Source organism: Desmodus rotundus, chromosome X (genome assembly GCF_022682495.2).
Source record: "Desmodus rotundus isolate HL8 chromosome X, HLdesRot8A.1, whole genome shotgun sequence".
In the NCBI taxonomy this organism is placed as follows: Eukaryota; Metazoa; Chordata; class Mammalia; order Chiroptera; family Phyllostomidae; genus Desmodus; species Desmodus rotundus.
Genome location: NC_071400.1, coordinates 62,118,610 through 62,262,788, shown reverse-complemented (window position 1 = coordinate 62,262,788; position 144,179 = coordinate 62,118,610). Strand labels below are relative to the sequence as shown.

At 39.0% G+C, this 144,179-nt stretch overlaps 2 protein-coding genes across 3 annotated transcripts; both read left to right on the top strand.

Annotated features, from left to right (window-relative positions):
- Window positions 1–57,260: 57,260 nt before the first annotated feature.
- Window positions 57,261–121,834, top strand: FAAH2 (fatty acid amide hydrolase 2). Of its 2 annotated transcripts, XM_024564365.3 has the most exons (11): window positions 57,262–57,585; window positions 65,447–65,529; window positions 76,151–76,287; window positions 83,725–83,934; window positions 87,945–88,064; window positions 97,071–97,206; window positions 99,872–99,989; window positions 110,569–110,688; window positions 112,753–112,864; window positions 115,877–116,071; window positions 121,423–121,834. In XM_024564365.3, exons 1-11 carry the CDS (start codon window positions 57,394–57,396, stop codon window positions 121,596–121,598), a joined length of 1,599 nt encoding a protein of 532 aa, XP_024420133.1. In that variant the 5' UTR covers window positions 57,262–57,393; the 3' UTR covers window positions 121,599–121,834. The 2 variants fall into 2 exon arrangements, with proteins under 2 accessions (XP_053773642.1, XP_024420133.1); XM_053917667.1 differs by lacking the exon at window positions 110,569–110,688 and having other exon boundaries at window positions 57,261–57,585.
- Window positions 121,835–140,440: 18,606 nt separating this feature from the next.
- Window positions 140,441–142,178, top strand: LOC128779956 (germ cell-less protein-like 2). Its single transcript, XM_053917010.2, has one exon. It carries the CDS (start codon window positions 140,441–140,443, stop codon window positions 141,935–141,937), a length of 1,497 nt encoding a protein of 498 aa, XP_053772985.1. The 3' UTR covers window positions 141,938–142,178.
- The last annotated feature ends 2,001 nt before the right edge of the window (window positions 142,179–144,179 follow it).

The window sequence follows — 144,179 nt, the reverse complement described above, 5'->3', positions numbered from 1 at the left end:
CAGTGGATTGAGTGCCAGTCTGCAAACCAAAGGGTCACATGCCTGGGTTGCAGGCAGGATCCCCAGTTGGGAGCATGCGAGAGGCATCCACACATTGATGCTTCGCTCCCTCTCTCTCTCCCTCCCTTCCCCTCTGTCTATAAATAAATAAATAAAATCTTTTAAAATTTTTCTTTAAAATCGAAGGGCAGAAAAGGTGCTTTCTAGACAAGGTAGAGTTGAAGGAATTCATCATCACCAAGCCCTTACTATGTGAAATGTTAGAGGGCCTTATCTAAGAAAAAGAGGAAGATCAAAACTATGAACAGTAAAATGACAACAAACTCACAACTATCAACAACTGAATCTAAAAAAACAAAAACTAAGCAGACAGCTAAAACAGAAATGGAATTGCAGAAATGGAGATCACATGGAGGGTTATCAGTGGGGAGGGGCAGGGGGAGAATGTAGGGAAAAGGTACAGGGAATAAGAAGCATAAATGATAGGCATAAAATAGACCGAGGGAGGTTAAGAATAGTATAGGAAATGGAGAAGCCAAAAAACTTATATGTACAACCCATGGGCAAGAACTAAGGCAGGGGGCGGGAATGCTGGAAGGTGGAGGGTGCAGGGCAGAGGGGCATAAAGGGGAGAAAAAAATGGGACAACTGCACTAGCATCATCAATAAAATATATGTAAAAAAGAAATTTAAAATAATTCTGTTTCTGAACCTGAATTTCTATTCTACACTTATTACAAAATTTTATCCTAATGTGATATCTTTTTATGCCTAAATATTTTTGACTCTTTCATACTGCTTTGCAACAAAAACAAATTAAGCATATTAAAGTTTAAAGTTTTCAAATTGCCTAGTGATCATAAAGTACTGAATTAAAACTTTTCTTTTGGATGAGTTATTGCAATTATTGTACACAAATGTTTACAATGGCATAACAGTATTATAAATATATATTTTTTAAAAATCACAAACATTAAGAGGAAATGCATTTTGACGCAGCTTGTACTTTTGTTTTTTTCTCAATACAATTTATTCATATGCCCATTAATGATTATAATTTATTGCTAGAATAAGACAGAATTCAGAATTAATACTAGCTCTATCTCTCATTTGTATAAATTTAAGCACGGAAAATACTTCTTCACATATATAAAAAATGGTACTAGAAGGAAATTTGATATGACAATATCAGTCAGTTCTCTAAATTTCAAGAGATATGGCAAAAATACTTGGTGATCTTTCATTAAAAATTTCTTTTAAATAATCTACTAGTGAGACAACTTAAAGGCTTCCCTTGGTTTTGTTGAAAGCAATTAATTGTAAACCACTTGACTTGAAAAATTATCTGTTACTTACTCAGAGTCAATCACTTTTTCTCAAAATTAATATTTTACAAATAGTTTTACATTTACAGAAAATTATAGAACATATAAAGTTCCCATGCAATCTACACCCAGTTCCCCTATAACTAACATTTTTAACATCAGTATTGTACATTTGTCACAATTAATACACAAATATTGACACATCATTATTATCCAAATCCATACTTAATTCAAATTTTCTCAGTTTTTACCTAAGGTTCCTTCTCTGTTTCTGGATTTCATCTAAGATGCCACATCACAATTGCCTTAGGATCTTCTTGCCTGTAACAGTTTCTTAGACTTTTCTTCTTTTGTTGTCCTTGAAAGTTTTGAGGAGTATTTATATATGTTGCGGAATAGCCACCACAATTGTAGTTTGTGAAATGTTTTTTCTTATAATTAGATCTGGAGTTATGGGTTTTGGTAGCAAGAACATAAAGGTAAATTTCTATTCTCATCACATTGTATCAAGGGCACAAACTATCAAGACTTATCACTGTTGATGTTAACTTTGATTACCTAACTGTAGTGTTTATCCATTGTGAATTTCAATCTTTTTCTCCCATTATTCCTTAGAAGAATGTCAGTATTTATTATAGGCTACTTTTAAGGAGCGGGAGTTATACTCCACCTCTTTAATCTACATTATTTGAAATTTTTTGAATGGTATATTTGTGTTTCTTTCTCTCTTCATTTATTTTTCATTTTTCTGTATCAGTATAGATTTGTGGATATTTATTTCATACTTTGGGTTATAACCAAATACTACTTTATTTTGCTGATCTAATAGTATAGCTTTGTCTATCAAGAGTTCTTCAGTTCACCCCTGTGTCCTGTTAACATACTCCCACCATTTTGGCTTTTGTTTTTGAGCAATTTCTTTCTGACAGTATAAGAAGCTCCAGGCTTAACTTACATATTATATGCCCCAATCCTGGAGTCAGCAATTTCTCGAGAGGCTAGATTCCTTTTATTTAAAAATGGTATTAGATTATTATCAATAAGACAAGAAAAACAAGTGCTGGAGAGGATGTGAAGAAAAGAGAACCTTCACACATGCTGATGGGAATGTAAGTTAGTGCAGCCACTATGGAAAACAGTATGGAGGTTCCTCAAAAAATCAAGAATAAAACTACTATGTGATCCAGCAATCCCTCTTTTGGGTATCTACCTGAATTTTTGAAAACAATTATTTGTAAAGATAAATGTATCCCTATATTTATTACAGCATTATTCACAATAGCCAAGGCACGGAAACAACCTAAGTGTCTGTTGATGGACAATTGGATAAAGAAGATGTGGTATGTATATATACAATGGAATACTACTCAGTCATAAAAGATGAAATATTTCCATTTGGGACAACACGATGGATCTTGAAGATATTCTGCTAATGAAATAAATCAGATGGAAAAGGACAAGAACTGTATGATTTCACTCATGTATGGGATATAAAACCAAAAACAACAAATAAACACAATACACAAACTCAGATACAGACAACAGAATGGTGGTTACCGGAGGGTAAGGGCAGTGAGAGGCTGAAGAGGATAAGGTGGTCAAATATATGGTAATGGAAGGAGACTAAACTTAGGGTAGTGAGCACACAATAGTATACAGGTGTATTATAAAGTTGTACATCAGAAATTAATGTAATTTAGCCAATGTTACCTCAGTAAATTTAATTTAAAAATTGCGTTAGAAACAAGATTTGGGTACTTGGTGTGCTTACTGCTGCGGGAGTGTCATTTCTTCTAGGATCTCCAGCTGATAGAGAAAGGAAATATATGTGTGTGTCTGTATTTATAAAATATGTAACCAACTGCACCTAAATTAAGCTAAAACTAAGTTATACTAATGTATTCAAATCAAAATAATTGCCATGTGTATTATTCAGCTCTTGCTTGTCTGCAACTTCTCGCTACAACAGTGAGAAACCTGACTCCCAACATACACCTAAGAATTCTTGAATTGTTCAATTCCAATATATGTATATATCGATCTCAGATATGTTCAGCCTGAAACTTTGCAGGAAAATATTTTATCTACTAGAATACACTGTTTATGTACAATACCATTTGCCTTTAGTTTTACAGGCTACACTCATCTCTGAAGTTAATTAGGTCAGCAAATTTTCTCCACATTCCCTTCAGTGTAATTCATATATTTGTAATACAGTTGGATTCTTTTGTTACGGTCTGCATTACATCCTAGGATCCCTTAACTCCTATTTTTTTTTAAAAAATCACATACATTAAAGTTCATTCTTTGTATTTTATAATGTTCAATGGGTTTTGACAAATAAATACATGTTTCATGTATCTATCTGTATTAAGCTACTTGGCCTACCATAACAAAATATCATGGACTGGGTGGCTGAAAAAACAGAAATTTATTTTCTCACAGATCTGGAGGTTAGAACTACAAGGTAAAAATACTGTTAGGGTTGGTTTCTGGTGAGACCTATCTTCCCTCCTCTTGCTTTACATATCATTTCTTCTCTGCATTCCTGCACCTAGAATGATGCAGGCTCAGTCTGGGCTACAATAATCACAGGTTCCCAGTTTCTAGCCCCTGTCCTCAGAGCACTGTGCCGCTCGCACTCCCCACTGTGCGCAGTTGCGCCAGCCTGGCCCCGATAAGCCACCTCACTTTTCACCCATTTGACCAATCCGTGAGGTTCACTGAGTGGGAGCAATTTGCACCCACACTCTTCCCTGTTTGTTGGCCACTGTGCACTTGAGGTCCCTGCATGGTTCACCTCGGTTTCCCTTTTGGAAATAGTGTCTTTGGGCGCTGTTGCTGTTCTGAGCCCCAGCCTGGCTTTCCACACACTCCAACTCTCTGGCAAGTACAGTATCTATCCGGGTCATGGCCAGTTGGCCCACTTCTTCTACCAGTTCTAGGTGCCACCAGGATCCCCCAAATTATCTGTCACTGCCCCAGCAGACGATCACCGCCCCAGCTTGGTTATGCCACCAGCAGTATCTTCTTTTTTATTTATTTTTTTTATTTTGTTTGGTGTAGTGTATAGAAACACCATGGGTTTTTGTGTGTTAAGTTTTCTTTATTCATTTATTAGTTCTATTTATTATTTCTGACAGGTTTTTTTGAAGTCTTTTGGGTTTCCTACATATGAGATCTCATCATGTGGAATTGTTTATCATTTTACTTCTTTCACATTTGGATATCTTTGATTTTTTTCCTCTTGCCTTATTTCTCTGGCTAGGAATTTCAGTATTATATTGAATGCAAGTGGCAAGAATGGGCATCCTCATCTTGTTTCTAGACATAAAGGAAAAGCTTTCAGTGTTTTACCATTAAGTATCATTAGGCTTTTAATATATGGCTTTTATTATGTTGACATAACTAGTTTGCTGACTTTTTTAATAGAAGTGTGTTCAAGATGCAGATGGCGGCGAGATAGGTGGGAGCAGAGTCCACTTCCCCTCAACAGCAGTGAAACACCTAGCTGATCTGAGGAGCAGAGCAAACAGCCAACGGTATTCCAGCATATATGAAGATTGGAGACCAAAGATAGAGGACATTGAAAGATCTGATGGTAAGAAGAGTGCTTAAGGACAATAAGGTCCCTGGGACCAGGGAGGCTGAAGCCCCGGCCCAGGCGCAGGGTCTACTGCAGAATTCTTGGGAGAGAGCCAGGCTGAGCTGTGTGAGCAGCCAGGTGCTTGTTTGGACCAGGGGGGCTTGAACAGGAAGAATTTCTCAAAAAGAAAAAGAAAATAGAGGCACTCAGGGGCTAGTTAGAGAACTCTCCACAGCAGCCAAGGCCTCTGGCACCCCTCCCCCCTCAGCCCCTGGACGGTGAACGCTGGATGACCAGCCCCAGCACACACCTGAAGCAGGGTTACATGCACCCAGAAGAGCGGACTGGGGGCCCACAACTGAAACCCCAGCTGGCTGCCCACACCTGAGACCCCCGGGGGGGGCGCCCACACCTGAAACCTCAGGTGGGTGCGCACAGGAGCAGAGGCTAGCTGCCCCACCCACAGGCCCAAGGCAGCAGACCAGCCTGCCCTGCGCCACTCAGTCCCAAAGCCGCTGGACCGGCCAGCCATGCATGACTCAGGCCCAAAGCGGCGGATCAGCTGATCAAATGCCTGGCTGCCTGCCAGGGACCAAACCTAAAAGTATCGGTTCTGAACAACTCCTACATAGCCCCTGTGCACAGAGCCCTGCGGGGCCTACTGGCTCTCTAGGACGAAGGCAGAACACCCAGCAGAGGGGAGCTGCAGGGCTAGGGGAGACTGCATTCCCCAGAAGACGCGACCCAGTAGGGGGCTGAACTACCCCATAGCAGCACCAAGAGCCCCTAGCATCTAAGACAGCAAAGAGCAAGAAGGGGGAGTGGGAGTTGCCCCTAATTGGTGCAACTCAAGGACAGCACAACTGGTGAACTAAAGGCCTAGTGGGGAGCAGAAGGACCCAGAGGAACTAGACTGACTGCTGAACAACAGCAAAGAGTGTGGCTCAGGAAGGGAGAAAAGTGAAACCAATCCTTCCAACCACCCCCTACTGTTCCACAGACAGGAAGACCAGCAGAAATAGACTGACTGATTTAAAGCCAGCAGAAGACTTTTTTTTATTTTTCTTTCCTCCTTTCCCCCTGAATTCCTTCTTCCTTTCTGTCCTTCTTTCTTTTTTTATTCCTTCTTCCTGCCTTCTTTTATTTATTCTTTTGTTTTAACTTCTCTTAAAATTCATCTTTATCTTGCCTCCGATCTTTCTTTATTCCTTCTTCCTTTCCTTTTCTATTACCTTTTCCCCTCCTTCCCTTCTTTTTTCCCCCTCTTTTCTCTTTTTCCCACAGGTGAGACAATAAAACTCTGGTGCTGAAAAGACAAGAGTTAGACCGTGTTACACCCATAAACATCAGCTCAAGACCAGTGAGCACAGGAGATTAAGGAGACAGCACCACTGAATCCCATTGGCATTCTACTATAGAAGTCCATACCATAAAACCAGGGAGTCAGAATAGATCAATTTAAGAAGCAGATGCTAACAAGAAGAGTCTCACAAACAATGGGAAGACAAAGAAACAATGCCCAAATGAAAGGAAAGGAGGAAGCCTCAGAAAGAATGCTAACTGAAAAAGAGGCAAGTCAACTATCACATACTGAGTTCAAAGAAATGGTTATCAGGAAGCTCACTGAGCTCACTGAGCTCACAGAGAACTACCAGAAACTACAGGGAAACTACAATGAACTCACTGCAAACTATATCAACATGAAAAAGGAACTAGAAACTATCAACAAAAGCCAAGAGGAAATGAAGAATACAATTTCTGAATTGAAGAACACAGTAGAAGGAATGAAAAGCAGACTTGATGAAGCAGAGGATTGGATCAGCGAGCTGGCGGACAAAGTAGAAAAAAACACCTAGAAAGAGGAAGAAAAGGAAAAGAGGCTCAGAAAGAATGAGGAGGCAATAAGGGAAATGCAGGACAACATGAAACGTAACAATATCCGTAATATAAGAATACCAGAAGGAGAAGAAGAAGAGCAAGGGATAGAAAACCTGTTTGAAAAAGTAATGATGGAAAATTTCCCTAATCTGAGGAGAGAAAAAGTCACACAAATCCAGGAAACACAGAGAGTCCCAAACAAGAGGAACACAAAGAGGCCTACTGCAAGACACATCATAATTAAAATGGCAAAATTCCAAGACAAAGAGAGGATCTTAAAGGCAACAAGGGAGAAAAAGGAAGTAACATACAAGGGAGCCCCAATAAGGTTAGCAACTGTCTTCTCAATGGAAACGCTCCAAGCCAGAAGAGAATGGCAAAAAATATTCCAAGTAACGAGAAACAGAGACCTGCAACCAAGACTACTTTACCCAGCAAGGCTCTCAATCAAGATAGAAGGCCAAATAAAGAGTTTCTCAGACAAAAGAAGTCTAAAAGAATACACTTCCACCAAACCAGCTCTGCAAGAGATGCTAAAGGGATTGCTTGAAGGAAAGGAAGGAAGTCAGATTGGGGAAAAGATGGCAGCGTAGGTACACACACTGCGCCTCCTCGCACAACCAGAACTGACAGAAAATCAAATGGCAAGGAGGTCCGACACCAAGTAGATAAAAAAGAAGCATACATCCAGACTGGTAGGAGGGGCGCAGATGGGCACCGGGACAGAGAGGACTCGTGTGGCCATGACGGGACCGAGACTGGCAGAGTGTGGGACCAACAGGGCAGGCAGTCTGACACTAGCAGACCCTGCGGCCCTGCATTCTCGAACAGATAAACCAAGAGGGCCGGACTCAGAGTAATGGAGAACGGGGCAGAGAGAGCAGTGGGTAGCATTCCACAGCCCCACACTCGCGCATAGGTAAACGGGAATGAACGGGGGGAGCGAAGCACACCCCGTAACCCACGGCTCCAGCGGGGAGGGAAATAAAGCCTCAAATCTCTGATTGAAAAAGCACGTGGGGGTTGGGGTGGCAGCAAGAGAAACTCACAGCCTCACAGGAGAGGTTGTTGGAGAGACCCACAGGGGCCTAGAGTGTGCACAAGACCACCCACTCAGGAACCAGCGCCAGAGGGGCCCAATTTGATTATGGGTAGCCGATGGAGTGGCTGAAATCCAGTGAAGAGTGGAGCAGGCACCATTGCTCCCTCTTGGACCCTCCCCCACGTACAGCGTCACAGCACAGCAACCAGCATTACCCCGCCCGATGAACACCTAAAGCTCTGCCCCTTTAAGTAACAGAAGCACCAAGACAAAAAAAAAAAATGGCCCAAAAGGCAGAACACTTCAAAGCTCCAGAAATAATTCACCTAAGCAGCAAACAGATAGCCAACCTGTCAGATGCACAGTTCAAAACACTGGTTATTAAGACGCTCACAGAATTGGGTGAATTTGTTCGAAAACTACATGGAAAAATGAAGGCTATGCCAAGAGAAACAAAGGAAAATGTACAGGGAACCAAGAGTGATGCAAAGGAAACTGGGACTCAAATAAATGGTGTGGACCAGAAGGAAGAAAGAAACATCCAACCAGAAAAGAATGAAGAAACTAGAATTCGGAAAAATGAGGAGAGGCTTAGGAACCTCCAGGACATCTTGAAGCGTTTAAACATCCGAATTATAGGGGTGCCAGAAGGAGAAGAGGAAGAACAAAAATTTGAAAACTTATTTGAACAAATAATGAAGGAGAACTTCCCTCATCTGGCAAAGGAAATAGACTTCCGGGAAGTCCAGGAAGCTCAGAGAGTCCCAAAGAAGCTGGACCCAAGGAGGAACACACCAAGGCACATCATAATTACATTCCCCAAGATTAAAAATAAGGAGAGAATCTTAGAAGCAGCAAGAGAAAAGGACACAGTTACCTACAAAGGAGTTCCCATAAGACTGTCAGCTGATTTCTCAAAAGAGACCTTACAGGCAAGAAGGGACTGGCAAGAGGTATTCCAAGTCATGAAAGGCAAGGGCCTACATCCAAGATTACTCTATCCAGCAATGCTATCATTCAGAATGGAAGGGAAGATAAAGTGCTTCTCAGATAAGGTCAAGTTAAAGAAGTTCATCATCACCAAGCCATTATGATATGAAATGTTAAAGGGACTTATCTAAGAAAAAGAAGATAAAAAATATGAACAGTAAAAATGACAGCAAACTCACAGTTATAAACAACCATACCTAAAACCAAAACAAAAGAAAACTAAGCAAACAACTAGAACAGAAACAGAACCACTGAAATGGAGATTACATGGAGGGTTATCAATAGGGGATTGGGAGAGGGAGAGAGGAGGGAAAGGTACAGAGAATAAATAGCATAAATGATAGGTAGAAAATAAACAGGGGGAGGGTAAGAATAGTGTAGGAAATGTAGAAGCCAAAGAACTTAGAAGTATGATCCATGGACAAGAACTATAGGGGGGGGAATGTGGGAGGGAGGGGGTAGGCAGGATGGAGTGGAGTGAGGGGGCGGGAAATGGGACAACTGTAATAGCATAATCAATAAGTATATCAAAAAAAAAGAAAAGGAAAGGAAACAAAAGAGAAAGAGAAAGGAACACAGGTAGGAAAAAATGGCAATGAATAACTACCCATCAATAATACCCTTAAACGTAAATGGATTAAATGCTCCAATCAAAAGACATAGAATAGCTGAATGGATAAGAAAACATGACCCACACATATGCTGCCTACAAGAGTCCCATCTCAGGACAAAAGACTTACACAGACTGAAAGTGAAGGGCTGGAAACAAATTTTCCAAGCAAACGGACAGGAAAAAAAAGCAGGGGTAGCAATACTCATATCAGACAAAATAGACTTCCAAAGAAGGGCCATAAAGAGAGACCCAGAAGGTCACTTCATAATACTCAAAGGAAGAATCCACCAAGAAGACATAAACATTGTAAATATACATGCACCCAACATAGGAGCACCCAAATACATAAAGAAAATCTTGGGGGACTTCAAGAAAGATATTGACAGCAACACAATTATAGTAGGGGATTTTAACACCCCACTATCAAAAATGGACAGGTCTTCCAAACAAAAGATCAACAAAGATATTGTGTCACTTAACAATACCCTAGAGGAAATGGACTTAACTGATATATACAGAGCTTTTCATCCCAAAGAAGCAAAATACACATTCTTTTCAAGTGTTCATGGAACTTTTTCAAAGATAGACCACATGATAGGACACAAGGCAAGCCTCAACAAATTCAAGAAAATTGAAATTATATCAAGCATTTTCTCTAACCACAAGGGACTGAAACTAGAAACCAACCACAAAGGAAAAACCCCCAAACACTCAAAATCATGGAGACTGAATAGCATGCTATTAAACAATGAATGGGTCAAGAACGAGTTTAGGGAAGAAATCAAAAACTTTCTGGAAACAAATGAAAATGAACTCACAACAACCCAAAACCTATGGGACACAGCAAAGGCAGTCCTGAGAGGGAAGTTCATAGCAATACAGGCCTACCTTAAAAAGATAGAAAGATTTCAAACAAACAACCTAACCCTGTGCTACAAGAACTCGAGGAACAACAACAAAGACAGCCCTGAGCAAGCAGAAGGAAGGAAATAACCAAGATCAGAGCAGAACTAAATGACATAGAGACTAAAAGCACTATTCTAAGGATCAATGAATCCAGGAGCTGGTTCTTTGAAAAGATAAACTAAATCGACAAGCCTTTAAGTAGGCTCATCAAGAAAAAACTAGAGAGGATCCAAATAAACACAATTAGAAATGAAAGAGGAGACATTACAACTGATACCACAGGAATACAAAGGATTGTAACAAATTACTACGAAGAACTGTATTCCAAGAAAGTTGAAAACCTAGGTGAAATGGACACATTTCTAGAAAAATATAATCTTCCAAAACTGAATGAAGAAGAAGCAGAAAACCTGAACAGACCAATAACAGCAGACAAAATTGAAGCAGTCATCAAAAATCTCCCAACACACAAAAGCCCTGGACCAGATGGTTTCACAGGAGAATTCTACAACGCATTTAAGGAAGAGCTAACCCCTATCCTTCACAGACTATTCAAAAAAATCCATACTGATGGAAGACTCCCAAACTCTTTTTATGAAGACAGCATCATCCTAATCCCAAAACCAGATAAAGACACAACAAAGAAAGAAAACTTCAGGCCAATATCGCTGATGAACATACATGCTAAAATTCTCAACAAAATATTGGCAAACCGCATCCAGCAATACATTAAAAAGATCATCCACCATGACCAAGTGGGATTCATCCCAGGCATGCAAGGATGGTACAATATTCGCAAATCAATAAACATAATACATCACATCAACAACAGCAAAGACAAAAATCACATGATCATATCAATAGATGCAGAAAAAGCATTTGATAAGGTACAGCACCCATTTCTGATAAAAACACTCAGCAAAGTGGGAATAGAGGGAGCATTCCTCAACATAATAAAGGCCATATATGAGAGACCTACAGCCAACGTCATATTCAATGGACAAAAACTTAGTGCTTTCCCACTAAAATCAGAAACAAGACAAGGATGCCCTCTCTCAACACTCCTATTCAACATTGTATTGGAAGTCCTAGCCACAGCAATCAGACAAGAAAAAGAAATAAAAGGCATCCAAATTGGAAAAGAGGAAATGAAACTGTCACTGTTTGCAGATGACATGATAGTGTACATGGAAAATCCTATAGACTCCACCAAAAAACTACTCGACCTAATAAATGAATTTGGTAAAACAGCTGGATACAAAGTCAATACTGAGAAGTCAAAGGCATTTCTGTATACCAACAATGAACCTGCAAAAACAGAAATCAAGAAAAAAATCCCATTTGATATAGCAACAAGAAAAATAAAGTACCTAGGAATCAACCTAACCAAGGAGGTAAAAGACCTGTACTCAGAAAACTACACAACACTGAAGAAAGCAATTAAGGAAGACACAAACAAATGGAAGCATGTACCATGCTCATGGATTGGAAGAATTAACATCATCAAAATGGCCATACTACCCAAAGCAATTTATAGATTCAATGCAATCCCTATTAGAGTACCCATGACATATTTCACAGATATAGAACAAACATTTCAGAAATTCATGTGGAACCATAAATGACCCCAAATAGCTGCAGCAATTTTGAGAAAGAAGAACAAAGTAGGAGGGATCACATACCTGATATCAAACTGCATTACAAGGCCACTGTAATCAAAACAGCCTGGTACTGGCATAAAAACAGGCATTAGACCAATGAAACAGAACAGAGAGCCCAGAAATAAACTCAAGTCTTTACGGTCAATCAATATTTGACAAAGGGGTCAGAAGCATAAAATGGAGCAAAAACAGCCTCTTCAACAGATGGTGTTGGGAGATTCGGACAGCTACGTGCAAAAAAATGAAACTTGATCACCAACTTACGCCATACACAAAAATAAACTCAAGATGGATAAAAGACTTAAATATAAGTTGTAACACCATAAAAGTCCTTGAGGAAAACATTGGCAGGAAAATCTCAGACATTCCACGCAGCAACATCCTCACAGACAGGTACCCTAAAGCAAGTGACATAAAGGAAAGAATAAACAAATGGGACCTCATCAAAATAAAAAGCTTCTGCAGGGCTAAAGAAAACAGCACCAAATTACAAAGAGAACCAACAGTATGGGAAAACATATTTGCCAAGGACATCTCAGACAAAGGCCTGATCTCCAAAATATATAAAGAACTCACACGACTCCACTCCAGAAAGACAAACAACCCAATTAAAAAATGGGCAAATGACTTGAACAGACACTTCTCCAAGGAAGACATACAGAGCACCCAGAGACATATGAAAAGATGCTCAGCATCACTAGCTATCAGAGAGATGCAAATTAAAACCACAATGAGGTACCATCTCACACCAGTCAGAGTGGCCAGCATAAACAAATCAACAAACAAATGTTGGAGAGAATGCGGAGAAAAGGGAACCCTAGTGCACTGTTGGTGGGAATACAGACTGGTTAGGCCACTGTGGAAAACAGTATGGAATTTCCTCAGAAAACTAAAAATGGAACTGCCCTTTGACCCAGCAATTCCGCTGCTGGGATTGTACCCTAAGAACCCTGAAACACCAATCCAAAAGAACCTGTGCACCCCAATGTTCATAGCAGCACAATTTACAATAGCCAAGTACTGGAAGCAACCTAAGTGCCCATCAGCAAACGAGTGGATCCAAAAACTGTGGTATATTTACACAATGGAATTTTATTCCGCAGAGAAAAAGAAGGAGCTTATACCCTTTGCAACAGCATGGATGGAACTGGAGAGCATTATGTTAAGTGAAATAAGCCAGACAGTGAGGGACAAATACCATATGATCTCACCTTTAACTGGAACATAAGAAATAGAAGAAAAAGGGAAACAAAATATAACCAGAGACATTGAAGTTAAGAACAATCTAACAATGGGCAGGGAGGAGTGGGGAGGGGATAGTGAGGAGAGGGGATTGCAGAAGTAGTATAAAGGACACATGGACCAAATCAAGGGGGAGGGTGGAGATGGTGTAGGGAGGGGGGTTCGGCTGGGTGGGGTTGAGGATGAGGAGAAAAGGCACACAACTGTAATTTAATAAAAAAAATTAAAAATCGTAATGGAAAAATATAATAAAGATTATATATTTAAAAAAGAAGTGTGTTCAATTTTTAAATGCTTTTCTGTACCTATTGAGATGCTCATGTGTCTTTTATTTTTGTTCCTTTAATGTGATTTGACATTGATTTTAGTATGTTGTACCATTTTTGTCCCAAGGTCATAGTGAACTATCATTTTAATGTGCTGTTCACTGAGATTTGTTAGCATTTTGATGATAATTTGCATTAATATTTATAAGGGATATTAGTCTGTTGTTTTCTCTGACTTTGGTATTATGGCATTACTGGCCTCAAAGAATGAGTCTGGAAGTATTCCTGTTTCCAGACAGGGACTGGCCAGAAGCAGGTCTGCGGCAAGCCAGCCTGTAGTGTGTGGGCCTTTGACGTCATGTAGGAAAGATTGCACAATACAAGTCCACGTGATTTTCAAAGTACATTTATTAAAGCTGGAGACAGTGAAACAAAAGAAAGGCTTTTGGTAGAAGCAACAGGAGAGCAACAGGAGAGAGCCTAGGTGGTGCTCAGCTTTGGCTCCCTAGAAACACTAAAGGAAAGGGGTGAGCCAAGGCAGGGCTGCTTTTAGCTCACTGGGAAGTCAGAGAAAAGGGGGGCTTAGAGACACGATCATGGGGTAAACCCGGGTTGAGCTGCCACTGCCCATGGCTACCCTGGCTGCAAGTATTGTTGGGACCCTTAGAATCTAAGAAGTAAAAAGTTCACACCCTGAAAAATACATAGGCGAGCTCTAGAGCAAGCCTTCACTAATATCCTTTGTTTGGGGGGTTTTATCTCCTGTGGGTCAGAATCTTAGGGCAGGGTTTCAGTAGAATATTCATCAGCTTTTCAGATCCATTTTCAATATGCTGGTGCATCAAAATGAGCATATAGGGGAGTTCGGGATTGTTCTTTGGTCTGCTTTATTGTGTTACTTTTATCTTGGGTCTGCCTGGCTTTAATGGAGTTTTTGTTATTTGTTCCCTTGATTTCATCTGTCCTTGGGTTTAGCTAGCACAAATGATATTAATTGGGTCTCTGTTTTCTATTTCCTCCCCCGACCCCAACCCCAACCAGGGTGATTTAAGCTATGTGTTCCCTGGTTAGGGAGGAAAAGTACAAACCACCTGTTCTCAAGTGTCCTTGATTAAGGAAGATTAGGTCTTGTGATTCACCAGCTGGCTGTAAGTTGTTCAAATTGTTTGGCCTTGTTTAACTTTCTTATCTCAGTTTTCCCATTTAACTTGCCCAGGAATTTTAGTAGCGTCTTACTAGTATGCCTCATTACTACTTCATTTTGGGGGGAAGATTTTTAGAATTTCCATTTTTCCTTCTTTAAATGTTTGGAAGAATTCAACAGTGAAAGCATCTGGTCTTGGGCTTGACTTTGTTGAGAGATTCTTTTTTAATTTTATTGTTGTTCAAGTACAGTTGTCTGCATTTTGCCCTCACCACTACCCCCCCATCCCAACCATCCCCACCTCCCTCCCCTGATTCCACCCCCCCCTCTGGTTTTGTCCATGTGTCCTTTATAGTTGTTCCTGAAAACCCTTCCCCCTTTTCCCCCATTATCTCCTCCCACCTCCCCTCTGGTTACTGTCAGATTGTTCTTAATTTCAATGTCTCTGGTTATACACTGCTTGCTTGTTTGTTTTGTTCATTAGGTTCCACTTATAGGTGAGATCATATGGTATAAGCCTGCCTGGCTTATTCATTTAGCATAATCCTCTATTGAGAGAATTTTTAATTACTGATTCAATCTCCTCACTAATTACAGGTCTGTTCACATTTTCTATCTCTTTATGATTCCATTTGGCAGTTTATATGCTTACATGAATTTATTCACTTCTTCTATGTTATCCAATTTGTTTGTGTATAATTGTATTGCACTTTGTGATCCATTTTTATACTGTGGTATCAATTGTAATGTCTCATCTTTCATTTCTGATTAATTTGAGTCTTCTCCCTTTTTTTCTTGATGTAGCTAATAGTTTGTGATTTTCTTTATTATTTTTAAAAAGTTATTAGTTTTGTTCTTTTCTATTGTTTTTCTTGTCTGTTTTTTATTTCTGCTCTAATATTTATTTATTTATTTCTGTTAATTTTGGACTTCTTTTGCTTGTTCCTTGAAGTGTAATTAAGATTCTTATTTTTAATATAAATATGTATCACTATAATCTTGCCAATTAGTCTTCTTTTTGCTGCATCCCATAAGTTTAGTATGTTGTGTTTTCATTTTCATTTGTTTCAAGATATTTTCTAATTTCACTTTTATTTCTTCTTTAACCCAATATTTGTTTAAGAGTGTATGTATAATTTCCACATTTTGTGAATTTTCCACTTTTTCCTCTAGCTTTGATTTCTAGTTTTATTCAATTTTAATTAAAATTATACAGACTTGTCTAGTAACCTAATGTGCAATCTATTCTGATCAATGTTCTGTTGGCTTAAAAAGAATTTGTATTTATGGGACCTCATCAAATTAAAAAGCTTCTGCATTGGTAAAGAAAATGGCATTAAAATGAAAAGAGAACCAACTATATGGGAAAACATATTTGCCAATAATACCTCAGACAAAGGTTTGATCTCCAAAATATATAAAGAACTCACAGGACTCCACTCCAGGAAGACAAACATCCCAATTAAAAAATGGGCAAAGGACTTGAACAGACACTTCTCCAAGGAGGACATACAGAGGGCCCAGAGACATGTGAAAAGATGCTCAGCATCACTAGCCATCAGAGAGATGCAAATTAAAATCACAGTGAGATACCACTTCAACTGGTCTGAATGGCCATCATAAGCAAATCAACAAACAAGAGTTGGAGAGGATGTGGAGAAAAGGGAACCCTAGTGCACTGTTGGTGGGAATGTAGACTGGTGCAGCCAGTGTGGAAAACAGTATGGAATTTCCTCAGAAAACTAAAAATGGAGCTGCCTTTTGACCCGGGAATTCCACTGCTGGGATTATACCCTAAGAGCCCTGAAACACCAATCCAAAAGAACCTATGCACCCCAATGTTCGTAGAAGCACAATTTACAATAGCCAAGTACTGGAAGTAACCTAAGTGCCCATCAGCAAATGAGTGGATCAAAAACTATGGTACATTTACACAATGGAATTTTACACAGCAGAGAGAAAGAAGGAGCTCCTACCCTTCATGACAGCATGGATGGAACTGAAGAGCATTATGCTAAGTGAAATAAGCCAAGCGGTGAGGGACAAATACCATATGATCTCACCTTTAACTGGAACATAATCAACAAAAGAAAAAAGCAAACATAATATAACCAAAATATAAACAAAACATTGAAGTTAAGAACAATCTAAGAATAGCCAGAGGGGAGGGGAGAAGGGAGAGTGGGGAAAAGGGTTTTCTGGAACTACTATAAAGGACACATGGACAAAACCAAGGGGGAGGGTGGAAGCAGGGGAGGGAGGTGTGTTTGGCTGGGGTGCTGGGGAGTGGTGGGGGAAAAATGCAGACAACTGTAATTGAACAATGAAATAATTAAAAATTAGGAAAAATAATTTGTATTTGTTACTATTTGGTAGAATGTTACCCATATGTCTGTTAGGTTTTTTGGTATATGTTTTCCTCAATTCTTCTGGTTTTTGTTGTTGTTGATGATGATGTTTTGTGTGGATGTTCTATCCATTATTTAAAGTGGTGTAGTAAAGTCTTCTACTATTATTTCAGAGTTCTCTATTTTTCTCCTTAGTTTGTAAATTTTTGTTTCATATATTTAGATGCTCTAATGTTGGTTGTATATATATATTTTTAAATTTTTTATATCTTTGGAAATAATTGACACATTACTATATAATGTCCTTTTATGTTTTTTTGTGATTTTTTTCCTGAAAGTCTATTTTGTCAAATTTAAGTATAGCCACCACTGCTCTTTTTTGGTTACTATATGCTTGGAATACATTTTCCATTCATTTACTTTTAACAAAGTGTGTGCTTAGATCTAAAGTGACTCTCTTGTACACAACATATAGTTTGATTTTTTGACACAGTTGTCCAAATTATACATTATAATTGAATGTTAAATTCATTTACATTTAAATTGATTACTAAAATGGAAGTGCCCTCTATGTATTTTGTTAATTGGTTCCTCCTGTCTTGTCACTCATTCATTCTACTTTTTTCTTTATTGTTTTTTAAGAGAGGGAGAGAAACATCAATGTGTGGTTGCCTCTCGCATGCCCCTTACCAGGTTCCTGGCCCAGAACCCAGGCCTGTGCCCTGACTGGAAATTGAACCAGCGACCATTCAGTTAAAAGGCTGGCACTCAATCCACTGAGCCACACCAGGGCCATTCCTTTTTCTCTTGTCTTCCATTCTGTTCCCTTGATGTTTTTTTGTAGTGACATGACTTCATTCCTTTCCCATTTCTTTTCTGTATCTTTTATAGATATTTTCTGCATGGCTAACAAAGGTTTTACATAAAACATCTCATGTTGTACAATATATTTTAAACTGATAGCAACTTAAGTTAAATTGCACATAAACCATCTCCCACACTGTATGATAGATGTCACAAATTAAACCTCTTTTTTAATGTTTTACATAACATATATTTTAGTTACAGCTATTTTTATACATGTCTTTTAATTTCTCTACCTGAATTAAAAGTGATCATGCACCACCATTGAATTATAACAGCCTTTTGTATTTTTCTACATGTTTTTCTCTAGGAACAAGCATTACACTTTCATATGATTTTCATGTTGCTGTTTACCATTTTTTAATTTCAAATTTGAGTACTCTCTTTAAGATTTTTGTAAAGCAGCTCTAGTATTGATGAACTCCCTCAGATTTTATGTGGAAAAGTAATTTTGTTTCATTTTTGAGAACAGTGTTTGCAAATACAAGTATTCATGCTTGGGAGATTTTTAAATTAGCATTTTGATCATACATCCCACTCTCCTGTGACCTTCAAAGTTTCTGTGAGAAATTCACTGTTAGTCTTATGGGTGTTGACCTTAAAGAAGAAGGGTTTATTTGAGAAAAAGAGAATTGTAATCCAGAACATGCAGCCATGGCATGCCACGTGCAAGTGTGCTAGAACAAAAAAGAGAAAATTATTTTATAGAGGAAGTTAGGAGGGCTGTTAGGGCTTTGTAACTGACATAGGTATGACAGCACTCCCCTACAGGCCTTCCCAATTTCATTCTTGGTTGAGTTCTACTTTATTAGTTTTTTACATTTCTCTCTTTTAATTAAGATCTTTCTCTTAAAGTATCAATGATCAGCAGTCAAGTCTTCCAATACCAGCAGACTTTTATTCCTTGATGCCAGGAAGGACCTTTTCTGGGTATTGTGTCCCACATTGGAGGGAAAGTACCATTGAACTGGTAACTGGTCATGTTTAGGTTTGAAAAACAAAAGATGCAGAACTTAACAACAACAAGAATATAGAGGGAAATTAGTAACAACATAAATTTAGTCTATATGATGGTTACAAAGCAGGAGCCCAAAACTTAATGTAGTAAAATAAGGGATGTTTATTGTCTTAGACAATCAAAGCTCTTAATGACAGACCAAGCAACCAGAGAGGTTTCTCCGTTTTGAAATAAATTGGGAATTATAATCAAGAACACCTGCATTTCTACAAGAAGAAATGGAAATCAAGTGAGAAGCAAACATAAGAAAGGGTATATGGTGTTCATCCAATTGTCTTGGGAAAGCCGTCTCCTTTAGATGCTGCCTGCTTCAATTTTTGGACATCTTTAGTTTCTAAAACATATTTGTAACCATGAGATGGTGAAATCTATATATGAAATAAGGCCATAGTAATCAAAGCAGCATGGTACTGGCATAAAAACAGACACATAGATCAATGGAACAGAATAGAGAGCCCAGAAATAAACCACACCTTTATAGTCAATTAATATTTGACAGAGGAAGTGAGCACATACAATGAGCTAAAGATAGTTTATTCAATATATGGTGTTGGGGAAATTGGACAGATATATGCAGAAAAATGAAACTAAACCACCTTCTTATACCACACATAAGAATAAATTCAAAATGGATTGAAGACTTAAATGTTAGACCTGAAAACATAAAAATCATAGAAGAAAACATAGGCAGCAAAATCTCCGACATAGCTCATAGCAATATTTTATCAGATGTATCTCCTCATTCAAGGGAAACAAAAGAAAAAATAAACAAATAGGACTACATCAAACTAAAAAAGTTTTTGCACAGCAAAGAAAAACAGCAACAAAATAAAAAGACAAACCACAGAATGGGAGAACATATTCACTGATACATCTGATAAGGGGTTAATATCCAAAATTTATAAAGAACTTAGAAAATTCAACACCAAAAAAAAAAAAAATTAAAAAATGGGCAATGGACTTGAATAGACACTTCTCCAAAGAGGATATACAGATAGCTAACAGACATATGAAAATATGCTCAACATTATTAATAATCAGAAAAATGCAAATTAAAACCACAATGAGATATCATTTCACACCTGTGAGAATGGCTACCATCAATAAATCAAGCAAACAACAGGTGCTGACAGAGATGTGGAGAAAGGGGAACCCATCTGTACTTTTAGGGGGGATGCAGACTGGTGCAGCTACTGTGGAAAGCAGTATGGAGATACCTCAAAAAAATTAAAATGGATATCCTTTTGACCCAGCTATCCCACTTCTGGGAATATATCCCAAGAAACCCAAAACACTAATTGAAAAGAACATAAGCACCCCTATGTTCATTGCAGCATTATTTACAATCACCAAGATAAGGAAGCAGCGCAAGTGTCCATCAGTAGATGAATGGATAAAACAACTATGGGACGTTTACACAATGGAATATACTTGGCTGTAAAAAGGAAGACAGTTTTACCCTTTGTGACAGTATGGATGGACATGGAGAACATTACGCTAAGTGAAATGACCCAGTCAGAGAAAGACAAATACCATATCATTTCCCTCATATGTGGAGTCTAATGAACGAACTGACCTAACAAGCAAAACAGAGACAAAGTCATAGATGGAGAGCAGATGACAGCTAAGGGGGAGGGTAGGGGGTGGAGGGATTGAGCAAAAAGGAGAAAGGACTCATGGACATGGACAACAGTGTAGTGATTGCGGGGAGGAGGGTGTATAAGGGGACTAAATGGTAAAGGGAAAAAATAAAATAAAAATCATTTAAAAATAAATAAAAATAATGAGGAGAGGGGATTACAGGAACTACTATAAAGGACACACGGACAAAATCAAGGGGGAGGGTGGAGGTGGGGAGGGAGGTGGGTTCAACCGGGGTGGGGTGGAGGGATGGGGAGAAAAGGCATACAACTGTAATTGAATAACAATAAAAATTAAAAATAAATAAATAAAAATAGAATTAAGAACCAAGATGGCGGCTTAGGTAGACACACTGTGCCTCCTTGCACAACCAGAACTGACAGAAAATCTAATGGCAAGGAAGTCTGACACCAAGGAGATAAAAAATAAACATTCATCCTGACTGGTAGGAGGGGCGGAGACGGGCAGCCAGGGCGGAGAGGACTCACGTTGCCGTGGCGGGACCGAGGCTGGCGGAGTGTGGGACGAACGGGACAGGTGTTCTGACCTGTAGCAGACCCTGCCGCCCAACATTTGCACACAGATAAACCAAGAGGGCCGGACTCAGAGTGGCAGAGAACAGGGCAGGCAGAGCTGCGGGTAGCAGACCCCACGGCCCCACATTCGCGCATAGATAACCCAGACGAATGGAGGGGAGCGAAGCAGACCATTAACCCAGGGCTCCAGAGCGGGGAAATAAAGCCTCAAACCTCTGATTGAAAACGCCCGTGGGGGTTGAGACGGCAGCAGGAGAAACTCCCAGCCTCACAGGAGAGGTCGTTGGAGAGACCCACAGGGGCCTAGAGCATGCACAAGCCCACCTACTTGGGAATCAGCACCAGAGGGGCCCAATTTGATTGTGGGTAGCAGAGGGAGTGACTGAAATCTGGCAGAGAGTGGAGCGGGCGCCATTACTCCCACTCGGCCCCTCCCCCACATACAGCATCACAGCACAGCGACCAGCGTTACCTTGCCCTGGGGAACACTGAAAGCTCTGCCCCTTTAAGTAACAGAAGCACCAAGACAAAAAAAAAATGGCCGAAATGACAGAACACTTCAAAGCTCCAGAAATAATTCAACTAAGCAGCAAACAGATAGCCAACCTGTCAGATGCACAGTGCAAAACACTGGTAATCAAGAAGCTCATAGAATTGGTTGAATTTGGTTGAAAACTAGATGAAAAAATGAAGGCTATGCTAAGAGAGACAAAGGAAAATGTACAGGGAACCAATAGTGATGAGAAGGAAACTGGGACTCAAATCAATGGTGTGGACCAGAAGGAAGAAAGAAACATCCAACCAGGAAAGAATGAAGAAACTAGAATTCGGAAAAATGAGGAGAGGCTTAGGAACCTCCAGGACATCTTGAAACGTTCCAACATCCGAATTATAGGGGTGCCAGAAGGAGAAGAGGAAGAACAAAAAATTGAAAACTTACTTGAACAAATAATGAAGGAGAACTTCCCTCATCTGGCAAAGGAAATAGACTTCCGGGAAGTCCAGGAAGCTCAGAGAGTCCCAAAGAAGCTGGACCCAAGGAGGAACACACCAAGGCACATCATAATTACATTCACCAAGATGAAACAGAAAGAGAGAATCTTAGAAGCAGCAAGAGAAAAGAACACAGTTACCTACAAAGGCGTTCCCATAAGACTGTCAGCTGATTTCTCCAAAGAGACCTTACAGGCAAGAAGGGGCTGGCAAGAAGTATTCCAAGTCATGAAAGGCAAGGACCTACATCCAAGATTGCTCTATCCAGCAAAGCTATCATTTAGAATGGAAGGGAAGATAAAGTGCTTCTCAGATAAGGTCAAGTTAAAGGAGTTCATCATCAATAAGCCCTTGTTATATGAAATGTTAAAGGGATTTATCTAAGAAAAAGAAGATCAAAAATATGAACAGTAAAAATGACAGCAAACTCACAGTTATTAACAACCACACCTACAAGCAAAACAAAAGAAAACTAAGCAAACAACTAGAACAGAAACAGAACCACAGAAATGGAGCTCACATGGAGGGTTATCAACAGGGGAGTGGGAGGGGGAGGGGGGGAAAGGTACAGAGAATAAGTAGCATAAATGATAGGTGGAAAATAGACAGGGGGAGGGTAAGAATAGTGTAGGAAATGTAGAAGCCAAAGAACTTATAAGTATGACCCATGGACATGAACTATAGGGGAGGAATGTGGGAGGGAGGGGGTGGGCAGGATGGAGTGGAGTGAGAGGGGCAGGAAATGGGACAACTGTAATAGCATAATCAATAAATATATTTTAAAAATTGAATTAATTTTTCATTTAATTAATTTAACCCTCAAAATAATATTTACAGTGATATTATATTAATCTACATAGAGATGTTTCAGAAGTACCTAATGTAACTAACACTGTACATTACTATATATTTCTCACAGCTAAGTTTTTACCAGTGAAAATGTAAGCATGAATGCATTTCATTCTCACCTCAATTTAACAATAATAACACCTACCTTTAAAAACTACCTTTTAAAATATCATTAAGAATATGACCATCACCACAGTTCCTTAAGTTTAAACCTTCACACATTTGTGTTCTTGGGTCAAGATTGAGTTTCTTAATCATTTCACAATATATGTAAATCAAGTCATTATTCTGTACACCTTGAATTTGTATAGTGCTGTATGTAAATGACATTTCAAAAAAACTGGAAAAAAAAAGAGAGGGGGCGTTTAGGATTGAATTGCAACAATAACCAACTAACTAAAAAAACCCTTTCAGTTGAAAATGAGTTTTGGGTTAGAACATCATGAAGCCTATCTATATCTAGGTATAGGCTTTATTCTGATGTAAGATGTTCTAAATATTGAAACTGGGTTAGGGAAAACTGCAACTTTCCTTTGGAGACTTCGTGTTTCTTTAAGGCCAAAAGTCTTAATGGGTGGATACTGTTTTCTTGTGAGAAGGCATGAGAGAAAGAACAAAGAAGCTAGTCATTCACATGTTGCAACAAAGTAGAATGCCTAGCACAATTTATATCATCCAGATCAGCTTTCAGGATTTGTGGAAAGTAAAAAGGCTCTTAGTAAAGCCCTGAGGGACTATGTCCAGGTTAATTGTTTTTCTGTACATACGAAGGTAAAAACGCATTGGCTAGCTTCAAATGTAATACCGAATAATGTGCTGCATAAGTCAATTACACTAAAGAATTTACTTTCGGTTGGGATGGGTGCTAGCAACATATGAGGGTTAGGAGCAACAGGGTGTCAAGGGCTAACGATGTTGTTTATTGCCCAAGGTCTTGGACAAACCTCTATCTTTGTCCTATTGTTTATCTCACAGGTAAAATGGGAGTTTTATAAAAGCTGATGCAAGAGATACAAGGCCCTGAGTTTTGCAGTCTTCTATTATGGAGTTCATACATTGAAAGGCCTCTTTACTTATGAGCTTTTGACTGATTTTAGGAAGGAATTTTGAGGATTTGAATCTTGATCAGAAGTGCATTATGGATTCTCACAATATCAGTTGAAAATTTTGCTCATAAAGAATAACGCATATTTTGCTTGCTTATTTGTTTTGTTGATTAGCAAGCAAAATATAACCAGAGACACTGAAATAAAGAACAAACTGACAGTAACCAGAGGGAGTGGGGGAGAGGGATAATGGGGCAAAATAGGGGAAGGGCCATGAAGGAACATGTATAAAGGACACATGGACAAAGCCAAAAGGGGGTCGGTTTGAGGCTGGGAGGCTGGGATGGGTGGGGCGAGGGGAGTGGTGGTGGGGAAATGGAGACAACTGTACTTGAACAACACTAAAAATTTTAAAAATAAATAAATAAATTACAGCATTTATATTTAAAAAAAGAGTATGGCAGCTGGTCCAATAGGCACAAATGAATAGTGCTCCTAGATTCATTAGTTTCGTCATAAGTGGAAGAAAAATTGGCTAAAGTTAATTTAATTCACTTGAGTGGGTACTTTCAAAGCTGCTCTCAAGTTCTAAATTTATTTCCCTCTTTTAGGACAAAGGAATTCTGGCATGATGATTTTCTAAGAAGTCTTGGCCTAATAAATGAATAGGGGGAAAACAGCTAAAGAGGAAAGGATTAGTATCTCTTAAAGTGCCTATACAAAAAAGAGTAGGTTTAAATACAAGGACTTTTTAAGGTTTATTAGCAATCCCCACCATTTGAACTGTTTTATTACTCTGAGCCCGGGGGTGCTTTATAGGAATGAGTTTGAACATCAAGAGTATAGCTCTGGTTTCAATAAGGACTTAGATTTATGCCTAATTAGGAGAGAGATGCTTAAAGCCTATTAAGAGGGAGGATTTGGACAAGCCCCTGTAGTTCCTCAGAGCCTCATCATTTGAAATTAGGAAGCCATTTGAAAGGCTGGTTAGGTCTGCAGCCACACCACCCTGAATGCACCTGATCTCATCTGAAAGGCTGATTAGAATTCCAAGGGCACCTGAAATGGTTAAATTTGCGACAATTTCTTTTCCAATGTTCTGGCTGTTTGCAATAATAGCAGAAAGTGGGTTTTTGGTTTTATATAGGGTCCTTCATTTGGTTTTGTATAGGAGTTGAAAATTTTAAATTTTAACAATCTTACTTCTAGGTGACTCCTCTAGTGTGTGGGCAAGATGATATGACTCATTAAATAAATCTGGAGTAGACATAGTTTCCCATTCAATTCTGGTTCTTTTGAGTGAAAGAAAAAATATCACTTTAGCTTGTTAATAAACATAGAGTTGAAGGCTACCTCAGTGGAATCAGCATCTGAATTTTCTTTGAACAATCTGAGGCCAATTATACTAATTATGAACAGGTTCATCAGGCTTGTGTGTAGAAGCCTAAATTTTATTGTCATTAACAGACTTTGAGAAAACCATAGATATTGCCCAATGAAGGTATTTAGCAATTTCATGAGGCTGATTATATAGTAAGTCAGTAGGGTAGTGGTTATGATGTTAGAGACTCTTTAGGATCTCCCTGATTGTCAGTTTTCATCCAATGTCCAGCCTGAACCTCACTAACAAGACTGTAGACTAACTGACATAAAACTGATAAACCAGGTTTATCCAGATTTGGATAACTCTATTAACTCCTCAGAAAATCTGTGAGGATCCTAACTTACTTTAGGGAACTCCTAATGATGCCTCACAATTTGGCCCTTGTCCAGGAAACATAAGAAATTTAAGGTGTATTAGGATACTCAGAAGGCTGAAGTGTAAAAATGCAGGTGCTGATAAGTTCAGAGAAGGAGGGAATTGGACAAGATTCAGAGGAGAGGAAGGTTGGCAGAGGAGGCAGAGCCAGAGTAAAAGGAGCTGATAGAGACAAAGAAGATAGCCCTGGATGTGGCTCTAAAGACAAAGAAGCCAGGGAAAAGAGGCAAGATGGTTCCAGAGGCAAGAAACACAAGGCTTTGGAAGACATCTCTTTCTTTAAACATTGATTTGCCTCAGTTAATCTTAAAGCTTTACTTTGCAAAGAGACAACAGAGTCCTGGCAATGTTTGGAAGCCTCAAAATACCAAGCAAAATATGTGTTCCACTTAGTTTTGCCAATTCTAGAGCTATGATTGTCCCATTCAATTTTTAAAAAGGTAAGTATGGTGATCATATACTGCATTTTTCAGACTATAAGACGCACTGGACCATAAGACTCACCTAGGTTTTAGAGGAGAAAAATAGGGGGAAAAAACCCTGCTCCACTGCTGCCCCACCTCCAGCGAGCCAGGGAAGCTACATTCAGACTATAAGACGCACCCCCATTTTCCTCCCAAATTTGGGGGGAAGTGCATCTTATAGTCCAAAAAATACAGTAAATTCCCTATATGGCATAGGTATTCTGAATTACCTTTGGTCAAATAAATACATTTAGTTAAATATGGGCTTGAAGATTGATCATAGCTCCTAACATAAAATTGGCCAGTGTCTCTTCAGGGGAGGCACCCTGAAAGTATTTAGATAACTTACACCCCATTTTCAGAGGCTTTTCTCCAAAGCAAACTTCCAAAAGAGCCTAAACAAGTCAGGCAGCTTAAATAGCTTAAACAGTTTCAATAGCCCAAACGGCTTGGAAGCTAAATACCAGTCAGTCCAACTTAGAACAGTGTTTGAAATGACACAGTCTGGTCTAGTACTAAATGAAAAGCTAGTCAATTTCAGTAGAAACAATTTTGTTCCAAGGGAATCAGGCTGAAGGATAGGCGGTCGCAAGAAACAGTCTCATTCTGAAGGAGTCAGGGCAAAGTGTCATATTAAGTACTTGCAGACAAACAGAGTCTATAAAAGAAAAGCAGGACGCCTCTGAAAAGATCCTTAATAAATCCTGGAGAGCTTCAGAATGCAAAGAGAGAAGAATCTTTGATCTAGAAAAAAATTTTCCCTTAAACTGTTGGGTGGACAAGAAAAAGGGAAAGCGAGAGGGACCCCATGGACACCTCACCTGTTTTTTCTCCAGCCCTAGAGTTATTGGGGTGGTCATTTCCGGATCCCCTTATGAGCCACTACATATATTTACCTGAATGAAAACGTCAGCCAGATATTCCTCCAACAAAAAGAATTTATTCAGGAAAAGAGAGAGAATTGCAACTGAGAACATGTAGCCATGATGAGTCACACACGAGTTTATTAAAACTTAGAGGAAATTATTTTATAGGGAAAAAGAAGAAGTTTCTTTTAAGGGGGACTAATTATATACACAATACATATGATATATATAACATATCATATATATTATAACAATCTGATCATATATCTGATTATATATTATAATCAGATTATATATAATATGTAATATATAAAAATATATTATATATAAATAATCTCCAGGTCCATTCACACTGTTACAAAAGGTAAAATTTCCTTCTTTTTATAGCCACACAGTATTCCATTGTGTAAATGTACCACAGTTTTTTGATGCACTCATCTACTGCTGGGCACTTAGGTTGCTTCCAGCTCTTGGCTATTGTAAATTGTGCTGCTATGAACATTGGGGTGCATAGGTTCTTTTGGATTGGTGTTTCAGGGTTCTTAGGGTATAATCCCAGCAGCGGAATTGCTGGGTCAAAAGGCAGTTCCATTTTTAATTTTTTGAGGAAATTCCATACTGTGTTTTACAGTGGCCGCACCAGTCTGCATTCCCACCAACAGTGCACTAGGGTTCCCTTTTCTCCATGACCTCGCAGAACTTGTTTATTGATTTACTGATGATAACCATTGCGCCATTCTCACAGGTGAGAGGTAGTATTTCATTGTGTTTTTAATTTGCATCTCTCTGATGATTAGTGACGTTGAGCATTTTTTCATATGTCTGTTCATTGACTCATCATGTTTAGCTAGTCTAATGTTGAACCCCTCTAGTGTACTTTCCAGTTCAGTTACTGTATTCTTTACCCCTGTGCCTTCTGTTTCTTCCTTTCATATATTTTATATTTGTTGAAGTTCTCATTGTGTTCTTCCTTCTTCTGAGTATATTTATGAACATTATTTTGAACTCTCTCAGGTAAACTACTTATCTCCATTTCGTTAATTTTTTATGGTTTTATACTTTTGTTTGGAACACATTCCTCTCTTCCTTTTGCTTCACTCTCCATGTACATTTGTAATCATTATATAAAACAGCCACTTCTCCCAGTCTTGATAGGTTGGCCTTCTGCGACAATGAACCATATATAATTTAAAATAACCCAGTTCTTCATTATCACTCAAACCTTTGTGATTATTCAAGAAGCATATTTTCTTTTTAATAGTTTCCAGTAGTTGAGGGTGTACAAATACAAATCTGTGTCCCAAAGGAGAGGATCTCAGTTCCTTCTTTCAGCTTGAGTGGAAACCAGACCCTCAGACAGCAGTTTTTACAGATTGAAAGTACAAACAGCTCTCTGAGACTGCAAGCATAAGCTTTGCTGGCCATCAGAGCCAGGTAATCTAGAGTTTTCCCCTGGACAACAGTTGCAAGTTCAGATCTCCAGATGAGTGTATAACTACCTTTATGGGAGATACCAATGACTTGTCATGAGGCAAAGGGAGAAAATAAAGATGGGAACCTCTGGCCTGTGTTTCTTCAGGGCACCTCCATATCCTCTAGATGTGTGCCAAACCTGAATTCTGTGCCTAGACCAAAGCACCAGGACAAAAAAAATAGGCTTCTTTCACAAAAAGGCTGGGGATATATTTCAATCTATATCTATCTGTGAAGTGCCCTTGGGGTGGTAGCCTGCCAAGGACTGTCTCTCAGTTTGTTACAGTCCTGTGAGATTAAGAACACAAGGTCCTCTGACCACCAGAGACAGATGATCAAGGGGTATCCTACTGGTGGCAGCTGCAAAAACCAGGGCACCGTACATAAAAAAACTGGGACACCAAACACAGTTGCTTGCCTCAAGAGATGTTTGCGGTCTGGAACATGGCAGAGGGAGAGCTCAAATATAGTGTTCATCCTCTGAGGTCTCAGGAAAGGTTCACAGTCAGCCCCTAGTTGTGTGCTTACTTAAAGTACTGCCCTTCTGATTGCAGCTATGATGATAAGATAATATATCCCTTTCACAGAAAGACTGAGCTTCTTGGTCTGGTGCCTCTTGCTGTGCCTTGCTAATGGCAGCTGTTCATACACTTTCACATTTGGTTACAATCATATGGGACTTGCGAGTGTAAGCACAGCTGGTTACCAGAGCAAGAGGTGATATGGAGGTGTTCCCTGGCAGCTGCAAAAATCAAGGCATCAGTCAAGATCATAAACTCCTTTCTGGAAGATACCAATGACCTGGCTATAATGAGGCAGAGAGACAGCACAAAGATTTTATCCACTGACTTCTGTTTTGTGACAGCACTTCTATAGTCCCTTATAGTTGTGCCAGATCAGAAACCTTCTAAAATCAAATTCCCTAAAGAAGAAAATATGCCTTTCTGAAAATGTCTGGGGTATGTGTAAGTCAGCTGTCTGTGCAGTGTTCATTTAGTAGTAGTATTCCAAGCAAAAACTGACTTTACGATTATTACAGTCCCATGGACCAAAAATGCAAACCACCTTGGCCACCAGAGCCCAGCTATCAGTGGGCAGTCCCTGTGTAGCAGCTGCAAAAACATGGTCACCAGACATAAAACCCAGGACATTAGATGTGTGTAGATGTTCCCCTCTGGAAGATATTGGTAGCAGAAGGAGATCACAAAGATGGCACCCACTGGCTGGAGTAAGGCAGCAGAGGAATGCAAAATGGCACTTGCTATAAAAAGAAAAAAAGAAACAACAGGAAACAAAAGTGTCTTGGCTGGGTTGCTCAGTTGGTTGGAGTGTTGTCCTGTACACAAAAATGTTGTGGGTTTGATTCCTGGTCCAGACACATACCTAGATTGCAGGTTTGATCCCTGGTCTGGGCCCATATGTGAAACAACTCATCAATGTTTCTCATATCCATGTTTCTTCTTTGTCCCTCTCTCCCTTCCCCTCTCTCTAAAATTGATAAACATATCTTCAGGTGAGGATTAAAAAAGAAAAGAAAGAAAAACTTTTAGAAAAAAAAAGCAAAAGTACAAAACAAGAATAGAAATTTTTAAAAGATGGTATCTGCTAGCTTTAACAAGGTAGAGTGAGAGATCAGAAGATGAATGGCATCTGCTAGATGGAATATAAAGATGAAACCCACCCAAAATGTTAAAAAGAAAGAAAAGATGATGCCTATTGGTTGTAGCAAAGCAGAGAGAGAGAGCAGAAAAATGGCACCTACCATCCTCTGTCTCAAAGGCCCCTACTTTCTAGACCAATGCTTTAAAATGAACAAATTAGTATTATCATACATATTCTGGGTACTATATAAAAAGCTGCCTTTGTGCTAAGCTCTGGAGTGAGTGAATCTTCATGTGAGCCTCTTGAGAACTATTTCGTATTTTACCACAACACTGAGGGTCTCATAGGTACAAGGCCTGTTGGTCTTCAAAACCAGATATTATAAAGTCTCATCTCTCAGGTACCAGCCTTAAAATCAGGTATACCTGCTATGGGGTATTATAGGAGACTGTTCTGCGTGGCATGGGAAATGTAGCCCAGCTCCCACTTGGAAAGGCCAGTGGAAGGCGAGGTCCGGCACGCAGGACCCACCCCCATGGATAGGTTCTCCTGTGGGAAATCAGGCCTGCATTGTACCTAGGCCACTTTGAGACTCGCTTTTTGCTAAAACTCCCTCACCTGAATTGAGGCAGCAAACGTTTACTGCATATCTTTAAAGTAACTTCCTAAAATCTATACTAAACCTCCCAAGGACGAGTGTAATCAGTTCAACCACTTTCCCCTTTACATTTGCAATTATCCTTCTTTTTTGATGTAATTAGCAACATCCTCTCCTTTGTTTTCTGTAAAAGGTAATCACCTAAAGTGAACCTGTGCATAGTAAATGAGGACCATCCTCAATGTAATGTGCCCAGAAAAGTAATAAAAGCCTGTCCAGGCAAGGGGCGGGGCTGGCCCTCTTGTTCACTGAGGGAGTGGCCATGTCATCCCTTTTCCTCCACAGGACTTCTATAGTCTGTGCGAATTTGTCTCATCTCATCCATAACACCGCGGACACTGTGGGTCGGTGTCCGCATCAGGGTACTATTTATTTGCTTTTCACAGAGAAGCTCTAGGTTTTGTGGAACACCATGCTGAGGGTGGGATTGTGTCTCAGCCTTTCCTACCCACTTCAATGTGATTTTCCTCATTTTCCCAATGTGAAGGGGCTGCTTCTCCAGTTTTTAGTTTTTTTTCCCAGAGAAAATTGTTCCATATAAAGTTGTAGATTAATTCTGTCTGTGGGAGGAGGTGGATTTAGAATCTTCCTACATCATTATCTTGAACCAGAAACTTCCTTGTTTCTTGATGATGTTGGCATTTATGGTTATGAAATGCCCTCTTACAACTGCTTTGCTGCATATCATCGATTTTGATATGTTGTAGTTCCACTTTCATATCTCAACATTCTCTTAAATTTCTCTTTGGATTTCTCATTTGACTCATTGGCTATTCAGTAGCACATTGTTTAATATTTACATTTGCTAATTTTCCAGGTTTTTTCCTGTCATTGATTTCTAGTGCCATACCATTGCGGTTTGAAAGATGACTGATATTATTTCAATCTTAAATTTGTTAAGGCTTGTTTTGTGGCCTAAAACATGATTTATCCTGGAGACTGTTCCAGGTGTACTTGAAAAGAATGTGTATTCTGTTACTTCTGCATTGAGTGTTCTGTATATATCTGTGAATTCACATGGTCTAACATGTTCTTCAAGTGCAATATTTCCTTATTGATCTTCTGTCTGCATGATCTATCCATTGATGTAAGTGGGGTATTAATGTCCCATACTATTGTATTGCTATTTCTCTGTCTCTTAATATTTGCTTTATATATTTAGGTGTTCCTATATTAAGTGCATAAATATTTAGAAATGTTATATCCTCTTGTTGGATTGTCCCCTTTATCATTATGTAATGATCTCTCTGCCTCTTACTACAGACTTTGTATGAATGTCTATTTTGTCTTATATATGTATAGCTACCCCAGCTTTATTTTGCTTTTCTCTTTCCATCATTTCATTTTAAACCTTCGTGTATCCTTACATCTGAAGGAAGTCTCTTTTAGGCAGCATATATTTGGGTCTTTTTTTTTTTTTATCCATTCAGCCACTTTATGTCTTTTGATTGGAGAATTCAGTTCACTTAGTTAAAGTAATTATTGATAGTAATGAACTTATTGCCATTGTGTTCATTGCTATTGGCATTTTTATACTTTTTCTTTTCCTTGGTAATTTGATGATTTTGGTAGTGATATGCTTAATTACTTTCCCTTTATATTTTGTGTTTATTCTAGTTTTTTCTTTGTGGTTACAATGAGGCTTACATAAACAGTTTATACTTATAATAGTTTATGTTGATAAAAACTTAATTTTGAATACATTTTAAAGCTCTAAATTTTTATTCTCTCTTCATGAATTACGTTTTTGATGTTATAATTTAATTTTGTTGTTTCTCCATGAACAAAATGTTGTATTTACAGTCATTTTTACTATTTTTGTCTAACTTTCACACTAGCTTTATAAATGTTTAACTCACCACCTATACACTAGTAATTTTGAATTTTACTGTATATTTACCTTTACCAATTAGATTTACACTTCCAAATGTTTTTCTTTATAAATTAGCACTCTTTTATTTCAGCTGAGAAAAGGTACAAGGGGAGACCCCAAAATAATGGGAATTATCTTCTGAAGGGTGGGCCCCTTGTAGTACAGGCTTCTCCCACTAGGTAAATGTTCTAAGAACCCTTCTGTATCAGTGCACCAGCTGCCGTCATTGTGAGAGTCTGTGTTCATCTTTAGTGAGTTTTTTGAAGACTCTTTCAGTGCTTTTGCCCATTTCATGATGGGTGATTTACGAGCACACCTGCCCACACTGCACTGAGTGTTCAGCAGTTTTGGACCAAAAATGGCATGACCCCAATGCCCCACCCTCCCTATTCACCTGATCTCATCCAGAGCAACACTTTTTTTGTTTCCCCAAATGAAAAAAGTCCTCAAAGGGAGACATTTTGCCGAAGTAGAAGAGGTGAAACAAAAACGACAGAAACACTAAAAGGCATCAAAATCAATAAGTTCAAAAACTGTTATAAGCAATGGAAGAAATGCTTCAATAGGTGTTTTGCATCAAATGGAGAGCACTTTCAAGGTGACTGGAGTTAAAACATGTAAGAATAAATACACAAGTTTTTATAAATAAATTCTGGGGTTTTTTTGGAAGTCCTCTCTCGTACTTTATTATTTCTTGTAAGTTCACACTAGTGGTGATGAATTCCTTTGGTGTCAGCATGTTTGGAAAATTCTTTATCTCTCCCTCATTTCTGAAAAATAAATTTTCTGGGTAGGTTTTCTTGGTTTGAATTTTCCCCACCACTTCCTGTATATTGTGCCACTCCTTTCTGGCCTGTAAAATTTCTGGTGAAAAAAATCTTCTGATAGTGTTATAAAGGTTTCCTTCTATGTAACAAATTGTTTTTCTCTTGTCAATTTTAAGATTCCCTACTTTTCTTTAACTTAAACACTTTAATTATAATATATCTTAGTGTAGGTTCTTATTGGTTCACTGCATTTGGTACTGTCTGGCCTTCTGTGATCTGGATGTGTCTTTTCTTTTTTTAAAAAATTTTTATTGTTCAATTACAGTTGTATGCCTTTTCTCCCCATCCCTCCACCCCACCCCAGCCGAACCTCCTTCCTTCCCCTGCCTCCACCCTCCCCCTTGATTTTGTCCATATGTCCTTTATAGTAGCTCCTGTAAACCCCTCTCCCCACTGTCCCCTCCCCACTCCCCTCTGGCTATTGTTAGATTGTTCTTAACTTCAACGTCTCTGGTTATATTTTGGATGTGTCTTTTCTTCCCCAGGTTAAAAAAAAAATTTGAGCCATTATTTTTTCAAATATGTTTTTGTCCCTTTCTCTGAATTTTCTCTTTCTGGTATCCCTATAATGTGAACAATGATATACTTTATAGTGTTCCATGAATCCCTTAAGCTATCCCCACTCTTATTCATTCTTTTTCTTTTTTTTTTCTTTTTTGCTGCTCTGATTGGATGGGTTCCACTGTCCTGTGTTTGAGTTCACTGATTCTTTCTTCTCCTTCAACTAGTTGTTAATGTATCCCTCCATTTTATTTTTCAGTTTAATTATTGAATTCTTTTTCTTTGTGACTTCTAGTTGGTATGTTCTTATATTTTCTCTCTCTTTGTTGAAATTTTCACTTTGTTCTTCCACTCTTTTTCTGAGCTTAGTGTGTATCCTTTGGACCATTATTTTGAACTCTTTGTCAGCTAACTCACTTATCTCCTTTCCAAAAAGTGTTTTTATGAGGATTTAATTTGTTATATTGTTTGGAATACATTCCTTTGTTTCTTCATTTAACTTGTCTTTGTTTGGTTTCTGTGCATGAAATAAAACAGCCCTCTCTCCTAGTCTTTAAGAAGTGGCCTCATGTAGGGATAAACCTAATTGTTCAACTTTGCCCTAAACTCATGGTTGTGTCTCAAATGTTTGTGATTGCCTCATCAGCCTACTTTGGCTCCCAATAGTTCATACTGTTCCAAGACTTGTCAGTGTCTCAAAGAGAAGGAATTCAGTCAGCACCCAGATTCATGTTGATTGGAAACAAGAAATTCAGACAACATATTTTACACTATTCAAATATACTTATTTGAGGGGAAGACTGATAGATTGTTTTCTTTTTTTCTGTCTACTCTGTCTCACCTGAGCCCTATGGTAATAGCCAGTTAAGTTCTATTACCATTAAACCTATAAAAACAAACCCTGTTGACCATTAGATACAATCTATATAGGGTGGCAAACACAACAGCTTAAGTACCAAACATGCACACAAGCTCCTTTCTGGGAGACACTAATGACTTTGACTGAGGCAGAAGGAGAACACAAAGATGGCACCCATCAGACTTCCTGGTCTCATCAGAGGATTGTAGTTAGCCCATAGATATGTGTTTAATTAGAATCTTGCTCTTCTGGCTACAGCTATGAAGACAATGTGTTAGACCTCATTTACAAATACCAGTAACCTGAAGCAAGACAGGAAAAGAATGCAAAAATATTTGCCACTGGCTTCCATCCAGAGACCACCTCAGTGGACTACTAGAAGTGTGCCAATCCAGAAGCCTTCCCAGCCAAAATCTACAAGATAAGCCTCTTTCACAGAGATACTAGGGGTGTTTTAAACCTCTGTGCTTGGGGGATGATAGCTGGCCACAAACTGTCTCTGTGTTTGTTATAGTCCACTGGGACCCATGAACAGAAGGACCCCCCCCCAGGCAAATTAGTCAATCAAGGGTCACATCTTGGTCAACAAGCACAAAAACCAGGGCATCAGGTGCTTGTGCAAACTGAGGTTACCAGGTGCATGTAGAAGCTCTCTTCTGGGACGTACCAGCACTCTGGACACCTCAAATGTAGAACATGAATATAGCACCTGCCCTCCAAGGTCTCTGCAGAGGATTGTAGTCAATCCTTAGATGTGTGTTTATTTAGGAGCCTACCTCCCAGGTTGCAGCTATGAAGATAAGCTAAAAAGTATCTTTTACAGACAGACTAGGTACCTTAGTCTGTTGCCTCTAGCTGTGCCTTGGGCTTGGAGGCCAGTGAAAAACTCTTTCTCTGTTCTCCTGTGGTAACTGTGAGCATAAGCTACTCTAGTCACTTACGCAGTCTAATATTTTAGAGGTATCCTCAGCAGCAGATGGTAATAATTAGGGCACCTGATGAGTATGCAAGTTCCTCTACAAGATATATCAGTGACCTGGAGTGAGGCAAAGGGGGAGTGCAAACATGGAAACTACTGACCTCTGTCTTTGAAGAATATTTTAGTAGATAACTGGATGTGTGTTGAGTTAGATGTTTGCCCCTCATATCAATACTTTAAGGTAAGCATATACGGTAAGCCTCTTTCACAAAAAGTCTGGCCGCTTTTCAGTTGGCAGCCTCTGTGCTGAGTTCCAGGCCCTGGGGTGTGTTAGTTTTCATGTGAGCCCCTCAAGAACTGTTTCTCAGTTTGCCATAGGCTTTTGAATCTTGTGGACACAAGCCCCTTTGGCTTTCAAAACTAGATGTTTTGGGGGTATCTCTCCCAGGTGAAAGTCTTAAAAGTTGGGGTGTCAGATGTGGGATTCAATGCCTTGGCTCCTCAGTGAGAGTTTGGGGTTGTTAGTTTCCCCCTTATTGGGGGTTGCTGTGCTCTGGATGGCGTTTAGAGTGATATATTATTTCAGCATCTCCTACCCTCATTGATGTGGGTTTTTTCCTGTTTATCCAAAGTGTAAAAGTAGCTCAGCTAGTTTTTTTTGTTTTGTTTTTCAGAGGAAATTGTTACTTATGTAGGTGTAGCTTTGGTATGTCCATGGGAAGAGATGACATCAGCATTCTCCTACATTGTTCTCTTGAATTGAAATTCACAATAAGGTTTTATATTTAACTTGTACTGTTTTTCATGATACCAGTAGACTTGAGATGTTCTGTACATGTAAAGTATTATCTAAAGCAAACATTAAAAACAAAAACTAGACAAAGATACATACTAAAAATTTATAGAAGACTCCACCAAAAAATATAGAACATCCTGGGTCACAAAATCTGAACATATTTAAAAAGTTGAATCATGTAGAGTTTATTCTCTAACTGCAATGGAACCAAAATAGAAATCAATAACAAAGAGAAAACCAGAAGTTCTTCAAACACTTAGAAAATAAACAGCACATTTCTAAATAACCTATGCATCAAAGAGGAAGTCACAAAGGAAATAAACAAATACATTGAAATGAATGGAAATAAAATTATAACATACCAAGATTTGCAGGACACAGGTAACAGCAATGCTAAGAGAGAATTTTATAGCACTAAATGCATACATTAGAAAAGAGGAACAATATCAAATCCATAATCTAATCTTGGCCCTCAAGAACTTAGAAAAAGAAAAGGAAAAGAGAAAGAAAGCCAGTGGAAGAAAATATGGAAGAAAATAAAGATAAATGCAAAAATCAGTGACACTGAAAACAGAAAGATAATAGAGAAAATCAATGAAACAAAGAGGTTTTTTAAAAAAAATCAATAAAATTTTTAAAACTCCAGGAAGGCTTATAAAGAAGAGAGAACACAAATTGCTGATATCAGAAGTGAAATGAGGGATATGGCTACAAAACCTACAGTCCTCGAAAGGATAAAAAGGGAGTAATATGAACAGCTCTAAACTCATAATTTTGACAAATACATGAAATAGAACACCTACTCAAAAAACACAATCTAACTCAGCTCACCCAAATAAAATAAATAATTTGAATAATGCTATAATTTAATAGTTAATTGAATTCATTATTTAAAAATTCCCCCCAAAAGAAATATCCAGACCCACTTGGTTTCAATGGAGAATTATAGCAAATGTTTAAAGAGGAATTACCAACAATTCCATACAATCTCTTCTAGAAAATAGAGGAGGAGGCAGCACTTCCTAATTAATTTTATAAAGGTATTATTACTCTGATGCCAAATTCAAATAAAGAGAAATATCTCTTGTGTATATATTAGATGCAAAAGTCTTTAATAAAATATTAGCAAATAGAGAGAGACTGAGGATGGCAGCCAAGTAGGTGGATGCCAAGTCCACTTGCTCTTGTACCCAACTCAGACATTTGGCTGATCTTCTGAAAAATAAACTGAACATTCAACAGAATCTTAGCTGATACAAAGTTTGAAAGCCAAGAGTACAAAAAACACTTCACAACAGGCGGTAAGGAGATTATATAGGTGGATGGGGAAATACCCCAGGTGTGGTGCTTGTAGCCAGAATGCCTGCAGCTGCAGAACCTGAATAGGCAGAGAGCCTGGTCAGATATCACAGCAAAACCGGTCCCTCCCCTCCCAGGGCAGGGAATCCCCAGACCCAGGCCAGAAGGGACTTAGATACCCACACCAGAAGGGAGATCCAGGGCATACACACACACACACACAAGGAACAGCACACCCATAGTGCTGCCATAGTTAGGCAGCAGCAAACGCCAAAGGGTAGAGTGCCAGAGAGTGAGAGAGATACTATCTGCACCTGGGTCTGGTGGAGGAGGTGGGCCACATGGCTGGCTGTGACTATGACAGACTCTTGACTTTTTGGAGAGGTGGTTATATGGAAAGCTGGTTAGTGACACAGCACTGCAGTGGGAGTGCCCAGAGAGGCTTTTTAAAAAGTGGATCTGAAGCGTGCCAGCAAAGGGAAAGGCTGAGGGCTCCCACTCAGTGCAGCTGGAAAGGTTGATCAAAAGGGTGCAAAGTGAGGGGATTTCTGCTGCAGAGCGGAGAGTGCAGGCCTCTGTATGCTGCCAGGGCAATGGGCTGGGAATAGTGCACCTGTGATTATTTAAAGCCAAACGGAGCCCCCATTCCTGGGTGCAACCTCCAGAAAGGCATGGTTGCACCCAACCCCCATTTCCTGCAAGAGCAGGGGAAGACCTGCAAAACCGGTTGGGCAGGCTAAAGAACCCAGTAGGGTGCATTTCTGCAAAAGACAGCAAGAGGAATGCCTATAGGGCCCATTTTGAACTCACAGGGAGAAAAAAATACACTGGTTCTTAGGGCTCTATTTCACTGAGGCCACCAAAGCAGGGAGATCAGAAAGCGGTGCAGCAAGAGGGAATCAGGTCCCCACCCAGACTCAGCTCACACACAGTGCTGCCATCTACACCAAGCAGGAGAGAGCTGACCCTCTTACACAGATTGCTCCCACCCCATGAAACAGACAGCTATTTAATCAGAAACTAGATTATTGGAAATAGGCTGGGACAGACCAAGATGGGTGGTGCAGGGGTAGGGAGAACACACCCACAATTTACCCAGAAGACTGAACAGTGCCTCTCAGGGGAGACGTAGAGGCCCCCACTACCCAATTGCAACAGAAGCTCCCTCTAGAGGTAGATGAAGGAAATACCAGAAGTTCAACAACCCACCCTGGGACCTTGAGCTGATAAAAAACTAGAGGCCCATCCAGAAAGAGAAGTCAGAAGGGGAACACCAAAAAGCTGAGAAAAATTGCACCTTGCTCTTTTTCAGAATTTGAGTTCTTTCCTTTTCTTCCTTTCACATAGCCCTTTAATATTTCTTCTTTTGCTTCAATTGCATCCCAACTAATTCACAACTCTTGGTCTTTTATTTTTTATTCTTTTTATTCAGATTATACATTATTTTTTACTTTATTGTTATTTCAAATCTCACATTGCACCCTTCCCTTGTCTTACTCCATTTTGCCTTCCTCCTGACCTTCCTTATTTTTGTTGTAATATTTTTTTTCTCCCATGCTATCCCTTCTTCCTATTCCTTACTCTTACTATTTCTCCTCCATCTTCTCAAAAGCATTATTCTTTCCTTTAATCAGCTCACATTCTTTTCCTCCCTCTTATAATGTTCTTATTTTCATTCCACTTTATGAACTGTGGCTTGTTGGGCATGGATATTACAGTTATTACTGTTCTTCTATCATGGTATTCCTATTTTTTCACCTTTTTTGGACTTCAAATCTCATAGGTAGCTCTCCCCCTGTCTAACTCCATTTTGCCTTCCCCCTGCCCTTGCTCATTTGAGTTAGCAATTTTATTTTAATATTTTCCCCTTTCTTAACCTGGACTCTATACCTTATTCTTGTTAGTTCCTTACCCTATCATCTCAAAATCATGTCTCTTTTCTGAGGACATCTCATATTCTCTTTTCTCTTTTGTATAATATTCTTATTCCCTTTCCATCTTTATTAATCTTTGCTTAGCTGTTATTATTGATCCTGCTGTGGTTTTTCAGTAATTTTGTTCCCTTTGGTCCAATTCCTTTTTAATTTTATTTCAAACCTCATAATATACTCTCCCCTTTTCTTACTCTACTTTGTCATTGCCCTTCCCTGTTTTACTTAAATTTTAAATTTTATTCTCTCCCTTTCTTCACCTCATTTCAATTTCCTACTCTTATTAGTTCTCCCCCATTTCCAAATCAAAATCATTTTTCTCTCCTTTAGTCACCTCATATTCCCCTTGTTTTATCTTATAATCTTTATCTCTCTCTACCTTTATTAAACTTTGCTCAATTGCTGTTGATATTGCTGATGTAGTAGAAGGATATTTTTGCTGGTGTGGGCTTGGTTTCCTGGTAATATTGGTTTATTAAACAACACCTGTACAACAACATATAAGACATGGTGGGAGTGGTGACTCCCAGTCAGCCAGATGGAGGGGGGAACACATTGACGAATGAGCCACCAGTAAGCAAAGCCAAAATACAACAACAGAGCTCACACAAACTGAATAAATGTCAACCTTAGAGCATCCAGATCAGGAGATCAGAGACCACACCACTGAGTCCACAGAACTTCTACCATAGGAGTCCACCCCACAAAGACAGGCAGGCAAATTGGAGCAACTTGAGACACAGAAACAACCAAAAATAGTCACCTAAAATGGGGAGACAAAGAAAGAAACCCCAATCAAAAAGAATGGATGAATATCCAGAAGAAGAGCTAAATGAAATTGAGGCAAGCAATCTATCAGACAAAATTCGAAATAATGGTTATAAGGGTGCTTAAGGAACTCAGTGACAACTACAAGGACCTGAGTGGGAACTACAGCAGCATGGAAAAGGAAATAGAAACTATGAACATGAACCAGGAAGAAATGAAGAATACAATGTCTGAAATGAAAAAATATGCTAGAATTAGAAGCAGGCTAGATGATGTACAGCACCAAATCAATGGCTGGAAGATAAGGTAGAAAGAAATACTCAGGCAGAGAACAAAACAAAAAAAGACTCAAAATGAGCAAGGATAGTTTAAGGGAACTTCAGGACAACATGAAACATAACAACATTCATGTAGTAGTAATATCAGAAGGTGAAGAAAAGGAGCAGGGGATAGAAAACCTGTCTGGAAAAATAACGACAGAAAATTTCCTTAACTTGGTGAGGGAAAAAGTCATGGAACTTCAGGAAGCACTGAGAGTCCCAATCAAGAGGAACCCAAAGGGCCTACTCCACGCCACAGCATAATTAAAATGCCAAATGTTAAAGACAGTGGAAGAATCTTAAAGGTAGCAAAGGATAAACAGCAAGTAACATAAAAGAGAGCTCCAATAAGGCTATCAGCGGGTTTCTCAACTGAAACACTACAAGCCTGAAGGAATTGGCATGAAATAATCCAGGTAATGAAAAGTAAGGACCTACAGTCAAGACCTCTCTATCCAGCAAAGCTCTCATGTAAAATGGATGGTGAAACAAAGAGCTTCCCAGACAAAAGAAGGCTAAAACAGTACATCTCCACTAAACCAGCACTGTAATAAATGCTAAAGGGACTGCTATAAAAAGAATAAGAAAGAAAGAGAGCCAGAGAGGGAGGGAGAGAGAGAGAAGGAGAGACAGAGAGATAGACATAGAGGGAGAGAGAAACAAAGGTATGGAAAAAATAGCAATGAATAAGTACCTATCAATAATAACCTTAAATGTAAATGGATTAAATGTTCCAATCAAAAGATAGAGAGGGTAGCCGCATGGATAAGAAAATATGACCAGCATATATGCTGCCTACAAGAGACCCACCTCAGAACAAAAGACCTACACAGACTGAAAGTGAAGGGATGGAAAAAAATATTTCAAGCAAACAGACATGAAAAGAAAGCTGGATAGCAATACTTATATTATGCAAAATAGACTTCAAAACAATAGCCATAATAAAGGACAAAGCAGGTCACTACATAATACCTAAAGGAGCAATCCAACAGCAAGATATACCCCTTGTAAATATATATGCAGCCAACATAGGAGCACCTAAATATATAAAGAAAATTTTGAAGACTTCAAAAAGATATTGACAACACAGTATTATAGGGGATTTTAACATCTCACTGTCAAAAATGGATAGACCTTCCAAACAAAGAATCAACAAGGATATTGTGGCACTGAATGATACTCTACATCAAATGGACTTAACTTAATCTACAGAACCTTTCACCTGAAAGAAGCAAAATACATATTCTTTTCAAATACACATGGAAGATTTTCAAATATAGACTACCTAATAGCACACAAAACAAGCTTCAACAAATTCAAGAAAATTGAAATCATGTCAAACATTTTCTCAGATCACAATGGCTTCAAATGAGAAACCAACCTAAAGGAAAAAACTTAAAAACAATCAAATCCATGGGGACTGAATATGTTATTGAACAATGAATGGGAAAACAATGAGATCAAGGTAGAAGTCAAAAAGTTTCTGGAAACAAATGAAAATGAACACACAACAGCACAAAACTCATGGGATACAGAGAGGCAGTCCTGAGAGGGAAGTTCATAGCAATACAGGCCTACCTAAAGAAGATAGAAAAATCCCAAATAAACATCCTAAACCTACATCTACAAAAACTGGAGGAACAACATCAAATAAAGCTCAGAGTGAGTAGAAGGAAGGAAATAATAAAGATCAGAGAAGAATTAAATGACATAGAGACTAAAAGAACAATTCAAAAGATCAATAAATCCAGGAGCTGGTTCTTTGAAAAGATAAACAAAATTAACAGACCTTTAACCAGACTGATCAAGAAAAAAAGAGAGAAGACCGAAATAAATAAAATCAGAAATGAAAGAGGAGAAGTTACAACTGATACCACAGAAATACAAAGGATTGTTAGAAATGACTATAAACAACTATATGCCAAGAAATTTGATAACCTGGGGGAAATGGACAAATTTCTAGAAACATGCAATCTGCCAAAACAGAACCAAGAAGAATCAGAAAGCCAGAATAGACTGATAACAAGTAGTGAAATTGAAGCAGTAATCAAAAAACTCCCAGCACACAAATGCCCTGGGCCAAATGGCTTCACAGGTGAATTTTACCAAACATTTAGGGAAGGGCTAACTCCTATCCTTCTCAAACTATTCCCAAAAATTCAACAAGAAGGAAGACTCCCAAACTCTTTTTATGAGACCAGTATCATTCTAATTCCAATGCCAGGTAAAGACACAACAAAGAAAGAAAAATACAGGCCAATATCTCTGATGCACATAGATGCTAAAATCCTCAACAAAATACTGGCAATCTGGATTCAGAAATATATTAAAAATATTCAAGGATGGTACAATATTTGCAAATCAATAAACATAATACATCACATAAAACAATGAGGTACAAAAATCACATGAACATATCGGTAGGTGCTGAAAAAGCATTTGACAAAATCCAGCACCAATTTATGATAAAAAAAAAACACTCAGCAAATTCGGAATAGAGGGAGCATACCTCAACCTAAAAAAACCCATATATGAAAAACCTACAGCTAACATTATACTCGATGGGCAAAAATTAAAAGCTTTCCCCTTAAGATTAGGAAAAACACAAGGGTTTCCATTCTCATCACTCTTCTTCCACATAATATTGGAATTTCTAGCCATAGTGATCAGAAAAGAAAAGAAATAAAATGCATCCAAATTGGAAAGCAGGAAGTAAAAACTGTCATTATTTTCAGACAACATGATAGTATACCTAGAAAACACTACAGTGTCCACAAAAAAAACTACTCGACCTAATAAGTGAATCTGGCAAAATAACAGGATACAAAGTAAATATTCAGAAATTGATGGAATTTTTTGTAAACCAACAATGAAATATCAGAAAGAGAAACTAGGAAAAAAAATCCCATTTACTATAGCAACAAGAAAAAAAAGTACCTAAGAATAAACTTAACCAAGGAGATAAAAGACCTGTACTCAGAAAACTATACATCATTGAAGAAAGAAATTAAGGAAGACATAAATAAATGGAAGCATATACCATGTTCATGGTTTGGAAGAACTGACATCTTTACAATGACCATAATACCCAAGGAAATCTATAGATTCAATGCAATATTGAAATACCAATGGCATATTTCCCAGGTCTAGAATAAATATTTCAAAAATTTATATGGAACCAAAAAAGACCCTGAGTATCCTCAGAAATATTAAGAATGAATAACAGAGAACCAAGATGGCGGTGAAGGTAGACACACTGCGCCTCCTCGCACAACCAGAACTGACAGAAAATCGAACAGCAAGAGGGTCCGACACCAAGGAAATACAAAATAAACATTCATCCAGACCAGTAGGAGGGGCGGAGAAGGGCACCGGGGTGGAGAGGACTCACGTTGCCGTGGCAGGACTGAGACTGGCGGAGTGTGGGACGAACAGGGCAGGCAGTCCGAGCACTAGCAGACCCTGCAACCCTACATTTGCGCAGATAAACCGAGAGGGCCGGACTCAGAGTGGCGGAGAGCGGGGCAGGCAGAGCAGTGGGTAGCACCCTGGGGCCCCACATTCGCACACAGATAAACCGGGTGAATGGCGGGAAGCGAAGCAGACTGCACAACCCAGGGCTCCAGCTCCAGGAAATAAAGCCTCAAACCTCTGATTGAAAACGCCCCTGGGGGTTGGGGCGGCAGCAGGAGAGACTACCAGACTCACAGGAGAGCTCCTTGGAGAGACCCACAGGGGCCTGGGGCGTGCACAAGCCCACCCACTCGGGAACCAGCACCAGAGGGGCCCAGTTTGATTGTGGATAGCAGAGTGAAAGACTGAAATCTGGTGGAGAGGGGAGTGGGCACCATTGCTCCCTCTCAGCCCCTCCCCCATGTACAGCGTCACAGCGCAGCAACCAGCGTTACCCCGCCCCAGTGAGCACCTAAGGCTCTGCCCCTTTAAGTAACAGTCCCGTCAAGACAAAAAAAAAAAAAAAAAAAAAAGGCCCAAATGACAGAACACTTCAAAGCTCCAGAAAAAATACAACTAAGCGACGAAGAGATAGCCAACCTATCGGATGCACAGTTCAAAGCACTGGTTATCAAGATGCTCACAGAATTGGTTGAATCTGTACAAAAAGTAGATGAAAAAATGAAGCCTATGCTAAGAGAAACAAAGGAAAATGTACAGGGAACCAATAGTGATGCAAAGGAAACTGGGACTCAAATCAACGGTATGGACCAGAAGGAAGAAAGAAACATCCAACCAGAAAAGAATGAAGAAACAAGAACTCGGAAAAATGAGGAGAGGCATAGGAACCTCCAGGACATCTCGAAATGTTCCAACATCCGAATTATAGGGGTGCCAGAAGGAGAAGAGGAAGAACAAAAAATTGAAAACTTATTTGAACAAATAATGAAGAACTTCCCTAATATGGCAAAGGAAATAGACTTCTGGGAAGTCCAGGAAGCTCAGAGAGTCCCAAAGAAGCTGGACCCAAGGAGGAACACACCAAGGCACATCATAATTACATTACCCAAGATTAAACGCAAGGACCTACATCCAAGATTACTGTATCCAGCAAAGCTATCATTTAGAATGGAAGGGAAGATAAAGTGCTTCTCAGATAAGGTCAAGTTAAAGAAGTTCATCATCACCAAGCCCTTATTATATGAAATGTTAACGGGAGTTACCTAAGAAAAAGAAGATCAAAAATAGGAACAATAAAAATGACAGCAAACTCACAGTTATTAATGACCACACCTAAAACAAAAACAAGAGCAAACTAGGCAAACAACTAGAACAGGAACAGAACCATAGAGATGGAGATCACATGGAGGGGTGTCAATAGGGGAGTGGGAGGGGGAGAGTGGGGGAAAGATACAGAGAATAAGTAGCATAGATGATAGGTGGAAAATAGACAGGGGGAGGGTAAAAATAGTGTAGGAAATGTAGAAGCCAAAGAACTTATAAGTATGACCCATGGACATGAACTATAGGGGGGATTGTGGGAGGGAGGGGGTGGGCAGGATGGAGTGGAGTGGGGGGGAAATGGGACAACTGTAATAGCATAATCAATAAATATATTTAAAAAAAGAATGAATAACAAAGTAGGAGACATCACAATACCCAATATCAAACTATACTACAAGGCCACTCTAATCAAAACAGTCTGGTACTGGCATGAGAACAGACAAACAGATCAAAGGAATAGAATAGAGAACCCAGAAATAAACCAAAATCTCTACCATCAATTAATATTTGACAATTGGGGCATAAACATAAAACAGAGTAAAGATTGCCTATTCAATAACTAGTGTTGGGAGAACTGGACTGCTATATGCATAGAATCAAACTAGATCACCAACTTACACCATCCATATACCAGATTAAACTCAAAATGCAGAAAAGACTAAAATGTAAGTCATGACACCATAAAAGTCCTGGAGGAAAGCATAGGCAGGAAAATTTCAGATATCACATGTAGCAAGATTTTTACTGATATATCTCCAAGGGCAAGGGAAATAAAGGAAACAATAAACATATGGGACTACATCAAACTGAGAAGCTTCTGCATGGCTAAGGAAATGAACATCAAATTGAAAAGAGAACTGACTGTATGGGAGAACATATTTGCCAATGACACATCAGATGAGAATTTGATCTTCAAAATATTTTAAAAACTCATTTGACTCAACACGAGGAAGACACACAATTGAATTAAAAAATGGGCAAAGGAGCCGAACAGACACTTCTCCAAGGAGGATATACAGAGGGCCCAGCGGCATATGAAAGGATGCTCAGCATCAGTAGCCATCAGAGAGATGCAAATTAAAACCACAATGAGATACCACTTCACACCTGTCAGAATGGCCATCATTAATAAATTAACAAACAAGAAGTGCTGGGGAGAATGTGGAGAAAAGGGAACCCTAGTGCACTGTTGGTGGGAATGCACACTGATGCAGTCACTGTGGAAAACAGTATGGAATTTCCTTAAAAAATAAAAAATGGAACTGCTTTTTGACCCAGTGATTCTGCTGCTGGGAAAATACCCTGAGAATCCAGAATCACCAATTCAAAAGGATTTATGGACCCTTATGTTCATAGCAGCACTATTTACAATAGCCAATGCTGGAAACTGCCTAAGTGCCTGTCAGTAAAGAGTGGATCAATAAATTTCCATTGGTACATTTACACAGTGGAATACTACACAGCAGAAAGAAAGAAGGAACTCACACCTTTTGCAATGGCATGGATGGAAATGGAGAATATTATGCTAAGTGAAAGGAGCCAGTTGGTGAAAGACAAATATGATATGATCTCACTGTAATAGGAGTCTAATGAACAACCTAAACTCATGAACAAAATTGAACCACAGGCATGGAAACATGGAGCGGACTGAAAGTGACCAGAAAGGAGGGTGGAGGGGGATAATAATGGAAAGAAGGGAAAGGGACTAGATAAAAAACATGTATGAATGACCCACAAACATGGACAACAGTGTGGGAATTGACAACAGGACCGGGGAGTGGGATTGGCAGAGGAGGGCAAAGGGGAAAAATCGAGACAACTGTAGTAAAATAACAATAAAGTGATTAAAGATTAGCAAATAATATTCAGCAATATATAAAAACAATTATACACCATGGTTTTGTAGGGTTTATTCTGGAAATACAGGGCTAGTTAATTATTTGAAATCAATACATCTATTGTGTTGATGGCCTAAGGAATAAAATTCATATGGCCATATTAATCAATGTAGAAAAAAACATTCTACAAAATTTGACACCCATTCATTATAAAAATGCTCAGAAAAATCAGAATAGAGGGGAAATTTTACTTGACAAAAACAATTTTAAAAACCTTTAGGTAACTATGCACAATGATGAAAATCTGAGTGCTTTTCCCCTAAGATCAGGAACAAGATAAGAATTTCTGTCATCACCACTAATATTCAATATAGTGCCAGAAGTTCTAGCTAATGAATAAGGCAAGGTTAAGGAAAATTCATACAGGTCAGAAAAGAAGTTGCTGTTGACATGATAGTTTATATAGAAAATATATATAGAACCTACAAAAAAACTGTTAGTAATAAGTGATTTTTATCAAGGTTGCTTGGATTTGTATATGCTAGCAATGGACATATGGCTACCAAATTAAATATACAATGCCATTTACAATCACTCAAAAATAAAATACTTAGTTGTAAATATAAGATGTATACTAGACTTGTTTCTGAAAACTACAATGCTGATGAAAAAAAATTAAAGATAATCTAAATAAATGGAGAGATAGACCATATTCACTGATTGGAAAAATAAAAATAATAAAGATGTGGATTCTTTCCAAATGAATATACAGATTTAGCAAAATTTTTATCAAAATTCCAGCAAGAATTGGTACAGACATAGATAATATTATTCTCAAATTTACATGAAAAGACAAAGAAATAAGAATAGCTTAAAAGTTTTTGAAAAGGAAAAGTAAAACATGATGAATTTGTCTACCCAATTTCAAGACATTATGTAGCTCTCATAATCAAGACTGTGTGGTATTGGTGGGAAGATAGACAAATTGAATAATGGAACAGAACAGAAGATCCGGAAATAGACATAGTCATATATGCCAAGTTGATTTTTTAAAATAAGATACAAAAACAATTCAATGGAGAAAAGACAAACTTTTCAACAAATGGTGCTGGAGCAGTTGGATTTATAGGCCAAAAAATGAACCTATACCTGCATCTAACTCTTAAAAATTAACTCAAACTGATAATGAAGTTAAATGTAAAATTATAAAATCTTAGAAAAAATAGAAGAAAATCTTAAAGGTCTAAAGCTTGGTAAATAATTCTTGGAATTGACAGAAAAAGCATGCTTCTTGAAGGGAAAATTAATAAATTGGATCAAATCATCATTAAAGATTTCTGTGAAAGAATTGGTAAAGAAGATGAAAAGGCAAGCTACAGATATAACTTGTCTGACAAAGGACTAGTGTCTGGATTATATACAGAAATCTTAAAACTCAACAGTTATGGAAATCTAATTAGAAAGTAGAGAAAAGAAATGAAGAGAATTTTCACCTAAAAGAATATACAGATGACATGTGAGCACATGAAACATCATTAGCCATTAGGGAAAAGCAAATTTAAACTACAATTAGATATCACTATATACCTTTTAAATGACTAAAGCAAAAAAACAATGTGGCCAATAATCACTGGTGAGGATGTTAAGAAACTGGACCACTTATACATTGCCAATAGGTATATGAAATTGTACATCCACTCTAAAAAACTGTTTGTAGGTTTCATTAAAAGTTTTTAAAACGTTATCTACCATATGACCTAGCAATTGCACTTGTGGGCATTTATCAGAGAGAAATTAAGACATGTTCACACAAAAACCTTTACATGGATGTTTACATTCATAATAGCCCCAAGCTGTATACAAGGCAGATGCCCTTCAATAGAAAAATGTTTAAAACAAACTGTGGCACATCTGTATCATGGATGGCTACTCAACAATGAAAAGGAATAAATCGTTGACTAAAAGGAACACCTGTATGAATCTACAGTGAATTATGATGAAGGAAAATAGTCGATCTCCATGAGCTGTAATACTGTTTGAGTTAATTTATATAACATTTATGAAATAACAATGTTATAGAAATGGAGAACAGATTAATGGTTACCATAGGTTAAGAAGGGGATTGGGCAACATGAAAGTAGGTGTGGCTATGAAAGGACAACATTAGAGATCCTTATGGTGGTAGAAATGTTCTGTATCAATGCCAATATCCTCCTTATGACATCTTCCTATAATTTGGAAGATGTTATCATCGGGGAAAACTAGGCAAATGATATTTGGAATTTCTCTGTATAATTTCTTACAACTGCATTTGAATCTAAAATTATCTCAGAATAAGGAGGCCACCTCCAAACCTTAATTCTGTAACTGGTCTGGTGAGGCCAAAGCCAGCATCCGACCTCTTTCCTTAGCCTGTGTGGGCCATCCTCGTTGAAAGCACCTGCCACCTGCACAATGTGGATTTCCAAAACAAGAAGGTGGTTGAACTGGGCGCATGTGGATCTTGGCAGCAACGCAGGGCAGAGTTGGCTGCATGAGCAAGCCCAGAAGTGGGGCTGGAGCAAAGCTTCCAGGCTTCATAGGAGGTAGACTAAAGAAGGCCTGATTGGGCTGCTGGAGGAAGGAAACCTGATGGTGCTAGCTGAGGTAAACTGTGAGAAAGATTTTGTTTCAAGATATCTAAAATTTCAACAGTTGGTCTAGCAATGAGCCCTTGGAACCATGTTGCATTGTCAGAGACTAAAGGATCAACTCTCCACATGCAGTTAAGGCTTCTTGAATTCCTTTGAGCTCTCTGAACTTCCTGTGGGCCTGAGAGAGAACCTCTCTCGAGCATCAGCTGGTCTTAGCAATTGGCAAGTATATGACCGGAATCTTAGGGAAGACAAGGTGAGGAGGGAAGAAGGATAAGGCACCTGAATGAGCCAAGTCCCATGACCAGGCCTGGGGGAGAGGAGAGAGTGGGAAGATTGAAAAAAAATAAAATAAAAAGAGAAAAGCATTACTTTTAGGTGCTCTCCACTATTGCTCTCTGAACCATTCCATTGGATGACAACCTTCCCAGGGTCCAGCAAGAAGACATCACCTCGGTTAAAACGGTCCAGCTCATTTCCACTTGCAGATGAGCAGTAGACATTGTTCAAGAGGAATTCTTAGGTATTAGGTAGAGAGGCCCTGGTCCCAGGGCAGACAGTGGGCAGGGCATATTTCAGTGGTCCTCCATGTGTAACAGCTGCTTCACATCCTAGAAGTTGGTCTCCACGTGCTTCATCCTAGGAGGCCACACTCCACTTCTTGTAGCTGAGGGAATATACATTTAGTTATTTATTGAGCACCTGCTCTGTGACAGGTAGGAGGGAAACAGGTGAATTACACAGATGTAGTCTCTGGCCCATGTGGATGATGGCAGTAAATAAGCAAGATAAATATAGATGGTGGTAACCACTGATATTGAAGTAGACACAGCGATGGACTTTTTGTCAGAGTGGTGAAGGAAATCTTCTAGGACAGAATGACATTCCAGCTGAGATATTAAGAGGAGTAGGCAACAACTAAAGAACATCAGCGATAGAGTCCCGTCAGCATGGAATAATTTGTTTCATTCTAAGAACCATGTGAATATCAGTGTGTGATAGGGAGAGGGGTACAAGTCAGGCAGCAGCAAGAACATTAATGACACCATGGCCTTAAGATCAACCCACTCCAGGAATCAGTTCTCCCACCCCTGGCACTCTCCTCAAACAGTCTCCATCCCGGTGTGAAGGACATGCAGAAAGACACCATGGAGTAGATAAGCTTTATCTTTGAGTTCCCTTGGTGACTCAGGGTGGTGCCCTGTGCTCAGCAGTTCCTCAAGTCAGGGAAGACTGCTGATCTGCAAGAAAGTGGCCTTAGACCAGCCTCAGAATTCTCGAGCTCATTGATATTTTTCTTCTTATTTTCAAACTTGAGTGCAAAGTTTTGAGTTAATCAAACTCATTTGTTTGTAGAACAGTATCGTCATTGGCCTTTACCAGACCCCTCTCTTGTTTTAAGTATTTATGTATTCTCTTTTATCTGCATACCCTACTCCTAGTCCTCTTTCTGCCACAGGCAACTGTTCTAACAGTTTAACATCTATCTTTTAATTTTTATTCTGGTAAAATATGGTCTGTTGTTTTGTGTGCTTGTATTTTTATAAAACAGAAATCGGCATTGTGTTTCATAAAAAATTATCTCAAAGAAGGTTAATTTATCCAGTCCAGGAAGACCAACAACCCAATGAAAAAATCAGCAAAGGAGTTGAACAGACCCTTCTCCAAGGAGGACATACAAAGGGCCCAGAGACATATGAAAGGATGCTCAGCATCACTAGGGATGCAAATTGAAACTACAATGAGATACTATTTCACACCAATCAGAATGGTCATCATAAACAAATCAACAAACAAGTGCTGGCGAAGTTGTGGAGAAAAGGGAACCCTAGTGCACTGTTGGTGGGAATGCAGACTGGTGCAGCCACTGTGGAAAACAGTATGGAATTTCCTCAGAAAACTAAAAATGGAACTGCATTTTGGCCCAGCAATACCACTGCTGGGATTATACTCTAAGAACCCTGAAACACCAATCCAAAAGAACCTATGCACCCCAATGTTCATAGCAGCACAATTTACAATAGCCAAGTGCTAGAAGCAACCTAAGTGCCCCTTAGTAAATGAGTGGATCAAAAACCAGTGGTACATTTACACAATGGAATAGTATGCAGCAGAAAGAAAGAAGGAACTCCTACCCTTCACGACAGCATGGATGGAACTGGAGAGCATTATGCTAAGTGAAGGAAGCCAGGTGGTGAAAGACAAATACTATATGATCTCACCTATAAGTGGAACCTAATGAACGAAACAAACAAGCAAGCAAAATACAACCAGAGACATTGAAATAAAGAACAAACTGACAGAGAGGAGGAGGAAGAGGGATAATGGGGGAAGCACCATCAAGGAACATGTATAAAGGGCACGTGGACAAAGCCAAAGGGGTTAGGTTCAAGGGTGGGAGGTGGGGATGGATGGGGAGGTCGGGCACAGTGGGGTGAAAATGGAAACAACTGTACTTGAACAATAATAAAAAAATAGAACAAAAATAAATTGGATCTTAAAGAAAAATAATTAAAAAATTAAAAATATATAAAAGTATCTAAAATTAAAACTATATAAAGTATATGTACTTTTAAATTTTTATTGAAATTATTGGAGTGGCATTGATTAATAAATTACATATGTTTCAAGTGTGCAATTCTATATCATCTGTGTATTGTATAAACATATGATATATTGTATTGTATATTCACCACCCCAAGTCAAGTTTCTCCCTTAATCTTGTTCTGCCTCCCCCCACCCCCTTTCCCTCTTGTAATCATCATACTGTTGTCTGTGTCTATGAGGTTTTTTTTTATTGTTATTCAATTACAATTGTCTGCATTTTCTCCCCATCCCTCCACCCCACTCCAGCCAGTCCCACCTCCCTCCCCCACCTCCACCCTCCCCCTTGATTTGGTCCATGTGTCCTTTATAGTAGTTCCTGTAATCCCCTCTCCCCACTTTCCTCTCCCTACTCCCCTCTGGTTATTGTTAGATTGTTCTTAACTTCAATGTCTCTGGTTATATTTTGTTTGCTTTTTTCTTTTGTTGATTATGTTCCAGTTAAAGGTGAGATCATATGGTATTTGTCCCTCACCGCCTGGCTTATTTCACTTAGCATAATGCTCTCCAGTTCCATCCATGCTGTTGCAAAGGGTATAAGCTCTAAGAACCCTGAAACACCAATCCAAAAGAACCTATGCACCCCAATGTTCATAGCAGCACAATTTACAATAGCCAAGTGCTGGAAGCAACCTAAATGCCCATCAGCAAATGAGTGGATCAAAAAACTATGGTACATTTACACAATGGAATTTACGCAGCAGAGAGAAAGAAGGAACTTATGAGGTTTTTTTTTTAAAATTGGCATTCTATTACATACAAATTATCTCAAAATAAAGTTCAATTTTTAAATATATAAAATGCATTTAAATAAATTAAAAATATTCAAAAAACAAATATTATGGGTGGAGTGTGTGTGTGCATTCAAAATCCTATCATTTCTTATTCATTTACCTATTTTGTTACCATTTATCAAGTCACACAAACTGCCTGCTCCAACCTGATGTTTGTGGTCGCTGAAGCATAATGTTTGCTTTTTATATTAGGGTATGTGAAAGGGTAGCTGGAATAATTTTGGTTTTTTATGGCTGTGATTCTGCACAAGTACATTCCTGTGTAAAGTTTCATATGTTTATTGAAATGAGTGTTTATTTTCATATGCATTTATGGTTGTGTTTATGTGGGTGGTAGTGAGTTGAGTATTTTGTGTGTGTGTGTGAGAAGGCACAGGATAATATATTGGAGTGTGCAAAAACTCTAGGACTTAAAAAAATCCTATACTGCCATTTATTTATTTCTTTGTATTCTGTAATGTACATTGCATATTTGTCAATAGGATACAATATTAATATTTGCATGAGCACAGTTCAGTGTTGTCTATACATAACTATGTACATATATATTAAGGAGCATGCTAATTGTCAATATTTTAAATAGCACTTGCAATTTGTAGACCACTATTTTAGGAAATTGCAAGTAGTTTGGTATAGCTGGAGAAAAGAATGTGTGTGAGGAATTGGCAGGAAGTAAAAATTGGAAAGTCAGCATTCACCCTACCCTTAATGGTCTGAACTCCATACTAGTATTTATCTGCAAAGTAGAAAAAACTTCCTGCAAAAAAAAATTTTTTCCCTAAAGGGATAATATAGGTGAATTATAATTGAAAAACTGTTGAGAAAGGATAGTAAGGATAATATTGGTGAGTGTAATCACAACAGAAAACTTCAACACGCTTGTTTACACAAGTATTTAAACTATTTTTATGTTTTAACACAAATTTGAATAATATCAAATGAAAAGGAGCTCACTGGGGTAAATATTATAAACATTATACGAGGTTAATACCCTCACTAAATTAAGAACACTTACAGATCAGGTTTTAAAAAGATAACTCAATAGAAAAATTGGCAGGGACATGAACAGGGAAATAACAATAGAAGAGATGCAATGACTCATGATCATATAAAAAAAGGTGTTCCTCATTATTCTAAATCAAATAAATATAAATCTGATCAACAATTGAAAATCAATTCTTCACCTATAAAATTATAAAAATGATAATACCAACTTTCATGAGGATATAAAAGACAGGCCAAATATACACGGTATAAATAAGAACATAAATTACTTTATCAGAAAAAAAGAAAATGTAAGTATAGTAAATGGTTTTGAAAAGGGACAGATTGAAGGCAGCATAGCACCAATTAAGAAACTATTACATAACTCAGGTGGTAGCAGTATAAATGGAGAGTAGGGAACAGGTTACAGACACACTAAGATATGAGACTTATAGTGGAAATTGAAATTTAAGAAGGAGTCAAGGATGACTCCTGAGCCTCCACCATTGATTGCTAAATGGATTGTGGAATAACAGAAATCCTACCTAACTTTAATAGGGAAATTACATCCCAGCCCCCCCCCCCAAAGTATTTCACATTCCTTTTCCTCTTTGGGACAAAATGTAATTTTTCCCATCTCTTTTTCTTAAAATTGGACTGTGTTTCTTTGTCCAGTACAAACGAATATAGAAAGCTATAATGCATTGGAAAGTCACTGTAGGATCTTTACATACATGTTTAATTTACTCTTTATAACACCATGAGGTAGCTGTTATTATTATTTTACAGATGAGCAAACACACTCAAAGACAGTAAGTGATTTGTACTAGAATGTGTGTGAGAGGTAAGTTTAAGACTTGGATTATAGAATTTGAATCCAGATCTATTGGTCAGTGCTTTCTGAGTGGGCATTCTTTGCACCATAGACTCAGACAACGGTAATTTACAATGTAGATAAAGTATCAAAAGTTAGACAAATGAAAGACTTTCACCTTGGCAAAGACTCTCCCTGGTAAAGAAGGTTCACTCAGCTACAGCTTCTGCTCAAAACTGTCATGGAGCCTAGCTTCTGACAGTCTATTCTGTCAGCTGTGTTTAGTTCCGCTGGGAGCTTCCAACTAGGCTAGAAGTTCTGTGATTGATACCTTTCCGTATCCAGCTGGGTTATACAAATGAAAAAACAGTTCCTGGGATGACCTTTACCTTTCATGTACTCAAGGTCTTAAATGCCAAGCTTGAGGCCTATCTTCAGCATTCATTCTTTCATACATTCATATCTTCAGCCTACAAACTTGTAGTGACTGTGTGACAAGCCCTATGTTGGCTCTGACAATTCAAATAATTAGAGTGACCCTATTCACATCTAGGTAGGGAGTAGAGGGAAAATCCTAACATGGAAATAGAGGGTTATATGTGCTGTGATATTGTTAATCTGTGGAGTGTGGCGTGGTATGAAACCCAGTGTTCAGGGAAGACTTCTTGGAAGAGGTAGTACTTTTCCTGAGCCAGATGGAGAGGGAGTGGGGAAAGCATATGAGAAGATGTGGGGGAGAAAGAAACCATTTAGTTTGGCAGGAGCATAGCACATGAGGAACAGAATGGGCTCGAGATGAGGTACAGACGTTTTCAGACATCGATAATTAGGTATTTGAATACCAGACAAAGTAAATGGGGCTTGAACCTGAAGGAAGTGGGTGATTATTACATAGTCATTGGCAGGGAAGTAACAGGGTCAAATTTGTGTATTAAGAAAAACACTGTAAATGAAGACAAGATAATCACTTGGTTTTTTGTAGAAGTTCATGGAAACATTAGTGAGATCTGAGCTATGGCTGAGTCAGGAAGGAAAGTTATTAACTGGACTGGGTAACTGTACGTGAGAATGAGGGAAAAGGAAGGATCTGAGGTGATTCCAAGATATTTGGCATGGCTGACTGGGTGGACGAAATGCCACTTATGAACCTGCAGGAGCAACAGGTTTGGAAAGATGATGAGTTTTAGACAAGTTAAATTTGAAGGATCTATGAGACATTCACGTGGAGATGTCAGGCATTCAGTTCAAGTATCTGGAGTTTAAGAGAGGGATGTGGGCTAGATATTTTTTATTCATCAGTACTATCTGTGATTTTTGTCCTGGATGGTGTGGCTCAGTGGATTACTAGCCCGCCTGTGAACCAAAGAGTCGCTGCCTCAATTCCCAGTCAGGGCACATGCCTGGATTGCAGGCCAGGTCCCCAGTAGGGGGCGCGTGAGAGGTAACCACACATTGAGGTTTCTCTCCCTCTTTCTCCCCTCTTCCCCGCTCTCTAAAAATAAATAAAATCTTGAGAAAAAATTTTAAAAAGCACTATCTGTGATTTTATAAGGATTAAATAATACGGATATAGACAATATGTATATGCTTGTTATCTAGTTGTTGAACATACTGAATATTTACATACTGAATATTATATACTTACAGTTTTTTCACAGGTAAAAACAAAGTAAATGATAACTACCACTTATACTATTTGCCATGAATTGTGCTGTTTAATTATTTAGTGTTTAGCACAAATCTTTCATGTAAGACTGATTATTCCCATTTTTCATTTTAGTTGAGTACAGGAAACAGTGTAAATAGGCCAAGGCCAGCTAGCGCCAGAAGTAGCGACTCAGAAGCCAGTGTTCTTTCTTATCTCGCACTTTCTGGGTTGGGTTGCAACAGCACTAACAATGGGTTGCATTACACACAAGCAGCTGCTGGGAAGGCTTTACTCCGCCCCCATCTCTGGCCCAGAACCTAGCAGGTAATGACTAACGAGCTCCTGTGGAATTGTGGGTAGATATCGGACTTGTAAATGAAAGGATTCTTAAACAGCTCCTTGCTTAGTCTTTTGTCCTCATTTTGCCCAGGGTGCACGCAACTCTCAAGCACTAGGACCGTGCGGAATCCAGGCCGCTATGGCTCGTCCGCTGGCGGCCAGAATCAAGTTGCTGCTTCTGCAGACGATGGGCTTTCTCATTGGCCTAATAGGTAAAGCAGCTCGAGCCTTTGGTGGCCCCAAGTTTGGCTCAATGACCACACCGCCTGTGGTTGAACCATTACTACTGCTTTCGGGGGTGCAGCTGGCCAAGCTGATCCGATTGAGGAAGGTGAGAGTACACAGCGGGCTGATTCAAAAGGTGGTGGAGAAATGGGTATTTTAGTGTAACTAAACTCCAGGAAGTTTTGTGGTGGTATTTGTTGTGCTGACGAGTTTGGATTTGTTAGAAATCAATTTCTTTCCCACCCTCTACTAGGGCAACAGAGGACAGACATTCATTGGAGGTAAAAGGAGACTTCTGGGAGTTGTAGTATGTTTATACTCAGAGCATTTGCTGTAGGTATCAGCTGGACTATTTTGGCACCGTTCATATTCCTTATTATCCATTTGTCCTGTTTGTAATAATTGTGTGGGGATAAATCAGGTGTGGCTTACAAACTGATTCTGAGGGAAATTCATTACTTCTCGAGCTCCCCGCCCCCCCCCCGCCCCCCCCCCGCCCCCCCCCAGCCCTATCTGCTGCTTCTCGTTCAAGTGATTTTTATATTAAAAAAAAATAAGTTCCTGCCATAGGTATACCTGCCCTAGGATAATAATAGTTGTTGCTAATCTATATTTAGTGCATAGTACATGTCAAATGCTGTGCAGGGTACTTAAACATACTATGTCTTACTGATGCAATTCTGTGGGTAATTATTTTTTTATTTTTGTGTGTGTGTTTTATTATTTTTTTTAATCTTAATTTTAAGATTTTATTGTTATTCAATTACCGTTGTGTGCCTTTTCTCCCCATCCCTCCACCCCACCCCAGCCAAATCCCCCTCCCTCCCCCACCTCCACCCTCCCCCTTGATTTGGTCCATGTGTCCTTTATAGTAGTTCCTGTAATCCCCTGTCCTCACTGTCCCCTCCCCACTCCCCCCTGTCCATTGTTAGATTGTTCTTAACTTCAATGTCTCTGGTTATATTTTGTTTCTTTTTTTTTCCTATTTATTATGTTCCAGTTAAAGGTGAGATCATATGGTATTTGTCCCTCACCCTCTGGCGTATTTCACTTAGCATAATGCTCTCCAGTTCCATCCATGCTGTTGCAAAGGGTATAAGCTCCTTCTTTCTCTCTGCTGCGTAGAATTCCATCGTGTAAATATACCATAGTTTTTGGATTCGCTCATTTGCTGATGGGCACTTAGGTTGCTTCCAGTACTTGGCTATTGTAAATTTAATATCCCCATTTTACACATGAGGAACCCGACTTAAAGTGATTTGCACAAATACACAGAAATTAGTGGAAATTATTAATCCAAAGATTTAAACAATTCCAACAATTGTTCTCTCTAGAGTTGTGCAAGCAGGGCCATTTATTTCTCTGTCATATGAATAGTTAGTTCCCTAGAGGTCTTGGGTTATAGTTTAGTATTCTTTCTTTATTTCACTCTTGTCTTTATCCTTCTGTTGTCTCATTTGTTTTTCCGTATTGTTTTATTACTATGATCTAGAATACCCTTTTCACACTCCTGATAACCTTTCAGTGACATTTCCTGCCTTTTGCCTGTATCTTGTCTCAAACTTTTGTCCCCCATGCATGTTTTTACTAACAATTGGGGAGTGAGATGTAGTGGAAAGACAATAGGTTTCAAATTTTGGTCTGCCTCTTCATAGCTCTGTGACCCTGGGCAAGGGCTGCCACGATAATTGCAGATAATGCATGTCAAGCACCTGGCACATAAGTACACAGTGTGTCATAGTGATTAAAAGGATGGACTCTGGAGCTAGACTGCCTGGACTGAGAAATCCTGGATCTCCTATTTAACTATGCAGTCTTCGAAACATCCCATAACCCCTTCTGTGCCTCTGATACGCTGCAATAAAAATAGACATGATAATAAAATCTACCTTAAAGAGATGTTGTGAGAGGTAAGTTCATGTGTGTAAAACTCTTAAAAACACCACCTGCCATAATAGTCCAATGTGTCTTACCATTATTACTATCGTCAGGTTTTTAGAAATGATAGCCATTATTAACATGTTATACTTACCCATGAAAAGAGATCATTTACATATACTTTATATAAGTGTCCTGAAGGTAAGAAGTGGGTAGGATACAATCTTATTTGTCCTAGTTCTCCCTCAGTTCCCCAAAGCTTCTACCTCCATAAATGTAGACATTAACAACTTCTTCCCATTCTTTCTTTGATACTTCCTTCCTTTCTCTAGAGCAAGTGGTTCTCAACTGGGGGCACTTTTGTCCTCCAGGGGACATGTAACAATGTCTGTTTACATTTTTGGTTGTCACAACGGGGTGAAGGTGCTTTTGCATTGAGTGGGTAGATACCATGGATGCTGCTAAACATAATACAATGTATAAGATAGTCCACTACATGACAATTAATTGGCTCAAAATGTAAATAATACCAAGAATGAGAAACACTGACCTGGACTATTTAATGTTTGAGAAAGCTGGCTTCCTTTCAATCTTATGGCTGGGGACTAGGAGGAAGCCATTAAAAAATTAATGATGGTTTGACGTAATTTTTATTTGAGACTGGGTCACTTTCAGTTGCATTTTTGGTCAAGTCTAGAGTTCCAGATGAAATAACAATAGCTATCATTTATTCAGTGCCTACTGTGTACTAGGAATTTTGTATATTTTATCTCTACTTCTCATATTAAACAGCAAGAAACTACTCTAAGATCTAGATGGAAGTGTAAATATGAGGGAGTTGACATTATTACCTACTTAAAAAGTATTTACTCCTACAGACTGTATATACTCACTCAGATGTTACCCACAGGGATTCAAATGTTACCTTTTGGTGCCTGAATACATGAAAGGGTAAATTCTTACAGTGATGAAGGAAAGTTCTAAAGTCCTGGTATCTTCAGTTTGCCTTGAGACCTACTTCAGAAAATTCAAGTATTTTCCTCTCTTCTTACTTCCCCTGACTTTGCTGTCAGGATGGCCATTGTTTCCTTTAGTCTTTGTGCTGATACTGCAGGCTTAAAGAAGCCAAAGAACTTATATGCACGACCCGTGAACAGAAACTAAGGTGGGGGGGAATGCTGGTAGGAGGGGGGTGCAGGTTGGAGGGGGGTAAAGGGGAGAAAAAATGGGACAACTGTAATAGCACAGTCAATAAAATGTACTAAAAAAAGACCATTAAGTTACTAGCTGTTTTCCTAATGTTTCTGAAGGCCAAAGGTTTGCCTTTTATTTCTCTCCTAAGGATCAGGACTTGGGTTCATGATTTAACCTCTATGAGCTTCAAATTCCTTACTTGTAAAATGGTCATAAAATAGTACTTAACTTCATAAAGTTGTCTGGATACTTTAATGGAGTAATGGCTATGAAATACTTAACACATATTGAATAAAAATTAACTAACATTGTAGGCATTAGTCTTATCTTTCAGTAGGAAACAGGGAAATACAATCGTGGGTGCTAGTCTTTATTGGGAGATTTTCTGGTTTTGTTTTGTTTTCCCTGCCACTTTATTTTGGTTTCCTCAAACCTATTCTCATGATCTACATCCACACTGCTAAGGTAAATATTTTGCTTAGATGTTTAAAAATTATATTTTAATAGCAACCTTTTGAGATATGCATAATTATCACCATCTTACAGATGAGGAAAGCAAAGTTTAGGTCTCTCTAGTAACTTGTCCAATGCTATACAGCTAGAAAGTGATAGAGCCAGGTCAATTTGAATCTGTTTTGTGTTAACTTCATGAAAGAGTTACACTTCCCGATAACCCGCTCTCTGAACCATCAGTTTCCTTTGAGTCAATGTCAACTCTATATGTATTTCGGCCTTGGATGCCTAAGTAGTCTCTGTTTCATTATTCAGAATTCAAGATATCACGATTTCATCTGAACTTCCACAGCCTCAGTTGGCCTCCAAGGTTGGACTTTAAAAAAAGACATCAACTTATCATTGTCCCCACCATCCATTAATGGACCATGGTTTTTGTACACTTGGAAGTCTGATTTTGTTGGTGATCCCCAAAGTGATGAGGTTATAGATATAAGTCCCACTCTCAAGTGACCTAGTGACATGCAAATGAGGTTATCCTCGTATGTTGTTTTTAGTGGCAAATGCTTGTAAATATAAATCAGGGTCTGATTGAATTTGATATAGTATACATACACACTGTAAAATTATAGAACACATAAAACAGAATAAAGTGGCTTTTAATGTACAAGATACGGAATGAGTTCCAAGATACAATGTTGAATTTAAAAACACAAAGTGTGGAACCATTAATATAATATGCTATCATTTGCATGAAAAATATCTTTTCTCTCTCTCTCTCTCTGGAAAAATGCACAAAAACTGGGGAGGGGAACTATGGGGGAATGTTAGGAGACAGGTGGGAAGGGACTTCATTGTATACTCTTTTTTACCTTTAGATTTTTGAACCATATGTGCTCATATGATCTATTTATATTAATATAATCCATACTTAATAAAGAAATAAGATTTTTTTCACTTTTTACTTAAGTATCAGACATAAGAAAGAATGAAATACTGCCATTTGTGATAACATGGAAGGATCTTGAGAATATCACGTTAAGTCAGACAGAATAGGACAAGAGCCTTGTGATTTCACTCATATGTGGGATATAAAACAGAAAGCAAAAACCAAAAAAACTCATAGACACAGGCAAAAGGAGGGTGGTTACCAGAGGGGAAGGGAGATAAGGGGAGGATGAAGAGGGAAAATGGGGTCAAATATATGGTGACAGCAGGAGACTAGTTCCTACCCTTCACGACAGCATGGATGGACCTGGAGAAAATTATGCGAAGTGAAGTAAGCCAGGTGGTGAAAGAAAAATACCACATCATCTGACTTACAATGTAGAATCTAATGAACATAGTAAACTAATGAACAAAATAGTAACAGAAACTTAGATACATGAAACAGACTGACAGCTGCTGGGGGGGGAGGGGACAGGATGAAAGATGGTGAACGGATTAACCAAAGAACATTTATGTACAACTCATGAACACAGACAACAATATGCTCATTGACCGAGGGAGAGGAGAGGGTAGGCCTGGATGGAGGGGGGGGAAGGGAGAAAAAACAGGAACAATTATAATAGCATAAACAATACAATTAATCAAATAAATTAATTAATTAAAAAATAAAAAGGAGAGTACACTTTTGGTGGTGAGCAAACAAGGCAATATACAGATGATGTATTATAGAATTGTACACTTGAAACTTTCTTGCCCTAGGAAACATATAAGCAAAAATTTTGCTTTGAGAGATGTCTGAGATTTTATTGCCTAGATTTTCGTCTAGGATTTTTATGGTTTCGTGCCTTACGTTTAAGTCTTTTATCCATTTTGAGTTTATTACTGTGTATGGTATAAGTTCATGGTCTAGTTCCATTTTTTGCATGTACCTGTTCAATTTTTCAAACATTATTTATTGAAGAGACTGTCTTTACTCCATTGTATGCTCTTACAGCTTTGTCAAATATTAATTGACCATAAAGGCAAAAAAATGGAACGGCCTTTTGACCCAGCATTCCCACTTCTGGGAATATAGCCCAAGAATCCCGAAACACCAATTTGAAAGAATATATGCACCCCTATGTTCGTAGCAATGTTATTTATAATACCCAAGATCTGGAAGGAGCCCAAGTGCTATTAGTAGATGAGTGAATAAAAAGGCAATGGTAAATTTATGCAATGGAATACTACACGGCTATAAAAAGGAGGGAATCTTACCTTTTGCAACAGCATGGATAGACCTGGAGATTATTATGCTAAGTGAAATAAGCCAGCCAGAGAAAGACAAATACTATATGATCTCACTTATATGGAATATAATGAACAAAAATAAACTGACAAACAAAATAGAAACAAAGGCATAGACACATGGAACAGCCTGACAGCTGTCAGAGGGGAGGTGGGAGTGGGGAGTAGATGAAAAAGGTGAAGGGATCAGCCATATAACCTATATACATAACGCATAGACATAGACAACAGTGTGGCGATGGTCACACGGAAGGAAGGGCTGGAGGTGAGCAAAGGGGGAAAAATGGGGACATCTGTATTAGTGTCAACAATAAAAGAAATGTTCCCATTTTTGTGAATGTCTGCATAATTTTTCATTTTAATTTTGTTTACTTCTTAAACTCATTGATTACATGGAAGACTGTTTTTTGAAATAGTTAAGCCTTCTTAAAATTATCTTTTTCTTACTTTGGTTTTCTAGTATTCCTGGATTATGATGATTGACCTAATTGATATAAACCGTTACTGCCTTTTGTGATTTAAGATATTCTTTGTGACTAAATACACTGTCATATTCTGTTCATCATTCATGAACAAAAAGACCATTTCTTCTTGATGGAATAAAAGTTTTCTGTATGTACTTGAACATATTGGCTGTATTATTAATTTCCTGGATATAACCATCTTTTTGACTACTTAATTTGTCAATTTCTGAAAGAGCTGTATTATATGTTACTATACATATATTTCTGGTCATATTCTCTTTACAGTCTTAGGAATTTATGCTCTATATATTTGCCTGCTTTTTTAATACAGAAAAGTATGACTGTTATATCATCTTAATGGAGTGTATCATTTTATATTTCAGTCTTGAAATTTGCTTTATCTGATATTAATGGTACTACCTGTGCTTTCTTGTTGTTTATATTTACCTAATATATCTTTGCTCATTCTTTTATTTTTAATCTTTCATTGTCTCTTTGTACCGGGTGAATTTCTTGTAAATAATGTATAGCTGAACTGAACTTTGTTTGCTTTAAGATTTTATTTACTTATTTTTAGAGAGAGGATAAGGGAGGGAGAAAGAGAGGAAGAGAAACATTAATGTGAGAGAGAAACATTGATTGGTTGCCTCTTGTACACACACCGACCAGGTTCTGAACCCGCAACCCAGGCATGTTACCTGACCGGGAATCAAACTGGGTAGTTTTCACTTTGCAGAACAACTCCCAGCCCACTGAGCCACGCTGGTTACTCAGGGCTGAGCTTTATTTTTAAACCAAATTTGATGTCTCTGTCCTCTGATAGAGGAACTCAATCTTCACTTACTATGATATAATTTGTTTAATTCTTTCCATTTGATATAATGTTTACAGTTTATTATGCTTACTTTCTCTTTTCCGTTTCCTTTTTCTGGCTTGATCTTAGTTTCTTTTCATTTTCTTTTTTTCTCTCTTTATTTGGAAGTTCTACTTTGCTTTTTCATTTCCTAATGCTTATTGTCCCATGTATAAGAATTATCATTAAAACTATGATCGTATATGATAAGTAAACACTAACCCGCCCCCCAGGTGTTTTACTTGGGTTAGCCCTCCTCACATTCCTAACCTAAGACCCTTGGCCTATGGTTGCCAGATTTAGCAAAAAAAGAATGCAGCATACCCAGGTTAACTTTAATTTCAGATAAAAAATAAAATGATTTTTAGTAAAATTATCCCCATGCAATATTTAGGACCTACTTATACTAAAAATTATTTGCTATTCATTTGAAATTAAAATTTAACTTGGTGTCCTTTGTTTTTTTAATCTGGAAACTGTGCCTTAATTTACTTCTCAACTCCTGGATTTTTCAAAGATGATGTATGATGTTAAGTTTCAGGGTATTACTATAACATGGTATCCATCATCACACTAGTTCTTTTTTAGAAAAATATTTACTAGTTGAGTATATATACATAATATCTCAGGACTCTAATTTCTATTTACTTAGAGGGGAGTTTATGTCTTTTATCCATATTCATTGTTCAGAGCCTACTGATACTGGTATATTTCTGATGTTTTTTAGCTTCAAAGTAGACATTTTTGGCCTCCTCACAGTGGACTACACTAGATAATTCACTGAAGATGTCCTAAATAAAAGTGATTAATGCACACAGGATGCTTTTGTTCAATACTTGTTGAATGGATAAATTGTTCTTTAAATAAACGTGTTAAATTATATTTCGCAGGTGAAATGCATAGATGTTATTCAGGCTTATATCAACAGAATCGTGGATGTCAACCCACTGATAAATGGAATTGTCAAGTACAGGTGAGCATTTTTACTCTGTCATGATTTTTGTTCTGTTTCTGTGGCCATGCCATCTTGCTGTATATCTTGGACTCTTCTTCTTTGTTCTTCTTTTGGTTTCACACTGGGACCTGTCCTAGTTTATAATTCAGCACTTCCTGCCCTCTGTTGAGCTTTTATGTTTCTGTGTCTGCATCCTCCCACCCACCATTCACTTTAAGATCTTTGATGGCAAAGAATACATTTCATTGGTTTTTACATATTGAACATCCAGAACAAGGCCTGAACCTTAGTAGGCATCATTGAACGCTTATTGAAATAGTGGGTTTTGGGTAGCAACTCTAACAAGACAACCCTCCATTACTACACACTTTCCAATGTTGATTTAGTAGGGTAGGTGTTATTTTAAAAAGCTATTGCAGCTCTGACTGGTGTGGATCAGTTGGTTGGGTTTTGTCCCGCAAAGTGAAAGGTTGCTGGTTCAATCCCTAGTCAGGGCATGTGCCCAGCAGATGGATGTTTCTCTCCCTCTCTTTCTCCCTCCCTTCCCTCTCTCGAATAAGTAAGTAAGTAAATATTAAAAAAAATAAAAATACATTATATATGTGATTTCTATGTCTCAGTTACCAAGTAAGCTCTTCCAGATAGCTGTGAGGTATTAAAGGGGCAAAACTTGGATTTGTTTTTCTGTGGTATTATACATAGCACAGTTCTTATCATACTATGATATAGAGTGGCATTTCTTCAAATCTCAATCATTCATATGGCATACTTAAGATTCTTTTCTTGTTTGCACAGCAACTCTGTTGTTAATTAATATACTTATTATGATTGAATCACTTATTTTAACTTAAGTTGATTATTTTTAAATGAAAGTTTATATCACTGCAAAAATTAAAAAATATTATCACTTCACATAAACAGTTACTGTATATGTAAATAAAATTAAAAATAACCAGTATTATGAAATTATAAACATTTAAAATATTTTTATGAAATACAAACACTAACTACATAAAATAGATTGTGCTTTATAGTTACTTATACATATTTTCTTATTTAATCATTTCAAAAGAAGGACACAAGGACAAAATCAAGGGGGAGGGTAGAGGTGGGGGAGGGAGGTGGGATTGGCTAGGGTGGGGTGGAGGGATGGGGAGAAAATGCAGACAATTGTAACTGAATAAAAATTAAAAAAAATAAAATTAAAAAAAAGATACTATATTTCCTATGTTACAGATGTGAAAATTGTGACACACATAGTTTGTGACAGAGCCGTGATCCAAATATATAGACATCTAGTGCTAAGCTCACAGAACAGAAGTACAGAGAGTCTTTACGTTGCAGGAGTTCTCTCTTGTTCCTTTCCTCTTTCTATGGACTAGCTCTACACTGGTCCCATCCTCCAACACTTAGCAGCTCCTCGTCCTGGAGATATTTCCCCAGATTCCACCCTGGGTTTTTATTTGCAATGTAGTGTGTGGTTAATTTATTGACAGAGTATACCTTTAAACATTTGAGAGAGAAAAGGAAATACAAGAAAAATGTATTACTTTTATTTTTCTATTGTATTTTAAAGAGTATGAGTCTTAACACGGAAGGTCTTATGTTGTAGAACTTGTTTCCCTTTGTGAAGATACTATAATAAAGATCTGAGAGAGAATAAATTGCTGTCCTTTTTGAAAATGATGGGTAGGCATGCAACTAGGAAACTGAAGAGGCTCCTGATTGGTAGCTGGGGGAAGTGGGGCAGGGTAGTAGCTGTCAAGGGATTGAAGATTTGGCGAGAGAAGACATGGATGCCTCTAGGGTGGATATTCAGAAATAATTTTATGAAGTTTGTGCTATTTTTAACATCAGTGTTTTTTCTCTTGCCTCCCTTAAAGTGCACCAAAAGGGCTTTATTGTGCCCAAATTATGTTTATATTGTGTTTATAATTACAATATTGACATAAAAATGAAAAATATATGTAAAGCACAGAGCGCAGACCCTTACATCAATCACTCAGTGTCAGCTATTATTATTGTTATGGTTGTTGTTACAACAGGAACGCAATAAATAGAACTAGCCTCATGATTATGCACAGTTCTACTGTATTGCTATCCCCCTGTTTGCTTGACACTAAAATGACTCTCAGGCAGTTCAGTGATTAAAGTCATACAGCTATGAAATAAATATAGTTTGTTCTCTAAATCTGCTGGTTCCTAGCTTTCTCTTCTGTTCTTGATTGACTAATCAGAAAATGTTTACCACTTTATCAGCTTCTTCCCAAACTTGTTTTTCTGCCCAGTCACACAAGCAAGACACTTGGGTGTAACCCTGGGTTCTACCGTCTCCACTCCTTTCCAAAGACTATCTCCCAACTTCAATGTTGAAGAAATACCTGCTGCAATTCTTATTGTTTTTTTTCTGATACAGAGGCTTATGGCCTATTTCCTAAATTTTGTGTTGCTGATTCTCTGTGAGCTCTCCGATTTGGGAAATTTGGCTTTGATTTAGTCTGCTAAAACCCTAATCCTTTGATTTCCTTGATAGATTTTGTTGACTGTCAGGACAACTTGATATTAGTAATTGTTGATAGTTAGGGATTTACTATTTCCATCTTGTTAATTTTTTATAACTGTTTTGCATTTCCTTTGTTTCTTCTCCTCTTGCCATGTTTATTATATGATAATATTCTTTAGCGGTATGTTTGCTTTCCTTTCCATTTATCTTTTGTTTATGTACTATATGGGTTTTTGCTTCATGGTTACCATGAGGCTTATATAAAACATCTTGTAGTTGTAACAGCCTATTTTAAGTTGATAATATTTTTGATCACATACAAAACTTACCCTCTCCTTACTTCTTCCACATTTTGTGTTTTTTTTAAGATTTTATTTATTTATTTTTAGAGACAGAGGATGGGAGGGAGATAGAGAAGGAGACAAACATCAATGTGTGGTTGCCTCTCACACTCCCCCTACAGGCGACCTGGCTCACAACCCAGGCATGTGCTCTGACTGGGAATCGAACCAATGACCCTTTGGTTCTCAGGCTGGCACTCAATCCACTGAGCCACACCAACCAGGGGTACATTTTATGTTTTTCATGTCTCAATTTATATCCTTTTATAATATATATGCAATAGAAATTATTTTAGCTATAGTTATTTTTAACACATTTGCCTTTTAAACTTTATACTAGAGTTAAGTGATTTACACACCAACATTATATTACTAGAGTATTCTGAATTGACTATATATGTATCTTTACAAGTGAGTTATATACTTTCATATTTTTTCATGCTACTAAACACCATCCTTTTTTTTGAGCTTCAAGAACTCTCTTTAGCTTTTTTAAATATTGAAGTTGCTTTTAATTTTTATCAAATTTATGAGGGGACATTGGTTAATAAAATTATATACATCTCAAGTATACAATTCTATGATACATCATCTGTATATTCCATTGTGTGCCTACCACCCACAGTCATATCCTTCCATCACCACACACTCACCTCCTTTTACCCTTCCCTATCCCCCCACCTCCTTTCCCTATGGTAACTACCATATCATATTGTTGTCTGTGTCTGAGTTTTTGTTTGTTTTTCTTGCTTGTTCATTTGTTGCTTTCAGTTTTATATCCCATATATGAGTGAAATCATATGGTTGTTGACTTTTTACGTCTGATTTATTTCACTTAGCATGATATTTTCAAGGTCCATCCATGTGGTCACGAATGGCAGTATTTCATTTTTTCTTATGGCTGACTTTAGCCTTTTTTGTAAGGTAAGTCTAATGGTTATGAACTCCTTCAGTTTTCCTTTGTCTAGGAAAGTCTTTATATTTCCTTCATTTCTGATGAACAGCTTTTACAGGTAAAGTATTCTTGCTTGGTAGGGTTTTTGTTTGTTTGTTTGTTTGTTTTAGGACTTTGTATTTATTGTACTACTCTCCTTGTGCCACTGCATGTTTCTTCTGAAAATGTACTGATAGCCTTATGGGAATTCCCTTGTATGACATGTTTTTTTTTCCTCTAGCTGTTTTCAAATTTTTTTATTGTCTTTGATTTTCTATCATTTTACTATAATATGTCTCTGAAGTTGTCTTTGCATTCAATCTGTAAAGAAATCTATGAGTTTCATGTATGGTGATGCCCATATACGTACTCAGATTTGGGAATTTTTCATCTATTACTTTTTAAGGTATTTTTCTGCCTTTTTCTGTCTCTTATGCCTTCTGGGAATTCTATAATGTGAATATAATTTTGTTTGATGAATTTCTTTTTTAAGATTTTATGTATTTACTTTTAGAGAGAGGGGAAGGGAGGGAGAAAAAGAGGGAGAGAAATGTCAATGTGTGGTTGACTCTCACATAGCCCCCACTGGGTCCTGGCCTGCAACCCAGGCATGTGCCCTGTCTGGGAATCAAACCAGTAACCCTTTTGTTCACAGTCTGCACTCAATCCATTGAGCTACACCAGCCAGGGCTATTTGATGGATTTATTAATAAACATAAGTTTTCTTCACTTTTTTCCATTATTTTTCTTCATTGACTATGTAATTTCAAATGACCCATCTTCAGCTTTACAGATTTTTTCTTGATTGATTGAGCCTGGTATTGATATATTCTATTTCATTTCATTTAATGTATTTTCAGCTTCATAATTTCTGTTGGTTCTTTCTTTATGATTTTTATTTCTTTGTTAAACTTCTCATTTTGTTCATATATTGTTTTCCTGATTTTGTTTAGTTGATCTGTATTTTCTTGTTGCTCACTGATCTTCTTAAAACAATTGTTTATTTTTTAGGAAATTCATAGATCTTCATTTCTATGTGGTCTGTTGCTGGAAAATTATTAGGCTCATTTGTGGTGTCGTGCTTTAAAAAATATTTGCCTTGTAACCCTGTTATGTGCACATCTGATGCTGTGGTTATCTCTCTTAGACTTTATGGACCACTTTTGATGTGTCAATACCTTCATTTGTGGGTAGACTTGAAGGAGCCAGCAGAGTGGAGTATGGGAATTCTGGCTCCAGGGTGAGCCCAGTGGTGTAGTCTCATTGCAGCTAGCTCTGTTAGCTGAGGTGAATGTAAGGATCCTCAGTGGCCAAAGCTGCAGGTGTCTGTACTGACTACCTCCTGATTTCTTTATCTCTCATGATGTCCAGTTGAAGGGATTCTTCTTAATACTGGTTCTGGATCTCAGGCTATTTAACTTGGTTGGTGGCACTGATTTCTGTTGCAGGGGCACCTATGGAAAAGCCAAAGAGCCAGTGTCTATAGCGTGTGTTCTTACAGGGTGATAGCAACTCGGGGGTCTGGGGCACTGGCTAGCTTCCAGCGGTGGTGACCCTGGTGCCTGATGTATGAGCACACATGGAGCCACAGTAGAGTTAGATTCTCAATCATGGATGCTTGTGGAGGGCAACGTTTCAGGAACCTGTGTCATTGGCATTCTGCAGCAGCAGTAACTCTGGTGCCTGTCATGTGGACACATGTAGAGATGCCATGGAGTCTGGATCTGGATTGTCAGCACATGTGGACAGAGAGTGCCTCTGAGGTCCAGGTCACTGTCTAGCCTACAGCAGTGGGGGCTCCAATGCCTGAGAAATAGTACCTCATGTATCAGAATTTGAAGGTGGATTTGGAAGGTGGGCATGTACAGAGTGCTTGTAGAGCTGAGGTCTGGATCATAGGTCTGCGTGCATTGGCTATGGAGCTGATGTCTGAAGTGCGGGTATGAGGTTTGTGTGTGGCTGGGCAGTTGGCAGCCCTGATTCCAAGGTGATACAATAGAATCTCTTTTTGGAGTGGATACAGTAGTGTGTCCCTTTCTGGAGGGTTCATGTTAGTGATGGCTATTGGTTATCTCAGTGGCAAAGACCCCTGGTGTTCATGCAGAGCAGTCTGTTTGGGGTCTGTGCCAATGCACACTATGTGATTGTTTGCTTTGAAAGCTTCAGGAAGTTTGTGGGTGTTGTGGGGGCTGTTGAGATCCTCAGCAGAAAAGGCTGCTGAAGTCTTCCATAGAGCAGCCTTTGTGGAAGACTTCAGGGGACCACCATGAAGTCTTCATTGGGTCCCCAATGGCATCCCCAAAGGACACTGGGAACCACCATGGCATCTCCTGCATGGCTGATACAGATACCTTCTGTCCTTTTTTGTTCCTAGTTCTCATTAAACATCTCCACTAAGCTTTTCTCTCCAGTAACCCTTTCTGCATTGTTATTTTTTCTTAATTAGTTTCTTGATTCCTCACAAGGTATTTTGTTTCAGATAAGTCTAATTGTTGTTTTTCTGTGGGAGGAAGAAGGCTGGTATATCTTACTCTGCCACGTTGCTGATGTAACTCCTCTAGAATTGCTCTAATCTCTTATTTTATTATTTACCTCATGTATATCAAAATACATTTTATTTATTTATTCTTAATTTTTTTTGTTGTTCAATTACAGTTGCCCCATTTTTACCCCATTACTCTCCCCTACCCTACCCACCACCACCTCCCACATTCATTCCTCTCCCCCGCCGTTGTCTTTGTCTATGGGTCCTTTATACATGTTCCTTGACTTGATCCTTCCCTTTCCTCGCCCTGTTGTACCCCTCCCCACCCCCCTCTGGTTACTGTCAGTTTGTTCTTTATATCCATGTCTCTGGTTCTATTTTGATCACATGTTTGTTTTGTTGATTACGTTCCACTTATAGGTGAGATCACATGGTATTTGTCCCTCACCACCTGGCTTATTTCACTTAGCATAATGCCCTCCAGGTCCATCCATGCTGTCATGAGGGGTAGGAGCTCCTTTCTTTCTGATGCATAGTATTCCATTGTGTAAATGTACCATAGTATTTTTATCCATTCATTTACTGATGGGCACTTAGGCTGCTTCCAGCACTTTGCTATTGTAAATAATGCTGCTATGAAAATTGGGGTGCATACTTCTTTTGAATTGGTGATTCAGGATTCTTAGGGTATAGTCCCAGCAATGGGATTGCAGGAGCGAAAGGCAGTTCTATCTTTAGTTTTTTGAGGGAATTCCATACTGTTTTCCACAGTGGCTGCACCAGTCTGCATTCCCACCAACAGTGTACTAGGGTTCCCTTTTCTCCACAACCTTGCTAGCACTTGTTGTTTGTTGATTTGTTTATGATGGCCATTCTGACAAGTGGTATCTCATTGTAATTTTAATTTGCATCTCTCTGATGGCTAGTGATGCTGAGCATCCTTTCATATGTCTCTGGGCCCTCTGTATGTCCTCCTTGGAGAAGTGTCTGTTCAACTCCTTTGCCCATTTTTTAATTGGATTGTTTGTCTTCTTAGAGTGGAGTCATGTGAGTTCTTTATGTAATTTGGAGATCAAACTCTTGTCTGAGGTATCATTGGTGAATATGTTTTCCCACAGGGTTGGTTCCTTTTTCATTTTGCTGATGTTTTCTTTAGCAGTGCAAAAGCATTTTAGTTTGATGTAGTTCCATTTGTTTCTTCTTTCCTTTATATCCCTTCCTCTAAGGGACATGTCAGTGAAAATATTGCTGCGTGGAATATCTGAAATTTTCCAGCCTATGTTCTCCTACAGGACTTTTTAAAAAAGATTTTATTTATTTTTTAGAGAGAGGGGAAGGAGAGGAGAAAGAGAGGGAGAGAAACATCAATGTGTGGTTGCCTCTTGCGAGACCCCCATCAGGGACCTGGCCCGCAGTCCAGGCATGTGCCCTGACTGGGAATCAAACCTGCAATCTTTTTGTTTGCAGGCCTACACTCGATCCACTGAGCTATACCAGTCAGGGCTTTTAAAAAAATATTTTATTTATCTATTTTTGGAGAAAGGGATGGAGAAGGAGACGGAAACATCAATGTGTGGTTGCCTCTCACACACCCCTAATTGGGGACCTGGCCCACCACCCAGGTATGTACCCTGACTGGGAATCAAACAAGCAACCCTTTGTTTCTCGGGCTGGTGCTCAGTCCACTGAGCCACACCAGCCAGAGCCTATTAGTTTCATTAATTATATGAGGAAACTGAAATATAGAAAGGTTAAATAACACTCCTAAGAATACATAGTAAATAGTAGGGCTGCTATACAAATTTATGTATTCTTGCTGTAGACCAGTACTTTGCAATAAAAATAAAATGAGTTACACATATAATTTTTAATATTCTATTAGTCAAATTTTGAAAAATAAAAAGAATCAAGTTCAATTAATTTTAATAATACATGTTCTTTAACTATGTCAAAAATATAATTTTGACATTGCACTAGTCAATTTGCAAATGATAGAAACAAATGGCTTATGGCTACTGTATTGGACAGCTGAGGTCTAGAGTCTGTTCTTAGGCTGGCTGCAGAACCAACTAAACCTTGATATAAAATCATAGTTTTGTCATTTATTAGGTGTGTAATCCTGTGCACAATTCTTAATATCCCAGATCCCAACTTTCCTCATGTGTGAATTGTGTATAATAATTGTACCTACCTCATATGATTGTTAAGATTGAGCAATTGTGCAATGTTTAGAGCAGTGCCTATCACATATCAATCATCATTACCATCCATCATCATCATCATTTGGTATTGTAGCACTCTAGAACTCATGTTTCTTCCTTTTCTGGTATATTGTCTAATACACCTGGCAGTGATAAATTCTTCTTTCTGTACAGACCCCAACTGTATTTGCATCCATTTTCTCACTACATCTTTGCAACCACCCTGCTAGGTAGATGTCCCAAATTTATAGTTGAGGCAACTGAAATCCAGCAAGGTAAAAGAACTGGTATAGATCACAGAAGTAGGAAAGGATAGCTCCAGAAGTATTGTTTGTTCTAAAAGCATAGACTTTAGGTCTGGCTGGTGTGGCTCAGTGCATTTGAGCACAGGCCTATGAACCAAAGGGTCGCCAGTTCGATTCCCAGTCAGGGGACATGCCTGGGTTGCAGGCCAGGTCCCCAGTAGGGGGCACATGAGAGGCAACCAAACATTGATGTTTCTCTCCCTCTCTTTTTCCCTCCCTTCCTCTCTGTATAAAATAAATAAATAAATAAATAAATGAATATCTTTTTAAAGAACTTAAAAGTATAAAGGCATAGACTTTAGCATATATTTTTGTTTGAATACTTTGAATATTTGTTGAAGCAATTAATAAACATCATTACTACCTCAAGTGAGGCCAAATATTCTTTATTAAAGTTAAATTTTTATATCACATGACAGTTTATTTAGAGTATTTAAAATTCTTATTTTGAAGAATTACTGTTTGAGATACTGAGAAATTCTATTGGGATCATATAATTTAGTGACCGTATTACCACATACACTTAAACTGTGTTATTTTAGGCATATTAATTTAATTGTATGTTTATGGAATTCCTATAATATATGCTTCTTGTAACCTCTTTTAAATTAAAGAATTTACATCATAAGGATTTCCCAAAACAATAAAAACTTTTAGAATACATCATTATTATTGACTGTACAGTTTTTCATAATAGATGTCTATAATAATTTATTTGGTGATGGATTAGTTTCACATTTTTTCCAATACAAATAATGACTCACTGACCATCTTTCTGTTTGTATTTTGTTAGTATGTTAGATCATTGTACTTTAGATGAATTTCTAAAAGCAGAATTACAGGCTCAAAGGGTTATCTTTTTAAGTATCTTGACAAGTATATTTATTTTATCATGTCAATCTTTGTTCTTTTAATAATTTGGGTACATGGCTACTTTACATGCTTTATCAACTGGTGGTTGGTGACACTAATTAAATGCCAACAGGAATCCCCAGTTTGGGGTACAGTGAACAAGAAAATGTTATTCAGTGCTAACAGCACAGTTGTGATACAGTTTGGCTGTGAGAACATCACAGCTGTAGAATAGCTTGATAGTATTACAGTATAATCATGCAGCAGGAAAGCATGGTTATGAGGCAGCCCTGGGGCTAGGTGGCCCTGGCACTAGGCACCTCTCTGCCTACATAGATGTGCTCTGCTCTAGTCTACTCTGGTGCGCTCTGGTCCAGTCCAGTCCAGTCCAGTCTGGTTTGCTCCACTCTGCTCTTCTGCATTGGGCTACTGTGTTCTACTCTGGTGAGACATAGTCAGTGTTTTATCTTTGGTGTTTCAACTGTAGCAAATGAAACACAGTCTTCAGTCTTGAGTGGAAAGAAAAAGTGTGCTTCAAGAGCCAGTAGACAGGTAACTTATATAGTCATAAGTCTCCACCCTTGGACTTTGATTAGTCCATCCTCATACAGATGAGGACCAAATCCTCATGGTTTGATTGATCCAAAAGGCACTATCCTGACTGGTCAGAATAGAGCCTCTCTGATTAGTTGGCAAAGATGCTGATGGGGATATTAGATGCTTAGCTTTGATTGTACAGGGAAAGCCTCTGTCCTCTTGGATGAAATAGAATTCAGAAACGTCTCTATAAGGGCTGGCTCAAATGGAAGAACTCAGTGCCCTAAGGCAGTTCAGTGCAAAGGCAGGTAGTTCAATGCAGGTTTCTCCATCAATTTACGTGAGAGCCCCCTGTCTAGATATGTCTGCTAGGCTCTGTTTTTAAAATCTGAGCCCAGTTAGCCACCTGTAGTAGTTCTTCTTAGAAGGTATCTTTCTTATTAGGGTCCACAGCTTTCTGAAGCTGTTTCATTTTTTCTAGGTTTGAGGAAGCTAAGGAGGAGGCTCATGCTGTAGATAAAAAACTTGCAGAGAAGCAAGAAGATGATGCCACCCTGGAAAATAAATGGCCTTTCCTTGGGGTTCCTTTGACAGTCAAAGAAGCTTTCCAACTAGAAGGTACTGTTCTTTGTATTTTCTTTCTTTAGATAACATGGGTTGAACTTAAAAATTGCCTATATTTTCTGAAGTTAAAAACTGTAAAAATATATTACCAAGTGGAACAACAATATTAAGGTTCTTCTTCATTTTTGAATTGATAGGAAATATTCTACAAGTTTCATTGGGAAGAGAGACAATAATGGCCACCATCTCTTAGAACTGTATGGCATATGAGGGGCTATGCTCAGTGCCCATTAATCCTCAAAGCAGCCTATATGAATAGTATTATTATCTCATTTTTCAATTAAAAATTTGAAATTCATGACCCTAAAGTAGCTTGACTAAAGCTAATCTGAGACTCTGATAAAAGGCTGTGCTTTTTCTATAATGCAATTCTTTTAACTTCTGGCAGCCCTTAAAAGTAAATGAAAACCCCAGATGTTTGACAATTGAACAACATTCTTTTAAAATCATTCATGGGTAAAACAAAATTCAAAATGGAGCTTTTGAATTGAAAAAATAAATGAAAGGAACAATATACTAAAAACTTACGGGATATAGTTAAAGAAGTGATTAGAAGGAAATTTATAGTTTTGGGTGAGTATATTTGAAGGAAAGAAAGATTTAAAATCAATGACCTAAGTTTCCAATTTAGCCGACTAGAAAAAGGAGAAAAAGCAAACCTAACCCAAGCTGAAGGGAATCAAACAATAAATATTACAGTGGAAAACACTGAGCTAGGAACTATGAAAACAATAGGTAAAATTGATGAAACCAAAAATTGGCTTTAAATGATCAAAAAATTGACACAATTTTTAGTTACAGAAACTGAGGGGTGTGTGTGTGTGAGAGAGAGAGTAAGAGAGAGTCAGAGAGTATAAGGGTATAGGAGGGATAAATGGTGATGGATGGAGACTTGACTTGGGGTGGTGAACACACAACACAGCGTATAGATGATGTGTTGTAGAATTGTGCACCTGAGACCTGTATAATTGTGTTAACCAGTGTCACCCCAAACAATTAATAAAATGGGAAAAAATCATGAAAGAGGTGCAATGAGTACTATTTTTAATCATATTAAAAGAATTATAAATTAATAGCAATAACTTTATAAACACATTAGACAACATACATGAAATAGAAAGATTCCTAGAGAGACAAAGTAAAATTGATTCAAGAAGAAAGGAAAATATGAATAGACATATGGCAAGTAAAAAGACTTTAAAATCTGCACAAAGAAAAGCCCAGGCCCAGATCATTCAACTAGAAAATTCTATTGAGTATTTAGTGAAGAAATAATAGCAAATACTGAAAAACTCTTTTAGAAATTAAAGGAGGACTTCCAGTACTATGTTGAATAACTGTGGTCTTAACCCGAACAATCAGGCAAGAGAAATAAATAAAAGGCACTGAAATTGAGAATGAAGAAGTAAAATTGTCACTTTTTGCAGACAACATGATTCTTTATATAGAAAATCTTAAAGATTCCACCAAAAAACTATTAGAGACAATAAACAAATACAGTAAATTTGCAGGATACAAAATCAGTATACAAAAATCCACTACATTCCTATATACTAACAATGAAATTTCATAAAAAGAAACAGAAAAAATAATTTGTTATACAACTGTAACAAAAAGAATAAAATACTTAGGAATAAACTTAATAAAGGATGTGAAAGACCTATAAACTGAAAAGTACAAAATATTATTAGAAGAAATTGAAGACACAAAGAAATGGGAAGATAATCTATGTGCATGGATTGGAAGAATCAACATAGTTAAAATGGCCATGTTACCCAAAGCTATATACAGATTTAATGCAATCCCCATCAAAATTCCAATGGGAGATTTTAAAGAAATAGAACCAAAAAATCATTAGATTTGTATGGAATCATAAAAGACACCATAATGTATAATGTATCTTTTTAATGCATTCCTGGATCCGATTTGCTAATATTTTCTTGAGGATCTTAGCATCTATGTTCATCACAGATGTTGGCCTATAATGTTCCTTCCCTGTACTGTCTTTATCTGGTTTTGAAATTAAGGTAATGCTGGCCTCATAAAAATAGCATGGAAGTCTTCCATTTTCTTGAATTTTTGGGACTAGATTGAAGAGTATAGGTGTCAGTTCTTTGACTGTTTTGTAAAATTCACCCGTGAAGCCCAGGACTTTTGTTTTCTGGGAGTTTTTATTATTATTATTATTGCTACAATTTCATTAGTTGTTATTGGTTTATTCAGGCTTTCTGATTCTTCCTGATTGAGTTTTGGAAAATTGCACATTTCTATAAATTGTCCATTTTGCCTATATTGTTCAATTTGTTTGCAATTAGTTGTTCATAGTATTTTCTTACAATCCTTTGTATTTCTGTTATTTCCATTGTTACTTCTTTTCTTTTATTTCTGATTTTATTTATTGGGGTCCACGTTCTTTCTTTTCTTGATGAGTCTGGGTAAAGGTTCATCAGTCTTGTTTATCTTTTCAAAGAACCAGCTCTTGGTTTAATTGATCTTTTGTATTTTTTAAGTGTCTATATCCTTTATTTCACTCAAATCTTTATTATTTCCTTTCTTCTATTCATTTTGGGCTTTGTTTCTTGTTCTTTTTCTAATTCCTTTACCTTTAAGGTTATATTGCTTATTTAAGATTTTTCTTTCTTCTTGATGTAAGCCTGTAATGCTATGAATTTCTCTTTTAAGACTGAGTTTGCTGTGGCGCAAACTCAGATTTGGGGTTGTGTTCTCATTTTCATTTGGTTCAAGGTATCTTGATTTCTTCTTTGATATCATTGTTAACCCACTTATTGTTTAGTAACATGTTATTTTGCCTTCATGTCTTTGTGTGTTTTTTCAGTTTTTTCCTTGTGATTGATTTCTAGTTTCATACCATTATGGTCAGAGAAGAAGCTTGATATAATTTCAGTCATCTTAAATTTATTGAGACTTGTTTTGTGTCTTAATATGTGGTCTGTCCCAGAAATTGTTCCAAGTGCACTTCAAAAGAATGTATATTATGCTGTTTTGGGATGAAATACTCTGGATATATCAATTAAAGCCATCTAATCTATTGTTTAAAGCCTGTTTCCTTGTTGATTTTCATGTAAAAGATCTATCCATTGATGTCAATGGGGTGTTAAAATCCTCTTGACTGTTTTACTGTTATTCTCTCCCTTTATGTCCTTCAAGATTTGCTGTATATATTTAAATGCTCCTATGTTGGGTGCATTTAATGTTTACACGGGTTTTATCCTCTTGTTAGAGTGCTCTCTTTATCATTATGTAGTATCCTTTTTTGTCCCTTATTATAGCCTTTGTTTTAAAGTCCATTTTGTCTGATATAAGTATTGTTACCCTAGCTGTTTTTATTTCAATTTGAATGAAATATCTTTTTCCACCCCTTTATTTTATTCTGTATGTATATTTTGTTCTGAGGTGGGTCCCTTATTGACAGCATGTATATGGGTCTTGTTTTTTTATCCATTCTTCTACCCGATGTCTTTTGATTGGAGCATTTAAGCTATTTACATTTAAAGTGGTTATTGATAGGTAGGTATTTATTGCCATTTTATTCTCTTAACTATTTTCCTTTGGTGGTCCTCTTCCTTCTTCTCTTCCGCCTGCTCCTTCAAGAAGATCTTTAACATTTCTTATAACACAGGTTTGGTGGTAATTGATTCCTTTAGTTGTTTGTGGTCTGGGAAGTTCTTTATTTATCCTTCAATATTAAATTATTGCCTTGCTGGTTAAAGTAGTGTTGCTTTATATCACTTTGAGTATTTCATCCAACCCTTTTTGGCCTCAAATGTTTCTGTTGAGAAATCAGCTAGAAGTCTTATAAGACCTCTCTTGTAGCTAACTGTCTTTCTCTTGGGGCTTTTAAAATTCTCTTTGTCTTTAGCCTTTGCCATTGTAATTATGATGTGTCTTGGTGTGGGCCCCTTTAGGTTCATATTTTTTATGACTCTGAACTTCCTGGACTTGTGTGTCTCTTCCTTCACTAAGTAAGGGAAGTTTTAAGTAATTATTTCTTCAAATAGGTTCTTTATCCCTTGTTCTCTCTCTTCTTGTGGTACCCCTGTGATGTGGGTGTTGTTATGCTTCATGTTGTCCTAGAGATCCCTTAAACTAGCCTCATTTTTTGAATTATTTTTTTCTTTTTGCTGCTCTAATTGTATGTTTCTGCCACCTTGTCTCCCAAATCACTGTTTTTATCCCCTGCTTCATCTAACTACTATTTATTCCTTCTAGTATGTTCTTTATTTCAGCTATTGTAGTCTTCATTTCTGACTGGTTCCTTTTTTATGGTTTCTATACCCATTTTCATGCTTTTGAAGTTTTCACTAAGTTCATTGAATATCCTTATAACCATTTTTTCAAACTCTATGTCTGATAAATTGCATGCCTATATTTCATTTAGCTCTTTTTCTTGAGATTCTCCTTTTCTTTCATTTGGAGCATGTTTGTCTCCCCATTTTGGCTGCCCCTTTTGTTTCTTTCTATATATTAGGTACACCTATCTTTAGTCTTGGTTGGATAGTCTTATATCATTGGTTTTCTGTGGGACCCCGTGTTAGAGTTTCCTGATCACCTGATTTGGGTGCTCCAAGAATGTCCCTAGTGTGAGTTATGTAAGCCCTCCTGTTTTAATTGAGTCTTGATTTCTATTGGCCTATTTGTGCACAGAGTTAACCATCAAGCTGGCTGACTGTGGGGATCAACCCCAACCACAGCGTATGGGCTGCTGTTCATGTGCTGACCACATGAAGTAGAATTTGCCTCAGAAGTTCTGGTGCCTGTTGAGATCTTCTTTTGGATATTACTTGTAAAGCTAATTGGATCCTGCTCTATTGTTGTCTAAATCTGGTAACTGGACACACTGGTTCTGGGGCCTCTTGGCGGGGAACTGTGGTGCAGCTCAATATCAGACCCTGTCTGTGACTGGCCCTGGGCAACCTGTTCAGTTCTTAAAAGGATTCCACTATTTTGCTGCCTGTGCTAGGCCTGTGTGTGCATTGGAAGGACCAAGCTGTGTACCAAAGCCAGCTTCCAGTAGCACTGAGCTCTAAGGCAGGTCAGCAAAAGGCCCAAGGCATCCCAAGACACGACTCTGCCTGCCTCTCTCTGCTGGTGGCCTATTCAGCTCAGTCACTGAAGGACCTTCTGGAGGTACTTGAGTTGTATGAGGTATGTTGTCAGGGAGTCACTAGGTAGGAGTTAGTGGTGTTCAGTGACTGATGCAGGTTCAAATTCGATGCCAGTGCTGGATCTGAGGCCAGTCAGCAAAAGCCCCAGAGTACACCAAGGCTACCTTCCACCCTCCAGGTGCCTACGGAACTTTGTGGCATGGTGGGGTCTTTGTGTCATCAGGGTGAGACCAACAGAGTTAGGCCCAATCAAAATCAAGATTTGGCTGAATGCAGGGAATGTTCTACACCAGTTGAGCAGGCATGATGAAAAGGGATCCTGTCCTAGAACAACACAATTCAGTCTCAGATTCTACCAGGACTTCCTTCAGAGCCTGAGCTCAGCAGGGCAGGGCCACAGGGTGTTGGAGGATGGGGCTAGTGGATCTTCCATGAGGGAGAGGCAGCATCAGGCTTGTGGGAAGCCTGGGGGACTGTACCCCACCCCAGGGCCACACAACTCAGTCTGTCCTGGATTTTTCCCAGAACTCCTGGAGAGACCACACTTGGCATAGAGGGGCCACCAGCAATCGGGAGGGTGGGGTCACTGGGAGCCCAGAGTGTAGGGATAACAAATCATCATGATAGAGAGGTGCTATCATGAGAGATGGTCAGGCTCATGGAAAGGTGGAGAAATGGCCCCTGCTCCAGAGCCTACAACTCAGTTGCTGATATCCACTGAGTCGGCCAAGACCTATACACCCTGGGCCCTGGCACCTGACTCATCCAAAGGGCATGAACTCCACAGGGTTGGGTGCCAGGAAATCTGGTGGGTGGGGCTATTGCATTACCCCAGGGTGATGGCTTAAGGAGGGGATAGCTCCACTTAAGAAAGATGGTGGCTACAGTGTGGGATGGGGACTCAGCATAGGGATCCAGGTGTCTATCACTTCAGCTGTCTCCCCAGAGCCATAAACTGCCTCTCTCTTCATACAGCTCTAGTCCTCTAGGTCCTCACTCTGTCAGAGCCCAGGACAAATGGCTGCAAACGAGATCCTGCACACTGGGATTTCAAGAGGGCACCTGCATCTCCACCAGACTTCCCTTTCTCTCTGGTGGACCTAATCACCATTGACTTTCACAGCCATATATTATGTGGGTGCCTCCTCCCAGTGGTGATGCTCTGGGCTAGGTAGCTCAGGTTGGCTAGCTCTCCTTAAGGGGAACCTCTGCAGCTTAGATATCCCTCCAGAATCTCAGCTGCCGCCCATGGAAGTGGGACCAGACCTTTTAGCATCTCTGCCCTTCCTGCCAGTCTCAATGTGGCTTCTTCTGTAAATCCTTATTTATAAAACTTCTGTTCAACTAGTCTTCATTTGGTTATTCAGGTTGATCTATATTTTAGTTGAAATTCCAGTTTGGTACTGGGAGGAAGAGGTGAGTGTAACTTGTACTTACTTTGCTGCCATCTTGGATCACTTCTGGCTGTTTTTTATTGGTGTTTTTGGCTTTCTATTGTAGCCCTATAGAATTCTTTATATATATTTTGCATATTCATTTTTTGATATTTGTGGTGTAAATAACTTCTCTTATTTTGTTGCTTGTATTTTACTTTGTTTATGACTTCTTTTGTTGAACAAAACAATGTAATATTTTGAATGCATAAATCTTGTATTGTATAATTTCTACTCTTATGTCCTGTTTACAAAATGTTTCTCAAATTTGAGGTAACAAAAATATTTACATACATAGTTTTCTAAATTTTATTGTTTTATTTTCCACCTTCAAGTGTTTATTTAGATATATTTTACTTTTGTTTATGTATGTATTTTTTCATATGAAAACCAGTTTTCTAGTACATTTACAAGGTCATTCTTTCCTTTCTAATCTAAATGGTACTTTTATACCAAGTTATCATATGTGTCTCTATCCTTTTCTAGCTGCTGTCTTGTTTTCTCTATGACCTTGATTCTCCCTTTTTTCTTCTCTAAGATGGGTTAATGAATGTACTTAACAGTTAGAGTTGTTATGTGCTATATGTTCACATACTTTACATTCAATATCTCACTTATTCCTAAAAAAACTGAGAATTAGAAAAGTTAAGTGAACTTCCCAAAGTTTGTAGAGTTTGTAAGCTACAGACATTTGATTTGAACTTAGTTCTGATTTCAAAGCCTGTGCACTTCCCAACAAGTCATACTACCTATGAATACCAAGCAAATCACCCAAAATAGCTGGGTTGGTTCATCGAAGGTATGAAGTAAAAAATGTTGTTCTTATTTTAACTTAATAACATTTTAACTTCCTTTTCTTGTGGACTTTACAGGAATGCCTAATTCTTCTGGCCTTGTGAGCCGTCGGAATGCCATTTCCAAAACAGATGCCACTGTAGTGGCATTACTGAAGAAAGCTGGTGCCATTCCTCTTGGCATAACCAACTGTAGTGAGCTGTGCATGTGGTATGAATCCAGTAACAAGATCTATGGCCGGTCCAATAACCCATATGATTTACGGCATATTGTAGGTGGAAGCTCTGGTAAGTTTAACATTTCAGTTAGTGAGTCACTGTGAGGAGGGTGTACAGATACTATTGCACAAACCTCTGGGAAAGTCATAATTAGGTGTTTATGCTAAAGGCAATTACAAAATTTGTCATACATTGGTGAAGAGCACTGTACTACACTTGATCTTAGCCAAAACTCCATTAAGCAATGGTGAGGAGTACTGTAAACAATGAATATTCATACTCTTGGTCCCTGTGTGTGTGTACATGCAAAGAAAGAGAGGACAAGGAGAGGGAAGGAGGGAGGGAAAGAGAATGTGAGTTAGTGAAGCTGGTTTAGCTTCAGACCTATATCTTTTTGAAACAAAGGTGATACAATAATGTAAGGACACTGAGTTCTGATAACTATGCTGTGTACCAGAAACTGTGCTAATGCAGGAATATAACAGATATAGTTATGAAAATCTCCTCTAAGGAGGTGGTATTTATTATGAAACCCAAAGGATCAGTTGTTGTAGGGGTAGTGGGTCAAGCAGAAAATGTTCTAATTAGAGAATACAGAAAGTGCAAAGGCCTGAGGTGGGAACATGCTTAGTGTGTTCAGTGAACTGAAAGAAACCAGCATAGTGAGTAAGACAGAATGGAGTTAGAGAAGAAATTAAAAAGTTTTATGTAGATTAGATAATGTAGAAGACCAAAAGCTGAAGCAAATAGAAAAATTACATCTATTTTAGTTATCTAGGAGAAAAATTATGGGGGTTTTTAACTGAACAGCACCATCAATCACCTGGATCTATTTTATATCTATAGAAATTGTTTCCTAAGAACTGCAGAATACATGTTATTCTCAAGCTCACATGAAACATTTACCAAATAAACTACATTCTAGGCCATAGAGCACACCCTAACCATTATAGAAGAATAGAAATCATATAAAGTATGCTCTCAGGCAACAACAAAATTAAACTAGAGATCAATTGGAAAAAGATATCTGGAAAAACTGCAAATACTTGGAGATTAAATAATATAATTCTAAAAATAAATGGATTAAATAAGAGATAAATAAAAGTGAAAATGCAACTCAATCAAAATTTGTGGGGGAGTGATGCCAGCAAGATGGCAGATTAGTTATTTCTAAGACCTCATTTCTTAATAAAAACATTAAAAAACAACTAGAGACTGGCTAATATAATTTTATAGGAGCTCTGGAAAACAGTCAAAGGTCTATAGCTACAAAGTAAATGCACAGTCAAAAAATCCATATTCAAAATAATAAGATATTTCACAGTAATTTTACTTACCCCTGGCCCACTCCCTCACTGTCATTGTGGTCGAGAAGAAGCAACCACTCAATTCCACATTTCCTCTCTATAAATATAGGGAACACAGCAGAACAGATTGGTAAAGTTCTAACCTATGTGGAGGCTTCCTGAATAACTACCCTCCTTTTTCCCTAACTCTGAGCTCAGGTGGGAAACTGAACCATAGCTTGAAACTCAGAATAGGAAGTTACAGGAAAGAGCAGACACTGCTCATGAAAGCTGTAGGATTACTACAGACCTACTGATCCCTAAAGCAAGAGATTATGGGTACAGATATATAATACAACATCTAAAAATTCAAGAATAAGCTAGCATGAGACCATTTGGGAAATTATAATATTTGAAGGGACTTCTATATTTAGGGAAATTGGAAAAAAGGTCACATGTACATACACACAGAGGCAAGACTCAGTCTCAGAAAAGACTGAAAAGACATTATACCTTCACCCCAGGCTGATAAAAGGCTCAGAACATGTCTTGCTTATTAATGAAGGATTTCCTCAGAATGGAGATAGCATACAAAAACTAGAAGTGGATGCTTTCTCAAATGCCCAAATTTCAACAAAAATAATGAGGAATACAAAGTAACAGGAAAGCATGGGCTCATTCAAAGGAACAAAATGAAGTGATATAAGCTGTCACTGAAGAAACACAGGCATTGGACTTACTATACAAAACTTTAAAGGAACTATCAAATGTGTTATGATGCTAAAGCAAAACATGGGCAAAGAACTAAATGAAACCAGGAAAGTAATATATGAATAAAATGAAAATAATAAAAAGAGATATTCTTAAAAGGAAACAAAAGTAATTTGGCCCTGGCTTGTGTGGCTCAGTGGATTGAGCACTGGCCTGCAAATTGAAAGGTCACTGGTTTGATTCCCAGTCAGGGCGCATGCCTGGGTTGCTGGCCAGGTCCCTGGTTGGGGTCAGTATGTCTCCTGCACATTGATGTTTCTCACCTTCTCTTTCTCCATCCCTTCCCATCTCTCTAAAAATAAATAAATAAGATCTTTAAAAAAAAGTAATTCTAGAACTGAAAAATATACTTAATCTAAAAAATTATCAGAGGGGTTCAATAGCATCTTGAAAAGTCAGATGACAGAATCAGTGAATTTGAAGACTGGTTATTTGAAATTATCTAGTCTGAGGAGCAAAAAGAAAAAATAAGAATAAAGGAAAGTGAACAGAGCCTAAGAAATGTATGGGATACCAGTAAAAAGATCAACTTATGAATTATGGGGTTCCTCAAAGGGGAAATTTTATTTGAAGAAGTATTGTCCTCAGACATCCAACATTTGAGGAAAGACACAGATCTACACATTCAAAATAAAGCTGCTATAAAAGAAACAAAAAATGAGGTCTAAATAGGATATGTCTATGTAGAATCACACTGAGATACAGAATTAAAACTTTGAAAGACAAAGACAATGAGAAAATCTTAAAGTGGCATTAAATTTCTCAGTGGAAACCTTGGAGGCAAGAAGGCTGTGAGATGATACATTAGAATTGTTGAATGAAAATAACTGTCAACTATTTTATATTCAAAAAAGAGAGAAACTGTCCTTTAGAAACGAGGGAGAAATTAAGAGATGAGAAGACAAACAAAAACTGAGAGGCAGTTCTTTGTCACCAGATATGTCCTAAAAGAAATGAGAGTCCTTCAGGTTATAATGAAAGGAAACTAGAGAGTAACTCAAAGGCATATGAATATAAAGATCTCTAGTAAAGGTAAATACATGAGCAAATATAATGACCAATATTAGTGTAATTTTGGTTTAAAAATCAACTTTTTATTTTATACAGTATTTAAAAGACACATGCATAAAAATAATCGTAAATCAATGTAGTTGGTAAACAATAGAGATGGAATCAGTTACATAAAGTGGAGGAGAGGAAGCTACATAAAAGTGTAGTTTTATTTATTTTTATAATACAACTTTATAATATAATTTTTGAACTGTTCTTTTTTTTATTGTTGTTCAAGTATAGTTGTCTCCATTTTCCCCCCACCACTCCCCGTGCCCCACCCATCCCCACCTCCCACCCTTGATCCTACCCCTCTTTGGCTTTGTCCATGTGTCCTTTATACATGTTCCTTGCTGACCCTTCCCCTTCTTACCCCCCTCTGTTATCCCCTCCCCCTCCCCTGTGGTTACTGTCAGTTTGTTCTTAATCAGTGTCTCTGGTTATATATAGTTTTAGTGTGCAACTGAAGTTAAATTGACTTACATTTATAGTAGATTTTTATAAATTTAAGATGTTTTGTATTCTTTTATAAGATGATCTAGATAGATAAATGATATAACAGATAGTATTTGTAATTCTGTGGTACCTACAAAGAAAATATCTGTAGAATATACAAAAAAGGGACTGGGAAGAGAAACAAAGTGTCACTAAAAAAGTGAACTTCACACAAAGGAAGGCAGTAATTAAGGCAACAAAGGACCAAAACTAAGACATACAGAAAGTAAAAAGCAAAAAGTCAAAAGTAAGATCTTCCTGATTGTACACAATGTTTATTGTAAAAGGATTAATCTCCTAAATCAAAAGATATAGATTGGCATAATGGATTAAAATCATGTTCCAAATATATGCTATCTACTAGGACTTGCTTTCAATCTAAAGACTCAGGTTAAAAATGAAAGATGGTAAAATATATTCCATGCTAATAGTAATTTAATTAATTTATTATAAAGGAATATTTTGCATTTCCCATAGGTGGTGAGGGCTGTACCCTGGCAGCTGCCTGCTCAGTGATTGGTGTGGGCTCTGATATCGGTGGCAGCATTCGAATGCCTGCATTCTTCAATGGCATATTTGGACACAAACCTTCACCAGGTAATATTAATATGGTGATAAGGGTGGTTACACTTTCATGATTTATAGCAATACAGAAATTTGGTCCTTACCAGGATAATCATGCTTAAACTTGAATATATATATTTATCCATATCCTTAATTAAAAATACCTGCTATTTATTGACTACCAGCTCTGTATCAGACACTCTAAAAGTTGTCTCCCATAACTAATTTTACTTAATTTCCAAAATAACCCTTTCAGGAAGAATGGCAGATGAAAAAATAAAAAATCAGAAAGATTAAGTAAAACTGCACATAAGGGGTACGTGTGTCTTCTCAAATTATTGGGTTTCTTTCTTCTGATAGATGCCCAGTAGTGAAATTGCTGGGTCCTATGTAAGTTCCATTTTTAGGTTTTGAGGAACCGTTGTGCTGTTTTCCATAGTGGCTGCACCAGTTTGCAGTCCAGCCAGGAGTGTATGGGGTTCCCTTTCCTCCACCTCCTTTCTAACTCTTGTTATTTGTTTTATTTTTGATGATAGCTGATCTCACAAGTGTGAGGTAATACTTCACAGTAGTTTTGATTTGCATTTCCTCATAATTAGTGATGTTGAACATATTTGTATGTATCTGATGGCCATCTTTATATCTTCTTTGGAAGAATCAGATCGTCTATTCAGATCCTCTGTTCATTTTTTAATTGAATTGGTTGTTGTTATGATGTTGAATTTTATGAGTTCTTTAAATATTTTCTGCCAAGGGGGTTGACTTTTTCTTTTGTTGATGTTTTCTTTCACTGTGCAAAAGCTTCTTAGTTTTATGGAATCTTATATATTTTTTGCTTTTATTGTTCTTGCCTGAGGAGACATATCCAAGAAAATATTACATAGGCCAGTGTCAAAGAGTTTATTGCCTATGTTTTCTTATTGAAATTTTATGGTTCATGGTCTAATATTAATACATTTTAAATTTATTTTTGTACATATTGTAAGAAAATGTTCTAGTTTTGTTTTTTTGCAAATAGCTGTCCCATTTTCTCAACAGTATATATTGAGGAGATTCTCATTTTCCCATTGTATATTTTTGCCTCTTTTGTCATAGATTAATTAACCATATAAGCCTGGATTTATTTCTGTCATCTATATACTGTTCCAATGATCTACGTGTCTGTTTTGTGCCAGTACCACATTGTTTTGTTTGCAATAGTTTTGTAGTATAATTTGAAGTGAGGAAACATAAGCTATTGTAATAATCATAACTTCCATGTCTTTTTCCATACAAACAACTATAAACCTACTTTTGCCTACCCCTGCACAAAAACACAACCAGCCTGGCTGGTGTGGCTCAATGGGTTGAGCGCTGGTCTGCAAACCAAAGGGTCACTGGTTCAATTCCCAATCAGGGGACATGCCTGGGTTGCAGGCCAGGTCCCCAGTAGGTGGCACATGAGAGGCAACCACACACTGATGTTTCTCTCCCTCTCTTTCTCCCTCCCTTTTCCTCTCTCTAAAAATAAATACATAAAATCTTAAGAAAAACAACCAATTTCTGTATATTAATTTTGTATACTGCAATGTTACTGAATTTACTTATTAGTTCTAATAGTTTTTTGGTTGTATCTTGTTCCTGATCTGAGAACGAAATCTTTCGGTGTTTAACCATTGAGTATGAAGTTAACTGTGTTTTGTCATATATGGCCTTTATTGTGTAGAGGTATGTTCTCTTATGCACACTGAGTTGGGAGCTTTTATCATAAATGGATGTTAAATTATTTTCCCACATCTACTGAGATCATTGTATCATTTTAGTCTGTGTTTTGTTGATATGGTGTAACATGGTGAATGATTTGTGAATATTGAACCATTCTTGCATCCCTGGATTTAATCCCACTTGATTGTGATGTATGATCCACTTGTTGTATTGTTGAATTTGGTTTTCTAATATTTTGTTGAGAATTTTTGCATCTATAATCACCAGGGATTTTTTCTTTCGTTTTCTTTTGTCCTAACCTGGTTTTGGAATTATGGTAAGGCTGACCTCATAGAATGAGTTTGAATGTGTTTCCTCCTCTTTAATGTTTTGGATGAGTTTGAAAAATATTCGCGGTGATTTTTTTAAGTATCTGATAAAACTCACCAGTAAATGAGTGGATCAAAAACCCGTGGTACCAATTGAGTTGGAAGATGGTAGCAAGGTAGGTGGGACCTTAATCCACATGTTCGTGCACACAGCTGGAACAGCTAGCCAATTTTCTGAAGAACAGAGTGAACAGCAAACGGAATCCCAACTCATATGAAGTTTGGGAGTCAAAGACTGCAGAGGACATTAAAAAACGGACAGTAAAGAAATTTTGTAGTCTGTCACTGGGCCCTGCGCCTGGGACCAAAGTGGCTCACGTTCTGGTCCCTGCTGCGGTAGGAGTTTTGGAGGAGAGCCGGGTCAGGGATCCTAACTTCGCAACTCCCTCCCCTTCCAGAACAGGGAAGCCAGTCCTGCCTAGGGGAGACCTTGATGCTTAAAGTCTCTGGGGGATAAAGATGTAGTGGGAGACACACAGCAGGGGGCATTCCCCAGCTTGGTCTGAGGTAGCTGGCTCGACAGTACCAGAGAAATCAGGGAGCAGGGAGATACCTGGCAATGGGAGAAGAGTTAGGCCGCGACTGACTGTGACCCAGAGAGTCTCGGGACTAGTCAGAGAGTTGGGCTTTGTGAAAAGCCATGTACTTGTTAAGAAGGGCAGCCTGCAACAGAGGGAAATTGACTCAAAAAAAGCTGGTGCACAGCCACTCTGCAAGGACCTGTCCTACGCAGTAGCTGCAGTAGCAGGGCTAGTGAAGAGGCAGGAGAAGGGACACCGCAGGGACTGATCAGAAGAGGGCAGCAAGGGCTCAGAGAGTTAGCAGTCCCCAGAGAGACTTAATTTAATAGGGGAACTAACCTGCCCAGAAGGGACTTTGAGAGTGCGCAGCACCCGGGCGAGCAAAGAGGGAGGAGGAGGGGTGCGAATTGCTTCTAATCAGTGCACTTCACGGGTGGAACAACGTGGTGGATTAAAGGCACCGGCCTGCCTCAGATGGACAGTGAGGGCAGCGCAATGCTCTGAGGGCTTGGGCTGGAGTCTGGGCACCTTGTGAATATTGTAGCCCAGACCTACTCCCATCCTCCCAAAACCACGGGAAAGGAAAAAAAGCAAAGCCCAGCCCCCCTCTGACTGTAGCATCCAGGAAGACCAGCAGAACTTGCTCATCACGTTTAAAGTGAGCAGGAGGCTTTTTTCCCCCCACGTGTGAGACAATAAGACCTGGAACTGTGAGAGGACCAAAGACTGATCCAGAGAGAGATCAGAAGGCTCATGCTAACAACTGAGAAACTGAGACAAATTTCACTTTGCTATCCTACAGAATTTGCACTTTATTTTTTATTTTTATTATTTCTTTCATTATTTTTATTTTTTATTTTATCATTTTTCCTTTTTTACTTTAATATAAAAAGTTTACTTGACTTGTGCATGCATTTTACCACAATATTCATGATATAATCTCATTTAAACCAAACCTACAGATTAAGAGACATTCTGTCTTTTCAGACAACTTTATTATATTTTATATTTTTGAGTTTTGAAGCAAATATTTTTTAAATTACTTTTTTGTTATTCAGTTACAGTTGTCTGCATTTTCTCCCCACCACTCCCCCCCACCCCAGCCAAACCCACCTGCCTCCCTTGCTTCCCTCTTCCCCCTTGGTTTTGTCCATGTGTCCTTTATAGTAGTTCCTGAAAACCCTTCCCCCACTGTCCCCTCCCCCCTCCCCTCTGGCTGATTGTTCTTAATTTCAATGTTTCTGGTTATATTTTGTTTGCTTTTTTCTTTTGTTGATTATGTTCCAGTTAAAGGTGAGATCGTATGGTATTTATTTGTCTCTCACCACCTGGTTTACATATTTCACTTAGCATAATGCTCTCTAGTTCCATCCATGCTGTTGCAAAGGGTATAAGCTCCTTCTTTCTCTCTGCTGTGTAGAATTCCATTTTATAAATGTACCATAGTTTTTTGATCCAGTCATTGACTAATGGGCACTTAGGTTGCTTCCAGTACTTGGCTATTGTAAATTGTGCTGCTATGAACTTTGGGGTGCATAGGTTCTTTTGAATTGGTGATTCAGGATTCTTAGGGTATATTCTCAGCAGTGGGATCTGGATCGAAAAGCAGATCCAACTTAGGTTTTTTGAGGAAATTCCATACTGTTTTTCACAGGGCTGCACCAGTCTGCATTCCCAGCAACAGTGCACTAGGGTTCCTTTTTCTCCACAACCTCAACAGCACATATTGTTTGTTGACTTATTAATGACAGCCATTCTGAGACGTGTGAGGTATCTTACTGAAGTATCTTATTTTAATTATCATATATCTGATGACTGAGGATGTTGAGGATATTTTCATATGTCTATGAGCCATCTGTATGTCCTCTTTGGAGAAGTGTCTATTCAGATCCTTGGCCTATTTTTTGATTGGATTGTTTGTCTTCCTGGTGTTGAGTCATATAAGTTCTTTAGATATTTTGGAGAACAAACCCTTGTCCAATGTATCATTGCAAATACATTCTCCCATACAGTTGGTTCCCTTTTCATTTTGATGATGGGTTCTTTAGATGTACGGAAGCTTTTTGATTTACTGTAGTCCCACTTTTTTATTCTTTCCTTTATTTCTCTTGCTGTAGGAGATATATCGGCAAAAATATTGCTATACAAGATGTTTGAAATTATACTGCCTGTGTTTCCTCTAGGATTTTTATGGTATTGTGACTTAAATTTAAGTCTTTTACGCATTTTGAGTTTATTCTGGTGTATGGAATAAGATGATGATCTAGTTTCATATTTTTTTATGCATCACTCCAGTTCTCCTAACACCATTTATTGAGTAGGCTGTCTTTACTCTGTGTTTGCTCTTCCCTTCTTTGTCAAATATTAATTAACTATAAAGATGTGGGTTTATTTTGGGGCTCCCTGTTCTGTTCCATTGATCTATGTGTTGTTTTTATGCCAGTACCAGATTCTTTTAAACACAGTGCCCTTGAAGTATAGTGTGATATCAGGTATTGTGATCCCTCCAACTTTGTTCTTCTTTCTCAAGTTTGCTGAGGCTATTTGGGGTCTTTTTTGGTTTCATATAAATTTGTGAAATATTTGTTCTAGATCTGTGTAATATACCCTTGGTATTTTAATGGGAATCATGTTGAATCTATAGATTGATTTGGGTAGTATGGACATTTTCATGATGTTAATTTTTCCAATTCATGACCACAGTATATGCTTCCACTTATTTGTATCTTCCTCAATTTCTTTCTAAAGTGTCCTATAGTTTTCTGAGTACAGATCTTTTACCTCCTTGGTTAAATTTATTCCTAGATACTTTATTTTTTTGTTGCAATAGTAAATGGTATTGTTTTCTTAATTTCTCTTGATAGTTCATTATTGGTATATAAAAATGCCTTCAATTTCTGAATATTGACTTTGTATTCTGCTGTTTTGCCAAATTCACTTATTAGGTTCAGTTTTTTGGTGGAGTCTATAGGGTTTTCTATGTACACTATCATGTCATCTGCAAGAAATGACAGTTTTACTTCCTCCTTTCCAATTTGGAGGCCTTTTTTTTTTTCTTGTCTGTTCGCTGTGACTAGAACTGCCAATACTATGTTGAATGAAAGTGGTGAACGTGAACACACTTGTCTTGTTCCTTATCTTAGGGGTAAAGATTTTAGTTTTTGCCCATTGAGTATGATGTTGGCTGTAGGTTTCTTGTATATGACCTTCATTATGTTGAGGTATGATCCCTCTATTCCCATTTTGCTGAGCATTTTTATCATAAATGGATGATGTAATTCATCAAATGCTTTTTCGGCATCTATTGATATGATCATATAATTTTTGTCTTTTGTTTGTTTATGTGGTGTATTACATTTATTGATTTGCAAATATTATATTATCCTTGCATCTCTGGGATGAAACCTACTTGACTGTGGTGTGTGATCTTTTTAATATATTGCTGGATCCACTTTGCCAATATTTTGTTGAGGATTTTAGCATCTATATTCATCAGCTATATTGGCCTGTAGCTTTCTCTCTTTGTTGTGTCTTTACCTGGTTTTGGAATTAGGATAATACTGGCCTCATAAAAAGAGTTTGAGAATTTTCCCTCTGGGTATTCCCAGACACTTGTGGTTGGACTTCCTGCTGAATTCTTAAAGCAGACAATAGGAACTGTACTCCTTTAATTCTCTTTGTTATTCTTATCTGATTCCTTCCCATTCTTCTACATCTCCCCTGTCATGGAGGTCCCTCCTCAGAAATATGGGTGCTGTGGGACAGCCATGTCCTCACATTTGGGGTAACAAGACATTCACTCACCACTTTCATTTCCTGTCTTCTTTGTGGGAGAAGTCACAGCATTCCACTTCCTCTACTGGAGTGATCACTTCTGTTGCAGTAAAAAGTGCAACCTCTTGCAGTAGTGCCCTGGGAAGCAAGATTGCCTACTGAGTTTCTCCCTTTTCTATACATCCAACCTTGTCTCTGTCTTGCACCAATTGCATGCTGAATTCTCCCCTCAGCCAGGCTGGACTTCTACAAATTCTCTGTTGTCTGTGGGCATATGTCCAGCTTCCACTCTCCAGGTTTTACCTCCATCATATTGAGTTGGAATGGGGATCCGCAATGACTCTCTTGGATCCACAGCCCTTACCTAGTTCTTTTTTGTCTATTTTTGGATGCAGTGGTAGGCTAGAAACCTTTCATGTCCCTTGCTGTAATGTGCAGAGGCAATTTTGTTCAGTTAAGCAATATCTAATTAGTTGTATTAAAAATTGAGAGAAAATGAAAACAACTTATGCCACCACGATGCTCTTGTCCTAGTTGATATTTCTTAATTTTTTCTGGTTTTAACAACCACCCTTTGGACACCAAAAATTCATGTCAGCCCAGGGATAAGTAACAAAAAACAAGGAAAAAAGTGCATGCAGTAGTGCATTTGCATCTCCAACAGTTCAATCTGCATTTATATATTTAATATATTCATGACCCTTTTCATTATTTTTCAATTACAGTTTACATTCAATATTATTCTGTATTAGTTTCAGGTGTACAGCATAGCGGAAGGACAATCATATATTTTATAAAGTAGTCCACCCGATATTTCAAGTATCCACCTGCACCGATACATAGTTATTACAATATTATTGACTTATTCCCCATGCTGTAATTGCATTCTTTTTACTATTCTGTAACTACCAGTTTGTTCTTCTTAATCCCTTCACCATTTACACCCAGCTCCCAAATTGCCTTCCCCTCTGGTAACCATCAGTCATTTTTTGTTACTAATTAAAAAATATCCAGGCATATAACAGATTCATTTGTCTATCTCTTACTTTGGATTGGGCTTTTACTCACGTATTTTAAGAACCTTATACAAACAAAAATTAGAAATTTTGAAAACCTATGTCCACCAACGTGAACTTAACAGCCTTGCAATAACTAAGGACTTTTGTTAGAGATCAGTGGTGATGTGAATGAATTTTTTATACTGTAAAATGAATATAATATGTAATATATATTTTTGTGAACTGTTTTTCTAATGATTGGTATTACAAAATTATGAATTGGAACATGATTGACTCAGAGTAAGAGATATGCTGATGGATTTTAGTGTAACAGAGTATGAAATTCATTGACAAATTTCAGATTTCTTGTTATAAATATACTATCAGAAACAGGACTTGTCCTGATTTGATATAATATGAATAGAGATAATGAAAAATTATCTGTTAAGATTTTAGATACGTGTGCCTTTTCAAATAAATACTTGTATGAGGTTGATTTTTTTAATATATTTCAAACAAAATTACATATTGAAAAATATAGAATACAGAAGCAGATATCCGAGTCCAGGTATTTTCTTTTAAACCAAACATGTAATAGATTTGCAAAAATATAAACGAATGCCCTTTTCACTAAGTATATTTTTGTGTCAGAAAATATAGTTGTTTTTCATAAAATGTTTTTGTGCTAATGTGTAATGGGTTTACCGTTACTTTTAAACAAATTAACACATAAATATTTCAGTATCTTTTTAGTTTTAATTTCTAATATGTTAGATATTGATATGTTAAACTTGTATAAACAAAAATTCTTTGGGGTCTTCTGTAATTCTGAAGAGTATAAAAGGATCCAGAAGCCAGAAGTTTTAGAATCATTGGTTTAGTGATTGATAACAGTCTGGAAAGCTAGACTTCAGGTATTCTGTCACTTAGTAAGTATGTAATCTTAGGCAAGATACTTAATGTCTGCCTCAGGGGCCACATCTGTAAAATGGGTATAGCCAAAATAGCTACTTCGTAAGGTTGTTATGAGAGTTAAATGAGTTAATGTTGTAAAGCTCCAAGAAGAGTATCTGCAACATAGTAAACAGTATAAATTTTTTACATTAAAAAAGAGGGCATATATGAAAACACCCATCATACTTATTTGTGAAAGCTAAAAACTTTTCTCCAAAGATCAGGAACAAGAAAAATATGTCTACTCTTGCAGCTTCTATTGAATACGAGTGTACTGGAAGTTCTACCCTCCAGTTTTATGATAGATTAAACATGATGGTGAAATACAACATTCAGGGATCATGTCTTTTTTAATTAAATTTATTGAGATGACATTGATTTTTAAGGTTATATAGGTTTCAAGTGTACATTTCTATAATACATCATCTCTATATTGCATTGTGTGTCTACCACCTAAAGCCAAATCATCTTCTTTTACCTTATATATAGTACCCTTTACCCTTTACCTTTAACTACTTACCCCTTCACCATTCATTCCTCTGGTTACCACCATATTGTTGCTGTGCCTGAGTTTCAGTTTTGTGACAACATGGATAGACCTTGAGAATATCATGCTAAGCAAAATAAGTCAGATAGAAAAAGCTAAGAACCATATGATTTCACTCATATGAGGGATCATGTCTTATTATGGACACCTAACCCAAGTGTCTAACCTTTCAGGTGTGGTCTCCAACAAGGGTCAGTTTCCTACGGCCAGGGGAGCCCAGGAGCTGTTTCAGTGCACTGGCCCGATGTGCCGCTATGCCGAAGACCTGGTCCCCATGCTGAGGGTCATGGCAGGACCTGGAATCAAAAAGTATGTTTGCTTCTTTTCTTTATTTCCTCTCCTTCCTATCCAGACATTAATTCTTCCTTTTTTTTTTTTTTTAATTAGAGACACACAGGTAAACTTCCAGTCCTCAAACAATAGAAGGGCATTTTGTTTGGTTTTTTGTTTTGTTTTGTTTTTATGAGAGAGATCTCCTGTGTATGTGGATATCATGCTTCCCAAACTGGGAAAATAGTTTGTAAAAATATCTTACTGTGGAAAAATATGACACAAAGAGAAGCCTATTTTGGCGATGAAAGCACTGGATTATTGTTGTTGTTCATTTGACAATTTGAATATATAGACTTACTTCATTTTAAGTTAAGCTTTTCTGGTACTTCTGGCATCACCACACATGTTTTCCAAACTTACTGGGACATTGATAAAGCCTAGAAATCTCCCTGTTTCCTTTTATAGCTCTTTATCACATTTTCCAGAGCAGCAACTGCAAAGTGTTTTTCTTTCCAGAGAAACTATAAGTTCCTCATCTAGCTTTTGCATTCAGTAATGATCCCACATTCTACCTCACCAAGAAAATGCAATCTATGGAACTTTCTTCAGTCCCTTACATCCAACTTTCTAGTTCCCCAACCATTAACTTTTCATTTGTCCTTTTAGATTGGAGAATATGGTTTTGTTTTGGGTTTTTTTTTTTTCTTTGATATATAAATACTTTGACCTATGCTCCAGATCTCTTGTTCTGGTACTCTCTCAGGTCTTTATTTGATTACTTGTCTCACCTTCTGTGATTTCAACCTTATATATCTATAATACACATAATATATGTGTGTATATACTACACATACATATGTATGGTCTGTCCAGAACATATCCAGCCATATAATATGAAAAATGGAGGTGTTTATTGAAGAAGATACAAGATACAAGAAACATTGTACATAGGACAATGATGTCTCAGTCCCCTTCAAAGTAGGTACCTTGGGACCTTACACAGTTCTCCCAATTGCCATCCGCTGCCCCATTGTATTTTCCTGAATCTTATCAACAGTCTGAAATCTCTTTCCTTTCAAAGGTGACTTTAGTTTTGGGAAAAGACAGAAGTCACAGGGTGCCAAATCTGGGCTGCAGGGGGGCTGAGTCATCTGGGTGATTTGATGTTTCACCAAAAATCTCTGCACAAGATGTGATGCATGAGAGGGTGCATTGTTCTGATGATGGGCCAATCACTAGTTGCCCATAGCTGTGGCTTTCTGAATCATCCAAATAGCTTCCACGGAGGAATGTTCAAGTTTAGTGCAAAATTTGATGCGGATTTGTTGCTCCACTTCAGGGGTGTCAAACTCATTTTTACCAGGGGCCACATCAGCCAGCGGTTGCCTTCAAAGGGCCAACTGTAATATTAGAACTGTATAAATGTAACTACTGCTTAACTAGGGGCAAGGAGCTCCACACTGCCGCTGGGTGGAAAGAAGGTGCCGGGCTGGATAAAATAAGCTGGAGGGCAGGATTCAGCCCGCGGGCCTTGTGTTTCCCATCTGTGCTCTACTCACTCAGTCATTTTGGATGTGATGGCCACACAGTACACATGCTTACTCAAAAACATCTATTGCCCCCACTGACTAGTACAGTGAAGTCATTATTGTTCACGCATGTGCATTCCAGTCCATTCTCCTTCGCTGCCAGGTTACATCGATGTCACGCAAACCATTCTCATTATACTAACAATGGCTGGACTTTTTCCAGATAGACTATATATATATATCTTATTTGTTATCATTAAACATGCCTAAAGTACATACTGATTTACACCTTTCCACAACTAAAAATTTTTTGTCAAGTTCTCTAATCTTGGAACCGATGGCCATATTGACCCTTCCTTCCTTCTTGAAAGAATCTCTACCTTTGGATTTTGTGATTCATACTCTTCTGATGTAGCTCCTATATCTATGTATCTATGCCTTTCCATTTTTATCTGCCTTGGTGGTTCATCCTTAAATATTAGTACTCTAGAGGGCCTTGGCTCACTTCATTCTTCTCTCTTTCCCCAACCTCCCAGGATGACTCCATTTACACCTGCTACTTCAGTTACCTCCCATATATAAAAGATTCACAAATCTGCATCTCCAGTTTCTTCTTTTCATCCTAGCTACAAGAGTGTGTATTAACTGGCATACTGAGCATCCTAAGGTCCTGAAGATGAATATGTCTAAAATTGATTTCATTCTTTTTTTAAGCCCCAAAACACTGATTTGCTATTTCTATTCTCTCCCAGTTCCAGTGAGTATACAATGATCAACCCAGTAACTAAAGCTTGATTCCCCATCTCTATCACTGCTTATGTCTAAGCAATCTCCAGTGAAGATTACCTCATAATTATTTCCTACATCATTACATTTCTATCACAGTGGTTACAACTCTGGTGTAGGCTACAATAATTTCTCACCTGGATTACGACCAGAGCCTTCTGACTTCTCATTCCATCTTCAGTCTTGACCATGTCAAACTGTTCTTTCTCTTGTAGGCAGAGCAGTGTTCTTAAATGAAAATCTGAATTCTAAAGGCTTATCACTATTTCTGGCATGAAATTATGAAATAAAATTTCATCTAAAGCAGAAAGTCAATTGTTAGGATTGAACTAGTGAGTGTATATAAGTAGTTTTTTTCATACCAGTCTTTTTTTATTCCTCCACAGATTAAAGCTAGATGAAAAGGTACATTTGAAGGACTTGAAATTTTACTGGATGGAACATGATGGTGGTTCATTTTTAATGTCCAAAGTAGACCAAGATCTCATTCTGGCTCAGAAGAAGGTAATTATAAATAGAATCACTTTAATGGAATTCATATTTAGGCCAATAGATGCCATTCTCACCCTTTTCCTTTACTGTCTGCCAGATATTTCTGTGTCAACATACAGAATTAAAGTGATCACAATAGTTGTACTAAGTAATTTTTGTTGCAACTTTTATAGTTATTTTTGACATTTTATTTGTCTTTTTATAAGAAAAAGGAAGGTTTTAAAAATGAAATGTAACAAAGCACATAAAGAAATTGCTCAGAGGTAACTGCTATTATTTTGTCATTTCTGTCCAGTTATTCTTCTATGCCTATGTGTAGATGTAAATTTTATATAATTGAGATCACATTACATATGTAACTATTCTAATCTGCTCCTTATTTTTAATATTTCTATCATAAAATGAAATAATAAAACAAATTTGTCTTTTTAAAAGCAAGAGCTCATTTGAAGAAGAAAAGTGATAAGACGAAGAGCCCTGTCAAATTTTTAAAATACTTCCTTAAAAACTACAGTAAATCTGCATGTGACACCATTAAAAATAATACAGATCGTTATTTGGAAAACAAGTAATTGTACAGGGTCCAGTAGAAATAATGCTTGCTTGAATGTGGTTGGTAGGGTAATAATATTAGTGTAATAATTTATACTTTTAATTTGAGCATTTCGTCTAAAATGTTACATGGTGTGCTTAAGTGTGATATGTTACAGAATTACATGCTTATGATTTTGTAATAAAAAAGAGGGGCCCTGGCTGGTGTTGCTCAGTGGATTAAGCACTGGCCTGCAAGCCAAAGGGTTGCCGATTCCCGGTCAGAGCATGTGCCTGGGTTGTAGGCCAGGTCCTGGGTGGGGGCGTGAAAGAGGCAACCACACATTGATGTTTCTCTCCCTCTCTTTCTCCCTCCCTTCTCCTCTCTAAAAATAAATAAATAAAATCTTTTAAAAAAAAAAACCCAGCGTTATTTGTGCTGGACCCTGTATATCTGTAACATCAAGAAAATTCATGTAAAAACTCTCACAGTAAGGTTAACAAGTATCTTAATTAAAGTCACATCATCCCTATATCAGAATCACCCCCATATACTAGAAACAACTAACAGAAAATGACTTTATAATACCTATGAGTTAGTTTAAACATATGTGTGAAACCTAAATGAAGGCAATCATAAACTTGAGTGCCATAAAAGATCACTTCAATATGTAAAGACAGACATGGCAACCCATTCTTTTCTGGCCTGAAAAGTTTCTGGTGAGAAATCCTGCACTTACCTTATGAGAATTCCTTTTATCTAACTTCTCTGTTTGTTTTTGCTGATCTTAAAATTCTTTCTTTCTCTTTGATTTTTGACAATTTAATTATAATGCTTCTTGGTGTAGCCTTATTTGTGGTATTTTGGGCTTCATGACTATGGATGTTCATTTCTTCCCCCAGGTTCAGGAATTTTTCTGCAATTATTGTTTTAAATATACTTTCTGTCCCCTTATGATTCTTCTTTCCTTCTAGAAATTCTATAATGTGAAACTTGTTTATTTTCATTGTGTCCCATAATTCTCATAGGCTTTTTTCATTCCTTTTTTAATGCCCCTCTGACTGGGTAATTTCTAATGTTCAGGTCACTTATTCTGCATGGTCAAGTCTACTTTTGAAACTCTATTGAATTTTTCAGTTTGATTTTGTATTTTTCTTTATTAGGATTTTTAGGGGGTTTTGATGGTAGTTTTTTCTTTGTTGTACTACTTGTTTTGTTCATGTTTATTGTTCTCCTAATTTTGTTTACTTCTCTGTGTTTCCTTGTAGTTCACAAAACTTTCTTAAGAGGATTATCCTGAATTCTTTGTCTGACAGTTTATTGATCTCTATTTCTTTAGGACAGTTATTAGAGCTTTATTTGTTTCCATTGGTGGTATCATATTTACCTGATTTTTTGTGATCCTTGCTTTCTTACATTGGTATCTGTGCATTTCAGTAATTAGACATAGACAAATCTTTCCCAGCCACCTCAGTTTTGCATTCTGTGTATATACTTCAGCAGGTGTGGCTGCTATTATGGTCTGTTTTTTAGGTGAGGATACTGTTCAGGCTCTGAGGATAGGCACAGGGGTTCTGCCTCTGGTTGAGAACAGTTGGATGGTCTGCTGACTTGTTTTCCCATAAAAGAAAGGATATAGGATTGCTCTGGGGTTGCCTGGATTCTCTGGTTAGTCTTAGTACATGTCAGGACTGGGTACTATATCAGTTGTAGATGGGGCTCTGAATTAGCTTCTCTGCCCTGACAGGGCAGCAGGACAGAACTCAGGACCTGTACAGCTCATTGTTTGGGTAACTGAATCAGGCCAGAGTGTACACCAAATTCCCTGGTCAAGTGAGGCTTTGGTTTTCAGATGGGGGAAGCCACAGGCTGTATTGTCTCTTCAAGTGACATTGTACATATGACTGTTGAATGGGCTACACAGCTTCCTGTGTGCTATGGTTAGGTTCATTGGTTGGACAGGCTGACGTCTCTATTCAGCAGTGTGTGGGGCTACACATAAGATTCCCTGTCTGGTACAGTGGGAGAAGTATCTATAAAGCTGGTACAGTTCTTTATAGTCTTAATAAAGCCAAACTGCATCACAACTTCCATGGCCAAATAGGGCCACTGGATTTGGTTTACAAAGGATTGGCTCTGCTTACCTCCTCTTGGCTCCAGCACCAGCATGCTGCATAACTTCCAGAAATTGTCAACAGCCCTTTTAGTCAGATGAGGCCAGAAGACTCTTCCAACTATAGGGGGTACTAAGTCTTAGTTCCTTGCATAGGTAGGAGGGTGAGGGGCCACTCCAGGTGACTCTCAATTTTCCAAACAGGCTCTCTGATTGGGAGGGGCCAGAAGTTACCATCAGCCTTGCCTATCATTTAATATCCCTGCCTATGCATAGTAAGGGAGCCTGGTACTAGTTTTCCTCCAGAGATGGTCAGTTCTGCCTTCTTGACTCTGGGCTGGAGTGCTGCACTCTGTGTGGAATACCCCACACCACACAGCTTCTAGGAGTTGTCCCTAGCACTCTGGTTCAATGGGGCCTTAAGTTACTCTCCAGAGGGGGTGGGGCTATGAATCTACTCTTTGTCTGGGCATTAGCAAAGTGAGCTCTAAGGCTAGCAAAATTCCTCATTTGAGGACTGAAATCAGGCGTACCAGCACACTGTTGGTTCCCTGGTCAGAATATGCCTATAACTTTGTTCTCCAGAGGAGTGAAGCTATCGGTTGTCATAACTACTTGGCACTGAAGGTATGATCTTGCTCTGCCAAGATCCATGTGCTGTTGGTTCAAGCCCCTCCCCTTTCTCCATCACATATTTGAAGTGATTGAGCTTCCCAGATTTCCTTGCAATACCCATGGGTTAAGTAAAATCAGAATTATGGCTTGACAAAGTGAATTCAGTACTGAGAGGGTGCTGATTGTCTCCACTGGGTTCTCTTTTTCAACAGGAGGAGCTTGAGGCTCAGGAGTGGCCTTGGTATATGGCACTGCTAAGGTCTGGGGAAGGAACAATACAGTCAACGTGTGGCCCCTTCTCTTACCTTTTTTAAGTAGTCTGTCTCACTTCTGTGGTACAGAGAGTTGCTTCAGCCTCACCTACATGTTTTAGGGTTCTCTCAGTGGTGTCTTGTCATTGAATATTTGTTAGTTTTTCTTGCGAGGGAGAGTGAAGTCAGGAATGTCCTATTTTGCCATCTTGGTGACATTACATCTGAGCTAATCCAGTCTGCCTTCTATACATCATTTCTGAAACAATTTTTATCACAGATAAATGTTTTGTCAAATGCTTTTTCTGCATCATTCAAGGTAACATGATTATTTCTTTCATTTTATTAATGAAACCTATCACATTGATTGATTTGTGTATGTTGGACCATCCTTGCATCCAGGTATAAATCCCAATAAATTATGGCGAATGATCTTTTTTAATGTGCTGTTGAATTGTTTTCTATTATTTTCTGAAGGGTATTTGCACCTAGGTTTATTAGGGATATTGGCATGTAGTTTTCTTTTCTGGTAGGATCTTTTCCTACCTTTGGTATCAGGGTAATTTTGGCCTACTAAAATGAGTTCAGGAGTGTTCCCTTTTTGTTGATTATTTTGGGGGAGACTATAAGAAAGATAGCATTAATTCTTTAACTGTTTGGTAAAACTCACATGTGAAGTCATCCAGTCCAAGGATTTTCTTCACTGTAGATTTTTTTATTGAGGTTATTGGGGTGACACTAGATGACAAAGCCATACAGGTTTCACATGTACAACTCAACAAAACATCCTCTATATACTGCATCATGTACCCATCACCCAAAGAAAAGTGTTTTCCATCCCCATTTGTCCCCACTTTGTGCTGTTCCACCTCCTCCCAACCGCCTTTCCCTCTGCCTGTCACCATACTGTTGTCTGCGCCTATGTATTACTTATGTATTTTTTTTGCTTAATCCCTTCACCTTTTATTCACCCAGTCCCCCAACCTCCTTTCTATGACAGCTGTCAGTCTGTTCTATGTATCTATGCTTCTGTTTTTATTTTTGTTAAATTATTTTATTTATTGGATATAACTGAGTATATGGTATTTATCTTTCTCTGACTGGCTTATTTCACTAAGCATAATAATCCCCGGGTCCTGTTGCAGAAGGTAAGGTTTCCTTCTTTTTTACAGCCAAGTAGTATTCTGTTGTATGAATGTACCACAGCTCTTCTTTATCCACCCACCTACTGTCGGGCACTTGGGTTGTTTCTAGCACTTGGGTATTGTAAATAGCAATGCTATGAACATAAAGGGGCATATATTATTTGGAACTAGTGTTTTGGGTTTCTTTGGATAAATTCCCAGAATTGGAATTACTGAGTCAAAAGGTAGTTCCATTTTTAATTTTTGAGGTGACTCCATACTATTTTCCACAGTGGCTGTACCAGTCTGTTTTCCCACCAACAGTGCACTAGGGTTCCCTTTTCTCCACAACCTCACCAGCACTTGTTGCTTTTTGATTTATTGATGATAGACATTCTCACAGGCATGAGGAGATATCTACTTGTGGGATTTTCCCCTTTTTAAAAGTTTAATCTTTACTGTATTTTTTCCATTACCATTTAGTCCCCTTATACTGTGCCCCCTGGCAATAGCCACACTGTAGTCCAGATCCATGAGTCCTTTTTCCTTTTTGCTCAATCCCTCTACCCCCTAACCTTGCTCCCCACTAGCTGTCATCTGCTCTCCATCTATGAGTCTGTCTCTGTTTTGCTTGTTACTTCATTTTGTTCATTAGATTCCACAGATGAGTGAAATCATAGGTATTTGTCTTTCTCTGACTGGCTTATTTCACTTAGCATAATGTTCTCCAGGTACATCCATTCTGTTGCAAAGGGTACATTTTTTCTTTTTTTGGCCAAGTTGTATTCCATTGTGTACATGTCCCATAGTTTTTTATCCACTCATCTACTGATGGACACTTGGGCTGTTTCCATATCTTGGTGACTGTAAATAATGCTGCAATGAACATAGGGGTGCTTATGTTCTTTCAAATTGGTGTTTTGGGTTCCTTCAGATATATTCCCAGAAAAATACAATAAAGATTAGATTTAAAAAGAAAGAAAAAAACACAATGAGATATCTCCTCATGCCTCTGAGAATGGTTATCATTAATGATCATTAGAGACATCGAGCATCTTCTCGTAAGTCTATTGGACATCTATATGTCTCTTTGGAGAAATGTCTATTCCAGTCCTTTGCCCATTTTTTAATTGGATTGTTTGTTTTCTTGGTGTTGAGTTCTATTAAGTTCTGTATATATTTTGGATATTAACCCTTTATCAAATGTGTCATTAGTGAACGTGTTCTCCCATTCAGGGGGTTGCCTTTTTATTTTGCTGATTGTTTCTTTTGCTGTGCAAAAGCTTTTTAGTTTCCTGTAGACCCATTTGTTTAGTTTTTCCTTTGTTTTCCTTGTTTTAGGTAATATAGCAGCAAAAATATTGCTAAGAGTAATGTCTGAGATCTTACTGCCTATGTTTTCTTCTATGATTTGTATGGTTTCATAACTTATATTTTTAAAAATATTTATTTATTTATTCATTTTTAGAGAGATGGGAAGGGAGGGAGAAAGAGGAGAGAAACATCTTGCACATTGATCAGTTGCCTCTTGCGCGCCCTCAGTGGGGAACCTGGCCCACCACCCAGGCATGTGCCCTGACTGGGAATTGAACCAGTGACCTTTTAGTTCACAGGCTGGCGCTCAATCCACTGAGCCACACTAGCCAGGGCTCGTGGCTTATATTTTTAAGTCTTTGATCAATTTTGAGTTTATGCTTGTGTATGGTGTAAGCTGGTGGTCTAGTTTCTTTTTTTTTTTTTTTACTTGCATGTATCTGTCCAATTTTCCCAACACCATTTTTTGAAGAGACTGTCTTCACCGTCTTGTATGTTCTTGTCTCCTTTGTCAAGTATTAATTGAATACAAAAGCATGGGTCTATTTGCAGCTCTCTATTCTGTTCTTTTGATCTGTGTGCAGGTTCTTATGTTAGCACGATTGTGTTTTGATTACTCTAGACTTGTTGTACAGTTTGATATCAGGTATGGTGACGCCCCCAACTTTGTTCTTCTTTTGCAAGATTGCTCCAGCTATTGGGGGTCTTTTGTGGTTTCATATAAATTGTTGGAATGTTTTTTTCTAGAACTGTGAGATATGCCATTTATATTTTAATAGGAATTGTGTTGAAGCTATAGGTTGCTTTGGGTAGTATATATGTTTTAATGATGTTAATTCTTGGTATTTATGAACATGGTATTATGCTTCCACTTATTTGTATCTTCTTCAGTTTCTTTCTTGTGTACCCTATAATTTTCTGAGTATAGGTCTTTTACCTCCTTGATTAAATTTATTCCTAGATATCTTATTTTTTGTTGCAATAATAAATGGGATCATTTTCTTACTTTCTTTTTCTGACAGTTCATTATTGGTGTATAAAAATACCACCAATTTCTGAATATTTATTTTGTATCCTGCTACATTACTGAATTTATTTATCAGCTGTAGTAGTTTTGGGGGGTTTTATATAGACAGTATCATGTCATCTGCAAACAGTAACAGTTTTATTCCTCCTTTCCAATTTGGATGCTTTATATTCTTTTTGTCTGATCACTGTGGCTAAAACTTCCAAGACTATGTTGAATAAGAGTGGTAAATGTGGGCATCTCTGTCCTGTTCTTGGTCTCAACGGGAACGCTTTCAGTTTTTGCCCATTGAGTATGATACTGGCTGTGGATTTGTCACATATGGCCTTTATTATGTTGAGGTACAATCCCCCTATTCCTACTTTGTTTAAAGTTTTTTTTATCATAAATGCTATTTTCATCAAATGCTTTTTCTGCATCTATTGACATGATCATGTGATATTTCCCTTCATTTAATTCATGTGATATACCATGCTTACTGATTTGCACGTATTGTACCAACCCTGCATCGCCAGAAGAAATCCCACTTGATCATGGTGTAGGATCTTTTTAATGTATCGCTGGATCTGTTTTGCTGATATTTTGTTTAGATTTTTAACATCTATGTTCATCAAGGATATTGACCAATAATTTTCTCTTTACAGTGTCTTTACTTGGTTTTGGAAATAGAATAATGCTGGCTTCATAAAAATAGCTTGGAAGTATTCCATTCTCTTGAATTTTTTGGAATAGTTTGCAAAGAATATGCGTTAGTTCTACTTTGAATGTCTGGTAAAATATACCTGTGAAGCATTCCAGGACTTTTATTTTCTGGGAGTTTTTTGATTATTGCTTTGATTTCATGTAATTGGTATTTTCACAGTTTATTTTACCCGATTCTGTTTTGGAAGATTCTATGTTTCTAAAAAAGTACCCATTTTGCCCAGGTTGTCCAACTTGTTGGTATACATTTGCTTGTTATATTTGTTTACAATCCTTTGTATTTCTTGCTGTCTCAGGGAGATTTTTCACTACCAGTTAAATCTTGTTAGTAGCTTTCATCTGTTCATATTTTCTTTTTTCCGGATTTGGTCTTGGTAAATTGAATATTTCTAATCTTTATTTCTTTTTATCTGTCTCTCAGGTCAGTTTGTTTTCTTTTTCTGGTTATTTTAGGGTTATAATCCGGTTGTTTATTTTAGATCTTTTTTATTTATTAATGAATGTTTTAATTGCTCTGAAGTTATCTTTTAGAACTCTTTTGCTGCTTCCCATTACTTGGTATAATATGTTTCCATTTTGTTTATCACATGATTTTTCATTTGCTTTTTAAATTTTTCTTTATTCTATTGGTTGTTAATTTCCATGTATTTGTAAGTATTTTAGTTTTTCTTCTGTTGTTTATTTCTAGTTTTATAGCATTGTGGTCAGAGAAGATATTTGGCATGCTTTTAACCCTATTGGATTTTTCAAGTCTTGTTCTGTGGTCTAACAAATAGTCTGTACTAGAAAATGTTCCATGTGCACTGAGAAGAAGGGGTATAATGCTGTTAGAGTGTTCTGAATTTAGCTCGGGTATTTGTGGTCTATAATGTTGTTTAAGTAAGCTTTAGCAGCATCCCATGGAATTTTATATGTTATGGGGTTTTTTTTTTGGATTGAGACAATTTTTATTTTCCTTTTAATTTCTTTTTGATACATTTGTTCTTTACACGTGTGTTGTTTATACATATTTGTAAATTTTCCCAGCTTTCTTGTTTTCTAGCTTCATACCATTGTGGTCAGAAAAGATAGTAAACATTCCAGTCTTCTAAACTTTGCTCAGACTTGTTTTGTATCTTATCATATGATCTCTGCCAGAGAATGCTCCATATGCACTTGAGAAGCATGTGTACTCTGCTGCTGGTGGATGGAATGTTCTATGTGTGTCTGTTAAATGCATTTGATAAAGGCTATGGCTCAATCCCAACATACCAGGGAGGTTGCTCTTGCTGCTGTCAAAAGCCTCAGCATTTGCAGTGTCCCCCCAGGGAGCAGGATTGCCTGGGCAAATTCCTCCCTCTCCTCTGCTTTCAAACTTGTCTCTCTCCAGTGTCATGCTTGAATCTCCCTTCAGGCAGGCTGGTCTTACACAAATAATGTCACTCACATATATCTATCCAGTTTTGTACTGTCCGGGTCTCTTCCCAATATCTGAGATTGGGGTTGTGGCAACTGGGTGGGCTCCTTTGGATCTGAAGGCCCATCTAGGTTCCATTTGTTGGTTTTGAATGCACGGGCATGTTGCAAACTCTTGGGTCCCTTGGCAAAATGTGAAGAGCCATTATTTCTTCAAATAACATCTATGTCTACTTTTTTCTCTCTTTTCCTGGGACTCTCATAATTTATGTATTATTACGCTTGATGGCATCCTATGAATACCTTGCTCTCTTTACACATGTTTTCATTATTTCTTTTTGCCCCCGACCCCCCACTATTTTCCAATGATCTGTCTTCAACTTTGTTTTCTTGATTTATTATTCTGCATGTCTTAGCCTTCTGTGGAACCCTTTCAGTGAATATTTCAGTTCACCTATTATATTTTCTGGTTCCAGAATTTTCTGGTTGTTTCTTTATTACAATTTATATCTGTGTATTTATATTGTATTTTTTCTTGTCATTTTCCTGATTTATGTTTTTCCATGATATCTTTTAACCCACTAACATTTTTAAGACAGTCTTTTTGAAAGCTTTGTAAAGTAAGCCAAGGGGATTGGTATGTAGAGATTTGTTTTGTTTGAATGACTGTGTTTCCCTGTTTCTTTGCATGCCTGGTTGTCTTTTTAAAAATTAGATATTTAAAATAATATCAACCTCTCCTCATCTTTGTGGACTGTCTTTGTGCAGAGGAAGTCCTTTACTAGTTAACCTGGCCTAAGACTTAGTGTTCTGTCAAAACCTTTGGAGATGGGTCTTTTTTGAGCCTGCACATTTTAAAATTCCATTTCCTCTATACATATAACTACTTTCCAATGTCTTCATTTCCCTAAGTGTCTTGTCCTTATTTCTTCTCAAGCCCTTTTTTGTTTTATACTGTGTCTCTGTCTGTAATATCTTATACGCAGACACCTGCAGGTCTGCAGTAACCATGCAACTCTCTCAGGCCACAGCTCCAACCAGTGCTGCTGACGGCTTCCAACCTGACAGACACACTATGCTTCTACTCTGCCCATCAGTGTTCCCTGACAAGCAAGAGATAACCAGTGCTCCAGGCTGCCCCTATATTAGCCAGAACTCTGCAAGCAAATTCTACTCTTTTCTTTCCATCCTAAGGTAGAAGTTAGTAGTAAGGTCGGTGACTTCCTCCCAATCTTTCTGCACTGTGCCAGGAAGGGGATAGAAGAAGAATGAGCAAAGGTCACATGAGATTTCTTAGCATGTGAGGGCAGCTTTTCATTTTTGGTCATTTGTTTTATTGCTGCAGCTTCTCAACTAGTTTTCAGAGGTCTCACCAAGCTACTTTGGTCTGTATGTTGGTGTTTCCATGAAGAAATGAGGGCCTGGAGCTTCCTTGTAAGCCACCTTGCTGACAGCACTCTCCAATGACATCTCTTTTTCCTACACATGTGTATCTGTTGTTCTATCTCATTATCTAAGGTGGTGGCTCACCTGGAAAATATGCTAGGAGCCTCCGTTCAACACGTTAAACTGAAGCAAATGAAGTATTCTTTTCAGTTATGGGTGACAATGATGTCAACAAAAGCACATGATGGAAAGGTATGTTCACTACTTTTCTTCCTTTCGCAAATATTTATTGGCCCTGTATCATGGGCCGTGTGTTCTAGATATGTAGGAATGAAGTTCATAAGCAAATAGGTGACATAGTTAAATACATAGGGATTACACAGTTTAGTGAGTGCTATACTGGTGTGTGATCACAGAGGGAGGGCCCATCTCTAGGTGGAGTCAGGACAAGCTTCCTGGTGTAAGATTGCTATTTCCTCATACTTGCATAGTTTGGAGGCCTTCACTAGGTGAAGAAGTTATAAAAGGTGTTGCAAGCAGAGGTGACACTATGAACACGGGTACAATGGCATGAGGTTGATCCCGGTGTAGCGTGTGCTGGGTATCAGAGCACTCAGGCTTCAGTAAAGCATGAAGCGGTCAGCTAAGTCCAACTGGCAACATCACAGTTCGCCTCCCCCATCAGAGGTTTTTACAGACATGCACACAATTATCTGCTTTTCCGCAATGTATTTCACCCTCGTGTTATTGGCTAACTTTGGAAGCGATGTGGGTACTTGTGAAAGATGCTTTAGTTATGATTTCTTCAGGCTCATTGAAAATTTTAAATATAGATTCTTTAAGAACAATAAGTTAAATTTGATATTATGAAGAAATAGAAAACTTATTTTCAAGTCTCTTAACTCTTGTACATATGGTGGCCATTAAGAATGCGTATGTTGGAGTATGACAGACCCATATTCAAATTGCAAGCCACTTTTTAGCTCTGTTTTCTTTTTGGTGAGAGAGTTCTTGTTTATTCGTTACTCTACTCATCTGGAAAATGAAGCTATTGAAAGCTGTGTTACAAGATTATTTTCTGGATTAAGAATATATCTAGTAAAGTGTCTGACATTTATAGCCCTTCAATAAAGGAACACTTTCACAATCCCTTCCTACCTCCAGGAAAATAAATTATCAGTCACTATACTCATGTTTAAGAAACACATACATTTTTTTCTCTTATCTACGCACCTTGGAAATATCTCAGAACAGGAAGTCCATGTAAATCCACAAACTTAAATGTTTGACTCCGAGATGTAGGTTCATAATCAGAGTGTGAGAACAAAGCTAAATCAAAGATCAGTACCAAAAATTTTATTCCGAGCACTTGCAGGAGGTACTCTCTTGTATTGAGTAAATTGGAGAAACTCCTAACATAGGTGCTGAATGTTAAAATTGGTCCTAAAATTCAAAACCTGCAAGAAGACAAGAGGGTGAAAAACCTGGTGTCTTCTCACCTTGAATTGTGAAGCCCGACTCAGGTCCAGTATTCATAGGCTCTACCTTGTTGCTCAGTAACGGTTCATCCCTTAGGCACAAGTACATTATATGGTTGGTACTTGAAGCTTTTACTGTGGGAAAAGGATTTGGCCATTTTCTCAGCCATACTTGTTTATGATGATTTTGTTGCTTTATTCTAAGAGATTTGTTGAATTACAATTTGTACATCATGCAAATCACCCATCTAAACATACAATTAAATGATTTCTAAAACACAGAGTTGTGCCACCGTCACGACAATCAATTTTAGAATATTTTCCTGAGATCACCACAAAAAGAGACCCATACTCATTATCGGTCACATTGAATATCCTCACTGCCCCGATCCACAGCCTTAGCAAAAGCTGATCTGCTTTCGGTACCTATTGATTTGCTGATTCTGGACGTTTCAAATAAGGGGGATTGTACATTGTGTGGTGTTTTGTTACGGTCTTCTTTCACTTAGCTTAATATTTCTTGCATGTCATCCATGTTGTACCTTGTATCAGTACCTTATTTCTTTTTATGGCTGAATAATATTCTGTTGAATTGATACAATGTGTTTATCTATTCATCAGCTGGTTGTCATGGGGCTATTATTTACTGTGCTGCTGTGAACATTCCTATTCATATTTTTGTCTTAAACATACCTTTGAGAGAATACTTGTATTTCTTGTTTTAGCAGTTTGATATGTTTATTTTCACATTTACATTTAATCTCTTCCTTTCCCAGTTCTTTTCTAAAATCAGGTTTATTGGTGTGACATTGGGTAATAAAATTTTCTTTCCTCTCAGGAACCTCTGAAATTCGTGGATCTGCTTAGTGACCGTGGGAAGCCTATCAACGCCCTGTGGGAGCTGGTCAAATGGTGCCTGGGCCTATCGGTGCACACCATCCCTGCCATTGGTATATAAATCATCTTTTCTCTGTTTCGATGTCTTTAGGGGAGAGAAGAACATCTTACCGAAAATATAAGGAGCACTTGCAACACTTTGAGAGTGCTGAAATATTAATAATGAATTAGGTTCATCATTCGCTGACATGTCCCTGTGTGCCAAGCCCTGTCCTGTGAATTTTATCCCATTGATTTGCAATGTATCTGTCACGATGCCCATTTTGTAGGTTTAGAAACCTCAATTCATAAAGGTTAGATGGGTGCCGAGTTAAGGGTGCTCTTCAAATGTTTATCTTACAAACTCAAATACCTAGGATGCTTTCTCGCGTCATGTATTGTATTTAAATATCTCAATGGAATATTTAGACAAAATATTTGACTTTAAGGATAGGCCCATACAGGAATAGTTGGGGGAATTAACCTGTTAAAATGTTAATTATTGGTTGTGTAGAGTAAGTGTAGTCGAAGCACCTCTCCAAAGAACTTAGTGCAGCTATGCACCTTTGTTGCAGAGTTGGACATGGTCGTTACTATAAACAAATGCTCATTGAGTGCCTGTGTGCCAGACATTAGGTTTTTGGTACTTTTGCACGTGTTATCCCGTTAAACATTTAAGACAGTCTGATAGTATATATAAGTACTGTTACCTCTTTATAGGGAGAAACTGAGGCAAATAGAGATTGGTTAATTTATTTCAAACTGGAGTCCAATCTTAACTTTTCTAGATACTACTTGCTTAACCTTCATTCAGTTGTTTATGCTGTCAGTGACTCATTTTTCTCATCCAGAAAAGGGAATTAATGAAAGCATGTATTGACGATGTGATTGAGTGGATTATGTGTTGCCTTGCATTGTTTGGCTAGTTAAATGAATCAGGCGTCTAAAGCACATGAGATACAACCTAACCATGCACATACTGGGAACTCCGAGTTTACAGAGATAAAACCACAAATTGTGGAACATCATAAAGAGTCAACAAGCAGAAGCTATTTTTATCATTGTCATTATTATTGCATAGCTCTACTAACGAGGACTCTGTCATCGGAAATTGCTCTATTGTTGCAAAAAGACACTGTGCTTTCACTGGCTATAATATTCTCAGGTCATCAGGAAGATCATTTTAAGGAAAGTGATCACTCGAAGCTCTGAGTTGCCAAATTTTTGTCAGAGTTACTTTTCTTTAAAAGAATCTTCACAGAATTCTGGCCACTGATGTGCTCTTTCTTGTACATGGCCGTGAAAATTCAAGGACAGAGGCATACTGATATCAAGGCCTTAAGGAACTCTTGGGTTGTCTTATGGCAGCTCAATTCATGCAAAATAAATCAGACTTTATCATCCTAGGTAATGTCAGGGGCTTAGATGAGCTGTCATGTGTTGAGATAGCCAATTAAAGCAACACATGAAAATAAAAGTAACAGTAAAGCCTTTAGTCACAGCCATAGCGTAAGCAGGAGGCTAAAAGTGGAGAAAACAACAACTCCTTCCCTTTCCATTCCCCTGTGAAAAGTTACACCAGTCAAATGGGTCAGCACGAGTGTGGAGACCTTCTCACTGTTGGAGGAGACCTGAACAAAAGGCTCCAGCCGTTTTGCAGACCCCGAGGTCAGGAGTAAGATGAGGGAGAGAGCTAGGAGTGGAAAAGTTCTGAGTAGTGAGGCAGAGTGGGGAAAAGTGTCTTCAAGGTTTCCTCGACCTCTCCCATAAAGAAGCCTGAGCAGAGACACCTGAGGAAGACCTCTGCCAAAGTGCTCAGATAAAGACATTCAGGTGCCTTGGCTAAGAATGCAAATATGTACAAGGACATCACAGGCTAGAGGGGCCTGAGCCCTTGACTGCAACACCCCATGGAAGTTTCAGGACACTACCTATGCACCTTGTGTGGTTTGGGGAGGGCAGCTTGCCCCCTTGCGTCCTGCCAGATAAATCTTTTGTAATTGCTGATGGTCACACCTGAAAAATCACAGAAGGATTTTGGCCAGAAGCTAGACACTTCAGATAAAAATATATCAAACCATAGTAAAAAAGTTTATAGAGATGTACATTGCAGCATGTTTTACAAAAACTTATCAGCATCCTAAATGTTTAACAACAGAGGAATAGGTAGTGAATTATCCTTCATGTACAGGAGAAATAATTTGTAAATAATTTGTATGCCGGCACTCAGGGCCAAGGTCACGAAGATGTATTTATAACGTGTATCAATGTATGTTAAAACGGTGAGTGGAAAATGTGGAAAATTTAACATACAGGGTGAGCAAAGACATAATATTTGCATAGAAAAGTACACAAACTAAGTGTACTAACACATTTACAGCTATTGCCCCCAGGCATTGTATTTTGGGTGAGTTGTTTATTCCACTGTAATCTTTTGAATTTTTAAATTTTCTATTACACTTATGTGTTCCTTTCATAATAGGAACAATGAACTTATTTTTAAATAAATCAGTAATCTCTATTAAAATATTCATATTAAATACTAAATATGACTTATTAAGCACGTATGATGCATATGTAACTAATGTGCAAAATATGTATACATATGCATGTATTAATGATCTTTTCGTAAAACAGTTTAAAACTTGAAGATACATTGGATAGAATCCTCTCAATTATAACTCTATTGTAAAGTTTTTCTAAGAATTACATGGATGAGGGTGCTTATTATAACATTTACATTTTGGAAAAGTTCATATACCCGCCAATCATGGGCTAGTTAAAGACAAAACTATGATACATTTCACAGTCATAAAACCCTTACGATGTAACAGTCTGTGGGGAAGCTGGGAACCCCATGTGCAGCGTTACCGAAAAAGACTACGACTTAGCATTGCGTGGTCAACAATATTCACGTATGGGTGGCAAGGTGATAAGGTTTCTTCTCCATCACTTTCTTATTTCCTTGATGTTCTAGAGTAAGAAAAGATAAACTAAAGAACATTAGAATTTATTTATTTTTTTGGAACACTAGAATTGAAAATGAAATTTCATACCTTAACTTGTTTCATGTTATCATCCTGTAGGACTGGCCTTGTTGGAAGAAAAGCTCAAATACAGCAGTGAGAAATACAAGAAGTTTATGGCGGTGAAGGAAAGCCTGCAGAAAGAATTGGTGGAGATGCTAGGGGATGATGGTGTCTTCTTATACCCCTCCCATCCCACAGTGGCTCCCAAGCATCATGTTCCTCTGAGCAGGCCTTTCAACTTTGCTTACACAGGTAACTAATTGTACTTCTTTTAGTCTTTAATCTTAAAGAGATGGAGGTATTTTCCAAGAAAAGTGTGATTTCCTTTTGCCGTTGGACAAGTTTGATACATGCCTGTCCAAAAAGGATGTGTAATTTAAAAAAAATTCCAGAAAGCAGTTGCTATTGTCACACGTGGGTGATAATTTGCTAGTATCTGCACCCTGCCCTAGAGCCCTGCAGGGGGTATGAGTGTCACAGTTTAGAGCACTGAGCTTCAGGGAGGTTCAGGGAGGTTCAGCGAAGTCTTCAGTAACACAGTGTGAACTGACCCAATCCAAAGGCCGCCTTGGCTATTGTGATGCACGCTAAAGCCAAGTCAGCTTTTTTTTCCAGGATGTGTGGCTTCCCCAGAAATGCGACTACAAAATATAATTCTCCAGGATAGCCATTTCTTTGCCTTAGCTATCATCTTTTCTGAGTTTGAGTCAGTCTAGTATTCACCCAATTAATTTGTTTCAGGTTCAGCTGCTTTGGGAGCTGTGTCTGGACCATGGTCATGTGAGCTCAAAGGCCCCTGGAAATGTACTAATACTAAGTCAGTTTCTATAGTTTCTCCAGGGCCTGTCCCAGGGACCCGCACTATACACTTGCCTATTCTATAATCCTGTGGTCCACTTTCACTTAGAATTTGGAGCTTGGTTTATTTGAGTTCACGTACTTGGCTCTATTACTTTCTACCTGTGTTTCCTGGAGCAAGGTATTGACTGTTTCTCAATCTTGTTCCTCCTGTAGGAATAAAGGGTGATCTGTACCTTGCTCTGTTGCTGTCAAAAGGCATGTTTAGCCCTGGCTGGTGTGGCTCAGTGCATTGAGTGCCGGCCTGTGAACCAAAGGTTTGATTCCCAGTCAGGGCACATGCCTGGGTTGTGGGCCAGGTCCATGGATGGGGGATCATGGGAGGCACGTGGCAGGAAACCACACATTGATGTTTCTCTCCCTCTCTTTCTTCCTCCTTTCCCCTCTCTCTAAAACTAAATAAATAAATCTTTTAAAAGTTTTTTTAAAGAAAGTCATGTTCACAACACAGCTATTTGTTAAATCTGGTTACTGCCTGAGAATAGGATTGGGAGGGAGGGTAAGGGATTTTGGTTTTTACTTCCTATAATTTGGTATTTTTTTTCAAAGTATTGGGAGCATATATTACCTTTGAATGTTTTCAACCAAGAAATAAAATAATTGTTTTTAGCAGTCAAGAAAAAGGTAAAGTAAATAATGCAATTAAAGTACTTGGCGTGAGGGTTGTGGAGGATGAGGGGGAGAGGGTATCCAATACTAGTTTTCACCCAGCATTTTCTCACCTTTACTCTAATTCTTGGCTTTGGTCAGTTACTTCCAATTCCTTGAATCTTTGAAACATGTTTCTGCCTAAGTTTCTCTCACCTAGCTACTCCAGTTGTGCAGACAGGAAGCATCATTGTCTGCAGGGAAGAACCTAAAGAGAAAGTTACCAGTTACAGCTTTTTGATTTTGTTTTGTTCTGCTTTTGTTTTTACTTTTATGTCATATATCTTTATAAACGTTTATATGTCATTTATCAGCTTGCTCACCAATTGTTAACTAACAGCGGAGATTAGTCTAGTCCGCTGTTCCCTGAGATTACCAAGGGCAACTCAGCCTGAATTTTAGACCGAGACCAGCTCACGTTTGGAAACCCAGTTCACATCTCAACTCTGACCACTGCCATATGCAGCCCACAGAGAAAGATCCATCTTTTGAGATTCTCTATCACTCTTTATCTAAATCACTATTTTGCTGGTTCTGGAGAATATTTCTTCTTGTTTTATTAGCAATCTTTTCATGTTTGTGTCTTAACTCTCTGTGTAGACTGCATCCCATGAGGAAAGAGGTTATTTTGCCAGGCTGTTTTATCTCTTTTTATTTATTTTTTAATTTGAGGTCTCTCTGTGATATCTATATGGAGATGTCAAATAGGAATTTGGTTGCATAGGTCTGAAGCGTGGCTCAGGGAATATAGATGGGAAGGTCCTCTGCTCCTAGGCGATGGCTGAAATCATGGCAATGGCAGGGGTTCCTGGGTAGGTGTCTAATAGCATAAGAACAGAAAAGGACAGACCGTGGGCTCCCACGTGTCCCTCGCTCTGATGTTTGCCCCTCCCGACAGCCTCCATAGGCAGGAGTCCCAGAAACCTCCCACTCTTCACAGTGCAAATGCTCTTGCCCATTTAATGCCATTGGCCTCCCTATCAACAAAGACAGCTCAGGAGACGTGGCACTGCATAGTTCATTTATCCCAGTCTGTTAGACCCACGTTTGTTGGATGTTACAGATGAAGGAGAACCAATACATCCTGCAGGGCCTTACAGAAGTAGAAAACGAACCCCACTTGCTCTCTACTTGCTAACACGAACACTTGCTCCCAGCCCTTCTGGCAAAATTCCCAGGAAGAAAATAAGGGGATGTGGGAGGAGTGTGTTTTCTTGGTGAGGCATGGCAACTGGCAGCCTCCTATCTAATAATAATTATTTGTATTCATCCAGAAATCTGTTCAACTAAGGAATTCAAGCTCAGAAGGAACTCGTCCTTGATAATACACATCACAGCTCCACAAAGTGTTTCTGTAATTTACTGTATCTGTTTGAAGCACAACGTGTAACCCAAGGCTTCCAAGAATAAATAAGAAAAGTTGACTCCTGTTCTATAGTTAAGGACACTGTAAGGTCAATTCTCACACCAAAAGTCACAGCCCTCCTTCCCAATTTTTATTCCAGAACTCTTCCTGTGTCCTAACAATAGTTACCTAAAAAAACTTACCCTACCTTCTAACGGTTTTGTCAGTCTCAGCTCATGGACCAACTAATATTGGACCATTCAGGCGTTATTCAGTAAGCCGAAACCAAGTAAAGGATGATTTTGTACAAAATTGGCCTCAAACTATTCTGTCTAAAAATTTCTCTGCATTTTTATATCCTGTCCATTGTATACTGAATGCCAAGGTTATACATTAGAAATCATCTATGCATATGTTGTTTAAATTCCTTTCTCTAATTTGCTTATGGAGTGTTCATTCATTTCTGCTTGGATACCCCAAGAATGTGCAACAAACTATGGCCTAGGCCACTGCATGTAATTTTTATGTAGAACAACAAACTTACAGCTTTTTGGAGGGATTTTCCTCAGATTGAAGTCATCCACAACTGGGAACTTTTTCCTCTATTTAAGTCTTGTGAGCCAGGTACTATGGATACAAGATGCATGATAGATAAGAGCAGTGTTGATTAAGTATCTGCTATGTGCCAGGTACTAGGAGCTAGCAATGCTCTACATTTTCTCATCTAAGGCTCCCAGAAGCCCTCCACAGCAGGCACAGGCATGCCTGTGAAAGAGCTGAAGAAACAGGGACTTAAGGGGCAGAGTCAGGACTGGAATCCAGCTCTGAATTGTCTGACTTCAAAGCCAGTGTGATTTCCACTCTATGCAGGGGTCGATGATACTTAGTATTGGTTTGCTTTTCTCTCCACCACTGAAGCTGAAAACCTACCAGTCTGGGAGGCCTTCTGTCAATGACATACAATTGTGGGGTGCCAAATAGCTTGAGTGTTTAGCTGTGTTTTTATTTTTCCTATGAGGCAATACTCTTGTTAGTTTCTACTCAAGGGAGTATAAGATTTTTATACTTGCCTGATACTTACAAGATGGGTAAATGCAGTCAGATATTTAATTTCTCCACCGTGATTTTTTTATGGTGATGATGAAGATGCCTCATGTATTTTGCAGCACCGTTGGAAGAATGATTACATGTGAGAATGTGTATAAACTGCCTTACAAGTTTTAATAATAATGGTGATATTACAATGTATTGAACACATGCATATGTATATGTTGACTTTAGGCAATATTAATATCTGTTTTACTTCATACATTTTCTATATATTCCCCTTGATTTATCTGTTCCATGCATTGTTCTAATAGCTTTATCGACCTCGTCTAATATCATACTCACAGCAGTTCTGAAAGCAAGAAACTATCATTACCCTCATTTCACAGATGAAAGAACTTCAAACACACTTCCACAGGCACATAGCTGAGGTGGTATTGGAAGTGGAAATTGAACCCAGGCCCCCCCATCTCAGAGTTTGTACGTTAGTTCACTACACAGAGGAGGAAGAAGAGGCTTGCCAGGGCTCCTCAGCTCTGCAGTAAAGGCGGTTATGGTTCAAACACAGGTCTGCTTGGCTGCAGCTGCCCTCCTTCCCTGTTCTCCTGCCCGACTCAGTGTTCAGGAAGTGGTAGCGCCTTTTACTACTACATTTCATTGACACTCTAGAATAACCATATCTTTATTAAACGTGTACCGAGAGCACACTGTGTGCACCGGGGTTAGAGAGATGATTCCGACACATTCTCTTAGTAGGAGACACAAATATGACCAGAGGGTTTCAAAAGAAGGCACCAAATACAATGGCAGAGGAAGAATTAGTATTCCAAAATCTTAAGAAATGTTCAAAAACCTGAAACTAGTAAACGATTCAACAAGGTCAGAGAGTACAAAGCCTTTTTGAAAGAAGAAAAAAGTTGGAGTACATACACTTCTCAATTAGCAAAGTTCAGTAAACAATAAATTGTGATACTGGGATAAGGATATACAAATATGAATATATATGTCAGTGGAATAGAATTCAGAGTACAAATATAAGTCCCTATATTTATATTTATGTTCAACTGACTTGTTACAAAGCTTCGAAGACAATTCGATGGAGAAATAAAGGGCTCTTGAATAGATGGGGCTGTGATAACTGGATGTCTGCATGGAAAAGAATTAAATCATAGTCCTCTCACACATTAACTATAAACATACTCTATGAATGACGCAAAGAATCAAACTTTTCAAATCTAGACTACCACAAAGGTATATTACAAATAGCGCATAAGTAAAAAGAAAATTCGTAATGCAAGAAGATATTGCCCCCAGTTAGCATTTACTCTATTTTTTTTTTTTCTGAAAGAATTACACAGGGCAAATTAGGAGTAGCGTATCAGAAAACAGTGCTAGCTCTCATTCACATTTTCTGCATTCACATCCTAATTTAAACTTTACTCGCACAGTAACTGTAGATATGTTATCTAACTTCTCTGTTCTTCAGTTGCTTTACCTGCACCATAGGAATAATTAGTAGTTTCTGTCTCATGGGTTTTGTTGTGACAATTCAAATGGTTCATACACATCGGGTCTCTAGAGGAGTCTTTAGCATATTGGAAACTCTATAGGTGTTTAAGTGTGATCATCACCATTGTACAATTGAGGGGAGGAATAAGTTTTTAAGAACCTGTCTTCTCACATTATTCTCGTTTGTTTCATTCAGGTGTCTTCAATGCCCTGGGTTTGCCTGTGACCCAGTGCCCACTGGGTCTGAATGCCAAAGGACTTCCTCTAGGTATCCAGGTCGTGGCTGGACCCTTTAATGATCACCTGACCCTGGCTGTGGCCCAGTACTTGGAGAAAAGTTTTGGGGGCTGGGTCTGTCCTGGAAAGTTGTAGTATGGCCTTCTCACAGTTTGTGAGTGTGTGTGTGTATTTCTATAAGCTGGGTGAGATCAAGCACCAGCCAGCAAGTAAACACAATTGTAACATTATCACCTATTTAGGTATTCTTTCCACTCTTCTTTCCTTCAGTAACTGTTGGCTTTCATGTGGTCATACTTCATTCCTGCCCTCAGTTTACTGGAGGAGATAGGCATGTAAATGAATGTGTGCAATAAAGTTTTCAATATGCTGTGATGGTGTCTTTTTTAGGTACAATAAGGAGATCACATAAGGAAATACTCAATTTGAATTGGAGAATCACAACCAACTTCATAGAGTAGATGATGCTGAAACTGAGATCTGTTTGTTGTGTTTTGTTTTTTTAATTGTTATTTGTTTTATTTTTATTCAGTTACAATTGTCTGCATTTTCTTCCATCCCTACACCCCACCCCAGGCAGTCCCACCTCCCTCCCCCACCTCTACCCTCCCCCTTGATTTTGTTCTTGTGTCCTTTATAGTAGCTCCTGTAGACCCCTCTCTCCACAATCCTCTCCCCACTCCCCTCTGGCTACTGTTACATTTTTCTTAATTTCAATGTCTCTGGTTATATTTTGTTTGCTTTTTTCTTCTGTTGATTATGTTCCAGTTAAAGGTGAGGTAATATGGTATTTGTCCCTCACTGCCTGGCTTATTTCACTTAGCATAATGCTCTCCAGTTCCATCCATGCTCTTGCAAAGGGTATGAGCTCCTTCTTTCTCTCTGCTGCGTAGAATTCCATTGTGTAAATGTGCCATAGTTTTTGGATCCACTCATTTGCTGATGGACACTTAGGTTGCTTCCAGTACTTGGCTATTGTAAATTGTGCTTCTATGAACATTGGGGTGCACAGGTTCTTTAGGATTGGTGTTTCAGGGTTCTTAGGGTATAATCACAGCAGTGGAATTGCTGGGTCAAAGGGCAGTTCCATTTTTAGTTTTCTAAGGAAATTCCATAGCGTTTTCCACAGTGGCCTCACCAGTCTGCATTCCCACCAACAATGTTCTAGGGTTCCCTTTTCTCCACATCCTCTCCAACATTTGTTGGTTGATTTGTTTCTGTTGGCCACTCTGACTGGTATGACATGGTACCTGATTGTGGTTTTATTTTGCATCTCTGTGATGGCTAGTGATGCTGAGCATCTTTTCATATGTCTCTGGGCCCTCTGTATGTCCTCCTTGGAGAAGTGTCTGTTCAAGTCCTTTGCCCATTTTTCAATTGGGTTGTTTGTCTTCCTGGAATGGAATCCTGTGAGTTCTTTATATATTTTGGAGGTCAGGCCCTTGTCTGAGGTGTCCTTGGAAAATATGTTTTCCCATACTGTTGGTTCTCTTTTCATTTTAATGCTGTTTTCTTTAGCCCTGCATAAGGTTTTTATTTTGATGAGGTTCCATTTGTTTATTCATTCCTTTATGTCCCTTGCTTTAGGAGATGTGTCTGTGAGGATGTTGCTGCGTGGAATGTGTGAGATCTTTCTGCCAATGTTTTCCTCTAGGACTTTTATGGTGTTATGACTTATATTTAAGTCTTTATTTTTAATTTTAATTGTTTTATTGTTATTCAATTACAGTTGTGTGCCTTTTCTCCCCATCCCTCCACCCCACCCCAGCTGAACCCCCTCCCTCCCCCATCATCCCCCTTGATTTTGTGAGTTTATTTTTGTGTATGGCATAAGTTGGTGATCAAATTTCATTTTTTTGCACGTAGCTGTACAGATCTCCCAACACCATTTGTTGAAGAGGCTGTTTTTGCTCCATTTTATGCTCCTGCATCCTTTATCAAATATTAATTGACCATAAAGACTTGGGTTTATTTCTGGGCTCTCTGTTCTGTTCCATTGGTCCATGTGCCTGTTTTTATGCCAGTACCAGGCTGTTTTGATTACAGTGGCCTTGTAATACAGTTTGATATCAGGTATTGTCATCCCTCCTGCTTTGTTCTTCTTTCTCAAAATTGCTGCCGCTATTCGGGGTCATTTATGGTTCCATATAAATTTCTGAAATGTTTGTTCTATATCTGTGAAATACGTCATAGGTACTTTAATAGGGATTGCATTGAATCGATTAATCGCTTTGGGTAGTATGGCCATTTTGATGATGTTAATTCTTCCAATCCATGAGCATGGTACATGCTTCCATTTGTTTGTGTCTTCCTTAATTTCTTTCTTCACTGTTGTGTAGTTTTCTGAGTACAGGTCTTTTACCTCCTTGGTTAGGTTGATTCCTAGGTACTTTATTTTTCTTGTTGCTATATCAAATGGGATTTTTTCCTGATTTCTGTTTCTGCAGTTTCGTTGTTGGTATACAGGAATGCCTTTGATTTCTGAGTATTGACTTTGTATCCAGCTGTTTTGCCAAATTCATTTATTAGGTCAAGTAGTTTTTTGGTGGAGTCTATTGGATTTTCCATGTACACTATCATGTCATCTGCAAACAGTGACAGTTTCATTTCCTCTTTTCCAATTTGGATGGCTTTTATTGCTTTTTCTTGTCTGATTGCTGTGGCTAGGACTTTCAGTACTATGTTGAATAGGAGTGTTGAGAGAGGGCATCCTTGTCTTGTTCCTGATCTTATTGGGAAAGCTCTATGTTTTTGTCCATTGAGTATGATGTTGGCTGTAGGTCTCTCATATATGGCCTTTATTATGTTGAGGAATGCTCCCTCTATTCCCACTTTGTTGAGGGTTTTTATCAGAAATGGGTGCTGTATCTTATCAAATGCTTTTTCTGCATCTATTGATATGATTAAGTGGTTTTTGTCTTTGCTTTTGTTTTTGTGGTGTATTGTGTTTATTGATTTGCGAATATTGTACCATCCTTGCATCCCTGGGATGAATCCCACTTGATCATGGTGTATGATCTTTTTAATGTATTGCTGGATGCGGTTTGCCATTATTTTGTTGAGGATTTTAGCATCTATGTTCATCAGCGATATTGGCCTGAAGTTTTCTTTCTTTGTTATGTCTTTATCTGGTTTTGGGATTAGGATGATGTTGGCTTTGTACAACGAGTTTGGAAGTCTTCCATCCTCTTGAATTTTTTGAAATAATCTGTGGAGGATGGGGGTTAACTCCCCTTTAAATGTTCTGTAGAATTCTCCTGTGAAACCGTCTGGTCCAGGGCTTTTGTGTGTCGTAAGCTTTTTTCATTACTGTTTCAATTTCATCAGGCGTTACTGGTGTGTTCAGGCTTTCTGCTTCTTCTTCATTGAGTTTTGGAAGGTTATATTTTTCTAGAAATTTGTCCATTTCATCTAAGTTTTGAAATTTTTTGGCATACAGTTCCTCATAGTAATTTCTTTAATCCTTTGTATTTCGGTGGTATCAGTTGTAGTCTCTCTTCTTTCATTTCTGATTGTGTTTATTTGGGTCCTCTCTCTTTTTTTCTTGATGAGCCTGCTTAAGGGCTTGTTGATTTTGTTTATCTTTTCAGAGAACCAGCTCCTGGATTTGTTGATCCTTACAATTGTGCTTTTAGTCTCTATGTCATTTAATTCTGCTCTGATCTTGGTTATTTCCTTCCTTCTACTTGCTCTGTGTTGTCTTTGTTATTGTTCCTCAAGTTCTTGTAGGTGTATGGTTAGGTTGTTTATTTGAGCTGTTTCTATTCTTTTTAGGTAGGCCTGTATCACTATAAACTTCCCTCTCAGGACTGCCTTTGCTGTGTCCCATAGGTTTTGGATTGTTGTGAGTTCATTTTCCTTTGTTTCCAGAAACTTTTTGATTTCTTCTCTGATCTCATTTTTCACCATTCATTGTTTAATAGCATGCTATTCAATATCCATGTTTTTTAATGTTTTGGGGTTTTTCCTTGAGATTTGTTTGTAGTTTCAATCCCTTTTGGTCAGAGAAAATGCTTGATATGATTTCAATTTTCTTGAATTTGTTGAGGCTTGCTTTGTGTCCTATCATGTGGTCTATCTTTGAAAATGTTCCATGTGCATTTTAAAAGAATTTGTGTTTCACTTCTTTGGGATGAAAGGCTCTCTCTATATATCAGTTAAGTCCCTTTCATACAAGGTCTTGTTGAATGCCACAATATCTTTGCTGATACTTTATTTAAAAGATCTGTCCATGTTTGACAGTGGGGTATTAAAATCCCCTACTATAATTGTGTTGCTGTCAATATCTTTCTTGAAGTCCTCCAAGATTTTTTTTATGTATTTGGGTGCTCCTATGTTGGGAGCATATATATTTACAATGTTTATGTCTTCTTGCTGTATTTTTCCTTTGAGTATTATGAAGTGGCCATCTGGGTCTCTCTTTATGGCCCTTTTTTTGAAGTCTATTTTGTCTGATATGAGTATTGCTACCCTTGCTTTTTTTTCCTGTCCCTTTACTTGGAATATTTGTTTCCAGCCCTTCACTTTCAGTCTGTGTAGGTCTTCTGTCCTGAGATGGGTCTCTTGTAGGCAGCATACGTTTGGGTCATGCTTTCCTATCCATTCAGCTATTCTATGTCTTTTGATTGGAGCATTTAATCCATTTACATTTCAGGTCATTGTTGATAGGTATTTATTCATTGCCGATTCTTTGTACTTGTGTTCTTCCCTCTTTCTCTGTTTTCCTTCCTGTCCTACAGCAGCCCCTTTAGCATCTCTTGCAGAGCTGGTTTGGTGGAGGTATATTCTTTTAGACTTCTTTTGTCTGGGAAACTCCTTGTTTGGCCTTCTATCTTGATTGAGAGCCTTGCTGGGTAAAGTTGTCTTGGTTGCAGTCCTCTGGTTCTCATTACTTGGAATATTTTTTACCATTCTCTTCTGGCTTGGAGCATTTCCACTGAGAAGTCAGTTGCTAACCTTATTGGGGCTCCCTTGTATGTTACTTCCTTTTTTTCCCTTGCTGCCTTTAGGATTCTTTCTTTATCTTGGAATTTTGCCATTTTAATTAAGATGTGTCTTGCAGTGGGCCTCTTTGTTTTCCTCTTGTTTGGGACTTTCTGTGATTCCTGGATTTGTATGACTTTTTCTATTATCAAATTAGGGAAATTTTCCATCATTACTTTTTCAAACAGGTTTTCTATCCCTTGCTCTTCCTCTTCTCCTTCTGGTATCCCTATTATACGGATATTATTGCGTTTCATGTTTTCCTGCATTTCCCTTAACCCCTGTTCATTCTTTCTGAGCCTCTTCCTTTTCTTGCTCATTCTGGGTGTTTTTTTCTACCTTTTTCTCCAGTTCGCTGACCCGGTCCTCTGCTTCATCGATCCTGCTTTTGATTCCTTCTACTGTTCTTCAGTTCCGAAATTTTATTCTTTATTTCCTCTTGTTCCTTGTTGATAGTTTCTATTTCCTTTTTCATGTTGATACAGGTTGCAGTGAGTTCATTGTAGTTTCCCTGTAGTTTTTGGTAATTCTGCGTGAGTTTTTGGTGTAAACTTCTGTGGTGGAATACCTATGAGATTCAGTGTACATTCTCTTTGATCTCCCCATCTTACTGATCTTGGGCTGTGGTTTTTGTTGGCTCTGTGTATGTCATTGGTTGTTGGTTCTTGTTGGGTCTTTCTTTGGTGGGTCTTTCCCACCAGCTGGTTATCTGAGGGTCAGTCTGTCCCCCACCTCTTATCTTCTGTTGTGCAGGTGTTGGTAGGTAGTGTTGGAGCTGGTTCTTCCATGTGTACAAGGTTTTGAGGCTTTTCTCTTGCTCTTGTTCAGTTGTTTGTTCTTAGTAATTTCTTCACTATTTAGTTGTATTTTCAGATAGGTCCTGGGTTGACTTTGTGTGGCTTCCCCTCCCTCCTTCACCTCCTTCTCTTCTTATCTGTTGGTGTTTCCTTTGTTGGTGGGTCTCCTCTTCCAGGAGGAATCCTGGTGTTCCCAAGTTCTACCCCATCTTTTTTTATGATAGGACTTCTCCGGGCTATGCGTGTGCGTGCAGAGCCTTCCTTGATTCACACTCTTCCTGGTGCCTGTGGTCTCAGTTCCCTCTGAGATGAGGTACAGACACTCCCCGGTGGGTGGGCATACTCCCGGGTCGCTGGGCACCCTCCCCCGGGTGGTGCCTGCAGTCTCAGCTCCCTCCAAGATGAAGTTCGGGCACTCCCCAGTCTCTGGGCACACTCCCGGTCGCTGGGCACCCTCCCCCGGGTGGTGCCTGTAGTCTCAGCTCCCTCTGAAATGAGGTGTGGACACTCCCCAGTGGATGGGCACACTCCCTGGTCGCTGGGTGCACTCCTGTTTGCTGGGCACCCTACCCCGGGTGGTGTCTGTAGTCTCAGCTCCCTCTGAGAAGAGGTGCGCACAGTCCCCCGACGGGTGGCGGGGTGGAGAGGAGACTGGAGCTGTTGCTGCAGGGGAATTCCTCAAAGTGCCCTAGAGGGCCTTTTTCTTTTTGGGAAAAATCCCCCGCTCATTCCTGTGGCTCTCTCCGTACAAGGAAGGCCTGTCCTCTCACACAGCCCACCTCTCCTGCTAGGCCGGGGACTGTCCGGGCCAGGATCCCAGGCGGCCCAACTTTCAAAATCTCCTCAGCCAGCGCCCGCGGTCTCCCTGGGTTTACCACTTTGTCCTTATTCCCCTCCCTGCGACTTCAGGCAACCACGTCTCTCACAGTGTTGCTCAGGCCTTGTTTGGCAGGGGAGGGGGCCGTTAATCCGGCTCTCTCCCAGGAGTCCTGCAGCAGGCCTGGCAGGGCAGGCCTGGGGCTGCAGCTGCCCTGGTCCCTGCGTTGGTCCCAGGGACCTTTTTGTCCTGAAACAATCCCCTTACCTTCTGTTTTCTCAGTGTCCTCTGTACTTTTTGGTTTCCTATCTTCATAAACGCTGGGCTGCTTTTGGCTGTTTGCTTTGTTTCTCAGTAGAGTGGGTAGGTGTTTCACCCAGGTGCAGGGGGAAGTTAACTCTGCTCCCATCTATCTCGCCACCATCTTCTCTCAAAATCTGAAACAGAGATTGAAACATGGTTATGTGTTTGCCAGCTAGGCCACGAAGGGAGGGAATTCCACTTAGGAGCATTAGTGACAAAGAGAAGTCATGACAGCCACACAGTGAATTCATGTCCGTGTGAGTTAGTATGAACACTGAGGAGCTGGAGAGGAGGATGGAAGCAGGTAAGATGCAACAAGAAACCCTCTTCCAACATTATCAGAAAAAGTCTATGTCGTAGGTCTGTCCACTAAGAGGGTCTAGAAATCAGTGCCATCTTGGCACAAATAATCTAATATAGCACCTAGATCGTCATTTCCAAATACCTCTTCCCAATGAAAAGAACCAGAACTTCTTGGAGAAAAGCTGATTCTAGGACTAAGAGAGGGAAACTGTAAGAGGAGCCTGGAAGAGATTGCTGTGCTAGAAAGTTATGAAGTACAGAAACCTGAAGGACAATGTATCAAAATGGCACAGGACCACTTTAAAGAGGTTCTCACTGGCCAAACTTGGGGCAATTTGAATACCAACGTGAATAACAGTGACGGGCTATAACTGAAATGGGAGTGGAGGTGCGGAAAAATAGATATAGATCTAGGTATTGAGGTAGAAGTAGACATACATGATGTATATTTTGATAGTTACAAAATGAATTTCTAAGGCCTGTTATGTATAACAATAAATAATATATCAAGCAATAGAGTTATATATAAAGTTATATATGTTTATATTTTATAAATACATAAAGTGTGTGTTTATATAACATTTTATAAATATAATATAAACATAAATTAATATAAATAAAATGAATGCACATAACTCATAAAACTATTTTATGGTTATATGTAATATAACCATAAAATAGTGTAGGGTTAGAAATACATAACAACAGGGGGAGAAAGGGAGAAATTGGGAAAACTGTAATACCATAATCAATAAAATATACTTCAAAAAGAGAAATACGTAACAATAGACGGAGGCGTAGGTGAAACACGCGTCACCTCTGTGCACAAGTATAGCAAAAAATACAGCTACACCGCAAAACAAATATCACCCAGAATTGTCAGAAAATCAAGCTGTATGGAAGTCCAACAGCCAAGGAGTTAAAGAAGCCACATTCATCCAGAAGCTCGGAAGGGTGGAGATGCATAGAGGTGTGAAAATGTGGAGTGGTGCACAGAGGTGCAGAGATGGGAATGGGTGGTCCCGATACACATAGGTGGATAAAAAACGGGAAGGACACCTCCAGAGTCGGGTCCCAGTGCCAGGAAGATAAGTCCCTGTAACTTCTGTCTGCAAAAGCCAGTGGGGGTTGGGGCAGTGGAAGAAACTGCATCCTCTGAAAGGGCCTGCAACAGGCTTAAAATTCACACAGACACACCCCCGTCTGGCATGCAACAACTGGTAACAGCAGGAAGGGCACCAGTGGCGTCTGGGGAGAAAATGAAGTGCAAGTGGGGAGACAGCTTCCTCCGGAGCAAAACTCCAGAGGCCAGGCAGCAGTATTGTCCCCTCTGCAAGCCCTCCCCCACACAGAGCCACAGAGAGGTGACGTGGATTGCCCCACCCTGGCAATTTCTTAAGGCTCTGCCCCATACAACTTAACAGGTGCGCTAGGACAGGGAGTCAAAGCAGCTCAACCTCATACACAGAAACAAACACAGGGAGACTGCCAAAATGTGGAGACAAAGAAATATGACCCAAATGAAAGAAAAGAACAAAACCCCAGAAAACGAACTGAATGAAATGGAGATAAGCCACCTATCATAGGGACACTTCAAAACAGCAGCTATCAGGGGGCCCCAGGAACTCACTGGGCATTTCAGTGCCATAAAAAGCCCCAAGCAGAAATGAAGGTTGCATTGAATGAAATAAAGAAAAATCTACAGGGAACAAACAGTGGAGAGGATAAAGCCGAGAATCAAATCAACGATTTGGAACATAAAGGAGGATAAAGCGTTCAGTCAGAACAGCAAGAAGAAAAAAGAATTCCAAAAAAACCAAGGAGAGCCTTAGGAACCTCTGGGACATCTTTAAACATGCCAACATCCAAATCATAAGGGTGCCAGAAGGAGAAGAGGAAGAACAAGAAAATAAAAAGTTATTTCAGCCCTGGCTGGTGTGGCTCAGTGGACTGAGTACTGGCCTGCGGACCAGAGGGTCACCAGTTCAATTCGCAGTAAGGGCATATGCCTGGGTTGTGGGCTAGGACACCAGTGTGGGGAGGGGGCACACGAGAGGCAACCACACATTCATGTTTCTCTCCTCTTTTTCCCTCTCTTCCTCTCCCTAAAACTAAATCAATATAATCTTTAAAAAAAGAAAACTTATTTGAGAAAATAATGAAAGAAACTGCCCTAATTTGATGAATGAAATTGACATGCAAGTCCAGGAAGCACAGAGCATCCCAAACAACATGGACCTAAAGAGAACCACACCAAGACATATCATGATTAAAAATGCCAACGGTTAAGGAAAGAATCTTAAAAGCAGCAAGAGAAAAGCAGACAATTACCTACAAAGGAGTTCCCATAAGACTGTCAGGTGTTTTCTCAAAAGAAACTTTGCAGGTGAGAAGGGGCTGGCAAGAAGTATTCAAAGTGATGAAAAGCAAGGACCTGCATCCAAGATGACTCTATCCAGCAAAGCTATCATTCAGAATGGGAGGGCAGATAAAGTGCTTCCCAGACAGGGTCAAGGTAAAAGAGTTCATCATCACCAAGCCCTTATAGGAAATGCAAAAGGGACTTACCTAAGAAAAAGAAGATCAACAGGATGAACATTAAAATGGCAATAAATTTACAACTATCAATAATTGAATTTAACAAGACACTAAGCAAACAAGCAAAACAGGGACAGAATCATAGCTATGGAGATCATTTGGAGGGTTATCAGTTGGGAGGGAGAAGGAGGAAAATGGGGGGAAAGGTGCAGGGATTCAGAAGCCCAAATTTGTGGGTACAAAATAGATGGGGGGGAAGGGTGATAAGAAGTGTATAAAAACGGAGTAGTCAAAGAACTTGTATGCATGACCCATGGACATGAAGTAAGAGGGGTTTTGCTGGAGGGAATGGGGGTACCGGATGGAGGGAGAAAGAGGTAAAAATTGGGATAACTATAATACCATAATCAATAAAATATATTTAAAAAAGAAAAACGAGGAAAAACTACATGACAATAGACTTTGAAAGTCATCATCTTACAACTATCAAAAAATATTTAATTCAGACATGACTCAGCAATGGATGCTAAAACCATTGGATAAAACTTAGGGAACACTTCTTGGGAAACTGTTTCAGTCTCAAAATATCTCTTGTATAATCTTACTCATTTCAAGAGTGGGGGATGTTGACTTTCAAGTGGAGACATGTGGGTGACATGTCCTTAATCAAATGATCAAAATTCACATGCACAATGCTAAGAAAAATTAATATCACATGCCTTCTGGTGAAATGCACCGAAAGGGATATGTCATTCGTTCCCTGCTGTTCCTTCCAAAAATGTGTCACTTAGAGGTAGGCTATGTATGTGTGGGGACAGGGGGTACATGGGAAATCTCTGCACTTTCTCTTCCATTTTGCTGTGAACCTAAAACAGCGCTAAAACAAACTAAAGTCCTAATAAAATCAAAATGCAGGGTTGAAGATTATTAAGAATTTCGAGCCCTGGCTGGTGTGGCTCAGTGGATTGAGAGCCGGCCAGTGAACCAAAGGGTCACAGGCTGGATTCCCAGTTGGGGCACGTGCCTGGGTTGCACCCCAGGTCCCCAGTAGGGGGCATGTGAGAGGCAACCATTCAGTGATGTTTCTCTCCCTCCCTTCCCCTCTGTCTAAAAATCAATAAATGGCAATCTTTATTTATTCTTTAAGTGACTTTACCTTTAGTTTTCTTAATTGGAAAGAGCAATAACATTTACTAAGCACTTTTTAATGTACATTTGTGGCAGTCGATTTTTTAATTTAAAAATTAAGAAAACATTTTCAGGTTTATTAAGACACAGTTGACAATGACATTGTACTAGTTTAAGGTACATAACAGAATGATTTGATATAGGTATATGAGTACAGGCGCTACAGGTTTGGCTAACACCCATCACCTTCTATACTTACAGTTGCTTTTCTGGTGATGAGAACTTTTAAGATCTACTCTCTTAGCAATTTTCAAAGATGCAATACAATCAAACTCTTGAAAAATAATTTAGGGATGGCAACAGCAGTGCATTAAATCAAGCCGGGGCTCTTTGATGCGTAGCTGCAGGCCCATGAAGCCAGGCCCGTTGCCCACTGGATTCCTGAAAGTCACAGGGAGGAAAATAGAGAAGCTGAGTCACGTCCTCAGCAGAGCTCCAGGGGGCCGCCAATTCACTTCCGCCACCAGATCAGAGCCACCGCCCTGGCTGTGGTGCTGTTCTCCAGCTCTGCTTACCATTCGGTGAACTCTCACTCCTTCCAATCCATTCTCTCCTGGTTTGGTAAAGAAACCAAAAATAAATAAATAAAAGACAGACAGAAAGGGAGGGAGGGAGGAAAAGAATCAGACAAATCCCAGTTTATGGACACTTTACCAAATAAAGGGCCCACATTCTTTTTTTTTTTTTTTAATTTTTATTGTTATTCAATTACAGTTGTATGCCTTTTCTCCCCATCACTCCACCCCACCCCAGCTGAACCCACCTCCCTCCCCCACCTCCACCCTCCCCCTTGGTTTTGTCCATGTGTCCTTTATAGTAGTTCCTGTAATCCCCTCTTCCTACTGTCCCCCCCCCCCCCCCCCGGCTATTGTTAGATTGTTCTTAACTTCAATGTCTGTGGTTATATTTTGTTTGCTTTTTTCTTCTATTGATTATGTTCCAGTTAAAGGTGAGATCATATGGTATTTGTCCCTCACCACCTGGCTTATTTCACTTAGCATAATGCCCATCAGCAAACGAGTAGATCCAAAAACTATGGTATATTTACACAATGGAATTCTATGCAGCAGAGAGAAAGAAGGAGCTTACACCCTTTGCAACAGCATGGATGAAACTGGAGAGCATTATGCTAAGTGAAGTAACCCACATTCTTTAAAACAATAAAATGAATCAGAGGCTAGGGAAGGCTGAGAAACTCTTCCAGATTAAAGGTGACGGAAAACATGTGATATCTCAGTGCTGTATGTGACCTTGGATGGGAAAATAAAGGTGACAGCAAGGACAACAGTAAGGCAATTGGCAAAGGATGAGTATGGGATTTATATCAGATAATGTGTCATTGTGGAAATTCCTGAATTTTATAATTACACTGTAGTTATGTAAAAGAGCACCCTTATTCTTATGAGGGTGGGGCTGGGAGCAAGGTGAGGGGGTTTGCTGCATGTGAGACAGTGTAGAAGGATAAAACCTTGGAAATATCACAGGATACAAATATGACTGACTTGATGTTGTTTTTTGTGTCCAGGATACCTTTATAATAGTGATAAAGAGCTGGACACTCATTAGCTTCTTTAAAGCTTTCAAGAGCAACGATGTGAAGTACAGGTATTGTCCTCACTTCACAGGTAAGGAAACTGAGACATAGAGAGAATTAATCCTTTGTCCAAGATGACACAGCCTGTAAGTGGCAAAGTGTCTGTCCTATGATCCAGAGAGTAGCTACCTCCCTCAGAAAACTCTACGTCGTTTATTGTGTTTGTTAAGTCGCTTTTGTCTTCAAACAACAGAACACCTTGATTCAAACTAACGTACAACCTTGTATAACAGGCATTCCAGTGGTAGGGTGAGGTCCAGACAAGTTGCTTATAAAGTGCATTGGGAATGGTGTCAAGGGCCCAGGTCTCCTCAATCTCCGTGCTCTGCTGTCCGCAGTGGTAGCCTCCTCTTCAGGCTGGTCCCCAAATGGCTGTCCCAGATCCAGCCTTCATATCCAGGTAAGGTAATGTTCAGGGACAGAAAGGACCATCTTTTCCGGGTTCTCTTTTTTATGGGGAAGGAAACTTTTCTGGCAGTAAACTCTCAAGGAGCTATCACCCATCAGCACATTGGGCAGCGATGGGTCACACACTCATTCCTGAACTGTTCTGTGCCTGGTCTTAATTTATACAAGAGACTGAGTGACAACATGGAGGGGTCAGTGTCGTTGGAAGAAAAATCTGACATTACTCAGAGTTCCCCTAGAAACAAGAGACACAGCTCACCATGCAGGACCACACAAGGAACTCCCAGTTTTGGCCAGGAAGCAGAAGGAACAAGGAGAGAGGCTAGGCCAAAAGCCTTTATGGGGCTTCTCAGGGAAAAGGCAAGGCGGGGTAAAGTGATGTGGGTCCAGAGGTGTCAGGGGTGCCGTGCATGCAGCAGACAAATCCACACAGACTGCAGAGGTCCTGTGGAGAAAAGGGAGGGCATGGCCACTCTGAGTGAGAGAGCGCCCCACCTGGACAGGCTTTTATTGCTTTTCTGGGAGCATTACTTCAAGGAAGGTCCTCATTTATTATGCACTGAAAAGGATGTTGCTGTTTACTTCTCACACATAACAAAGAAAAGGATGTTGCAAAGGCAAGGGGAAAAGCGGCCAAACTGGTTACGCTCCATCCTTGGGAGGATTAACACAGACTTTAGGAAGTTACTTTAAAGATATGCAGAAAACATTTGCTGCCTCAATTCAGGGTGAGAGACTTTTAGCAAAAGCAAGCCTCAGAGCACCCCAGGTACAATGCAGGCCTGGCTCCCCACGGAAAGCGGATCTGTGGCGCTGGCTCCTGTGTGCTGCCTTGTGCCTGTCAGTTTTCCAGACCAGGGCTGGGCCACCTTCCCCAAGCCACACGGACCGGTTCCCTCTAGTCAAGTACACAGCTTGCATTTGAGAGGCAGCCAAATGGCTTTTTGAAGATGCCGAAACATCGTAAGATGCAGAAAACATTTTAAATGTTATTCAAACATGCACTACTCACTGACAATAAGAATGGCATTACCTTGACTTGCTTCAACAAATGACTTTGCAGTAACAGGGACGTGGGAGCGTCAACCCCACTGTCCACTGCAGAAAACAGCGCTGATGTGAGCAAGTGGGCTGTGGGTATGTGTATGTGTGCGTATAGGAAGGAGAGCCCATTTCCAGAGTCAGGCTGACACAGTAAAAACACACTGTTGCATGTGGTAACACAAAGACAGATGAGGGTGGGGAGAGCTAACATCTGGTTCACATGTTGTTTAGTGTCTGATGGCAACAGCCTGAAAAGCTTAACCACTGAAAGTACAAAAATTCAACATCCCTAGGCCTCTATTTACTCGTCCCTTGCAAGTGCTTGGTCGAGACTTACCCATGTTTTATTCCAGGGCTGACCAACCATCCTCCATCAGACTGACAAATTCTGTCTGTAGCTTTTTGATGGAAGATTTTATTGATGTATGTTTTTAGAGAGGGGAAGGGAGGGAGAAAGAGAGGGAGAGAAACACCATTGTGTGGTTGCCTCTCCCACACCCCTACCTGAAGCAGGGTGCAGCCAAGAGGAGGGCCCCAAGAAGGGATTTGTAATGGGGTCCAGGACTCAGGGTGTCCAGGAAATATTAGAAAAATGTATGTAGGATGTCCTCACCCCCACAGGCCTGAGCCAGGGGGGATGGGACACATGGAACAGGGCCATTCAGAGTTGTTTTGGGTAGCAAGAGCTTTGCAGCTAACCCCTGGCACAGTCATTTAACATATCTATAACCTTTAACTGGTTTCATGGATGTGTTAAGTAGCTGTGGCCCTGCTTTGAGCCAGGGGGATGGGACAAAATTCCACCCAGGATGGGACTGGGAAGTAACTCCCCCTGGTTACAGGGCCTGCATGAGAGCGTGGAGATGATTGGCTCCACGCCATGGGGCCACACCTGCCCAGACTTACTATGGCAGCCCAGTAAAGCTGGAAGAATACAGGGATGCTGGCAGGTGTAACTGACTGTAGGAGGAGTCAGAAATGGGCTGCAAAGGAAGATGGGTGCTGGGATTTAAACCTAGGCCCAGCAGCCATAGGAAGAAGAGACCACGCGGCTCCAAAAGTAGTAGGGAGGACCACAAGGTTTTGGGGGGAGAAGAAGAGACCATGCGGCTCTGAAGGGAAGGAGAGACCACACGGCTTCAAAGTAGTGGGGAGGACCACAAGGTTTTAGGAGAGAAGAAGAGACCACGAGGCTCTGAAGTAAATGGGAGAACCACGAGGCTCTGAAGCAAGTAGATAGATAGAGGTCCATGTGGTTCTGAAGTGGGGAAAAGAGACCCCGCGATTCTGAGGGAAAGGAAGAGGACCACGAGGTTTTGGAGTGCTTCTTCTTGCCACACGGCTTAGGCAGCAGGAGAGACTTTGCAGCCATAGAGAAAGGGGAGAGAGGACTCTTGCTGGTGGGCCATGAGAAGGTGCCACACGGCTTTGGATTAACTGGAGATTGCAGCAGCCACACAGTGGATGGTGCCGGGAGCCTGAATCACGGACTTCTACATCTTTTCCTGAGACACGGTACCCCGGACTGGGCACAGGGAGAGGGAAGGACTGTGCATCTGTGGGTATTCTAGAGGACTTTAGTATCTTATTGAAGACATTAGGCCATTACTCTAAGTCTGTGTAACTTTTAAATAAACAATTCCTTTCCTTTTCACCAGTCTCTGGCATTGAGAGACGTCCTTCCTCTGGCGGCGGGCATTGCGAACCTAGCAGGTAGAGGCGTGGGGGAAGGAACCTCCAGAGACAGAAAGGCGGAATCCTTTCTGTAATAATTTATCGTGAAGGAACCACCCATGCCTTGCTCTGTAACATACCTACTGGGGACCTGGCCCACAACCCACGCATGTGCTCTCATTGGGAATCGAACCTGAGACCCTTTGGTTCTCAGGCCGGTGCTCAGTGCACTGAGCCACACCAGCCAGGCCTGTCTGTAGCTTTTATAATACCTTTAGTCAAGACTAGATGTTTTGCAGATGGGGGAAGCAGTCTTATTCCTTAAAACAACTTTACATGTCTCTGCTCTGATATTGTAGCACAACCTTAGGGAGCAACCTAACACCCCTTATTTCTGAGTTCTGGGTTATGACATTCCCCTTGTCCCCCTATGTGAACAGCACATCTGCCTCTTGGCCATTTCTCTCTGGCTTCCCCTTTTATAAAATGCTAGTAATAGGAATCCTTTCCCTTAACCACATTACTCTAGATCTGCAATACCAGGGCGCGATGACATCGTAACATTGCATAGATTGTGGGAATATTGTAACCTTGTAAGGTATTGTTAAAAAAGAGAAATTTTGCTGCCTACCAATTAATAGTTTAAAGACAGCTGATCTTCACAAGACAAGTAAACCGAGGACCAGAGAGCTTAACAAACTTGCTCAAACTTCACTGCTGGGGAGTGATGGAATTAGTTTTCTTTCTAGTTTTTATTGTTAACACTACTACAGACATCCCCATCTTCCCCCCTTTGGCCCCTCTACCCAGCCCCAGCCCCCTCGGCCTTCACCACATTGTTGGCCGTGTCCCTGGGATGCCCATATATGCACACGTGTTCTTTAGCTAATCCCTTCCAGTGCCCCCTCCCCACCTTCCCTCTGACATCTGTCAGTCTCTTCCATGTACTCATGCCTCTTAGTCATTTTGTCCGTCAGCTCATTTTGTTCAGTAGACTCCACATCTGAGTGGGATCGTACGGCACTTGGAATTAGTTTTCAGTTCTAAGCCTGTTGGGCTTTATGCCATGATACATTTTGTTGAAACCCATCAAAAGCACCTGCCTTGTAATGGAAGTTGGTACCTTTTGACTTCCAGTTGTAAGATAAATAAGTGCTGGGAATGGGACGTGCAACATGAAGACGGTAGTTAACACTGCTGTATGGTACATTTGAAAGTTGCTGAGAATGTAAATCGTAAAAGTTCTCATCACAAGGAAAAAATTAGTAACTGTAAGAGGTGACAGATGCTAACTAAACTTACCTATAGTAATCATTTTGCAATACGTGTCTGTTAAGTCATTATTCTGTACACACTACACTTACTTATACAGTGTTTATGTCAATTACATCTTAATATAACGGGAAAAAACACTTGCCTTTTCCCCGCTGGCTTCTAAATTCTTCAAATCTACTAAACAATTACTGCTACTCTCGGGAAGTTAAGACACTTGATCAAGAGACAATTTCCAAAGAGATACTGCTGGAAGCCTCTTTGTAGTTTCTTGGTTTCTCCCAGCAACTGGACCCTAAAAATGAAAGCTTTGAACAGCTCTAAGTGGTGCAAGGCTCAGAGGCAAGGCTGTCACGCCCCAGTTCCCAGGTTTCAGCTGTGTCGGGGGAGCAGTCACTCTGAGGATTTGACCCTGCATAAAAGACAGGGGGAACTTCATCTTCCTTGCGCTGAAAACTAATTTATGCATTTGTCTTCCCTGGAAAGGGCCTCAGAAGTGGATCCTTACAACTTCTTGATTCAGAAGATAAGTCCTGACAGTAGCCCTCGGGCCCGATGGCTTCAGCACATCGCTTCTGAGGTCTTCTCCACAGCTGGGGTTCAGACAGTGAATGAGACAGACAAAAGTCACTCTGTAAAACCAGTGTGGGACAATTCATTGTCTTTGTCCAAATCTATCACTCCTACTCTTTGGAAGGGAAAGGAAGTGTCTTGCTTTGGGATGAAGTAAAGGAGCTGGCACTGCATGAAGAGAAAGCAAGACCCACACAATCTGCAGCTAAGAAGGATGGAGAACGCCACGCAGCCCGTCACTCACTGTTGATGGGCCCCACTGTACCTGCTGCGTGGGCTTCATTCTGATACTACCCGTACTAGCCATATCCAAAGGTACTGTACGGTAGGATCTTGTCTACTACTTTCAGTATCTTCCCTGTGCATAACTTGTACGTGTGCTTTTCTACTTGTAAAAATTTGTCCTATAAAGTACATACTCTTTTGTGTATTGATTCTGTCACTTGAAATTATGACAATTTCCAAATGCTTTAAACGTTAGTATTTAGAAGTTAAAAAGGATTAAATAATACCATGGAAGTTCAGCAAGGAAATATAGAACAATATTTATCTAATTGCAGATAAGGAAAGGCTTTCTAAGCAGAGATACAAAAGCCGATATTTGCAAAATCTGATTCAGCTTCTTACAAATGAACATGCTGGCCCTGGCTGGTGTAGCTCAGTGGACTGAGCACGGGCTGCGAACTTAGGGGTCGCCGGTTCAATTCCCAGTGAGGGCATATGCCTGGGTTGCAGGCCAGGTCCCCAGTAGGGGGCGCATGAGAGGCAACCACACATGGATGTGTTTCTCTCCCTCTCTTTCGACTTCCCTTCCCCTCTCTCTAAAAATAAATAAATGAAATCTTTTTTTAAAAATGAACATGTTATACAGACAAGAACGCCCTAAAAATTAAATGGCAATTAAAGTTGTTAAAAGATGCTTCTAGCAATCCACAAGGAGAAAATATATGTAAACCTTTCAGAAGTCTGCAAAGACTATGAAGATGTAGCTTACTGGAAAATTGTTTAAGTCTCTCCCTGCACTTCTAGTAATCAACGGCGAATAAAATGAGATACCAGTGTGCACCTTTTAAATTGCTACGAGTGGTGGGTAAAGGATTGTGTTCAGGACTGCTGACACTTCATTCCCTCTTACGCTGCTATTGGGAGTGTGTGAACGCGTTACAATACTTAACCCTCTGATCAAAAAGCCTTTGGTTCAGTCATTTCCCTCATAGAGAAACATTCTCTAGGAAAGCCTGCGGCTGGGGCTCAGGCAAGGGGCCAGGCTCCCTGGAAGACTGAAGGCAGGGGGCGGGGCCACAGGGACTGTGGGGCAGGGCGAACGATGAAGAATGCAGGGCCTCCTGTGTGACGTGTGGGACTGAGTCATAGGGTCCCAGTGAGAATAGGGCCTAGGCGGAGGTGTCAGGACCCAGCAACGCCATGGCAACTAAGTCTCTCCAACAGTCAGTCTCCTTGGGAGCTCTAAGAGTCTTCGTCCATGGGGTCCTCGGGCAGTCGGATCCTGAGCTACAGAGAATCAGCCCTAACTGATCCGCATCAGTCAGAAGCCCAAGCAGGCCCCAGCTTTGTCACTGGCAACCGCAAACGCAAGTGGAGCAGGCCATCCGTGGGCCCAGAGTCTGAGGACAGCCCCGGGTCTCTAGATCGGGACCAGGAGCTACAGCAAGTCGTCCCACCAAACCATGGTAAAAAGCTTAAGATCACATCCGAGTGTGCTTACCAAACTTTATTTTTGAGTGGGGAAACCAGCGACATTAAAATCCGTGCTCTGGGGAAAGTATGGTGCTTACACAAAAAGTTTTTATGTCAGTCGGGTTACTTTGCTATGATGTTTACAGGTTCTTCGGAAGGCTCTCACAACGAGATTATTGACCTGGAGATTAATGACCAGAATGTAGATGCAGAATCCCTACACTTTGTACTAGGCTCGTTGTACAGGGACAAATACGTCCTAAGGGAGCCCCTTGGAGTTCTAGGAGTTTTGGCAACAGCACACCTGCTTCAAGTAGAGGACTTAATTCGGCAGTGTGAACAGACCATGGAGGACACAATGAATGGGAAAACTGTTTGTGGCTATTATGCCGCAGCGGAAACCTATGCTTTAGATTCTGTGAAGACAGGGTGCTTCGAATGGCTTCTCCACAATCTGATGACACATCCGAGTGTTGAGCTGTACAAAGAACTCAGAATAGATCTCATGAATCTGCTCGTCTCTTCTGCTAATCTACTAGTAATGCAAAAGGAAATAGATGTATACACCACACTTAAACAGTGGATGTTCCTTCGTCTTAACCCGGCTTGGAAAGGATCGATAGAAGAGCTCCTGGTTCACGCGAACAAGTGGCTTTCCAGGCACAGAGAATGTGCCGGTTGCATCGCCTTCCTGGAAACCAAACGAGGCAGAGCATTTCAATCAGTTTTTAAAAACTTGAGGTTCCAGCATATCATCTGTGACCCGGCCTCCACAAGAGTTATTGAGCGAGATGCTCTGATACCTTCAGAATGGTTATCACCTGTTTATAAGCAGCAGTGGTTTACCTTGCTTAGAGCACAACAATGCAGGCAAGTTGGGCCCCGACACATCAATGGAAACGAACTCGAAGAATGTAGCATGCGGTGCGGTAAAATGATTGTCAGGGATGGGAGGTACTCCTGGAAGTGGTCAGGTTTCAATTTTGGCTTTCCTTTACACGTCATCTTCACCAGCCATTATGTCATTTTCAAGCAAAACACGCTCCCTGAGCCACGTGATGCCTCGGATTGTCTACAACCTCTAAGAAATGTTGCGTTCCGATTAACGTTGGTATATTTCAATTCTAGTGGAAAGATAAGTTTCCACAAAACAACTGGATATAAACTCCTTACCTTTCAAAAGGACGAGGAACAACTGGTAATGAAGCTGGACAGCAGAGCTCTGAGATTCCCTTTATACGTCTTCTGTAACTTCCTGTTTCTACCATTAGAAAATCCATGAGAGTCATCTTGCCAATTAGGATACATTCGCATTTTGAAAACTTCTGATGATTCACGTCATTTATTGGCCCTCCTCTTAACCACGACAAAGATGACCAGTAACAGAAGTGAAATCTTTCAAAATGTAAAAACTGTCATAAGTGACTATCTTCGTTTTATTTCTATGGATTTAAGAATAAAAAATTTCAAGAAAATATCTGTGAAGCCAAATAGTGATTGCTGTTGGCATCTCTTGGTTTTCATTTGTCACCAACAGACAGCTCCAGATAGAAATGAGACTACCTGTCCAAGGAATCAAAATAAATTAACTAGTTAGATGAATTTTACCCTAACACTGAGACAAAATAAAGAATTCTCTTCCTTGCTAAAATTGTTGTGCAAATGTGCCTTTGACTGCGGCAATAGTGCAGGAGAAGAGTCAATCATGTACAGTTTTAAATAGCCAGACGATCGCAGGGTTGTTAACATTACGTACTTGCTCTATAATGTAGTGTTATTTTACAATTAATTTGCCACGTGGCCCATTTACTCTACGGTTTGGAGACCTTGTATTGCTGACTATTTATCTGGAAAAAAACTGTGTATCTCTTCCACACTTAAAGAGTGGAAAAATGGATTAAAGAATATACATACATATTATATCATTATATAGTATCGATATTATGTATTATAATATAGTACATCAACATGTATATCAGAAAATGTGTGTTATAAAATAGGTATAATTATAATTATATACTGACAGATAAAATACATCATAGGGTTAGATGCACTTTTATAGAAGATATAAAATTACATGTAAATAGGGAGAGAACCAAGATGGCGGCGTAGGTAGACACACTGCGCCTCCTCGCACAACCAGAACTGACAGAGAATCGAACAGCAAGGGGGACCAACACCAAGAAAATAGAAAATAACCATTCATCCAGACTGGTAGGAGGGGCGGAGGCGGGCACCGGGGTGGAGAGGACTCGCGTGGCTGTGGCGGGACTGAGACTGGCGGAGTGTGGGACAAATGGCGCAGGCAGTCCGAGCACTAGCAGACCCCGCGGCCCCACATCTGCGCAGATAAACCCAGAGGGCCGGACTCAGAGGGGCGGAGAGCGGGGCAGGCAGAGCAGCGGGTAGCACCCGGCGGCACCAAATTCGCCCACAGATAAACCTGACGAACGGCGGGCAACGAAGCAGACCATGCAACCCAGGGCTCCAGCTCCAGGAAATAAAGCCTCAAACCTCTGATTGAAGGCGCCCCTGGGGGTTGGGGCAGCAGCAGGAGAGACTCCCAGCCTCACAGAAGAGGTTGTTGGAGAGACCCACAGGGGCCTAGAGTGTGCACAGGCCCACTTACTCGGGAACCAGCACCAGAGTGGCCCAGTTTGATTGTGGGTATGGTAGTGAAGGATTGAAATCCGGAGGAGAGTGAGGCAGGCGCCATTGCTCCCACTCGGCCCCTCCCCCCCTCGTATAGCGTCACAGCTCAGCGACCAGCGTTACCCCGCCCTGGTGAACACTTAAGGCTCCGCCCCTTAAAGTAACAGACGCGCCAAGACAAAAAAAAAAAAAAAAAAAAAAGACCCAAATGACAGAACACTTCAAAGCTCCAGAAAAAATACAACTAAGCGACGAAGAGATAGCCAACCTATCGGATGCACAGTTCAAAGCACTGGTTATCAATATGCTCACAGACTTGGTTGAATCTATTCGAAAAACAGATGAAAAAATGAAGCCTATGCTAAGAGAAACAAAGGAAAATGTACAGGGAACCAATAGTGATGAGAAGGAAACTGGGACTCAAATCAACGGTGTGGACAAGAAGGAAGAAACAAACATCCAACCAGAAAAGAATGAAGAAACAAGAACTCGGAAAAATGAGGAGAGGCTTAGGAACCTCCCGGACGCCTTGAAACGTTCCCACATCCGAATTATAGGGGTGCCAGAAGGAGAAGAGGAAGAACAAAAAATTGAAAACTTATTTGAACAAATAATGAAGGAGAACTTCCCTAATCTGGCAAAGGAAATAGACTTCCGGGAAGTCCAGGAAGCTCAGAGAGTCCCAAAGAAGCTGGACCCAAGGAGGAACACACCAAGGCACATCATAATTACATTACCCAAGATTAAACGCAAGGACCTACATCCAAGATTACTGTATCCAGCAAAGCTATCATTTAGAATGGAAGGGAAGATAAAGTGCTTCTCAGATAAGGTCAAGTTAAAGAAGCTCATCATCACCAAGCCCTTATTAT

Bases quoted from the DNA above. Each gene is read 5' to 3' on its own strand.
- FAAH2 (XM_024564365.3), top strand. From the start codon at position 57,394: ATGGCTCGTCCGCTGGCGGCCAGAATCAAGTTGCTGCTTCTGCAGACG. The intron at 57,586-65,446 runs GTGAGAGTACAC...TATATTTCGCAG, and splicing joins AGCTGATCCGATTGAGGAAG to GTGAAATGCATAGATGTTAT. The intron at 76,288-83,724 runs GTACTGTTCTTT...TGGACTTTACAG, and splicing joins AGAAGCTTTCCAACTAGAAG to GAATGCCTAATTCTTCTGGC.
- LOC128779956 (XM_053917010.2), top strand. From the start codon at position 140,441: ATGGGGTCCTCGGGCAGTCGGATCCTGAGCTACAGAGAATCAGCCCTA.